Source organism: Tiliqua scincoides, chromosome 5 (assembly GCF_035046505.1).
Source record: "Tiliqua scincoides isolate rTilSci1 chromosome 5, rTilSci1.hap2, whole genome shotgun sequence".
Lineage (NCBI taxonomy): Eukaryota > Metazoa > Chordata > Lepidosauria > Squamata > Scincidae > Tiliqua > Tiliqua scincoides.
The window spans coordinates 8,619,917-8,748,447 of NC_089825.1; the positions used below are offsets into that span (position 1 = coordinate 8,619,917).

Below are 128,531 nucleotides of genomic sequence, written 5' to 3' on the forward strand. Positions count from 1 at the left end.
CGGCGGCGGGGCTGCGGGCAGAGACCCAGGCGGGGAGCGCCCTGAGAACCCTCTGCCCCCCCCCCGGATCGGGGCGCCCGCTTCTCCGGGCCACGGGCCTAGGGCTGCGGCAGGCGGCCGGACGCTGCGAGCGGCTCCCCGCTCAGGGTCGCAGGCAGGCCGGGCCGAGCCAGGGCACAAAGCCCCGCGTGCCACGGCTGCCTCCTTCTCGCGGCGGGGTGGGGAGAGGCGGCCCAGAACAAAGGGGCGCCGAGAAGGCCCAGCGTCGCAGCAGCCGGCCACAGTCCTCAGCCAGGCACCGGCTCACCTTCGCTCCCACCCCCGCCAGTGGGTGACCTGGGGGAGCGGACGAGAGACTTTTCTGCTCACGGGAGAATAGCCCCCACCCCACCCCACCCCACCCCCGGTGGAATTCGCAGAGGTGTCCCTGCGCTGGGCGCCCTTCTGCTCCCTTCCCCCTTTGGGAAGGAGTTCTGAAGAGGTGGGGAGGGCAGGAAAGAGTTTCCACCTGGCCAGCGGCCTCCGAAGGCTGGCCAGCCCCCACCCCCCAGACCGAGATGAAGGGGGGCTCTCTATCATCCCATCGAGGGCCTTTTAGCTCTGCAAGGAAGCCCTGGCCTCAGCCTAGCGAAGACCAGGCGGGCATTGGCGCCAGAGTCCCCGAGGGGCAGAGAGAGCGACTGCAGCGGGCTCAGAGAAGGGAAAGAAGGGAGAGAGTCTCTCTCTGGCCTCCCCCAGTGCCGCTAATTGAATTGGGCACCCAGTTCCGGGCTCCCTTCCAAAGCGCCCCCACTCAACCGCTCTCGCTCTGTGCCTTCCTCCCCCGCCCCGGACCGCAGGCCCCAGGTCGCGCAAACCAAAGAAGAAGAACCCCAACAAGGAGGACAAGCGTCCCCGGACGGCGTTCACTGCGGAGCAGCTGCAGAGACTCAAGGCGGAGTTCCAGACCAACAGATACTTGACGGAGCAGAGGCGGCAGAGCCTGGCCCAGGAGCTCAGCCTCAACGAGTCCCAGATCAAGATCTGGTTCCAGAACAAGCGGGCCAAGATCAAGAAGGCCACCGGCAACAAGAACTCCCTGGCGGTGCACCTCATGGCCCAAGGACTGTACAACCACTCCACGGCCTCGAAAGACGGCAAGTCAGACAGCGAGTAGAGGGGGCGGGGCGGGGCGGGGGGGCAGGGTTCAGGCAGAGTTTATACAATGCAATAATTTAAGGAGAAACAGATAAGGGCCAGTGTATAGAGATACCAGCAGAAGTAGCGGGAAATCTGGTGTATTAGATATAATTCTGCAATATTCTGTGTATATATATAAAATATAATTTACAGGTAAGGTGTTGTAAAAAAAAATCCAAAATATCTGATTATAAAATATTTTTTTGATTTTTTTTTTGTTCGACGGAAATTTTAGATGCTATCTTTATGGATTTTTTTAAAAGCTTAAGTTGCCTTTTGATAGACTTAAGCACTGTTTGAAACGGTGGACGTTGGACTGTTTTTTGAAATTCAAAATATTAAAAAAAAAGAAACTTTTGCTGAAGTCCAAAGATTTTTATTGCTGCATTCACGAGACTGTGAACCGAATAAATAGTTCTCCTATTTGTTCCACGACTTTTACCGTTTCTTTCCCCCTTTCTCTGGTGTTTGCCTTCGGGGTGGTACAGAACGTAGGGACACTTTCTCACGGTGTAAATGAATACATCGGGGGGGGGGGGCGAGCTACGCCCAGGAACTTTCCCTCGTTCGCCCTAATTTCTCCATAGTCTGGGCTGAAGAAAAATGGTCGCTGGTACAGAGTTAGAGCAAAGTGGATGAGCAAAGCCAGACCTCCCAGGCGTGTCAGCTGGTGCTGATCTGGGGCCCCATCCCACCCAATTTTCCAGTGCCAGTGCTGCTGCAGTGACGGCCTCCGTGACTACCCTCCAACCACAGGATGCGGCACGCACCCCGTTGGCACGGCCACAGCAGGGCTGGAAAGTTGAATGGGATTGGGCCCTCTGTCCACAGTGGGAAAAGTTTGCTGGGCCACATTGGAACTTAGGGCCTGAGTTCTGGGCAGTGGGAAGGGCAGCCTCCTTTCGCCCCCGAGCTTCTTGGTAATCTAGGGCGGCCTTTGCCTGGATAACCCTCGCTTCCGAGGCCGCCTCCCGTGACCTTCTCCCGTCCCCTTCTGCTCGCTCAGGCGCTGATGCGGGCTCCCTGCTGGCCGCTGTAGCTTGGCCCTGCTTTGGTCGGCTCCAGCAGGCCACTGTGGCATTCGCGGGGGCTGCGAGTGCCTGCAGGGTCGAGGGTGCCAAAGCGCGGTGGCGGTGGTCTTCCCCAGCGGCTTCTTCTGCACAGCTCACCACGGGACAGAGAGAGAAGGCCTTCGCTGCGAGGTCGAGCTGGCTCAGGGGAAGACCCAGTGGAGAGGAGGAGGGGGCGGCGAGGGCTTTCTTTCAGCCCCACTGGCTTCTTTCATGCAAGGGGCCGTGAAAAGAAGGTGGGCTCATTTCTGAAGCCTCTCCGTTATGAACTGCTGCATTTTGTTCAGGGGCAGAAACTCTCAGAAGCTCCCCTTCGCTCTTGCTGCCTTTGAGCCCTGAAAATGGGCTCTTTACAATCGAGTGCAGCCTAAACGATTGTGCAGGGTTTGTAAATGCCACAAACGCTTGTGTTGTTTGATTTCTGGCGTGTCTTCACCTTTCGGTCTGTTTTCTGCTTCTAATGGGAGGTCCAGTGAAGCCAAGAATTGGCATTTCATTTATAACTTTCTCCCAAACCTTCAGCCCTGCTCCTTTTCGGAAGAAAGTGTCCAAAATGCTGGTCAGAGGCACACCAACTCCCACAACACCCTCCTGGAAGGGTGCTGTACAAATTATTCAGGACCATATCCTGAACTTCTCGCTTTGCCTTAAAACCTCTCCTTATTTCCCAATCAGAACAGACACACATGTATGTAGTCATAGGAACTCTGTAAACAAAACGAAACCACAACCACAAGCCAGTGCTGTAAAGTGAAATTCTGTGAATGATCTTCAGTTGCTTAGGAGATTCAATGATTCAATGAGATGGCCTTTTAGCAAGAAAGCAAAGTTTCTTTTCAATTTCTGAAACGTGCAGTGTCAAATATTTATAACTCTATGAAATATGAATGTTTCTATTTACGATTGTGGTCTCAAAATTGTTGACATTTCCACTACCTTGTGTGTGTTTAAATCTTGGAAGACTGAATTCAATAAAAACACAAAACCCAAGTTTATTATGAAACTTGCAATGCATGTATCAAAAACCTTGAACAGAACAATATGTAGCCCTGAAACTGCATTCTTGAGCCCAGAAGGAATTCTGCATAGGTGTAAAAGAGTTGTGAATGTCAGTGCAGGAGAACAATTTTGCTACAAGACGGTTAATCGATTGGTTGAATAATTAAGAAACTTTAGATGAGTCATCTGTACATAAGGGCAAGCAAATTTTTAAATATTATAACTTTAGGGCTGGTAATATAACATCAAAGCTTAAATATCATATGTACAATGACAAAGCAACAGATTCCTTCTTTTCTAAGAAAATATCTGTTAATTTCCTGGCATTTGGGAAGTACCTTAGAAAACGACATTTGTAAAAACGGAAGTGCTACTAATTCATACATTTAAATCTACGGCATTTGGGAAGTACCTTAGAAAATGACATTTGTAAAAACGGAAGTGCTACTAATTCATACATTTAAATCTACGAGTAATGACAATCATATCCAATTTATATATAACTTCCTAATAGGACTATTGAAATCAAAGTAGTTTTCATTGGTTTGTAGTACAATAAAGGAGATTTTCCCAAATATTTCAGCCTAGTACAAGTTCCTAAAAAGAGACGTAGGAGACCTGATAAAAATGTTTTGTTCTGTTGCAAGAGACTTACTACATCCAACTGTTAAACACCAATGGTATGCTCAAAATTATTATTCTATTAGGCAAAATATTAAGAATAGATGGGTCTATAACAGGCAAATACTGATAAAATAAAATGAAATAAGAATAAAATAAAAATTGGTTCTGGACCTTGTTTCAACTTCCTAAATCAAGTAGAAGCCATAAGTTTACTTAGAGTTTGCTGTAATGAAGTACTTGTAATGGCCAAACTTTCTAAATACTGTAAAAGTAGGAACTTTTCTAAAACAGAACAAACTTTTGAAATTGGGTAGGCAGGAAATATTGTTTGTTTTTTTTCACTGCCTGCTTCTAAACAAATAAACAATCGTTCAATCAATCAAACAAACAAAAAACCCGGATTAATCTACTACACTTCCCTGAACTGTACATCCAGTCAGATCACCAAAGGAGAATTCAGCACGTTCATCGAGACACAAATACGTTAGGGGTCAACTTTTAAAGATGGCCAGTTTAGCTTGCAAACAAGCTGATTATAGCAGATGAGGTTCGTGCAGCCCGACCTTACGCCTGTTTTGTTTACTTGGAAGTAGATCTTTCCAACTTCTTCACGTTCTCTTTTCTCAAAAGTTAGGAGGTGATCCTGAGAACTATCCAGAGGAGCAGAGAATCTTTAGAGGACCTTTTAATGGGCCATCTCGGCTCTGCTGCCTGGGCCGCGGAGGCCTCGCTCGAAAGCAGCGCCTACTGTCCAGGGCCTCCAGTGGGGAGGCGGCAGCATTTACTCTTTACTCTGATTTTCAACCTACTATACATCCAACCGGATGCAGGTGAACACAAAACCTGCATTTTGTGCAGCAACACAAAGAACCTCGTTTCGCTCGCTTTTTCTTACTACACGAAAATTAAAGAGATCCCATACAGATAAGGTACCTCTTACTGTGCCAATCACAGCTCGCAAGCCAATCAGAATGCTCCTTGTACCTGCTCTCACGGAGGAACCCTGCCAACTTTGAATGTAGGGGATTTCCAGATCTTAGGAATATATATATGTATCTCAGTGTGCTGGTGGATATGATGGAGGCACGTGAACACCTACAACCCAGTTAAATATAAGTGCTTATAAGCTCGTCTATAGTGCAATCATATATATATATATATATATATATATATATATATATATATATATATATATATATATATATATATATATATATATATATATATGTCCATTCAGAAACAAATTCCATTGAACAGTGGAATTTACTCACAGGTAAGTGTGTGCAGGATTGCAGCCTTGGCGTAATGCCTAGAACTGCTTAATTGAGCCTTTAACTGGGTGATCGGGCTCTTTCGTGAGGGTGGTGTAGAAATAGCCCCCTCTGTGAACATACACGACTTTTCCCATTCGCGTGAACGGAGAGCACGCTGTACACAGCTGGCTGGATCAAGGAGGTTTCGGACACTGAGATCCACTTAGGCCCAAGCAGCCCGGTCCAAAACAGGTTGTCTTGGCTGCAGTCAACAGGATGTACTCCTAAGGAAATAAAACCGACGTTGCAGCCTTGGGATAGGTTGTACCTAGAAAAGAAAATGCTTTTAAAAAAGTGTTCAGCGTTGTTTCAACTGAGCTTTTTTGTTTGTTTGTTTGTTTGTTTTTCCAACTGTGATCACAAATCTTGACTTTCCTACGGAATTAAAGAAATGGCTCCGAACAGGTAGCCCGATCGCAGATATCAGAACACGGGGCGCGAGGGGAGCCTCGAGAGCGAGTCGGTAGCTGGACGTGGACCTGAACTTCGGGCAGGTCCGAAGCCCGTTTCGGGAAACCTTTCTGCGGCGGCGGGCCACCTCCCCTGCGCCCTCCCGCTCCGGGACGCAGCCAGGCGCCACAGACGCGCCACAGGTTTCAGGTGCCGGAGACGAGCGGCTGGCCCTTCGCTCTGGGGCCGCGCTGCGGAAACTCAGGGGCTCCGCGGATCTCTGCAAGCGGTCAGCGAGTCGAGGCCGCAGAGGGCGAGAGTCCTGAGCAAGCCGGGGTCGCTCTTCCCCCCGCGGGTGCAGTGCCCGCCCAGGCAGCTCTCCGACCGCGGCAGGCTCCGGAGGGCGTTCAGGGAGCGTGTCGCCCGACCCCGTGGGCTGGTGATGCCAGCAGCTTCTCCCAGCGGCGGCGAGCCGGCCTGCTTCCTGCCAGGGCCGGCCAAGGCGACGTTCCTCCGCACGGACTGGTAGAAGCCACGCAGACGCGTCCAGGCTCTGATCCGAGGAGGTCCCGGGGAGCGGGGAGGCTTCTCAGTGCCCCTGTCCGGCTCGGAAGTACCGCTGATCAGGTCCTTTCCGTCTACCCAGCTTAACAGGTTCAGTTCAGACGGTCGCGCGCTGCCTAGTCTTGAAACTCCTCCAACGTTTTGGGACACACCTGGCGGTAGGAAGTCCCAGTGGCCCTTGGATGGGTCCAGGTAGGGGTCCCCCAGTGGAACAGGACTCCTTCCGCTGCGCTCCCCCCACCCAGCAGAGCGTGACTTCCTGAACAGGTTCTTACTATTAATGTGTCACGCAGGTTGGAACCTGCCTGGCTGCAGAAGACCTGCTGGGAGCAGCCTGGCGGGGGAGGCAGACCCTCCCCATGGCCCTCTCTCAAAGCCACCGCCCCGTCTTCTGGGAGTGCAGCGGTGTCTCCCCATCACTTCCTTTGGCACGCTTTGTCTGGCCTCCAGCCCGCCGCCAGTTGCAAGAGCCTGAGAGGCTGCAGGTGACCTTCGAATTGCAGCCCAGGCACACCGAAGGGAGTCCAGGGGCTGCACATGTTTCAAAAGCATCGAAAGATGTACAGTCTCTTCTCAGTGCTTTCCCTTCCTTAATGGGAAAGTAAAACACTGACTTTCATTTAAGCAGGGGCCAAATGATGACAACTTCCAAGAATAAATAAATAAAGGGGCTCATGCGCTTTCCTGGCCTCAGTGTTTTCGAGAGAAGTCAAAAACAGAGCCACAATGCACAGGCACACATTAAAGCACGTAGATGTTATTGGCACAGACCTTTGGCACAATGCACCAAGGATTTGCCCAGAGATTGCAGGCGCCAATGCTGTGGGCAAATCTGGAGCAAGAGCCCTTTTGGGAAGGGAAGAGAGGGCTGGGAGCAGATCAGCTGCTTGGGTGCAGATCAGCCTTGCCCCCAAGCGCCAGTGAGAAGAGGTGAGGCCTTTGAAAGCATAACATCCCCCTGTCTTCGGTCCTGGCTTCGCAGACTGTCTCATCCATCTTTCCTTCAGGCTTCAACAGAAATGCCACCATCTTTCAAGCAGAGCACCCTTCCCTGTCTTCCCGCTTTGAGTCTGAGGATCTGGACTGGCTGCAAAGGACTTTCTTGGTGTCCTCTCGGTTCCCTGGTCAGCTGCACTGTGGCATTGAAGTGGCAGTGAGAGCCACAAGTAGTACCTTCTTGTCCTCCCACTTCTTCCACTGCTTCTCCACAGGCCTGATGGTCTTCACTCCCTCCAACCAGAAGCCAAATTACTTTCTCATCCATTGATTCTGTGGGATTGGAAAACTATGATGGGAGAATGATGTCCGCCCATTTCTTCTGTGCAACGCTGCAGCTAGGCCCTTTCAGGAGGGACGAAAAACCGAAGGCCTTCTTCCAGGCCTAGCATTGCAGCGCTTTCTGAAAGTCTCACTTTGGCCCACTCCCTTCCCATTCTTAGCATACGTGAACATGACAAATATATATATTCCTGGTGGTTTATTTTTAACCTAAAAGAACAGAAGATGTTCTTATAAACCACCAGGACAAGTCCCTCTCCCAGGCATTGCCTCCAATCTGGAAAAGGTTCCATTCCTTTGTAAATGTGTCACAGACTAGGGGTGGAGCGTGGAGGAGGGCAAAAGGTGAAGCAAAGTTGTATCACCAAAGACATCTCTGCTAAATGCCTCTTTTCTGAACTGACCTGCCTCCTTCTCATGATCACTATCCTTACATGCAAGAAAGGAGAAACTTCTGGATTCCAGCACAGAAATGAGCAATGGATCTCTTTCATCTCCTCTTTCAGACCTTTTGGCCAAGGCTGTCCCTTCTATTAGCATCTCAGATTCTTGTTCTGATTCTTCATTAAATCAGTGTAATGGGCCTAAGCAGTCTCTAAATGAATGATCCTAATTATGTGATCCCATCTCTGTTGAAGGCAGTGGTTGTTTTGCTAAGATCAGGACTCGGTGTCATTTGGTGAATTGTTAGAACCCGAATTGGCCTTTTCAGCCACGCTAGATGCTATTCCAGAACCACCTTTCAGAGCGCGATGCCATAGTCTTTCGAGACTGAAGGTTGCCAACCAGTAGAACCCAGCAGCAAAATAAATAGGCAACATTTTCCTTCCCCTACCAAACCCAAAAAGGCAAGATAGGCTGAGATTCGGCATGAATCTATAGCATTTCATACTTCTGCATATCATTCATCTGTTGGTGAATGGAACTGTAATGATGCCATGAGAAGCTATCTCCACTCCCCTCTAAATGGAGCTGGGTCTAAGTAACCCTTTGAAATGTAATTGGTGTTCCTATAGCTAAAACATAATAGGCTTTGATTACATGCTAAACAGAATCAAATGTAATCCTTGAGTTAATTATGTGGAGATAATTTTATAATTATATCAATTCAATTTAAAAAGCAATGCATTGTAACACCACATTCTAGACAGGGAGTAATGATTCCAAATAAAATTCTCATTAATGGGAAGTATCTCCAACTCACATCAGGCCTCTTTTCTCCCAACTCCCTTCTCTCCTAGAGAGCAAATGGGAACATGCATTTATCTCCTCTATTGTCACATTACCTGTCTCCTCTCATATCTATCTCGAAAGTGGAAACCACTGGAAAATCACAGACAAAAGAGGCTGTCTGAGAAGAGCATTTCCCAGCACTGACCTGCTCTCAAATGCTAAAGAAGCTCATCTGCATTTCTATTCTGCCCAGCTTGTATGTGGAAGTAACGCCCAACGGTCACTGACTTGATGAGCTGGAGAGAGAGAATTTGTTTGTGTCTCACAGACACTCTAACTTAGCATGAATAGAGTCTGTGGCCAGAAGACTGGGGTGAAGGTCAAAGCCTAGGTCACAGCTGCAGGTGGCTCATTTCCTCTCCCCTTACCCCCTTCCTCCTTCAGAAAGTCATCTCACACCTCCGAAGTATAGATGCCCACACTCTGTTGGGAGCGGACTGGCATAACTGATGCAATCTACTCTGAAGAATTCATAAGAAATATAGTAAAAATAATGTCTGTCTCTTGGGACATTTCTGTAGTGGCACTGCAAGGAGGCAAAGGAAGTGGAGATTAAGTATTTGGTTTATTTAAATATCTATAGAACTAAACTCAAACACACCTACTCTTATTCAGAGGCAGAATCATTTTCCTGATTTTCTCTCTTCCCCTGCCCCAGTAGCCATTTTATTTGGAAACACAAAAGTGTCACCAGGGGATCTCAGCAATGCCTCCATCCAGGGCAATGAAAAGTGTCACCAGGGGATCTCAGTTCTGCCTCCATTTAATGCAATGGTGCTTTTGCAAGAAGCAAAGTAGTACGAAAGGCCTACATGGAGAGACACAAGCACAGTTTCTGCAAAAAAAAAACCACAACCCACCAGATCTTAAATGTTCATAAAGGTAAATGATCTGTGCTACAATTTGTGCCACAATTATCTCAGATAAGTCAACAAAGATCAATTTATAAAAAGCTTGACATACATTAAAAACACTCAGGTAAGATTTTTTTTTTTAATGCTAAGTCAGGGTTGGAGCTTGCTGCCCCTTTTCAGTAAAGATTTAAGCATCCTGTCCCTTCCCCCACAGAGTTAGTTCATCCATACCTTTTTTTAAATGCTTCCTAGTCAAACTTGAATATGCAATGAAGCTCCAGAGCTTTGTGGCGGAAATATAATTAAACTGGTGAAAGATGTAAAAGATGAAGAATGGGGATGACATCAGGCCGATTTCACACTTGGCACTCGGATGGCTGGGCCCAAGCCGTGCTCTTGCCATGCAACACAGATCAAAGTGCACTGCCACTGCTAAAAAGGCAAAAGGGGACTTAAGTATGCTAATCCCCAGGACAAATATATTTTAATCTTGTTAGAATACAAGTTAATGCTGCAGCTCAGTGGCTGAACTTTGTCAGAGTGTAGAGATCCACTTTTACTTTAGCTATGAATGAGGTAGACCTCCTGGTTTATTCATACTTCATAAAAGTAAGTTTACTAAATGAACCCTCTTAACTCTGTGACTTTCTATTAATGAAAAATGAGGCACGAATTTTTTGAGTGACTAACTGTTGTGAATGCCTAACCTGGAATACCTCAAATAGAGCCTGAATTTTGGAACTGCTCAGCATCCAATGGCTGAAACACTAGCTTGCTTTATAGTTCTCCAGGGAGCTGGCTAAGAGGCACCCCAAACCATAAATTCCCTACAAAAAAGGTGCATCATTAGACTCTTAGGATACCTCAGGTAAAAAGAAACTTTTGCAAAAGAAGGATGTTGGTGATTGAGAAATAACCAACATCCTTTTTTGGGTTATACTGTAGTCTAAAGAGTTGATTTCTTTTTAAGCAGTGGACCTTGTATAACTGAATTCCTATAGCTGCACATTCATTATTGTTGCACTTGTGAAACTGGCCAGAGTCTGCATAATGTTTGGTTTCAGCATGCACTAGGGCAGTGGTTCCCAAACTTTCTAGCAAACTCCTAAACTTAAAATGACACTCTAGTCTATTGGAACTCACCAAGCATTACAAGACTTAAAAAAAAAAAAAAAGAAGTGTCAACCAGCTGCTCAAGCCTCTGTTTTATCCTTTTTTCTTTGGTGGAGTAAAACCGCCTTCTGGAACATTTGTTGACTTCCACAAACAGAGAATCAGGACCATTCTGATGGCCTTGAGTTCTCCTTCACTTGGCCTTTTAGAACAGTCAAGGCACATTTGCCTACTCATGAGTAAATGTGCACATGTGGCTCTTTCACTTCCCATAGGGCTCAATACATTTTTCCTTGTCAGCTTGTAGAGGAGAGACTTGCTTCTCAAGTGTTTTTTGGGGCCTGCATTCATCAGATTGGGAACATTCTGGTGACATTGCATCTCTCTTGGCTTGGCTTAAAAAAAAAATTGGGGCCCCACAATATTGAATCAGGAAAGTAAAAGATGTTTGCTGAATAAGTAATCGACAGAGAAAGTACTGTGTATAAAACAATTTAACACACAAACTTATTAAATGCATTATTTTTTGGATCCATGCAGACAATATACTGTAAGTAAATCCATGCAGACAATATACAAAATAAGTAAAGCAAGACCTGCCAGATGTGGTGTGGTGGATAAATTCTTTTGTCAGAAGTCTTTAGACACTTGCAAGTTTATTTTTCCCTCTACCGCTACTGCAATATTTATGAAAGCTGCAAATCTCTGCTTCTTGCAACCTATTTCCCATCAACTCACAAGGAAATGTTCACTACACAAGCATTTACAGACTAATTTTATTCACTCCATCTACCAAGTACATAGGATTCACCTGGAGGTTTGCATCTTCAAAATATGTGACATAGGATTGGCAGCTGGACCTGACCTCTGCTGGAGTATTGGTACATCAGTTGCTTTACAGTACAAGCCTATGCATATCTACTCAGATGTAAGTCCCATTGTGTTCAATAAGGCCTACTCCCAGGAAAGTGTGCATAGGATCTTAGCCTTAATCCTTGCTCTGCCACAGTTCCCCCCCCCCCCCCCCGCATTCTTAAGCAAGTAGGTTTATGTTGCCCTGACAGGGGTGATGAGGAAGGAAGTCCCATAGGAGCAGTGGAGGCAGATGCAAACAGGTGTATCGCAACTGATTCTGCTATACCTTAAACTCATAAGATCACATTCAGGCTACAACAACACAAATAATTGCTTATAGTACTGCTCTTTAACCTAAGCTATAGTATTAGTGTATCAAACACTTATAACACCCCCCCACCCCAAATTTCTTGAACCTAATGCTTTCATACCTATATAAATACAATATCTCTCAGTCAGCTCTTACTTAATTAGAATCCAGCAGATTTCTAACATCCTTGTTTGAAAACCAAACTGCTAAATTCGCCATTTAGCATAAATGAGCAAAAACTCATTGTAGGTGGCCAATATTTAAAGCCAGCAGTCATGCTATAAACTCATGATCACCCTTGTTTTCCCCAACAGCATAACTGGACTTGAATTAAACTGAGATGCTATGGTTTTATTTCCCACCATCTCTAACAGAAGAACAGCTCTAGTTTCACTTGCATAGTTGTTACGCAAATTAATTTAATTGAAACTATGTAAAATGGAATAATAAATTTAAATACCACATCATTTCATAGGCTTGAAAATAAAATGAACAATATTATTGATCAGTGGTATGTACATATATGCTTGTCTTATAGGTATAGAAAAAACATTGAAAAAACATTGAAAACCAAGTCCTATTCTTTCAGTAAAAATAAAATTCAATCCATTTACATATCTCTGAAATTTCGTTACTATATTATGCAAAGTGATTCAACAGATCCTTAAAACAAAATGGCATGGCAATTTGATTTTAAATAATATTTTAGTATTTTAAATAAGAATTTATTCTGTTTAGTTAAGTAAATAGATGCCATGAACAAGTGACACACTATTAATAAGTAGTTATTAATAAGAAGCCTTCAAACGAATGCTGCATTTTTTGAATCATTGTATTCTTAAAAAGTAAAATACAAATTAACCAAACTTCATATCATGCTAACATAATCTTTGCTGCAGCCCAGTTAATTCTTCTGGTTTAAATGTTTTTAGCTCAACTGAATTCAACAGATAGTAAATTGGTTTAAATCCTAGTACATCAGCTTAACTGTTCTGTGGATTTGCTAACATTATTCTAATTGAGAGCTGAGTACTTAAGGGCATAAAAAAGAATTTGCCTCAGTCTATTGTTGTGAGAACTTGGGCTTGGTGACTTGCACAATACCATAAAGTATTTTCTAATAAAATTAGAAAAGAAAATCCACCAAGAAGAAGAACTGTATATCACTTCAGATTATAGCCAATGTTACCTAGTCATATCAGAGAAAAGTGACAAATGTGTCAAACATCTTTGTGAGGCTGTTTAGTTACATTTTACTCATCGGTCTTTTATCCAGAAGTAACTTGGTCAGATTTTAGAAACACTCCATTTTGAATTGATCAAACTATATACCATGATTTTGTTTTTACACTGTTTTAGATTTACGAGTTCATACACATGAGATGGTTTACTCTGGAAAAATATAAATCACTGAGATGGTTATGAGATGAAATATTTAATGAGTTGGGATATGGTAGTAAACATTGCAAAGTAAGAAAACTGAGTGAACTTTTTGCCCAAATTTAGGACATTTCATCTGAATTTGAATTTGCAAGTCAAATTAGATTATCACAGTGGTGCTTGTACAATTTGATGTAATTGCCCAGGTTTTTCTATTTAAAAATAAAAAGGTCACTATTATGAATTTTAGTATTTATTTTTGTATTGTTTATATTGCTTTTTTTCTTTGCATTTTCTTTTTCATGTTTATTGCTGAACTACCATCTTTCTATTTGATAGTGTACAGTTTTGGATACAGCTTGGCTTATTGTCCAGCATAGAATTACTTTTAAGTTTTGTTAAATCATATAGGAGAATACAGTGCTTTATTTCTATTTATTTGTTAAATAGAATAATGAACAATAAACAAATCAGAATTATGCCATATCTCTTATGTTATCTCTTATCGATATCTGTTATCTCTTATCAATGCAAATAATCTTTTGTAGGTCCTTTAGGAGAGTGAGCCCCTTTGGGGTCCAGAAACGACCTGCTCATTCTATGATCTGGGCATTCTAACTGAATACAATATCATAAAAGTGGGAAAGAAAAGAATAACTGTAGTTTAATTAGCAACTTTCAATGTGTTTAAATGCCCTTATCTTCTTATAGATTCATGCAGAAAACAAAAACAATGTCACAATTTATATCTATACTCACAGCTCTCTTTCATAATAATGCGACTTAAAAAAATTACAGAACGCTTTACTCAACATAACCTTAAAATTCCTCCAGATCTTGCATATTTCCGTTATAGTTTTTATCTGTTGGAAATAACTATTTTAAGATCAGTAAGATGATTACAAGGATGCTTGCTTTAAATCTGTCAAGACAAGGAACTTGACCATGAACAGTGGCAAAAATGATTCTTTGCTCATTTAAGACCCACTACGCATTTATTGTGGTACACAAGCTTTTATGGACCAGATCACAGATATCCACAGTTGAGCTCTCCAGCAAAACTGCTGTAAATTTCAGATGTGCCTGGTTTTTATGTCAGTGGTCTGTGTGATACATAGAAGTAGCAAAGGAGGTTTATCATTGATTACAATGATGCTAAAACCTAAAACAATTAGCGCTACAGTTTCCAGCCCTGCTGCTGCCTCAGAAGGCCATCATCTGTCATCAGCAGAGGGAGGGGCTAAGTAAGCCAGCCCGCAATTTTCTATCACTGCTGTTGGTAGAGAATACCATCAACATTTTTTTTTGGGGGGGGGATACCCTAGCCCCCCATTTTGCATCACTGCTGCTACTCCAGAAGACCACCAACTGTTAGAGGGAGAGAGTCGTGATTTTCCATCACTGCTGCTGCCACTGAAAGACTTTTAACTGACAGTAACCAAGGGAATGGCCAAATGCAGCTCTCCCAGTTTCCATCAAGAATGATTTTCATATGGTTTTGTACTGAATTGTAGTGACTGTTTTGAGCAACAGTAATCTTGTTAGCTGCTTTGAACATGTTAATAGGAAGAATATATATCTGATAGGGAGCACAGTGTCATGTAAATGGCAAAGTATTCAAAATAGGATCCTTAAAAAAAAAAAGACACCTGGACAGAAATAGGAAAATATTTAGCTTGATTCAAATCTGAAGGAAGAGTGATAGATAGATAAGATGAAACCTTAGATTGGTGGTCCATATTAAATTTGCAAGATTGCAGACTTTGTAATGACACAAATCTCCTTGTAACCTGAAAGTTACTATATTCATGCCATCAACCTTAATTGGCTCAACAAATGGTATCATCACACCTATTTTGTGCAAGTTGGCAATGGAATTTAACAAAGCTAACCCTAATCCTCACATAAACTACTGAAATTCTAGTAAATTCTATGAAGCAGCAGTGATGTATGACTACTTTGAAAAAATGAAAAGAAATAAAATCTGGAAAAAAACAGAATACTTCTGATTTAATTTTATGTAGTAAAATTGTTCTTAATGGTTGAAATTTGTGCTCTCCCTGATTTTGTCATACCATCAAATAACTTTGAGACTTGTTGGTATGTCAAGAGCAGTGTGGCTGCATAAAGTTGACTGATGTGATCCTAAATAGCACATGAATTGTACAGCATACAAACAAAAGCTTAAAACTGAATTTTCTGAAGCAGATTAAAAAATAGTATGAACCTGTAATTAACAGCAACATCAATCTAAACATGTTGATACTCTGGGGGCAGATCTCTTGGGAATTAAATTCCTTTGCTGTCTGTATCACAAGTTACCATGTTGCTCCAGTGATTAGAGATCAGTTCCATTAGCATTAAGGATACTGCAAGGCCATTCGCTTAACAGAGACAGACACAGACCTCACTGTTGGATGAGATCCTGACAGTGAGGCTGAGAGATAGTGACCGGCCCAGGGTTACCCAATTAGCTTCTTAGTCCCAAATCCTAACCAACTTTCCAGCACTGGCATAGCCATGCCAATGGGACTTGTGCTGCAACCTGCAGTTGAGAGGCACACATGGAGGCCTCCTCAAAGTAAGGGAATGTTTGCTCGCTTACCTCAGAGCTGCATTGCCCTTATGTTGGTGCTAGAAAGTGGGTTAGGATTGTGCCCTTAGTAGAGCAAAGCCCTAACCCAACTTCCATGACATCTGAGGCCCCATGGCAAGGATCTGATCCCACTGCATGTGCATGCATGCCTGGACCCCTCCCCAAGCATGTTCTCTGCCTCCCCCCACCTCAGCACGTAGATCATACACCAACCCTGGTCCCTACTGACAGGCTTTTCCTGACAGGTCTCTGTCTTCCTCACCTGTGACTTTGTTCCTACAGTTCCTACAGTGACTTTGTTCCCCTTTCCCATCCCCTTGCAATTTGGGGGGTGATTCAGCCATCATCTTCACTGCCTTCCTCCACTTGGCCAGATCCCACCCTGGCTTTTCAAAAGTGAAGGCGCATGGGAGGCAGGATAGAAGGAGTAGTGGTGATGGTGGTAGCAGCTACTGAGGTAGAAGAGGCAGTGGAGGTGTGGGAGGGCAGCAGAGGCCTAGTGAAGCAGTTGCAGAGGAGGTGGGCAAGAGCAGGATACTGCATTAACTGGCCAACTGAGGGCCCGATCCTATCCAACTTTCCAGCAGTAGTGCAGCCACAATGCAGCCACAATGCAGCCCCAAGGTAAGGGAACAAACATTTCCATACCTTGAGGAGGCCTCTGCCTCCTCACCACAGGATGCAGTGCACGCCCCATTGGCACAGTTGCACCAGCACTGGAAAATTGGATAGGATTTGGCCCTGAATTGCCTACAGTAGCACCTCCATTTTGCCTGGATTGAGGTTCAGTCCCCATCCAACATGTTGTAGATTCCAGGCACCTGTTTAGACAGCCCATAGCTCTTACAGACTGGATGTTATCAGTCGTGTTTATAGTGATGACAACTTATTTAAAATTTTTGAATAACATACTCAGCAGTTTTACATAGACACTAAGGGCACAATCCTAACTGGCACTTATGCCAGTATAGGAGCCCCGAAGGTGCTGCAAATGTGCCGTAAAGCACATTAGGCGGGAGCCGCATCGACGCATTCAAATGCACCGACGCGCAGACGGAGGCAGAAGCCTCTGCCACGGCTCCCATGCTGCCGCTTGTGTCAGCGTGAGTGTGCTGACACAAGCGGCAAAGGTAGGCGTGGGGGGCATGGGGAGGGGGTGGGAGGGGGTGTTTCTGAGCAGGGGAAGGTGGGGGAAGGCAGGCCCGTGGGTGGGCGCGCTGGGAGCCAGGGGCGGGGCTGGGACCCGGCAGTTATGTCGGATCCCAACCCCCGTCCCCAGGGTGAGCGGAGCAGCTTCCAGCCACTCCATTCTCCTCGGACTTGCACTACCTGCAGAGGTGGCGTAGGTCCAAGGAGACCCATTGGGGCGTGCAGCCCTTACCCACGGGTAAGGGGAAGAGCTTCTCCTTGCCCATGGCTGAGCCGCTGCAGCCAACAAACCTGTGTTGGATGCAGCGCAAGCCTACTGGCTTGCCTGCTCCAGCACAGGTTAGGATTGAGCTCTAAATTGCATGAGGAAGACATGATTGAACCCAGCAGAACTCCATAACATAAATGTCATGGAGCAGAGAAACAGCCTCCAAGTGTTATCTTCTGTAACTATCTGCCAGATAGGAGTGGAGTCACTAGAGTGTGGTGTCCCTGATTCCTATTCCAGACAGATGGTCCAGAAGAATACCATGGTCAATGATATCAAAGACTGCTGAGAGGTCCAACAGAATCAATGAAATCTCCTCTTGCCTTTCGCATGACCATGGAAAATTGTCTGGAAAATTAATCATATCAACATGACCAGTCTAAGGATATGAATTAAAACCATGTCAACAGGAAAAAGTCATCCTAGTCTGAAAAAAGGATCCCAGACAGGTAATGTGAACTAACCCTTTGCTGCATGATATTGCATTTTTACAACTAAGGGAGTAATATTAAAAGTATGAAAAATGGTTTTTCTTTTCTGCCCCAAATATCCATTACCCTGTACCTAGTGTGACAATGGTATAGTGCAGGGGTGTCAAACATAAGGCCCAGGGGGCCGAATGCGGCCCATGGAAGCTTTTTATCCGGCCCTCAGGCTCTCAGCTGTTGAGCAGTGCTGAGCAATGGTAACCTGTAAGGCTATGAAGTATGAATAAAAGAATGAAATCCACCAGATTTTCTAACTGTACTGTTTTAATAATATGAGATAAAGGTATGGGTAAGTAAGAAAGCACAGGGCCCTCATTTTCTGCAGGGGACCCATTCCAGGACCCCCTTCAGATACTGAAATCTTGCAGATGATTAAATCTGCTGTGGAGTCTAGCATGGCAGTAATTTGCCTGGAGGCTGTGCCCGGCCCTCTGGAGGTCCCACTTGGAATCCCCACATCGCAGAACGCCTCCAGATGCAACCAGAAGTCACCGGCATGAACCAAAGCTGACTTCCAGGTGCATCCAAGGCCCTCCAACTGTGGGCTTGGCATCCACAGATGGATGTCTAATGTAAAGAACAGAAAAAAGGAAGCAAGGAAGGAAGGATTTACAGTTGCTTAAAAACATACAATTTATAAGAGCAGGCCATACGGGCCATATGGTGGCAACACAGTATGACTTGGCCTGCAATTCTAAAACACTGGGCGGAAGTTCTATTGAAGTAAATAAGACTTCTGAGTAGACTGATCTGGGATTGTGCTATAGGACTGGGCAGCGTGGGCTTTTGAGGAGGAAACATACATTTAAAACATACATTTGGTGAACTGTCTACCACATGCACACAAATGAATTATATATTTTGAAATCTTTTTCTGTTATATATATATATATATTCTGTTTATATATATATAAAGCTGGACTGCTCCCCTGAAAACATTGGAGAATGCAGCGAGCAGAAGTCATTGCCAAAACATAATAATATGTATTATAATAAGTATTTAGTAATAATTATTTAGTATTATTTAGTGTTATGTAATATTATGATGGAACCTGAACTCTGTATCAGGCTGGAAGGCCCAACAGAGTTTCTCAAGTCTGCGCCAGCAAAATAACTGGTATTGACTTGAGAAGCCCCATTGTGGGGCTTGGAGCTTCCCCCCAAGGATACCTCCAGCAGCCTTGGTGGTACAGCTGGATGCAGCAGTAGCCATTTTGGCACTGTTGCACCCAGTCTAGCCACCGCCTTCGTGTTTGGGCTGTAAAGTTGGACTAGATGGTGCACATCTCTCTAAGAAACAATATGTACAATGAATTTGACGTACAAAAGTGAGAGTACAGGGTACTTAAAACCCATTGCCATAGGTATATGATCCAAAGGTGCGTTTTTCAGAGACAGATCTGAAAATATTAGGACCTGATAAATCACGACACCTAGTTTTGCATTCTGGGGACGACTTTTAAAAAATTGATTGATATGTATAAATGCATGCGCTAGTATACATAGATGGTCAGTGGGGAGAGGAGCCCTGGTGTGTTCAGTGCTTCCCTTCCTTCCCCTGATCTGCCCCATGCCAGGACCAGAATCAGTAGACAATGGTGCCTCCACAATTCCACATAGACAAAACCAGGCAGAGAGTCTGTCCTCAGAAGACTCCCTTCCAATGATATAGAGGAAGCTTCCCCCAAAATCTAGACTGCTCCTGAAGGACTGGAGCAAGAAGAGCAAAGACTCTGGCTGAGCAGTTGGAAATAAGCAAATGAAGATTGGACACTGGAAATGCCCAAGTGTGGATCTTAGCAAAAATACAAACTGGTTATTACAGACAAAGTTGAAAGCAAAATAATTTCCTAATGTGTCTTAGCTCATGGGTTCCTGTCCATACATACTCAGGGCCTTAGCTTTCCAGATGTCATTACACCCCTCTGATCCCTAGTGAGACAGGTAGAACTGACCATGCACAGATTCACTCTGAGACCCAGGTCAGACAACATAGGAGCATCTATGGGCTTCCTGGCCTCAATCCACCTTCCCTGGTCCACAGCTATATGGTTGGCACAGGTCTGTGTATACCCATTTGGGTGGCCAGGGTTTACCCCTGGGCTTACTCCTGCTACATCAGGATTAGGCTGCCTGGTTCCATAAGATATAATTATAAGGGAAAAAAACATGACTGAAATACAAGATACAGGCAGGTTGGAGCTAGCATGAGAACCAAGCAGCATGTAGCAAACACAACTAGATAACTTTAAGCAAAAGTCAGCAGTTCCCACACCAGCAGTAGGCCCAGAAAGCTGATTATGACCAGAGAGATAGAAGGCCTAAAGAGTTCAGAAAATCTAGTCAAAAGGGGAAGGGTGTCAAGTTAGGTAGGAAAGTGACCATCCTCTATAATGAGCTCAGCCCGTAAGGGGGCAGAAACATGCTTGTGTATATGCCTGTATAAATACTGAAGACCTGCCCTAAGGGGGCAGAGATTTGCTTGCTTGCTTGCCTATTGTGTAGCTTTGTATGCCTCTCTTCCGAAGCAATCCAAACTTCAAACCTGTTGTGTTTTTGATTTTGCCACACCAGGGATGAACCAAGTCCCTTAGGGGCTCTAGCAACTTAGCTAACATGTTCACTTGGGTGCTTTACAGCTACCTGTGACTTGGTCAGATGGGCCTGAATGTCCAGTTCTGCTGCTGCCAGCCATTGTAAACAACCTGGACTCAGATGGAGCAGTGGACTGATTCAGTATCAGGAGCTTTGGTATGCCCACAGTGAGATCATTGTACAATTATTTTTAGGTCAGACGCTTGTGTGATCAACTTGCTACCCAACCTGCTTCAAAAGCCTGTGCATGGTAGTCTGTTGCTCAATCAATGAGAATATGGCATCTAGCAGGAAGCCACAGGCCTTCAGAAGTGAGTGCATATGTTTGAGTTTTGTGTGGTTACTAACACAGATGACTAACACAGAAGAGGCACCTGAGGGGGACATGATTAAGACTTACAAATTTATGCAGGGATGCATAGAGTGAATAGAGGAATGCTCTTTTCCCTCTCACACAACACCAGAACTAGGGGACATTCACTAAAATTGAGTGCCAGGAGAGTTAGAACAGACAAAATAAAATATTTCTTTACCCAACATAAAATTAGACTGCGAAACTCCTTGCCACAGGATGTGGTGATGGTGTCTGGTCTAGATACCTTTAAAAGGGGATCGGACAGACTTCTGGAGGAAAATTCCATCACTGGTTACAAGTCATGATGGGTATGTACAGTCTGAGATTAGCTGGTCACTCATCATGAGGGCTGGGTAGGAATTTTTTTTGGCCATAGATGGCAGTTTTTTTCGCCTACCCCAGACTGTCGAGGGAGGGACGGTGTGTTCAGGAGGTTTCATGCAATAAAAATTGGTCACTTGTGTTTAATAAAGTGACCCAAGTTAAACCCAGGTGCTGTCTGGTGTCTTTATTGGGGGGTGCAATGGTAAATAGAATGCCAGATGCAGGGGAGTGGCATCGAGATGCAAGTATCTTGTGGTCTTGGGTGCTCCCTGAGGCATCTGGTGGGCCACAGTGGGATACATCTGCACAGGATACAGATGGGCCCTGGGCCTGATCCAGCAGGGTTCTTCTTATGTTCTGATGTTCTTATTTTTGTTTGTGAAATATTGTACTACACTCCAGGTCTGGAAAGCATTTCCATGCCTTCCCTCTTCTTTAGTCCCATTACCTCCCTCAAGCCTTTTTCAACTGAAAAAGGAACAAAACCATTGTATTTCAGGTCTATAATTAACTTCGCACACACTTCCTACCTTCATGCCACTGTCTTCTGAAAATGGTCATTGCAGCGTTAACGCCAGAGACGCAGTGAAGCAACGGTGGATACTGTCTCATTCTTCAGGTCCTAATTGCATGCCCCCAAATACATCCTTTTTATGCCAGGTCCTGTCACGTGTCATTTCTTCTGCATTATTGTCTTCTTCACACTTATTGCCTCTTCTGCTGTCTTCTACCTTTTCTCTATTTCTCTCCCACCTCACCATTTTTTCCTGTATTCGTGCCAACAGCTACTGGTACTTCCTAGAGGAGGAGGTAAACTGAGGTCAGAAACACATTACAATATGGGCTTTAGCACTGTATGTCAGGGACGTGCAGTTGGTGGGGAGGCAGGTGAGGCAGAGCCTCCCCACCGGAGTCCTTCGAAAAGCACCGCTGTCTGTGAGGTGTGGGGCAGGGAGGCAGGTGAGGCAGAGTCTTCCCCTAAAGTCCTTTGAAAAGCGCAGCCACCTGTGAGGCGTGGGGTGGGGAGGCAGGTGAAGCAGGGCCTCCCCACCGGAGTCCTTAGAAGAGCACTACAACTTGTGAGGAATGGGGTGTGGAGGTAGGTGAAGTACAACCTCCCTACTGGAGTCCTTTGAAAAGTGTTGCTGCCTGTGAGGCATGAGGTGGAGAGGCAGGTGAGGCAGAGCCTCCCTACCAGAGTCCTTCAAAAAGCGCCATTGTTACGTGAAAATCCCCTTTTTCCCTTCCAAGTTGTAGCTTCCAAGTTGTGTTTTTATATCTAGTTATGTATTTTGGACTATACAGACCAAGCAAGCAGGCCACTCCTCCCCCAGCACATGTTTCTAAGGGGCCATGGCCAAGCTACAAACACATGAATTACACAAACCCCCAATTCCTTGCAGGTCAATGTATAACCTAATCACTGTGTCTCCTGATTATGCAAAACAAGCATGCACCTATGGAGGAGGAAGTCTATTGTTCTTTTGTTGTAGCTTTAACACTCTTAAGCACCTTATGCAAATTGCCTCCCTCCCCCAGAGCCAAGCTTTTGCTGATAACTGAGTTCTGGACCCTTCCACCTTTTCTTTACATACTCCACGTGTACCATTGTGTGTTACTGAGCATGCCCACAGCTCTGGGATACTTCCGGTCAGTTTAGATCAACTTCCAGGTCCAAGACAAATCTTATAAGAGAGAACTCAGAGCACATGGGCTCGCTCTCTGACTGCCCACTGGCCGGAGTGGCCAGACTCTTCCTCCAACTCTCCCCCCCCCCGGACAGGTAAATATATCGTTGCGTCTAAACTCCCCCCCTTCTTCCCTACCTATTCCTCCCTGCTCCCCCATCTTTAGTCAGCAACTGGGTTTAGCAGATTAAGGAACCCCTATAATACCTCCCTACTTTCTGTCCATTTCTGATTCTTTTTCGGATGCACCCCAAAATACATAGCACACGCATCCACCACTAGTTAGGTACACCAGACCAGTACTAGAAATCTATACTTATCAATTCTCTATGTGTATTATGTTTTACCTTTGTGTATTTTTGCAATAAAAATATAATCCTTTGATTGAAAGTTACCTTTCTCCCAGTCTCATTAAGCTAAACAAGAGATTTCTTTGCTCTACGCTGTCTTGTATCCAGCCTATGGTCCCAAAAGTTTCCAGAAGGCTAATATAAATAATTCCCCTAAACAAAACAGCCTTTTTGTTAACACCATCACCTGTGAGGCGTGGGGTGGGAAGACAAAGCATGTGGGTTGTGCGTGCTTGAGCCTCACAGTGGCAGCACTTCCTTCTGAAAGGCTCAGGTGAGGAGGCTCTGCCTCACCTGTCTCCTCACGACTGCACGTCCCTGCTGTGTGAGACTGGTGCGTGACGGAGAGGCATTCTGCCCCTCCATAACTGCTACAGGCATTTCTTCCATCAAGAAGATACGGAGCCTTTTCTCTGCGGCCTCAAGAGCCGAGGATGCTCAGCCCAGACAATCTGGGGAGATTGCCATGGCAACCAACTGCCACAGGTGGTTGGCAGTGGGAAGTCATTCAGGGCAGAGCAGACCTGCAGGTGGAATTTTGGAAGGACCGGCGGGCAGACAGCATCCCCCCCACCCCATTCACTCCCTTTCCGAGTGTTGCAAGAGGAGTCCCTGTTCCTAGCACCCCTTCCGTCAAGGCCCAGTATGGCTTCCAGGCTCAGGGTGGCACAAAGCTCTGAACAGTGGGGTGGAGGCTGTCCAAAGCAGCTGAGGTGAATTTTCTCCTAGCACTGGCAGCCCAGATGGGGAACAGGATTGAGAAGTTAGTTGTATTATGTAGGGCGCAATCCTAACCAACTTTCCAGCGCTGAGGAAAGGGCAACGCAGCTCTAAGTTAAGGGAACAAACATTCCCTTGTCTTGAGGAGACCTCCATGACAGCCCCCCAACTGTAGGATCCAGCACATGCCCCACTGGCACAGCTATGCCAGAGCTGGAAAGTTGGTTAGAATTTGGGCCTTAGGGTGCAATCCTAACTTGCACTGGAACAGTCAAGCCAGGAGGCTTGCGCTGTATCCAGTGCAGGATTGTGGCCAGCAGCGGCTTAGCCAGAGGCAAGGGGAAACATTTCCCCTTACCCTAGCTAAGGGCTGCTGGCGCCTAGGAGTATATATATATATTTTTAGGAACATATATTTTTTATTTTAAATTTTCTTACTACACCTTATATTTACATTCCCGTACGCGAAAATCCGTTACATTACCGGTTTTATCTTTGTTTCTTATTAATACAATGTATTATCTTATCTAACTTACATCTAATATACAATTGTTACCTAGTATAAATTGAAAAATGTTGCACAAATGTTTCAATTTCCAGTTTTCTGTCACGTTATTGGAGCAGTTGTTCCCTGGTCCCAAAGCCAAAATTTTTTCCACTTGGTTTCTGACATTCTTTCTTTTTCGTATCTACTTAATGCGTTTACTTTAAACAATATAAATTCAACCGAATTACTTATTTTACTTTCTTTTCCAATTTTAATTTCTCTGTTTCTTTGAAACGTTAATGCTAATAGTACAATTAAATTTATTAGACGTACTGTTGACCAGGGAACACTACAATAGTTTATCACAGTTGGTTGTCTTTCATTCCTTTTCTCTGTAGTCTTCTTTCTTGGTCCTTTGAAAGATTCCGTTTCGTTTTGTCCTGAAACAATATTTTCCCAGTTCTGTTTGGCCAAATCTGGCCAGTCCATTTTTTCTGCTAATTTTGTCCAAGTTTCTTTTGCTGTAATACAATTACTAACAAAATGTTCTATTGTTTCTGTATGAGGTTGTCCTGTTGTAACAGGGGTCAACAGGCGCCTAGGGGTCTCCTTGGACTTGTGCCACCTCCTGACTGCTGGATTCCAGCCCTGCCTCCCACTCCCTGTCTGCCTGCCCACCCCAGGGGCCACCCATCACCCTCCCTCCCCCTGCCCAGGAACATCTCCCTCCGTCCTCCTTCCTGCCCCCCCATGCCCACCTATCGCTCACCATACCCACCCATCTGAGCCAACGCAAGGAGTTGGAGGGAAGCTGGTGCGGAGGCTTCCGTCAGCCTCCGTAGGCCGGCACTTCTTGGAGTGCTGGCCTGACTTCCTCCCGAGCAGGTGCAAACATGCTTTACAGCACATTTGCAACCCTCCCAGGCTGGCCCAAGGGACTTGGGCTGGCATAGGGCGCAGTTAGGATTGTGCCCTCAGTAATATAATCAGGTCAAAGTCCTCTCAGGGAAGCCAAACAAACATAAATATTATATTGTTTCTTACACACACACACACACACACACACACGCACACGCACACGCACACGCACACTCACAGGGACAAGGGGAAACAGGTCCACATGAAGAACTCTGAACATCATTTGAGATCTCAGTGTGAGCTTCTGTGTGGGACTGTTTGCATGAATTCTATGCTGGCACACCTTCCAAATCCATTTCATATAGAACATATTTTCTCATTAGGTGTAGTAGTTGTTACTGTGTAATGAATTTTCAAGTAAAATGGAAACTTCCTATTTTTTCCCATCAATAGGTAATTTTGAACTCAGAAGGGATGAAATGTATAATAAATAAACCTGCCTATCAAATAGGAACCATTTATATGTGTTTATTTATAAGATGCTTTCTGCTTATACCAGTGCTCACAGGAGATGACAAAATTAAGGAATACTAAAAATCAGTTTAAAATAAACCAAAATCAATTTAGGAGCCAAAACATGCAATTAGAATGCACAGAGACAGCAGGTAAACAATCCCAAAACAGCAGAAAATCAGCTAGTCGAGTTAAATGGCTGTCAATCAAAAAGGGTTTAAGAAGTGAGAGAATGATATGAAAGATATCAGATAATGAGGCAATGAAAGATAATGGCATCAAGACATCAGCCTGAGGCGGAGAATTCCACAGCCAGGGTACCAACACAGAGAAGGCCTTCTCCCTCATTCCTGCCAAGCGTGTAGATACAGGTTTGCACTTTTTATTCAGAGCAGAATTTCATTACATCAAATATCTTTAATCTTCACTGTTGTGCACTCTTTGCTGTAGATCAGCGATTCTCAGTGTTTGTGCCCCACTGTTCTACTTCGCATGGTCCACTGGTATTGGAAGTATTTTTTTTTTAATTGTATTGGCAACCTTCAGTCTCGAAAGACTATGGTATCGCGCTCTGAAAGGTGGTTCTGGCACAGCGTCTAGTGTGGCTGAAAAGGCCAATCCGGGAGTGACAATCCCTTCCACACTGGGAGCAAGTGCAGTCTGTCCCTGGTCTGTCTCCCTGGCTATGGGCCTTCCTTCTTTGCCTCTTAGCCTCAGACTGTTGGCCAAGTGTCTCTTCAAACTGGGAAAGGCCATGCTGCACAGCCTGCCTCCAAGCGGGCCGCTCAGAGGCCAGGGTTTCCCACTTGTTGAGGTCCACTCCTAAGGCCTTCAGATCCCTCTTGCAGATGTCCTTGTATCGCAGCTGTGGTCTACCTGTAGGGTGCTTTCCTTGCACGAGTTCTCCATAGAGGAGATCCTTTGGGATCCGGCCATCATCCATTCTCACGACATGACCGAGCCAACGCAGACGTCTCTGTTTCAGCAGTGCATACATGCTAGGGATTCCAGCATGTATGCACTGGAATCCCTAGCATGGAAGTACTATCCAGAATCCCTATTGGAAGTACCAAGGGAAGTAATTGGTGATTATGTCATTGCCAGTTTCTCCTGGGTTGGGAGACCAGATGCTACATTTCAAACATCATAAGAGGCTCAGGGTAGACAGAAGGGCTTTATCGAGCACACTAAAAGCATGCTCTGGAGCTCTGCCTGCTGAGCCAAGCCTCCTAATGATGTTTGCCATGTCACGTTGCTGGTCTTGCTACAGCTGTCCAGGGTCCCACATGTACCACCAGACACCACCCCAAGTACCATCCGTGGTACCCATATCACTGGTTGAGAAACAATGCTGTAGATAGATGTATGGTGGGGGGGGGGCTAAAATTATTATTTCTACACATCCTTCTTAGGACATAGTACTATAGTTCATTTGATATACAAGTTTCTTTTGGAGGGGCGCCCTAACTTGATCCAAATAAGAGGTACTGTTTTCTCTATGTCATATTCCCTACACTGGAGAGTAACCATTTCTCATTTTTTTCTTCAGAAGAAAATCACATTTAGTGACGATATCCCAAAGTTATGTTAACAATAACAGCAAAGGGAGTTTTCCTCCTTGCGACAGAAAGGAGCACTTTAGAAAGGTATGGTACATTCCCATGAACAAACATGAAACTTATGCCAGTCAAAAAAGTTCAGATAATACTCAGGTGCTAGAATTAGGCACATAAACTCAGCATTACAAGCATTCTGTTCACAATATGAAAACGGGTACCTGTAATATTGTACAAGGTATGCCATTCTCATAGGCCCATAGCCAGGGAGACAGACCAGGGACAGACTGCACTTGCTCCCAGTGTGGAAGGGATTGTCACTCCCAAATCGGCCTTTTCAGCCACACTAGACGCTGTTCCAGAACCACCATTCAGAGCGCGATACCATAGTCTTTCGAGACTGAAGGTTGCCAACAATGCCATTCTCAGTTCTGAAAATCAGTTTCACGTACACTTGGAAACCTGTGAATTTTTAAAATCCGTAACTTGGACTTTTGAGATATATTCCAGATGTTGATTTGACATTTGTATCTAATGTATCTAAATCTAATTAGAATATTGTGTGCCCTTTGGGCAAAAAGGCGGGGTATAAATTAATAAAAAAAATAATATTGGTGAATTTTGTAAATAAAATCAACATTATTAGCGTAACTTATCTGGAATTATTGCAAGTATGATACAAGTATACATCCTGAGAATCTATGGTGTTTAGTCGCTTCAGAAACTATATATTTTGGCAAATATTTATGTCTTGCCACTAAAATTTGTTACTTCTCCCTCCCACAGGCACGCACTACAAGATGCTGAGATCCAGTCAAAAATGTGAAAATGCATTATATGTGAAATTTCAAGATTTAGGAATTTTGGAATGAGAATTTACATTGAGGATTTTGTTTATGTGACAACCAGACCAAGGATTCCTCCTCTCCGTTTATTTCAGCTTTAGACCGCTTATACCAAATCACTATTGTACTCTTTGATCATCCTGAATAATTGCTACCATCACGTCCTTTGTTCTGTACTCACACTCACTAATACAGATTAGAATTCACGTACACTTTGCTTGTATTAAGTATGCACTGATATAGTGGAAGAACGGAAGCTTTTAGAGCATGGAATACTTGGATAGGGGATGTCGAGGCAAGATTAATCTGCATGAAGTGATCTTGAGTTTCTTTCTCCCACTTTTCTCTTAAAAAGACCCCATCTCCTCCAATCGCATCTTTCCCTGATGTTTCCCCTTCTAGGTAGAAGCCTGAACCGCAAACGGTATGAATTAGGAGAGTTTGTACCTGCTGACCAGTGGTAGCTCCCTGGCTAGTTCTAAACAAACAAACAAACCAGCCTGACTTTCTGTGTAATTCAGCACAGTTTTAAAGTTTAATTAGCTCCACACTAGGAATTTTAAATGGGCATACATTTACATGCATTAGCAAATGAGCAATGGCTGAGTGAATGAACAAAATGACTGAATGAGTTTGCAGCTCCAAATGGAATGTTTTATACAGCACTGTACAATGCATTCAGTTCAACTGAATGAACTGGATACAGTCTACTGAATGGAAGGCTCAGGTTGCAATGTAAGATGTGTAGCTGTAATGTAATGTGTGACGTTCTTGCAATTGGCATTATGGATGAGTTTGAGCCTTGTCATGTTCAGTTCCTTATTGACTCAATGTATTGTTCCTTCCTTCTTAGCGCTCCAAGCAATAATGAGTTCCAGGGCAACCTTTTGGATGACAGCATTGGAGTACTGTGGTGCCTTTTGCAGTGAGCTATTTATTTCCAAACACACATGCAAAGCAGGAAGCAAACCGACATACAAGCTGGCAGTGCTAGTCCCCAAAGCTCCAGTAGCCCCAAAACAACAGCCGTGCCTATGAGCTTCAGGACTGTATCTCTACTCACACCCTTCTGCTTTCACAGACGAAAAGAGGGTATGCGTACAGTACTTGCAAAGTTTTTCTTACTCCAAGGATTCCTGCCAGATTGATTGTGCACTGTTTGGTCACCTTGGTGTTCAGGTATACTGACACAGACATGCATGTATGCTCGCTTAGAGTCAAGTTATATCCACCCCTTCTCAGAGTTTTGACATGCAGAGATCCAGGAAAGTGAGAGAGCTGATTGCATGTAGTGCATATGTTTGCACACCAGCAAAGATTTTTAAGCGCATCTCTCCAAGTCAAAATAGGGACAGTGATTAACTGGGGCGAAGTACTCGAAAATAGGGACTGACCCTGGAAATAGGGACAGAGCTTTTTTCCCCTAAGCCAAATTCAAACTGCAGTGTTTTCAGGTCGCTTGGCCCTGTGCCCCATGCACAGATTGGCAAACCAATTTCAGAGCCTCTTCCCAGACTATAGATGAGTATGAAGTGATTCATCCAAATGTCTAGGTTTGCCACGAACAAGAGGAGATGTCCAAGAGAATGCAGAATCCAGGGAAGTAGCACCTAGTATTTAGGGTGCTTGCCTTTCCTGCCCCCCCCCCCCACTTTCCTTTGTTGGACAAGCAGCTGAATGGGGAAAAGCCTTGGTATAGTGCTCCTCCTGCCACCAGCCCAGGCTATAAGACCAGACAGAGGGAGACCATCTGAGCAAAAACCCTTCTTAAGAGAACACGAAACCCCAGGGTTCTTATTATAATCCCTCACAGTAGCATTTGCAGAGTGAGAGATGTGGAAACAGGGATGTACCAGAGTCACAGCGCCAAGTCATGAGTTGAATCGTGAGTCTCCACCCCAACTCAATTAGCTCACGAGTCATAATGGGCGGCTGTTGTGACTTTTCCTGAACCTTTTTAGAGTCGTTTTGACTCGAGTCCGAGTCTTTTTGAAAAGCAAATCAATCCATGAGTCAGGTGCAGCTCTGTAGAAAAAAACAGAGGTGCTGGTGATTGGGTGTGGGTGTGTCTCAGTTGTCACTTAACACAGCCCTCCCATCCATCTGCCATCAGCAATGTATTGGTCCTTCACTTCAAATAAACCAAGAGTTTGGAAGGTGTTCCTTTTCTATCGCAAGGAAATGTCCCCCCCCCCCACTTTGCCTACCTCCATAGCTCCTCCCTGGGTTATCCAGGCATTTTCCTATCTCAAACCCCCTCCTCCAACCATCTCACTGACATCACATCTAGTTTAGCCCAAAGTTGAAGCGGATGTACTGGAGCATCACCCCATGCCCCATTCCTTAGTATGGCCTTCCACTGAAGTGCATCTAGAGATATAGGTGCACGGTTTCTGCTGGGTCTGTGTTGGCGCTGTCCCAAAACCTGTCTTTGATCTAGTCCTGCTCATAATCAATTCCTGCCAGTTACTATATTACTATTTTTTAAAAAAATTGTTCTTCGCAAAAATATTCCATCGGCTAGTTTCATATAGGTAAAGTGGTGGCCATAATTAAATGCACACCTGTGGCTGCTGTCTCATCAGAGCCACATACTGTGCAGCCCAATATGCCTGTGTTCTGCAGTAAGATGTAAGCTCCAAATCGAATTGGCTTTTTTTCCCTAGCCGTATTTCAAGGCAAACTCATGTCTAATGTAGTCTTCACTATCATCCCCAGATCTCTGCCAGCAGTACCACTTCTTCATGTTATTTTTATTATCAAAATTGAAAATCAGGCTTTTAGATTATTTTTTTGTGAACACAGTAGCTTCTATTTCCCAAGTTGAATCTCCCTCTTTCTATTCACATTTCCAGAGTCTTTGAACTTTTCTTTTCTTCTTGCATCAGCAAAGTCTGAAAGGTATTCGCAATTAGTATTGTCTGTCACATCAACAGTGTACTATGTTGTCTATACAGGGAGAAGAAACAGAAGGTATCCCCTGTCCTCACCTGCAATGGTGTATGGATTGTTTTACACCAACACACCAACATGGCTACTGTGATACTCTGCAAGGCATTGTGCAGCAGGTACTGCACATCTGTCATCAGCATGAGGATGATTCACACCTTTGGCAGTTTACTACTGTTGCAATAGGGCTGTCCTCTTGTTTTTCAGCCACTGTGAAGATTGGGCTGTTACACGCCTGCTCATGTCCTTCACTTTTCTAGCTCTGCTGCCTGAATGGGTCTACTCGAACCTGTGCTAGTAATTTTACTGGTGCAAGTCTGAGCGGGCCTGAGAATGCAAATCAAGTTTGGGAAGTCTGGACAGGATATTGGCAGCACTGCTGCTGCCAATACTGCCCCCTTCCTGGCTTCAATCTCCATGGCTTCCATCTCCCTCTGTTATCTGAAAATCCCTTTTCCTAAGTTGTGATTTTATATCTGGTTACTAAAATATCATGTAGGCCAAACCTCAACATACAGGCCACAATCAAGTCAAGCCACAAGCACATGGAGTGCACAACCCCCACTTAGCTATATGCAAAAGTGTCTCCTGATCCATTCACCATGTATGTAAAACAAGTTGGCTGGCACCTCGGGAGGAAGAAGTCTATTGTTCTATTGTTGTGATTCAATCACTCTTACGTACCCTATGCAAACTGCCTCCAGGGGTTGGCCGAGTTCCCCCACATAGGAAGCCAGTCCTTGCTGATAGCTGACTTCCGATCATCCTTTTCTTGCATGCTCCACATGTCCCACTGTGTGTAGTGAGCATGCGCATCCAGGAGGCCACATCCGGGTCATTTCAGGTCAGCAAAAACCCTTAAAAGAGAAAGGCTGCCATGTGCGCTCTCTCTCTCCGGCTGCCCTTAAGGCAGAGGTCCTCCATAGGACTCTCCACCCCCCCCAACTGCTTCTCAGGACAGGTAACTATATCTTGTGTCTGGAACTCTCTCCCTTCTATCCTACCTATTTCTCCCCTTCTCTCCCCATCTTAGTTAGCAACTGGGACCCCTAAAATCCTTCCCTACAACCTATCCTTTTCTAATTTCTTAGGATGCACCAAATACACAGCACATGCAACCACCATAAAGCTAGGTACACAGGATCCAAGTACTAGGAACCAAGAAACATATACTTACCATTTTCCATGTGCATTATGTTTACCTGTATGTTTTTGTAATAAAAATATAATCCTATTGAAAGTTATCTTTCTCCAAGTCTCCTCTTTAAGCTAAACAAGGGATTATCTCTGCATTACATTGTCTTGTTATCTAGCCTGCAATCCTGAAGTTTCCAAAAGGGTAATATAATAATTCCCCTTAAAACATAACAGCCCTTTTTGGTAACACCTCCTTCCCACCCTGGTCTTTTCCCCATTCCACCCAACCCTGACATCACCACTGGCTTACTGGCTCTGGCAGGGTCAGTGGACTCTGTGCTCACTAAACCATTGGCAGCCATTTTACAATAGTGGAATACTATTTTGCTATTGCAAAAAAAAACCCCTCATGCTGGCCCAATCCTAGTAGTCATGAAAAAGCAAAGAAGGTTTTATAGGATGGTCTCTCTCTACTGGGGCTGTCCTTGTGGTGGCAGTGGTCTATCAATTTTGACTCTGATATAGGGGAAGATGTGATGAAAGAAGACAAGTACCAGCATCGCAGTGCCCCGCCCATCACCATAGCACCCCTTCATCGATCCGTAGTCCTTGTGTGCAGTCATTGTGAAACCTCTGTACAGTTGGAATGACCACAACCATTCTGTAACACATCCATAAATGAGCTAATGACTTTAAGATACATATATTGAACCTGAGCTCTGACAGTAAACAGCAAGTGAAATTTCAGAAACCACAGGTTGAACTGACTTCTTTCATTTTGAATGGATGTGATTTTGGGTTAAACTGGCATATCCACTATTTTTCTACAATTCTACATATCCTATGATTATATTTGGTATCGTGTTCATTTCTTTGCATACATTAAAAATGCCTTAAAATATTATCTAAAGCTGGTGTTGATTTAAAAAAAAAATCCCTGTGATTCTAACCTCCTATGGCTCCACTTCTCCCTTACCTGGCTAATTGTTCTTTCAGTGTTTCCATAGGGAGAAGCTCTTCCTCTGCTTTCCTTCTCTCTGTAGAAATCCCTTAAGATTTTTTTTGCCAGCCCCCTGCTATTTTCACTCTATACACTGTCCCTGGGTGATCTCATCAGTATCACCTGTATGCCAATCTCTACCTCTCTATCCTAGATCTTTAACTGTCCGTCTGATGTTTCTGCTTAGTTGCTCCATTGTCATCTCTAACTCAATATGTCCAAGACAGAATGTCTCATTTTCCTTCCAAACTCTTCTTTCCTTGTACTCTTTCCCCATCCTCTGTTCATTTCATCATGCATCCTGTTGAGCAGTCCTGAAACCTTAAGAACGTAAGAACATAAGAACAGCCCCACTGGATCAGGCCATAGGGCCATCTAGTCCAGCTTCCTGTATCTCACAAAGGCCCACCAAATGCCCCAAGGATCACGCCAGATAACAAGAGACCTGCATCCTGGTGCCCTCCTTTGCATCTGACATAGCCCATTTCTAAAATCAGGAGGTTGCACATACACATCATGGCTTGTAACCCGTAATGGATTTTTCCCCCAGAAACTTGTCCAATTCCCTTTTAAAGGCATCCAGGCCAGATGCCATCACTACATCCTGTGGCAAGGAGTTCCACAGACCAACCATACACTGAGTCAAGAAATATTTTCTTTTGTCTGTCCTAACCCTCCCAACATTCAATTTTAGTGGATGTCCCCTGGTTCTGGTGTTATGTGAGAGTGTAAAGAGCATCTCCCTATCCACTCTTTCCATCCCCTGCATAATTTTGTATGTCTCAATCATGTCCCCCCTCAGGTGCCTCTTTTCTAGGCTGAAGAGGCCCAAACACCATAGCCTTTCCTTATAAGGAAGGTGCCCTAGTCCAGTAATCATCTTAGTCGCTCTCTTTTGCACCTTTTCCATTTCCACTATGTCTTTTTTGAGATGTGGCGACCAGAACTGGACACAATACTCCAGGTGTGGCCTTACCATCGATTTGTACAATGGCATTATAATATCAGCCGTTTTGTTCTCAACTTTCAGTTATATTTTTGACTCCTTTCTCCTTCATTGCCAATATCCAGTCTCTTACCAAATCATGTTGCATCTACCTTCCTTACGAAGAAAGGCTACGGCGTTTGGGCCTCTTCAGCCTAGAAAAGAGACGCCTGAGGGGGGACATGATTGAGACATACAAAATTATGCAGGGGATGGACAGAGTGGATAGAGAGATGCTCTTTACACTCTCACATAACACCAGAACCAGGGGACATCCACTAAAATTGAGTGTTGGGAAAGTTAGAACAGACAAGAGAAAATATTTCTTTACTCAGCGTGTGGTTGGTCTGTGGAACTCCTTGCCATAGGATGTGGTAACGGCATCTGGTCTGGATGCCTTTAAAAGGGGATTGGACAAGTTTCTGGAGGAAAAATCCATTACGGGGTACAAGCCATGACGCGCAACCTCCTGATTTTAGAAATGGGCTATGTCAGAAGGCCAGATGCAAGGGAGGGCCCCAGGATGAGGTCTTTTGTTATCTGGTGTGCTCCCTGGGGCATTTGGTGGGCTGCTGTGAGATACAGGAAGCTGGACTAGATGGGCCCATGGCCTGATCCAGTGGGGCTGTTCTTATGTTCTTAAACTACAATTCCCAGGAAGCCTTGCAGGTCTCTTGTTATCTGGTGTGCTCCCTGGGGCATTTGGTGGGCTGCTGTGAGATACAGGGAGCTGGACTAGATGGGCCTATGGCCTGATCCAGTGGGGCTGTTCTTATGTTCCTACAACAGTACAGAAACATGGACCTTCCTTTCTGCAGCCTCAGCACAATCTCTAGTTCACACCCTGCTTTTGTCTCACTTTGACTACTGCAACCTTCTCTTCTTTGGTTTTCTCTTGCCTCACCTCAGTCACCTCACCTCCATCAAGCATTGTGCCACCAAAATTCACATCACCCTCATTAAATCACACTCCTTCTTAAACCTGTACTCTGATTTCCTGCCTGCGCCCCAAGCCAGTACGAACTCCTTGTCCTTATCTATGAAGCCTTCCACGGCCCTGCCCCTCCTTGTTTCTCTGCTCTCATGTACCACTACATTCCTGCCCACGTCCTTCACTTTCGTAGCTCAAATACCCTCAGCTGTCTTCCTGCTCCTTGAAATGACTCCACCATTTCCCCCTGCTGTCCCTTATGCTTGGAACTTTCTCCCAAATTACTTGTGTGTTGCATCTTCTCTCACATCCTTAAAACTCAACTTTTCTGTGAAGCTGGCACAAAACTCCCTAGTTCCTTTAATGGGTTTATTCACACTTTTATCCATTGTATTATTTTATTTTTATGTTGTGCACTGCCTCGAGCATAGAAAAGACAGTATATACATAAATACTGTAGTCCCTTTACCCTTCTGTAATGAAGCCCAAGTATGTAAGCCCAAGCACAGGAAATAATTGCATATCTTCCCTCATAACCTGGCACCACTCCCCTTCCTTTCCTTTGTTGTCTCTCTCACGCCTGCTTCTAGTTCATAAACCCCTCACAGCAGGGACCAGTCCTATCTCCTGTTGTACACTGATAGTGATAAAGACATGAACAATAATAATGATAAACAATAAATGATAAACAAACAATAACAATACTTTTAAGACTATCAAGATTTTGGACTAGGAGTTTGTATGGGGATAAGTTCACAACAATTTAAGATCCTGAGGCAGCAGAATGGGCTCAGGCTCAGTGAAATGTATTTTTCTTTTTAGAGCCGATTCCCCCATGCTGCACAAACAGTGCTTGAAATTCCCCTCCATTTCAAAAGCTGTTGGCATGAAAATGGGGAACGGGACCTAAATCTCCTAGAGCCCTTGGGGCCCCAGTCATAACACCAGTAAAGAAACTGCGTGCCCACATGTATGCCTCACACATGCATCACATAACATACAACCCAGTTTGATCATTGGGTGTGTGTTCCAGCAGTGCAGTCTGACTTAGGGTGCTGCAAAATGTGGCCCTCTGGGCTGCTGCTGGAGAAAGTGAGTGTTGCCCACTGTGCAGCAGCAGCCTTCCTGCATTCCCTGCGCTGGTCAGTCATGGGTAGCGCAGGGGCAGGCCATGGGTAAGGAAGGGGAGGATCAGGGCAAGTATTCATTCTGTTAATCTGTACCGTCACTGAGAACCAGTGGTATTTGCACCCACACATAATTGTTTCTTAAAATGCCATCCACCAATGCTCCTACAAGGATCACAACAACAAGGCTTGCACAGAAGCAGCACTCAGTGGACTGCGCTGGCCAAAAGCAAGTTCTGCACTAAATAAATGTGAAATACTTTCTCGGCAACCTGATAATTCCTAGTAACATTCACCCAAGCAGGTGACAAAAATAGACACTTTGACCTAGATGCTCAGTGATAACCAGCTAGTACAGTATGGACTTTGAATAATAAACTGCTAAACAACAAATATACAGTTCAAATATTCACAGGAGTTAACTGGAGAGTAATTTTGAGTAATGAATAAATCAGTAATAGTTGAAGTTGCCAGGCACCTGATTCGACCATAGAAAATTGGCTGAATACACAAATTAACTAATTTCACCATTGAAAAAAGAACTATCATCAAGTGTCTTTTATGCTTCCCGTCTAAATTTCAATTCTTTGTTTTTACAAATAATCCCTGAAGTTCCACAGCTCAGCCATTTCAGGTTAATTAAAATAAATATTTTCCTGATCTTTCAAGAGTCCTTATGAAATTAGACTGACCAGTTCCCTTTTCAGAAGAACTGTGGCCAACTGCGGTTTCATTATGGTTTGTTACAAATCCTTTCAGCCAGACCCTACTCTTACACATTGTACAGCATTCCTTGTATGAAATTGCTGAATTTTACAGCACTTCAGTAGACAGGACAAAAGAAATGTTTAAAATGTCCTCTTCTTCATTGAACAATATATTTTAAAAACAATTTTTATATATCTAAATACAGATTTGCCATGTCACTAAAATTTGCTTTTTCCATCTGACTATTTTGTCATAAGAACGTCAGATGAAAGCCCATTAGAGAGCTATTAGTGATTGGGTTTTTTTAGCTTTAATTGTTTAATTCTTTACTTTCAGAAACCAGTATGATTTTAAATATTAGGCTACTTTTATAAACACTTATGGGTAATTTTACCTCTACTGTTCAAACGGTGATCTCTTCCACGGGCACAACCAACACAGTTCTGTCACTCTCAAAATCACTATGCGTATCTTTACCAATAGAGAATTTGGCCAGAAGTTATGAATTACACTGCTAGATATTTTATGCGCTTTTTGCTTATCTCTACAATTACTCTCTTTTTCCTATCAGGCTGGCACTCCAATCCAAAACACAATGAAGTAGGTGCCATTAGTCTCACTGGAACTTGCTTATAATAGCATGCTTAGGATCACAGCCTTACATGTTGGCTCTGCACATAAACAATAAGACTTGCTTCTCTGTGTTTAGGACTTACAAGTCTAACAACTAGACGGCAACACTCTAATGTACAAAATAATAGAAGTATAATAAGCTCTATTCTGGTATAATAAGCTCTATTTGGGTCTAAATTTGCAATGTGTTTTGAACTTGAAAGAGATCTTCAGAGAAAAAACTTGAAAAAACAAATATATAAGTAATTGCATGAAAAATTTCCAGAAAATTTGCAATTCTTGCATGACTTAAAACATCTTGGACTAAATAACCCTGTTTATATCTATAGCAGTATTCTACTATTTTCTACCATTCTTGTCAGGTCATATTATATGATCCAATTTTTTTTTAAGAAAAGGCCAGGTAATACCTGAAATAGAACCAATTTAATACCTGGTATTTAGAATTCAGGTTGCAAATGCTTTACTTATTTTTGAAAATATTATCATTAGTTCATCAGTGAGTTATGAATGTTACTCCATGGTTGTAACCATTCAAGTATCAATGTCAGCCTCTTGCTTCCTTATAGCACTGCTTCTCTGCAACATTTTCATTCCTGTTTCTCAGGCTCAAACACGAGACTGGACACATCTGATTTCTAAAGGTGGACATTTGATACCATCACATTGAACTAACTCTTAGCATTCTTGAAGTCTGGTCCTTTGTGGACTTTCAGATTCCCCCCCCCCCAATATTATTCATGCTAATTTTAGATCCAGTTGGCCATGTCGCAGATTGTTCAATGTGCTTTGAAACGGGTGGGCAAGACCTTCTGCTGGCACAAATGGCTTTGGCTCCAATGGTTTGAATGGAGTTACTACACTATCTAGCCAAGTAAACCCAATCAAATCTCACTATAGTTCTGTTTTGTAATCTGACTGACCTAGCTGTTTTAGTACCCCTTCTTGTTCTTTTCATCTTATAGGGTTTCCCCTGCATTTTTCCATGGCCTGCTTTTATGTTGCTACAGTTTGCCTGGACGTTTGTTCATGCTCAATAGCTGAACATCAGGAATGCTGAGATTCCTTCCTTCTTGTCAGGACGATTGTTGAGACTGTTTGCCACTTAACGCTTGGATGATCTCTCTCTCTCCCTCTTTCTTTCTCTCTCTTGCTCCTTTCTGCGCTGCTTATAATTCCTCCTTTCCCTCTTAGCCCTTCAACTCTTCCTCATTGGCTGAGACACATACCAACAACTCCCTCTTTTGACTTACTCTTTGGTGAGACTATCTTCTGCATTTCCAGCAATTTCCTTGCCATTTGGTTTTTCTTGCCGTTTTTCTGCTTGGTGGTGTCTGGAGCATTACTGCAGAGAGCCCATGTCATATGGGTTACCTCATTATTGACTTCCAGTCCTCCTGGACTTTTATTTTATTTCATCTCTGTGTTGGCACCACATGGCAGCTATGGAAACTGAATATATCACTGTATTCATTTTCTGGTCCTAGTCTGAATTGCTGAAGGGCTCCACTCCCTGGCCTGGATAAAAATGTAGCACATGTAAGAGAGGCTCACCAAGTACCGTGGAGACTGTTTTCCATTTACCTCTTATTTCTGAAACAATATGGGAGTCCCAGACACAAATATATTTTCCAGGAATTCTAAAAGAATAATGGCCCTGCCATTCTCCCTTCTGGATGTGTATTGTATTTTTTGGCATAGTATCTGAATGTTTTGCCCTGTAGGGCAAAAGGCATCATGGGGTGTGTAGTGATTTTCATTCTTGAAATAGAAGAGGGTAAAAGCGTTAACCCACCTCTCCCAGTGCTTCAGTCCTGATATTTGAACCTACTCACAGCTGCTATTAAACTTTTTAAAAACAGTAGGGAAGAGAACAGTGGGAAGCATTTGCTTTCAAGGCTTAGAGTTGTGCAGAAATGTGGCTATCCAACAGTATCTATTTTCAAACAAGACTTTTAGCCTTTATATGTCAAGGTTTATATTTTTGTTTGTAGGTATCATAGATAGCACAAGAAATGATCAAGAATGGGAATTAAGGAGGAAGTTGGTGACACTAGTGTATGTGTCTATTATACCCAAACCACTAATGTGATTTTCAAAAAAGAATTGTGCAGCGCATGGATGTTGTGTATGGTAGAAAGGATATAGCATGAACTGATGGGGAGGTGTCAAGGATAATTGTGGAATTACAACTTTGGGTGCATATTTTGCAATGGGTATCAGAGGTCCGAACTGAAAGTTAAGTAATATTTTAAATTTGGGATACCTAGATTACCATAACTGATACTTAAGAGACTTAATCCCCCCCCCCCTTTTTTGGTATAGTTCAAGAAGTTTGCCATTTAAAAAAAAAAATCAAGGACAAAAGAACAGGCAATGTCTGAAAGAAGAAATTGAATTTCAACATTTTTGGCTCAATCCTATCTAAACTCCCTGCACAATGATGCAGAGGCACCAGCACTGCTTCAGCTGCATCCTGTGGGGGAGTTTGGCCTGCTGGAGGTGTCCTTGGAGTAAGCTGCAGCAGCTACTAGGGGTCAACTGAGACCTGCACCAGCTCAAGGGGGCTGGAATTTGCCATGTTCCACCACTACCGATCCCAGCCCCCTCCCAGCCCTAATTTACCCTCTTTCCTGTTACCAGCCTGTCCCACCCACCCCTATCCTTTGCCCTGTTCCATCCCCCCCCCCCCAAGCTCGGGACAGCATTGATCTGCTGGTGCACATTGGAAGGCTCTGGCCTTCCCACTGGTGCTCCAGAAGCACACAATGCCAGAGAGTGCTTTATGGCTGCTCTGCGGCAACTAGTGCCAATGGACCACACATTCTGCCAGTGGGCAGCTCGTTGATATTCTGCTGTTTGACTGTGATGGTCTTGCTCAGCCACATCCTGTCAGGCATATTTCAATGCTGTTAGTTTACATCTTGCCTTAACTCAGTGGCATAGCTAGAGGGGGTGCAAAGTGCTAAGTTTTGCAGGAAGCCTCACTGCAGTATACAAGCTGCTCATCCCCCTCCCCTTTGGAGCCAGGTGAATGCCTCTGTTTTGCTCCCCCCCTGCCGCCGCTGCCTGAAATGGCTCTGAAGAGGAAGCGGAGGGGTCACCTGCACGCCACAGTGAGGCTCCCTGAAAAACTTAGTGCTTTGTACTCCTCTAGCTACACCACTGCCTTATAAATGTTTTATTAGATGGTTAAGGTTAAGTTTCCTAAGTTTTTTGTTTTTTTTACAGTAACACCCAGGTACTTGATTGTTATTTTTACACCAAACTGTTGTTTGTAGTTTATGCAGCATACTAATTCTGATTTCCCCTGGGGGCTGGGGATAAGAACAGGCCCTCAGTTTGGCTGTACTTGTCATAAGAGGCAACCAAACAGCCACCAGGTTGATGGGACTCATCAGCCTGGGAAGGCACCTCATCTAAGAGAAGGAAACTCTGACCTCAAACCTCCACTGCCTTGTGGCCATATCCAGTTGTGGAAAAGGCTTCAGGAGTCAACCTTGAGGCAAAATCAGGAGCCAGAGTCCCTGAGGCAGTTCGTGGCTGTACACAGTCATGCTCTGGCAACTCCTGCGACGCCACTGGAACCAACCATATTGGCTTCTGCCTTTCCATTGGAACACTTCAGCGATGTGGAGAGGGGGGATTTGCTGCATGGGTAACAGCCTATCCTCCATACCTTCTTTACCCAGGCTTCGCGTTCACTCCCGAATTGGCCTTTTCAGCCATACTAGACGCTGTTCCAGAACCACCATTCAGAGCGCGATACCATAGTCTTTTGAGACTGAAGGTTGCCAACAATTCTGATTTCTTATATTAGATCCGCAGCTCTGCTACTCTGCCATATGCTAAAAGGATCTTCAGCTCAGGTATTGCCTTACATGAGTTAGTTGTCATATATCATTTTCAAACAAATTAATAACATAATTTTTATTATTTCAATACATTTTTCAGTAAAATAAACAAGGAATGTTATGGCATCTTAAGGCCCAATTCTATCTAACTTTCCAGTGCCGGTGTAGCCGTGACAATGGGGCTTGCAGTGCATTCTCAGGTGGGGAGGAGGTCACAGAGGCCTACTCAAGGTACGGGAACATTTGCTCCATTACCTCGGGCTTGCATTCTGGCTGCACCAGTGCTGGAAATTTGGATAGGATTGGGCCTTTAAAGACTAAGGGCGCAATCCTAACCAATTTTCGAGTGCTGACTTAGCCGCAGTGCAGCCCCAAGCTAAGGTAACAAATATGCCCTTACTGTGAGGAGGCCTCCTTGACTGCCTCCCCACTGCAGGCTGCCACATTGGCACAGCTATGTCAGTGCTAGAAAGCTGGTCAGGATTGCACCCTAACAGCCCAATCCTGAGCTCCTGTGTTGCATGGCTACGGTGGCACCAAAGACAGCTACTGCTGCATTCTGCGCGCCAATGGCAGCCGCAAGTGGCACCTCGGGAGAAGGGGATTTTCTTCCCCTTCCCTCGCATAAAGGAAGTAGCCCCACAAAGTGAAGTAAGAATGTTCATGTCGGGCGCTGACCCCACACAAACGCACAGGATTTGGTGGAGCTCCAGCCTCCCATCTCCTTCCCCAGCACGCCTCTTGCACGCCCTCTCCCCGCCTCCCTGTCATGCCTCCTCCCTGCCCTCTCCTTGCCCTCCGCCCCCTTCCCAGAATGCTCCTCCCTGCCTCCGCCACCCATGCTTTACTCTCCATGAATCGGTGGTCCATGCAACTGCCAAGTGGTGGAGGCCGGGCACCTGCCCGGTGCTAGTCCAGTGTCAGGCTAGCACAGGTGTGTGCTGTCTTGCCACAGCTCCTCCCCACTGGGCCTCGTGCTGATTAGTTTCCCTTGCTAAACTCACAAGTGCAGCAGGCAAAAGTCAGAGTCCAGTCCCAGTCCCAGTCAATACAATACAATACAATAATACCTTTATTGGCATATAGGCATATAAAATTACAACAGTCACTAAATAATAATTGACCACTGGAAAAAAATATACATGATGGAGATGGGAAATAGAAATTGATTTAGGAATTGGAAGATATTTTAATAATTAGGGATAAAAATCTGGCAACTGCTAAGGCAATATCTGCCTGATTATCACTTAGCAAAGCGAAACAGGGATCGATAAATGGAACAGTGGGATGATGTAAGAAGGGATCCAAAAACAACTTACAAAGTGTACAATGCGCTGGGCAATAAATCAGGATGTGCTCCAATGTGTCCGGCTCAAGGTGACAGAAGGAGTACAATCTGCTGTACCAAGGAGTGTGAGAAAATCTACCGAGATGGTACGAGGAAGGAAAAATCCACAGTCCCAGTCAAAGTCTCAAGTCCTCTCCTCCAACCTGCACTCCTTCTACAAGCCACACCCCCTAGTTCCTCCAGGTACTGTTTATATACGTACTTCTAGGTTCACTTTAGACTCTAGTGGCTGCAGCTGTGCAGCACACCTCCAGCTACCACCTGCGCTTTAACCCTGCATTTACTTAGAGCAAGGGGCGCTGTGGACACCACACCCTATTTCCTCGGTGATATCTTCCGCGATGTTGCTACACGTGCCTGGCGTTAGGCCTCACAAACGTGCCTTATGGCTTGTTTGCGGCAGTGCGTACCAGTGTCAGTGTGTGCCAGACAAAGAACAAAAGAAAACTGTCAGGCCAAAGAGCTATGAAATGCTAGAGGTACAACCTGTGATCATTCTTATGTGAAGCTTAAATGTAGATGTTGATTTTTATGTAAGGCTTAAATCATCATTGTACTACTTAGTCAAAGACTCTGTGATTATTTCCACAATAACTTTTATTAAAAGGATAGAAAGGAATCTAACAGAAGGGTATGGACACCTTACTCTGTGGCATCAGAACAGCATCTAGGTAGAGGAAATATATAGTCTTACTGGTTCACAGTGCCAGGAAGAGAAACTGCAACTGGTCAGCCAGAGGAATCAGGTGGCCAGGGGAGACAATAGGCGCCTGGCAGGTCATTACATAAGACCTGCTGACATTGGCGTAGCTAAGGGGGTGCAGGGGGTAGCAGCTGCACTGGGCATCACGTTGTAGGGGAGCAACAAGCTGAGCTTGACACTAGTGACCAAAATTGTGAAAATCTTGGTATGTATGAATAATACCATCATGTTATATATCACTGGAAAGGTAATTTAATGCAGAATGCAATGAAACAAACAGCATTGGAATCTCTGTATTCTATCAAAAGTTATGGCCAATTAAGCAGAAAATGAAAACTCCACAATGGAACAAAAAGTGGATTTGCTTAACTCCAAAATGACCTATGAGACTGATTGTTCTGCCAATGAAATGTTATAATGATACAGCATGGAATCAATAACTTTTTATTTATTTACTTAATTAATTAAATCTGATTTTGTCATGGAGGGGGAGCTACAAAATCTTCTTTGACCCGAGGCAGCAGTTAGATGCCTTAGCTATACCAGTGACTGGGGGAGGCAGCAAAGCAAGTGGGTGGTGAGCTGCTGGGGAAAGGAGGTGGGTTCCTCCCAATTTTCTCCTTTTAAAAAGCCTGGGTGTGATGTCACTTCCGGTTGTGACACCACTTCCTGGGCAACATTTTGAGCTTGGCACCAGGCTACACAATCATTAGCTATGCCACTGCCTGCCAAGGACTTGGCTCTCCAAGCATAAGTATGAGCAAGTTGTAGCAAAAGGTGGCTACAGAGACCGCTTTGGAGCACACAGCATCGCTGTTGCCGTCCAGAACCCAATGCCTTTATACCTGTATAAATAAAACATTAAAAGTTTGTGCGGTGCCCACACACACACACACACAAATAGCAGAGCAGACATATTTGCATTCATACTCCATCTTTCATCTCAAGGAATCCTAAGACAGCTATGGATCCCAAGGTCTTAGACCAAGTTACACTGCTGATACCAGATTGCTGGGGTCCTGGACCAAAGTCCCTTATGGCACCTCCTGCCCACCCCTTACAGTACTTTGAACACTCCCACTCCCACCAGTTGAAGGGTCACGGATTGGCCTGGCCAGGTAGACTCTCTGATGAGTGTGGTCCATCTGCCAGTGCCCAACCTGGCTGACTTCTGGCACGACTATTCCCATGTTCCCTGCCTCTGGACCATCAGACTCATAGCTGCTGTGTTTGGATTTGACCTAAGGTTGCTTATAGTCTAAGGGCCCAGTCCTATCCAACTTTCCAGCCCTGGTGCAGCCACAATGCAGCCCCAAGATAAGGGAACAAATGTTCCCATACCTTAAGGAGGCCTCTGAGACTGCCTTCCCACCACAGGATTCAGTGCACGTCCCATTGGCACAGTTGCACTGGCACTGGAAAATTGGATAGGATTAGACCCTAAGGCTGCAAACCTATACACACTTACCTGGAAGTAACTCCAGTTGAAATCAATGGGACTTCTGAATGGACATGCACAGGATTGCCCTGTAAAAGCCTACTGTAATTCTTATATGAACATTGCTCTCAGGAATGTATGTATATTTTAGCATATAATAGGAATGACCAACATTCTGACCAACATTACACACACACACCCCTGTGGACCCCAATCCAACTAGTCATTTCTCCCATTCTCCTTGGATAGGATTGAACCCTTTATTAATTTAATGAAATTAAATTTTTCCAGCAGCTGGTGGGGAAAACAAAAATAGACCATGAAAATATATCAGAGCTGATAAGGGTTTGGTTAGGAAGCTGATTTGTCTCCTATACTAGGAGATGCACAGCCCAATCCTACGCATGCCTACTCAGAAGTAAGTCCCATTAGAGTCAATGGGGCTTACTCTCAGGAAAGTGTGGATAGGATTGGGCTGGCAATCACTTTATCAATGGCTGATAAGTATTCCCTTCAAATAGCAAGATTCATCACTTTAAAAATACAGCCTTTCCTCTTCAGTCAAACAACAAGATTAATAAATCACTTTCAAAACAGTATCCTTTTTCTGCTCCTGGCCAAGTAAAGTGTGTGCTTCTCTCCCCCCCCCCCCCCCCACTGCATGGAAACAATTTTAAGACCCCTGGTGACTGGTAAAATAGGAAGCGTTTTATCTGGGGAGGGGGAGGAAAGCAGGAAGGTTTGGAGATCAAAAGAGGGGAGTGGAAGAGGGAGGGGGTTGAAAAGAGAGATTTCACTTTAATGAGAAGCGATCCCAGGCTGGGAACTAGGAACCAACCAGACAAGGATCAAGGAGGGTTTCTTTCTGATGGTCAGCAAGGACAAGGACTGCAAAATGAGCATGCTTGGTACCTGCCAGATGGGGGTTGGAGTTGAAGAGCGAACACAGAAGGCAGCAGCCTCGGAGTAGAGGGAGAAGAGGGCAGCAGCCACTCTCGCAGTCACTCTCGGAGGGAGCAGCTGAGCAACTCCTGTTTCTTCTGCTTTGAAAAAAATCACAGAAGGTAGGCAGAAGATGGGCTCGTATTCTGCCCAGGGGTGTGACTGTATCCCTGTGAGGGGACATCCCGCACCTCCCCTTTGAGTTCCTGGCACCTCCCTAAGAGCTTTTTTAAAGTAAAAAAACTGATCTTGCAAATTTGCATAGGATCAGGTTGCATGAGTTGCAGTACCCCCATCTTCATGGCCGAGATCTTCATACCATCTTTGCCTGTCTTTAATCAGTAGCCCCTGAACCTTGTGGCTCCCTCCCATTTCACCAAACTTTGCAGTTGCTCTTTTCTCCAACACATCTCACTGCAGCCAGAAAGGCTTTGGTGCCAGTAGATAAGTTGTGCTACTCCAGGGCTGCTGCTATCTCCTTTCCTTCATCTCCTGCCCAGCCACATGGAACCCAGAGCTGTAGCCAGCCAGCATCTTGTGAGGTAAGCAAGACTGGCCCGATAAATGAGACATGGTGAAATGATTACCTCAAGTGGTGGAGGGGCCGGAGTGGATGGACTGGAGGGAAGGCCTTGGACTATCACCACCAGCAACCCACCTTGCCTGGACAGGCCTCAACCAGTCCCATATTGCACCACCCACTGTTACTTCTAACTTTTCAGCTCCTGTGATTTCAAAAATGCAGAAGACAGTGGTGTCTGGATGAGATGAGAGTGGGAAAAGGTGTTGGGGCACAGAATGTGCCTGGGGCTGAGCACCAGTGTGGGGAGAGGAAGTGGGGCTTCAAATACCTGAATGGAAAATCGGAGTTTTCTTCAGATCCAACATAAACTTACGTGATAGGCTGCGTAAAAATTGATAAGGCAACTGGTGCAACTATAAGATGTTTGAAGCCTTAGCCTGTATCAAGTCAGCTAACTGGATTGTGTCCAGTGTTTCTACACTTCTCCTGGGATTCTGTTTTCTTCCTTTCCTTAGTGCATCACAATTTTCTAGTACTTCAGCTGTATGTTTGTCTATGACAAGGTTATTGTTTGATGGAAGAAGAGAGGTCTGACATGTTTATGAAGAGAGGAAGTGCTTCCATTTTTGTGGGGTCTCTCAGTGCATTTGTGTCCATTTACATTCTTACCAGCCTTAAATGCTCCTGGAGAAAAAAATCCCTTTTAGTCACTCTGACTGTGGGTGTTAAAAAGAATAAGGGGTGCTTTACAGGAGTAATGGGTAACTTAGGGTAGATATTGTTCAACATCACTTTATTTCTTGCCCCATTTAGGCCCCATCTGCTCTACTTACTATCATAGCAAAATGCAAGGTGTTTTTTTCAGGATCATTTACTGGTAAATAAAGACAAGGGTGATTTTGATAATGAAAAAGCCATCCTGAGCAGGGGAAATCTTGAGTGGTCAGGACTGAGTAGGTCAGGTGGAGGTTAGTTTGGAGAACATTCCACTCTACTGTCACAATTTCTTTTTTTAAAAATCACAATTATTTCTTTTCTTTCAAAAAGCATTCAATCCTTAAACGGAGGCTGTGATGTCACAAATTAAAAAACCAACCCCCCCCCCCAAGCTTTAGGTGAGGCAAAACAGTGGTTTTGGTGAAGCGGTGCACCCCTTGGTCCCTGGATACAGCCTGGTGAACCTACTTTCTTGCAACACTATACCATGTGACTGTGTTTTGTGTGAATACTGCAGCCATGTACGCCAGTTCCTCACTAGAACACTTGAAAGCTGCTGAAGTGTTGCTCTATCAGGTGGAATTATATGTATGTATAGAACCTTTATTGGCATAAAGGATGGAATTATAATTGTGGACCTATCTGGCACTTACTTTCTTGAACTACCTAAATCTTCCTTGAATTGCTTAGGACAGGGGTCGGCAACCTTAAACACTCAAAGAGCCATTTGGACCTGTTTTCCGGATGAAAAAAAAACCTCAGGAGCCACAAAACCCTTTTGACATCTAAAATGAAGATAATACTGCATATATAGTGTTTTGTTTTTTTTACCTTTATGCTCTTATAGGTCACATTTTTATAATGTAGCCCCCTCTTGTAGCTTTTAGTTAGTTTTGTCATACATTCTTGTCCTGTGTTTTCAGACGCCAGGTCCTCTATGGTGTTTTGCCTGATTCCAAGGCCATTCTCTGCCTGGAGAATTATGCCCACTTTAAGCAAATTAGCTCCCCTTCTTTCCCCCAACAAATGACCCTGGTTCTGCCCTGCACTCCTGCTGGACTCCACCTCCAGAGGTCCTCTCTCCTGCCAGCAGCCTCCCACCACTACAGCAGACCCTTGGTCCTCAGCAGGTCTTGGGCACAGCAGCCACACTTCAAACTCCAGTGTCTCCAGCAGTCCCTTAGTCACAAAGTCAGTCAGAGTATCCAGGGCAGAGCCCAAAGTCAATAAGCCAAGTCACAGTCCAAGATCAGATTCCAAAGTAAGTCAGAGTGTCAAAGTCAATAAGCCCAGTCAGTCTCCTCTCCAACCTGCACTCCTTCTCCAACCCACACCCCTCTTCCTGCCTCAGGTGCTCCTTATATCCCTGAGGGCCCTACTGCCTTCAAGTGGCTGCAGCTGTGCAGCACACTCTGCTGGATGCCCAGGCCTTACCCTTAAAGGGGCCACTGCTGACACCACATCTACCTCCTTACCAGATCTTCCAGGATTCCAATACATATGTCAGTTATATAAATACTGTTATATACTGTCAGGTATATAAATACTGTTAATAATAATAATTATGACATCTGCTTATCTTACATGGATACTAAAGCACTCCCCCCACCTTCCAGAGGCACCCTGCTGGAAGGAAGAAAGGACACAGACTCCAGAGGTGGGGAAGAGAAGAAGCTGGGGGGGGGCAGCCACAGGCCAGCTTCTGCCCTGCCTGCCTGCCTGCCCTCCCTCACTCAGGCTGCAACCCTCTCCACACTATCCTGGGAGTAAGCCCCATTGACTACAATGGGACTTCTGAGCAGACAAGTTGGTTGGAGCTCTCAGGTTGCAGTCCTCTCCACACTTTCCTGGGAAGACGCCTCACTGACTACTTGTGAGTAGACCTGCATAGGAGGGGGCTGAGGCTACAGCCCTCCACACCTTCCTGGGTGTAGCCCAGGGACTACATGGGGCTTACTCTCAAACAGACCCGCGCGGGCTCCCACTGGCTCCAAGGCTGCCATCCCAGGCACCCTTTCCTGGGAGTAAGCTTCATCCGCTGTAATGGGGCTTACAACTGAGTAGACACACAGGATGTCTCCTCAGCTGTGGAGGAAAAGCCTCTCCTTGCACTGAGTGGGGACCCGCTCAGGGAAAGGCAGGCTGCAAGGGCTTGCAATGACTGAGAAGGAGGGAGGCTCAGGATTGGCTGGTCTGTCTACCAGTGAAGGGCCATGAGCCATTCCAACTGAAAAAGCCAGGAGCCTGCTGGATGCTGATTGGCTGAGCCTGCTGGAGAGTTGGGGAAGGGAAAAACAGGGAGCTTCAGCCTGCAGAGCGGGCAAAATTGAAAAGGGAAACCAATGTGGGGCAGGTGGGGGTGAAGGGAGAGGAGGGCAGTGAGCTCAAGGGGTGGAGGGAAGCAGCCTTCCCTCCCAACACAGGTGCCTCCTGTTACCCCCTTTGCCACTTTCACCGGGAGGAGCCGCAGCTGAAAGAGCCACATGCAGTTGCCGACCCCTGGCTTAGCAGTAACAGGCTCCTTCAGAGACTTAATGTGGCTGTACCATTCTACAACACAATAGAAAAAGAGCTCTCATCTAACGTTGGCAGAAAACCATCTCAAAGAGTATCGCTTTGCATCATACCTCTCAACCCTTGAACTCTAAAATGAAGGGCAAATTCTCTGAATGAGAAACAATCAGGGACAAAACACCATGAAATGAGGGACACAATGAAGGACATCAAAGTTTTTCTAAACAATAAAAGCAAGGAACACTTTATGTTGAGCTGCAGCCCTTTGAATAGAGTTGGTGTCTTTGGTTTGTTGGAGTTAGGGTGTATGCACTATGAGAATGGAACAGTGGAACAAGGGAACTTTATATATGGACTGCAAGCCGTGACAGACTTAACATAAGTTCTTGCTCTGCAAGGTCTGATAGGATTGGACCTTTAATTGATGAATAGTTACAGTTTAGTTGCGTTGGCTTGGTCATGTCATGAGAATGGGCAATGGTCAGATCCCAAAGGACCTCCTCTATGGAGAACTCGTGCAAGGAAAGCGCCCTACAGGTAGACCACAGCTGCGATACAAGGACATCTGCAAGAGGGATCTGAAGGCCTTAGGATTGGACCTCAACAGATGGGAAACCATGGCCTCTGAGTGTCCTGCTTGGAGGCAGGCTGTGCAGCATGGCCTCTCCCAGTTTGAAGAGACACTTGGCCAACAGACTGAGGCAAAGAAGCAAGGCCCACAGCCAGGGAGGCAGACCAGGGACAGACTGCACTTGCTCCCAGTGTGGAAGGGATTGTCAATCCCAAATCGGCCTATTCAACCACACTAGATGCTGTTCCAGAACCACCATCAGAGCACGATACCATAGTCTTCCAAGACTGAAGAGACTTCCAAGTCTTCCAAGACTCATGTTGCCAACATGAGTTGGCAGTGCTTAGCACTGGTCAGAACTGGTCCAAGTTTCCCTGGCGCTTGGATTCAACTAGGTCAGGTGACCCTTTCACAATTTTTTTTGGATGCGTGAAGTATGCCATGCCTTTCATGTTCAAAAGGTGGCACTCCACCTGCTGCTAACACTACAGCCATCACTGCGTCCTGCCCATGCCAGCCAGCCTCTGCTCCTACCCTTTTCAAAAATCAGCAGGACAAGATGGAGGAGTGAAGTGATGGTGGTTGCTCTAGCACTTGCCACTCTACTCCTCTCTGCCCTCATTCTTTTTGAACAGCAGGAGTGGCAGTGGCCAGCTCAGACAGGAGGTAGAGCACACCACTGCTTTGAAGATGGAAGGGAACAGGGTTGGGTGAGGAGCCATTGGCTGGGCTGTGTTCTGCTACCTACCTCCCAAGTGCTGCCTGGCTTCTGGGCTCAGTGGTATACTGGGCTTTGGTATACTGTAATTGGACATTAGAAAGAAATTGCTAAAGGTGCTCATTCTTTCTAATAGTGGTTGGATACAGATAATTATTATCACGTGATTGGTTGATAATATCTATCACATCCTGCCAAACAAAATTAAGCATTTTTACCACTCTTCCATTTTCCTGGATTTCTAACAAGTTTGTGAATATGTGGGGTACATTCTTAGTTTCATTAGAGAGCTATCTATGTGAGAACAAGGCCTTTCATGCTACATGTAACGTGGCTGGCATCTTTTGCATTAAACTGTCCAGCTATATGGTTAAGGCAGCCCCACTTTTCCTCTGGCTCTTCCTTCCAAGCGGAAAGTCATCTCTGCTCTCCCTGTTTCTCTGACATTTCAGGAACCATCTGTTTCAGTTATGGGAGCCTCCACCTTGCATTTCCTGGCTTCTCCACCTGTCCTGAAGCACTTTTCTGGTGGTAAGACTGTACTGAACTGAGCAAATGCTGAGTATGCCTCCACAGTGGAAATGCCCCACTGGAACCTGACTTGCTTTAATGGTACATTTGTGTTTTCTTTAGTAAGATCCTTTCAGTCTAAACTCTTGTACATTTTTCATTGCAGCCTATATGGCTGTTGCTAATTTTATATTTCCATGCATTACCTTTCTGACTGTCTTTTAAATCTTCTCTTTGAGTAGAGAAATTTAGTACACTGAGAATTCTGAAACCTCAGCCAGCTCCCTTCTGGCTTTACAATTGAATGACAGGCATATATACCAACAAATTCAACGTCTTGGCCCTAAAACCATATTTTAGGCTGGCAGTCTAGCTAAAAAAAAAAAAAAGTGCTGCATGGATGTTCATGCATGAATACTTTCATTTATTACCTTGTTAATTTTTAAAAGGAGGAAAAAGTACAAAACTTCTCTTGGAATTAGGGTCGAGGAGAGGTATTCTAGTGGTAAGAACTGAATCATCCAGGCTGCTTCTAATAGATCAGGCACCCTTTGAAATTTGCCAGTCGGCACTGCACATATCTGGTTTGTACTGCAAACATGCAGAAGCATTTTTTTAAGAGATCAGCCCATGAGAGACAATATTTTTTTGGACTGAACACAATGAGAGTGCTTCCAGGTAACCTGGCGGCTTCCAATTATTATATTCGTCTTGGCCCGTACTCATTCCACAGATATATTCCACAGTCTCCCAGACTGTCCCTCTGAAATTTTTTGAAACAATGCTCAGTTTCTATTTTGAGGACAGCTACATACAAAGAAGATGTCACCATTAATTGCTTAATGAAATTTAAAACTGCCCACAATAAATAAGACTAGCCTTAGAGGGGTTGTTCTATGCTAATGCTTTTTTGCAATTTTTCTGAACATTTCTTTCCAGGTTTTTTGAATTGTATCCGTTTTCTTGAGAGAGTACAAGGTTTGATATATTTAGCACTTTAAAAAAATATGATAACTTTGCACCAAAGTAACCCAGTTTCGATGTCTAGAAAGGGTACATTCTGTAACCTGGCAGTAGTGGCACCAATGTTATGGAACTCCCTTCCCCTTGACTTGAGAATGGCTCCCTCCATTGAGACCTTTCGGCGAGGCCTGAAGACCTTGTTGTTTACACGAGCCTTCTGACTGTATGGCCTTTTTAATATCTTTTATACATCTTTTAGTTTTTTACAGGCGTGATTCCTCCTTGAACTGCTGTTTTATGCTCTTTTAATTCTGACTTTTATCTGATTACTGTTGTTATGGCTTCTCTTAATGTGTTTTTAATATGTTTTTATCTGTTAAATTATGTTTTAATTTGTTTTTTAATATGTTGTAAGCCATCCTGGGTCCCTTTGGGGAGAAGGGCGGGATAAAAATAAAGTTGTTTATTATTATTATTATTATTATTATTATTATTATTATTATTATTATTATTATTATTATTAATTAATTAATTAATTAATTAATTAATTAATTAATTAATTAATACCATTTACCGTATGCCCTTTGTCTTTCATGGAACTCAAGGTGGCATAAGGTGGAGGGGAACTTGGGCAGGTACCCATTTCTTCACTGGCCATCCTCTGGACTGGTTTAGGTTCTGCAGGGCAGCTATATCATGTGCTCTCACTTCATGCATGCCCTGGGACCTCGGGTACATATTTATTTTGCCAAATTTTCTGGCTTCTGTGATTCAGTGGATAGGGCCACAAATGATGCAGAGTAGTGAAATTCCATCTTCTGAGCACTGGAAATGCATCTGAGCTCTCTTGTGGCTTTGAAGGTTTCCCTAGACATGGATCAAATTTATCTTCACAGCCTCAAAGGCTAGAAAGTATAACAAAAACCTCATTCCAATAAATAAAGCTGAGATTCACAGGATGTAAAATTACATCTTCAGTATCAAATATTAGCTTTGTTTATTATACCAAATATTATCTTTTACTTTGAAGAACCTGTCTCCTTCAAGATCCTTAAAACTCACCTTGACTCAGATTCCGAAATATGTACGTACTTGTCTGTAAGTTTTTTCTTCGTTTATTTATTAGAACAGTTATCACCAATCTTTCTTTTAAAAAAATAAAAAGTCTGAGTAAGCCCACATCAAATAATCTGTAAAGAAATATTACAGCAAACATGAAATAGCAGATAACAAAAACATCACTAAAAGGAGAGAGAGAAATGACCTGGAGAAAGGGTTGAGCAGTGAGGTGTCTAAGTTTGCAGATGACACCAAACTTTTCCGAGTGGTGAAGACCAGAAGCGATTGTGAGGAGCTCCAGAAGGATCTCTCCAAACTGGCAGAATGGGCAGCAAAATGGCAGATGCATTTCAGTGTAAGTAAGTGTAAAGTCATGCACATTGGGGCAAAAAATCAAAACTTCACATATAGGCTAATGGATTCTGAGCTGTCTGTGACAGATCAGGAGAGAGATCTTGGGATGTTGGTGAAAGTGTCGACCCAATGTGCGGCCAATGTGCAGTGAAGAAGGCCAATTCTATGCTTAGGATCATTAGAAAAGGTATTGAGAACAAAACAGCTAATATTATAATGCTGTTGTACAAATCTATGGTAAGGCCACACCTGGAGTATTGTGTCCAGTTCTGGTCACCGCATCTCAAAAAGGGCATAGTGGAAATGGAAAAGGTGCAAAAGAGAGTGACTGAGATGATTACTAGGCTGGGGCACCTTCCTTATGAGGAAAGGCTACAGAGTTTGGGCCTCTTCATCCTAGAAGAGAGGCGCCTGAGGGGGGACATGATTGAGACATACAAAATTATGCACGAGAAGGATAGAGTGGATAGAGAGATGCTCTTTACATTCTCACATAACACCAGAACCAGGGGAAATCCACTCAAATTGAGTGCTGGGAGAGTTAGGACAGACAAAATAAAATATTCCTTTACTCAGCGTGTGGTTGGTCTGTGGAACTCCTTGCCACAGGATGTGGTGACGGCATCTGGCCTAGATGCCTTTAAAAGGGAATTGGACAAGTTTCTGGAGGAAAAATCCATTACAGGTTACAAGCCATGATGTGTATGTGCAACCTCCTGGTTTTAGAAATGGGCTATGTCAGAATGCCAGATGCAAGGGAGGGCACCAGGATGAGGTCTTTTGTTATCTGGTGTGCTCCCTGGGGCATTTGGTGGGCTGTTGTGAGATACAGGAAGCTGAACTAGATGGGCCTATGGCCTGAACCAGTGGGGCTGTTCTTAGAGAGAGAGAGAGAGAGAGAGAGAGAGAGAGAGAGAGAGCAACACCTATTCATCTGCCATAAAGACCAAATGGCCTCCCCTGTATCCAGCACAGCTTAGGAACAGGCAGGAGATCTCCTTGGGATAAGAAGATATTTTTCCCCTTACCATATCACACCCCAGCCTGCCCTATTCAGCTGGAGCAAATCCTAGCAGCCCCATGTAGGGCATTCAGGTCCAGGAGTGAGGATAGGATATGGCGGAGAACTGCTCTGCAGACCCCCCCTCCCAGTCCTTATGCCCCACTCCTCCCTCCCCTGTCCAGAAAATCCCCTCTTCATCTCCATTCCTGTTTCCCACTGCTCCTCCACCACTCCATTTACTTTTGCCAGTGGCTGATCTTTTGGATGCAGCATCAGCAGGACAGCACAGGCCTCCCCACCAGTGCTGCTTACACTCTGGGTGTCACAACATGTTTTATGGCCTGTTTGCAACATCCTCCGTTGGTGCAGGAACTGCTGCACCAGTGTACTGTCAAATTTGGATTGTGCTGTAAATTAATTGGATTGGTGGGCCGCTGTGAGATACAGGAAGCTGGACTAGATGGGCCTATGGCCTGATCCAGTGGGGCTGTTCTTATGTTCTTATGTAATTAACCAATTACAGGCCAATCCTATGCATGTCTACTCAGAAGTAAGTCCCATTTCAGTCAATGGGGTTTACTCCCAGGAAAGTGTGGATAGGATTGGGCTGTTAATCAGGGAAAAACTGGACGGTTAACAAAAAAGATCATTACCTAGTTGTCATTCCTTGTGACAGCCCATCTATAGGACAAGAAAGCGATCTCAGTCAAAATATGTGGTATTCAGATATGCTCAAGACTATAGAACCTCTCTAGGCTAGCCACTATTTGTAGCAGAATGAAAAGAGAGAGATGGGTGGAAGCAGGTTGAACCCAGGAGTGCAGAGGTGTTTTACAGTTACAAAACCTTGTGCTCCTTGTCCTTTTGAGCTTTATAATTTGTCAGTAGGGAAAAGAAGGAAGCGTGTAGCTTACTCTGTTTACATCCAAGCAGTGTTAAGCACAGCTACCTTCAGTAACATAAAGCACATAGAAGTGTGGGGCTCACAGAGGGCTTCCTGCTGGTCCCTTTGCATGCCTCAGTTTAAACGTAAAAATCTCTCATACTCAGTTCCTTTTGTTAGGCAATGCTTTGTCTGAGGCTAACAGGATAACTGTGATGTTGTTCCTCAGGGATCCATACTGACTGAGCCAAATGCAGGGCAATGCTGCTCAAGGACACCGCAACATTCAAGGGGAGAAAAACACACACTTCATGCCAAGGACAAATCTACACACTTATATAGGTGCGCTCATACACAGAAATTTGACTGACTATCTCACAGAAGGCAACTGTTGATGGTCTTGCTGTTGTCTTTCTTCTTCCGCCTCTTGAAGTTTCGGTGGTTGTGCACCCAGTTTGACTCACACTGAAACCAAATGGGACCCAAGAAGCAGTTGAACCGGGATTAGGATTGTAGGTGTAATCTTCAGAGAAAGTCAAGCAAAACCTTTCATGGCACACCAGGAAAGCAACCATCAAACATAAGGAAAGGTGGAGAATATTACCCCTTGTAATACAACAGCTCGTTTAGAATGTAGAGAACAACAAGGGGTTAGAGCAGCTTGGCATATGACATCAATCCCTCTTTCCCTCCTACTCAGAACTCTCACCATTATTGCTACTTTATTCTCTTATATATTGATGGATAATTTTTTGTCCTCCAATATTTTCAGTTTCTCCTTTTGATAGTTTATATTATGTCAGTGGTCTCCAAAATATTTATTACCTGGACCCACTTTTTAAAATGACACTCTATCGGGACCCACCTAGGTTTACCAGACTTTTTAAAAAGGAGATCTAGAAAGAAACAATATTTTATTTATTTATAATAATAATCAGAAAAAAGACTCTCAGACATTTATCTCCCTATATTGACACACACTTGCAAACTGCAGGAGCTCAGCTCTTTGCAGGGCAGTTAGAAGCTACAGTATCTGTTTTTTCGAATAGCTTCAGGGCTCAAGGCAATTAGTTATCTGATCTTTCCATCACACTTGCAGACCCACCAAAAATCAGGCCTCGACCCGCCAGTGTGTCCAAACCCACAGTTTGGGAACCACTGGATTATAATTAGAATATATTATTTCACAAGGGTGTGCACTTCCATTGGTATGGTAAGCACCCATTCTGTACTTTTAAAATTGTGAGATGTCAAATTGCTGATTTTTAATCAGCCCAATCCTAACCTGTTCCAGCACAGCCAGGCTACATGGCCTGCATTGTATCCAATGCAGGTTAGGAGGCAGCTGGAAGATATCTTTCCCCTTACCCCAAGTCATGCCTATGGAGCTTCTTGGATATGCATCAGCTGTTTTGCTGGAGCAAATGCAGGAAGCCTGGTGTAATGCTGGGTGGACCAGGAGGAGGGGGGGTTAGGATACAGTGGAGGCCTGCTCTAGCTATCTCACCCCCTCCTGGGCTTGATCCTCCCCCCACTCTGCCCCCCACCCAAAACCCCCTTCCCACCTACAAAACACCCTCCCACCAACTTCTCCCACCTCCACGCTGCCTGATGCAAATGCACCTGTGGCAGCTGGTGCAGGAAATGGATCTGGCACTACTGAGCTCACATAGGTCTCTGTGCTGGCCCAGCTGGCTATAGAGTAGCTGTAAATGTGCCTTACAGCATACCTGCAACACTGGGCTGGCGCAGTGGCTGAAAATAACATTAGAATTGTGCTCTAATTTAATAGAGGGCACAATTGTACCCTGTGCTGGAACAAGCAAGCCAAGAGGCTTGCGCTGTATCCAGCGCAGGATAGGGGCCAGAAGTGGCTCAGCCAGAGGCAAGGGGAAACTTTTCCCCTTATCCCTGGATAAGGCCTGCTGATCCTATGGGTCTCCTCTGACTTGCGCCACCTCTTGAGGAGAGCAGAGCGACTTGAAGCCACTCTGTTCTCCCTGGGAACGGGGGTTGGGATCCGGCATAACTGCCGGATCCCAGCCCCACCTCCCACTCCTGAGCACCACAACATATAAATATATGCCATGCGCAGGCATGCGCCACTATGCAAGCATGCCATAACACATCACACATCACAGCATTTCACATGCAAACATGCCTTAGCATTCAACACATACTAAGAGCAGCAGCATGCAGATATGCTGCAATCTGTCATTCACACGTTACACAAAAACTTATTTGCCATGGTCAAGCATATACCATAACATATACCATAGCATATACCATACATAGCATATACCATAACATATTTCATGCAAAAACAAGTAGTGTATTCCACATAACATGCCGAAACATGTCATGCACACACACACTGTCGCACACATATACACTCATGGTTAATTCACACACAAAATCTCACAGATACAGGATCAAAAATATGCACTGCTACAAGCTCACTCCAGAGACAGCCATTTTGTTTTCAGAAGCTGGTTTCATCAGAGCCGCTTCAACCTACCAAACAGACAAGTGTTGCAAATCAGTGATTTAAAGCATGAACGTCTCGTAAATTTAAAAAGTCGCAACAAATTTTCTCTAGGCTAATGGAAGGGCAGATCCTCAAGAACATAGGAAGAGTCCCACTGACCAGGCTATGGCCCTATCTCACCCAGCTTCCTGTATCTCACAGCGGCCCACCAGATGCTTCAGAGAACACTCAAGAAAACAAGATACACGGCATATCCTGGTGCAATTCTCCTGCATCTGGCATTCAGAGATAGGCTACCTTTGCATACATCATGATAACCTGCACACAGTCATCATGACTTGTAACTTGTGATGGATTTTTCCTCCATGAATCACCCCAATCCCCTTCCGAACGCATCTAGTCCAGGCACCACCACAACATCCTGTGGCAAGGATTTTGACAGATTTAATTATGCATTGGGTAGAGAATTATTTCCTCTTGTCTGTTTTGACTCTCCCACTGCCAGTCCATTTTAGTGGATATCTCCTGGTTCAGTGCTGTGCAAGAGGGAAAAGAACTTCCTTCTATCCATCCCATGCATAACTTTACAGGATATATTTCACAGCCCAGTCCTGTGGGCTGTGGCTGGCAGCAGAGCATACGTTCCTCTGCCGGAGAGTGCTCTAAAGCAGTCATAAAGTGGATAGCCTAAATTGGATAGCAGCTGCCTTGCTTTATCTAGCAGGGGAGGGGGGACAGGGACAGATTGGGCCATTTCAGAGGTGAAAGGGGATTTAAATTTCCTCTGGCTTTCGTGCTGCTGATCTGGCAGGAAGGCCAGCAGGAACTTAAATCCCTTTCACCTCTGAAACCTTGCAATCCGTCCCCCCCATCAGGACACAACAAATTTGTTGGTAGGCCACTGCTCACCGCTTGCCACGGCGGGCCAACTGCTCCCAATGGCGGGTCATATTTGCAACTGTTGTAAATAGCCTTTTGCTGCTGGAACACTAGTTCTGGCGGCCCATATAGGACTGTAAATTTTTGAACATTTTTCAAAGGGAGCCCTATATGTTACAGTAGTCTTACCAAGAAGTAGGTAGGGCAGTAATCACCATGGCAGTTCTGCTTGAAACAGGAAGAGGAGCAGCTGATGCACCAGCTGAGACTGGGCAAATGCACTGTGCACTGCAGTAACTGCCTTGGCATCCAGAGACAAGACTACATCCAACAATACTCTGAGCTGCTGACCTGCTCCTTCAAGGGGAGAGCAACTCCATGAAGAAGAGAGCAATTGATTGTCACCATCTCAGCAGGGTTCTTAACAAGGAGAACCTCCATCTTGTTTGAATATCTTTCTACTTGTTTGCCCATATCCAGTCCTTCACTCCTCTGGACACCAGTTTAGAACTTTCATAGCTTCTCCAGCTTGGGAAGGTGTAGAAATGAAGAGGTTTCTTTGTCTGGGTGACATTCAACACCAGACCTTTTGATGTGGGAAACCTTTTGATAACTTTTGATGTGGGAAACACCTGCTCCTTAGAAGTCTGGCAGTACACAACTTGTAATCAGCTCACTGTGCTGGGGCCTCATTTCTTACAGTGGCCATTACAGGTATATGGTTTTCTGCTTCCACCTTTAGTCCACAATCACCTACAATCTGCAAGTTACTCAACTCAGTACTGTATAAAGGCATGGCTGTTTCAATTTGAGATTGCCACCTCATCATGTGAGTTACAAAAAGATTGTCTCTTGCTTTTTTGCTGAATACAAGACCAAAATCCAACTATCTAGTTCAGCATTCTGTTTTCCCCCACTGGACAACCAGAGATCTCCTGGAGGCTGCAAGCAAAGTATGAAAGCCACGGTCAGCATCGGAGATTGACCAGGCCAGGTACTGGTGAAGGCAGATGGGCTCCCAAAGGCCCAATCAGTTAATCCTGAATCCCCCAGTGCAGGGTAGCAGTGATTCGAGTAATTAAACTGAGCAACATACCCTGACCCATCTTGGTTGGGGTAAGGGAGTGATTTTGGAGGGTGTGTCCCCTTCAGTGCTGCTGGAGCACCGTATACTAAAACTGCTCCTTTCTGTTTCACAATTTGGGAAAGGTATCTGCTAAAACCGTTCCTTTTCCCAGTCGGGGAAATGGAGAAGAGAGCTTGAAGGGGGTCTATCAGTGCTGCTGGAGTGTTGAGACATGCCCTCCAGAAATATTTGAGGGGGCGGGGAGTGTATGTTCATGCACACAAGCACGAAGGGATCTGGAATCAGGTTTGGCCTGACGGCACCCTGTTACAGGCCCCCAGACTCTGGCACCAGCACTGATGAAAGCGGTAGCCATCTGTGGACACTTGTTCTCTCTCCTCTCTGTTTCATGGGGACAGTTCTACATTGTAGGAAGATGGGAAGTGCCTGAGGATGCATGTCTATATATACATAAAGACAGAGGAGGCAATGGTTGCTGCTCTGTTTCGGTTTATTATGAGGGTTTTTACAAAATGGTAGACAGGAGGAGGAGAAGGAATAGCAATTTGCCATGGGGTGGGTTCTCTTCTTTCCTGCCTCCTGAGTTCAATCCCAGCCTGGGGCCAAAAGGCTGGGAATTACACTTGCCCCTTAGGGGTAGCAGTAGTTGGGCCAAGTGGGTGGGTAACCCAGTGGGGGCCAGTGAAGGGTTAAGGGGGCTGACATAACTCCCAGTCTTTGGGACTTGTCTGCCCAGTGTCTTGCTCCTTTTTCTTTGTCTGGTATTGTGAATATTAAACTTTCTAAACAAATTTGATATGAATATTGACCTGTCCTTCTCTTCCTCTTCCTTCTTCTTCTTAACAACAGCAGCAGCAGCAACAAGCCACTTTTCAATGGAAAGTTCATAAAAAAATATCAAATAACTAATGCTTCCCTATCCCAAAAGGGCTCACAATCTAAAAAGATGCAGAAGAACACCAGCAGACAGCCACTAGAAAAGATGCTGCTGGGGTGAGGAGAGCCAGTTACTCTCCTCCTGCTAAGTAAAAGAGGAGCACCCACTTAAAAAGGGCCTCTTACCCAGTAAGCAGTGGTTATATAGAGATAAACAAAGCAAATAATTTTAAAATTATGGGAGCTCCATTCTAATATAAGTAGAACTGTTGATTAGCAGAGAAGCGGGAAAGCCAGTGGTACTAGTTGTCTTTTACTTTGGAAATGACAATAGTTTAGTGTTGTGCTGATGATTTGCCAATTTAATTTTGGAGTCTGGCAGCCCAGTCCTACCGAACTCCTGCACCAATGGGGCATGTGCTGCATCCCACCGCAGTGTTTTGAGCCACAAAGGCCTTCTCAAGGTAACATCATTTCCCTTACCCTGGGGTAAGCCCTCGTAATCCCATTGGGTCTGGCTTGAATCGGTGCAAGCTACTTTGCTGGTGCAAGTCCGAGTGGAACCCAGTTGGTAGATCAAAGCTGGAAAGAGGGATAGGATGTGGGCAGTACCACCCTCTCCCAACCTCGGTTTGCCACCCTACCTGCCCCAGTCTCCTTGCTGTTCCTTGTTGCTCACCCACCCCCACATTGACTAAACAGCACTGGGGCTCATAGGAAGGCCCCTGGTAAGTGGACCTGGCTACTCCTTGCTTGTTGTGGCAGCAGCCAAGGCCATACTGTACAATGTGTCATGTTTTGCAACAGCCACGAAGCACGTTGCGCAGCTGGAACATGAGTTCCAGCAGCTCAGAAGTCCACTAGGATTGAACCCCAAACTGGCAATTTTGACAGAGCAGAAATTCCCTTGATAATTAGGCAATATGAATATTCACTTTTTGAAACAAATCATGATCAGCACCATTGCTTCCCTGGCTGCTGTTTGGGGGCGGGGAGGTGGCTCAATTTTCACCACTGTCTGCTCCTTTCTGACTGGGTAATTCCACTCCACCAGGGATCAGGGAGAATGAGAATTCCATGTATGACATTGGAAATCAGTTTTTTAAAAATCTACAACCCACTGAATTTCACTATGTGATGAAGTGGATTAGAGTATGATAGCAACTGAGAACGTTAAACAATGGCTATTCAATAAGTGAGAAAGGAATACCAAGTAGGCAAGGAATATAATAATAACAATGAGAGAGCCCAAAAGCAACGAATATCAAAATATTAAACAAGGAATAAAAAAATTGCCAACAACGTTTGCAGAAACTGAATAGCTTTTGTCTTAGTAAAATTACAAAATCTACTGAATCTCTGCTTAGAGATAAAGTAATCTATATTCTCCTTTAGATAAAACTTGGAATTTATTTTTAAAAATTGAAGAAATATTGCTTTCATGGAATCTTTACTCTCCTCACTAATATGTGTGTCACCTCGAGGTTTGCTATAATTCTTTATTGGATGTTCTTCCAGTATCTACTAAAAAAATCTTCAGCAGGTATAGAACACTGAGGCACAGTGAGCTAGCTATATAAAATATCAGGTATATACAACGTATCTCCCATCTTACTCCTCTGCCACTAAACTAGTTTTTTATAAGTTTGAAAGTGATATTAATATTTAACTTTTAACTCACAAGATCTTTCATGGTCTCAGCTTGACTTAATTAGCTGACATTTAGATCCCAATATTCCACTGCACACTCTTTAGAGTCCTTGGGTACTAGTTTATTAACATTCCCCTCAGTAGGCTGGAGCAGGCAGTTTCCAGAATCTTTATCAATTGTTCCTGAAGGCAACAGAATTTATTGCTGAATGCCATTAGGCCAGCCTATCCTGTAAATATGTTTAAAGGTGCTGAGAAGATCCTTGCTTTCCCATTTCATTTAAATGAGCTTTGTGAATTACTCTTGCTTGCTCCCCCCACACTTTTTCTGGTGCGAGTCTTGTTATATGATATTCCTGCAAAAAGCTCTGCATTTACGTTTATTGTAATATATAAATGTGGATCTGCCATTAATCAGGCTCCTTGCAACAATATGTGATGTGACCTAGGAAAGCCCTCTTAAGCAGGGGAGCTCAATACCTTGTCTGTGCCGTCTTGCCTTAGGTAATTTGACCTTGCTTAAAACTCTTCACCCTTACAGTGTTCTGTAAAGGGCACTCGGAGACGCATTTCATTTTTTTAAAAAATCAAGTATATATTTGAGAAATGCATGCAGATAACTTGCCTGGCCCCCTCCATCTTCTCCGTCTACACTCCAAGGCTAAATTTTTGAACTATATTAGGTTAGAACATAAGAACATAAGAACAGCCCCACTGGATCAGGCCATAGGGCCATCTAGTCCAGCTTCCTGTATCTCACAGTGGCCCACCAATTACCCCAGGGAGCACACCAGATAACAAGATACCTGGACCCTGGTGCCCTCCCTTGCATCTGCATTCTGACATAGCCCATTTCTAAAACCAGGAGGTTGCACATACACATCATGGCTTGTAACCTGTAATGGATTTTTCCTCCAGAAACTTGTCCAATCCCCTTTTAAAGGCATCTAGGCCAGATGCCGTCATCACATCCTGCAGCAAGGAGTTCCACAGACCAACCACACGCTGAGTAAAGAAATATTTTCTTTTGTCTGTCCTAAGCCTCCCAACACTCAATTTTAGTGGATGTCTCCTGGTTCTGGTGTTATGTGAGAGTTTAAAGAGCATCTCTCTATCCACTTTATCCTTCCCATGCCTAATTTTGTATGTCTCAATCACGTCCCCCCTCAGGTGTCTCTTTTCTAGGCTGAAGAGGCCCACACGCCGTAGCCTTTCCTCATAAGGAGGGTGCCTTATAGATTGTCTTCTTCAAGTAAAATGCTACAGCTCTGAAGTTTGCTTGCCATTCCTATGACTCCAGTGTGGCAAATGAAAGAACACATGACACAATCCATGGATTAACTAAACTGTGGTTTGTATGAATCTGAGGCTGTCAACAAACCGTAGTTTGTTTGGGGTCAAGAAATCAAATTGAAACTACAGTTGAAGTGGTTTGCAGACCACAGTTTGTGCTAAGTGAGATGCCAGTGAACTCCACACACTTGGCTTTAGATTAGAATTTCAGATATTCAAAAAGTCTACTTCAACGGAAAGGTGAACTCTTTGGTCCTCTAAGTTCGTATGGAGAAAGTGGACTTCCTTCTCCCCTTTACTTACCATGATAGTGGTGGGGAGAGTGGCAGCAACTATGTGAGGAGGACAGAGTGTTTTGTTTTTTTCTTCCATCCCCTTCATTTCCATAATGCTGTGCAAAGCAGTAAGCCCTTCTGGAACACCCATCACCACCATGACTTTTTCTCGTGTGCAGAATGCCATGGAAATGACAGAGAGGAAAGAAGAAAAAGTTTCCTCGTCTGCACACTGCTGCTGCTTCTTGTCTCACGACTTCCCCAGGGTCCTGCTTAAGTACAGGGAAGGGGGAAGTGTTGCTTGGTTGGGAGGTGGGTAGAAATGGGCAAGTTGAGTGAGGCATTAATTGAGCCTATAAATGGCTCATTTCCAAATAATCTAGAGTAGCGGTTTTCAAACTGTGGTTCATGACCTGATTTTGGGTGGGTTGCCCAACTGACAAGCTGATAGCTAACAGGAAAAATGTACTGAGCCAGTGGGGTTGCTAGTGGGGTGTGGGGTGGGTACCAGGTGATGTGCATGGAGATCAACACCACTACTGGCCAAAATTTTCAAAATCTTGGTATTTTCAAATAGTACCATCATGTTATATATAATTCAATGTGTAATTTCATGAAGAATGCAATGAAACAAACCGTGCTGAACTATCTCTATGCTTTCAAAAGTTCTAGTCAAGAAACCAGTGAATGTGGGGCGAAAGTGCATCACCACGCCCACTGCCTGAAGCGTTTCCCCGCCCACTGCATGGGAGGAGGTCCATCAAGGGGGTGACGTGCTGGCCTTCCACACAGGGTGATGCAAACCCTGGTGAAGCCACTGTACTGAGTCCTATGGAAAGTAAAACTGAACTGCACAGGCAGATTTACTCATGATTGGTTGGCAATCTTTAGTCTCGAAAGATTATGGTATAAGCCTACAGCACCCGGTATTCCCAGGCGGTCTCCCATCCAAGTACTAACCGGGCCTGACCCTGCTTAGCTTCTGAGATCGAGTAGGCAGACATGTCTGAATCCATTTTGTAGGGCAGGCCAATGGGAATGCAATGCTACCAGAATGGTCCTGATTTGATGAATGCTGGCCCCCAAAAACTCTGGAGAAGAATGCCCTCCCCACCAAGCTGAAAAGGAAAATGCATTGTACTTCAATGGGAAGTAAAACTGAGCCACACAGGTGCATTTCCATATGAGTAGGGAAGCATGCCTCAGCTCTTATTGAATGCCAGGTGAAGGGGAACACAATGCCACCAGAATGGTCCCAAGCCAATAAACATGGAGCTCAGCGAACACTCCAGAACGTGGCCTGCTTCCAAAGTAAAAAGAATAAAAACAGAGGTTTGAGGAGCTGGTAAAGTGAAACTTGTTTTTCTAGTCTCGCTTGGGTCCAAATAAGAGTTTTGTTTTAAAAAGTGGGTCCTGGTGCTAAAATGTTTGGGAACCTCTGAACTAGAGGCAAAACAAAACCAGCTCACACTTCTCTAGTGCTGTGTTTCTCCGTAGTGCTATGAGAAAATTCGCAGGCAGGGTCACTGCTGCCCCTCATGTCAAGGTAGATGCAATTTGAATACTTCACAGAATCATGCTTTTCTTTGTGCAGAATCTGGCCTACCTTTTCACCAAGGTGTCTTCTTTTTTGAAGCACAAGAACACATAGCCCTTAAGGCTTCTACCCTTAAGCAGCAGCGTATAAATTCTGGCATAGATATTCAGAGATCCACATACGATAGCTAGCAACTGATAACTGTAGCTCTAATTATCTTCTTAAGCTACCATAACAAAACATGCTGTATATGGTTGTGTTCAGTATAATTGCAGAGTATTTCACACAGAAGTGCGATTAATAGTATTTCATTACATTTCGATGCGGCTTCCCTAATTTGCAGTGATCTTAATGCGTGCTGGATGTCTACTGTATGAGTTAATATTCTACCATCATATGTTGACTTGTGTCAATGAAATATAAAAAGCAGGACTAATATACATTTTTTAAGCATTGTGATGGAAGCGAGTGTGATGAAAATGTCTGCGTGTGTGCACGCATTAGAGAGAGAGAGAGAGAGAGAGAGAGAGAGAGAGAGAGAGAGAGAGAGAGCATGCACACCAGGAGACAAATATGAGTTAAAAAATATGGCTTGTTATTGAACAATCTTATTTTTAGGGCTTATCTGAGTAAATAAAGTATTGATCTTTCCCATTGGGGACCTTTGGTTCAATTCCACTATCTATCCCTCAGTGACATGGATACAATGGTGGCAGCTCATTCCTAGCAAACAGTATCAATCCACATTAAATATAATATCAGTCAGAGCAACCTGAGTTCTTTGCCTGATAGACCTGATGAAGAAAATGAAATCCACAATTAAAAAGTAAGTGTATGATTCTAACTCTGTTGCCATCTTTGTTTTGAAGGAAGACAGTGGCCAGGGATTTGACTGCTGTGAACAAAACTCCCTTACGCTTAGCAAACCAGTGTCCCTTTGCACTGGGCTCTGATTTTTTTTTTGAACAAATGTTATTCGTTTTTATATTTGTTCAACTAGTAGATTTTGCTACAGATAAATATGCCTTATAATAATCTTTTTCTCCTTAGTTGTTAACAGTTCTGTTTTATGATACCTAAAGACCCAGCTTCCCCCACCCACTCACACATATACACAAATGCACTGGTCTTTTTTTTCTTTTCCTTTTTTTCCTTTTCCAAAAACAACTATAAACAAATACACATAACACATAACACAAAAAACATAACCACTATACAAAAAAACACAAAGGGTGCAGGAAATCATATATCATTATCATATACCACTAAAACTAATAAATCATTACATATCTTGATCAATTCCTCTTCTAAATTTACCTCTTCATATCATTTTTCATTCATCATACATGTATCATATCATCAAAAATAATATATATGTAATACAATCATCTAAATGCCCTATCGTATATTTCAAAAACTTCATTTTCAACCAAGCATAAAAGGGTTTTTTCTTTTGCTCAATTTGTGTCAGTTTTCGTTATTAATCCAAAACTTCTAAAAGCCTGTCCATCTCCATCACATTCATTATTTTCTCTATTAATTCATTTTTCATTAATATTTTAGAATCCTTATCTAACTTATAAGATCCTCACTACAGTTAAAATTATAATAACTAAATATACATCATTTTCTTTATCTATATCTAAAATAATATAAAATTTGTTGCTCTAGTACATTTTTTTTTAAATTATGCTTCCAAATCTGTTCCCATTGATCTATTGTGATATTATGGCCTATATTTTACACCCATTTTATCATGCATTGTTTTACTGTTTCTTCTTACATCTCAAAATTCAATAGTCCATCTTATAATGGATATGTTAATTTTGTTCTCAATCTTTCTTTAACATAAATAGCAACACTTTTTTTTATCTGAAGCCACAAAAACTTCTCCTAATTTTTTATTCACCAACAATGCCCTATTCATTTAGTCATCACGTTTCTTTTTACTGGTCTTCCTCTCTTTTTGTCTTTTTCTTGTTGCTATTGGTGAGCGCCTCTTACTTGCTCCTCTAGGTTCTTCCCTCTCTGATTCATCTGTTGTTCCTAAATCATCTGATTTCTTTTCATCCGACTCCATTTCTGGTCTATATTCTTCTTTTCTTCTTGATTTCTCTTCCTCCTCTTCTTCCCTTCTTATCTCATCTTTCATCACTGTACTCAAGAAGTTTTCTGCTTTCATTGTTGAATTTATATTATATCTCTGTATCTGATACTGAAAAAACATACCTTCCAGAGAAAGCCATCTGTATGGTATTTGCTTTTCTCTTAAAAATTTTGTCAGGTTTTCATATTTTTTTCTCTTCTTCCTCACTCTCCATGGAACACGTCTCAAAATGTTGACTTTATTATCATCCACTGTCCATTCCTTTTCCTGTGAGGTCTTCAATAATTTATTTCTGTAAAAGGTTCTGATGAATTTCACATAATTTATCTTGGTAATTCATGTTTTCTCAGATAAGAAGTGCTGACTCTTCTCACTGAGTCCAATTCTTTAGATATCTTCTCCATCAGTGTATCAATCCATTCTAATATTAATCTGACAATCCGTCATGATATATCTTCTCCTTTCTCCTCTGGTATATTTTGTATCCTCACCACTCGAGCTGCACTATCCCCCTGAATTTCCATTAACGTTGTCTCCGCATCATGCTGATTTTCTTCTATCTCCAATATTTTAGCTTGATCTTTTCTTATCTTGATCTTTAGCTTGGGAACTTTTGTCCCAATCTCTCAATCTTTTGTTTATTTTTTTCTGATGTAATTTTTACCTCCATCAGTTGTCCAGTGTGATCATCTAATTGTTTAGTTAAAGCAGCCACTCTAGCTTGGGTTTGTACAAATTGGTTTGTTAGTTGCTGTACCATCACCAATAGTGTTTCTAGGTTGTCTTGCACAGTCTGTTTCCAGTCTTTCCCTTTTGGTTCCTCTTGTACTAATTTTCCAAGTCCCATCTCCAACGCTGTCGCGCCTTGGACTTTCACTATTTTGCCCGCCATCTTCATTCATCCTTGCTTCTGCTCGCAATGTTCTTTAAGGCCACTAGATGTCCTCAGCATATTATCTTCCTTGCTTCAATTATAAACACAAATCCAGTTCTTGCAATGTCTTTTAAAATCCACTAGATGTCACTAGATGTCACTGGTGCTCTGTTGTTTTATTTATATTTCTCTTATCTTGTTTAGACTTGTAACCTTGGCAATGCAGGAATGTCCTACTGCAGGAATGTCCGAAACATCCAGCCGCTCCTTCAGGCGTTCCCAAACGATAGTAACAAACCAAGGCAATAAATGCACCAATACACAAACTTTTCAAGGACAGTTAATTTGTAATCCACTGAAATTCAAAGTTGTAAAGTTGTAATTTTTTACTATGCGATACAAGGACATCTGCGAGAGGGATACTATGCGATCCCTGGGATCTGGATCCCTGGGACCCCTGGGATCCCTGGGGTACATGGATCTGCGAGAGGGATACTATGCGATACAAGGACATCTGCAAGAGGGATCTGAAGGCCTTAGGAGTGGACCTCAACAAGTGGGAAACCCTGGCCTCTGAGCGGCCCGCTTGGAGGCAGGCTGTGCAACATGGCCTTTCCCAGTTTGAAGAGACACTTGGCCAACAGTCTGAGGCAAAGAGGCAAAGAAGGAAGGCCCATAGCCAGGGAGACAGGCCAGGGACAGACTGCACTTGCTCCCAGTGTGGAAGGGATTGTCACTCCCGAATCGGCCTTTTCAGCCACACTAGACACTGTGCCAGAACCACCATCCAGAGCACGATACCATAGTCTTTCGAGACTGAAGGTTGCCAACTACAAAGTTGTAATTATATTTTCATATATCCATAGCAAGCTTGGTAAATCTTCTCTATGATTTCTCCTCACACCGATAAACAGCTGGGGGGGAACCTTCCTCCCTCCTCCTCTTCTCACGGCAAAAAAACAAATCAGGCAATCAAATTACTCAGTCCACGCCAGGCATAAACAAACGGAATAACGCTTACTTACGTAAGGGGGGGAGGGGCCAGCCAGCAGCCGAACAGTCATGCCTCTCTCAGGCTCTTGAAAGGCACTCTGTTTTTTCCCCAAAAACTGCGGATCCGAGGAGATCCGAGGATTGTTTGTCAGGAGAGACAAACTCCTCCATGTGACGGCACTATTCTTGAGGAGATAAAGCCCTGCCAGGGGACTTTCCCAGGAGGTTCTGCCGTCTTGGCAGCAATGGTGAAGAATTCATTTTGAATCAAGCTGAAGGCCCCTGCAGGGAAAGACGTTGAATGTACCGGTCTTTATGACCATCTGTTAAGGCCCATTTGCAAGCTCATCTGCTTTCTGATATAGGGAGGGGACACAACAAGGCCTATTCTGTTGTGGCATCCCAAGATGGAGAACAGCTTGATCTATAAAGTTTATTTACAATCTGATCCAATGGTGCATCAGCACCAGCATTGTGGCCCCAATGCTGGGTGTTGTAAACATGCTGTATGTTTGCACCATGCAGAGGGTAAACTGCGCTGGCAGGGAGGCCTGTGCTGCTGGCGGAGCACAGGTAATCCCTGAGTGGTGCAGAGGTGTGGGATGGGTGGCTGGAGGGTACATGGGAGCCATTTCAGTGCAGGTGGAGGGTCCAGGAGAGGAGTGGAACCAGTTAAGGCCTCCTCCACAGAACCCTATACCCTGTGTTGGGCTCAGAAACCCGACACAAGTCTTCTCAAGTCTGTGTCAGCAATTTAGCTGGTGCTGACTTGAGGAGCACCATTGAGGAAGCTGGGGCATTACTCAGGGTAAGGGGACAAATGTCACCTTCCTCCAAGGAGACGTCCAACCTGCTCAGATCCAGTACAGGATCCAGCAGTACCTTTTTGGCACCTGCTGCACCTATGCTGGATAGGATTGGGTTGGGGCAGCCTGATCCTGACCTACCCGGAGCTCCGGGACCCAGAGGCTCCGCAGAGGACTCCCGCCGGATCCAGCACCTCCCACGCTACCACGGGAGGCTCCTTGGGAGAAGGGGAAGTTTGTCCCCTTCCCCCAAGTAAGGTAAGCAGCCCCGCAATGGGCTACTCAGTTTAGCGGTGACCTTTTGGTTGCTGCTAAAGTAAAGGCGCTCGTGTGGGGCGAGCAGCCCTGCTAGAGCCCCTTGGATCCTGTGGAGCTCAACTCTGCGGATCCACCTCTCCCCCACCCCCAACATGCCTCCCCCATGCCCCAAGCCATGCCTCACCCTCCCTGGAATGCCTCCCCCACGCCCCGACCACGCCCCCATCTCCCATTCTGCGGCCTGGCGGTCCAAAAGACCACCGAGCTGTGGAACCCGGGTGCCTGCCGCGTGCTAGCTCAGCACCGGCCAGAGCTAGGCTAGCTCTGGCAGGAGCCTGGCGGTAAGCCCCGCAAATGTGCCTCATGGCATGTTTGCAACTGAGGTCCCCGGTGCAGAGCCACACCGCAGACCTCAGGATCAGGCTTGGTCTCCTTTTGGACACCATTCTGCAGTTAACAGAATATTTTTTTTTCTGACAAGTTTTTTTTATTTATTTACTGCAAAGCAGAGCTCCTGTTACTTACTGACTTGTTTTTATTTGTTGCTTTTGTGTGTATTGTTTTATTGTTGGTTTGTTATTGAGGTGTTTTTTTAAATTGTTTAATTGGTTTTCAATTATGTAGGCTATCTTGGTTGTTACAGTTTTTGAAATTGGAAAGGCAGAGCATAAATCTCAAATTAAAAGCATAAAATATGCTACAATTTCTTTTCCCAGTAAGTACAGTGGGTTTCTTTTGCTAATTAAGCAGAAGAATGTCACCCGGCAATTGTATACATGGTATGAAGTGTGCCATACAAATCTTTACATGCTGTCCTGAATGTATTTACTTTCAAATAAGTCCTATTGACTTCAAGGCCAGTTGACTTTCAAATAAGTTGACTAAGGGCCTAATCCTATCCAATTTTCCAGTGCTGGTGCTGCTGTGTCAATGGGGTATCCACTGCTTCCTGTGATGGGAAGGCAGACACAGAGGCCTCCTCAAGGTATGGAAACATTTGTTCCCTTACCTTGGGGCTGCACTGAGGCTGCATTAGTGCTGGGAAGTTGGATAGGATTGGGCCCTAAGGCTGCACTCAACACACTTAATTGAGAGTAAGGGCCCAACCCAAACCTACTTTCCAGCACCGACATAAGGGCAATGCAACTCCAAGTTAAAGGAACAAACATTGCCTAACCTTGAGGAGGCCTCAGTGATTGCCCCTCAACTGCAGGATGCAGCACATGCCCCACTGGCACAGCTATACCGGTGCTGGAAAGTTGGTTAGGATTGCGCTCTAAGTCCCATTGAAATCCATTGACCTACCTCCAGGTAAATGTGCATAGGCTTGTGTTGATTGGAGGCTCACAGGCTTGCAACCCAATCCCAGACAGACAAATCTGAAAGTAAGTCCCATCAATTTCAAAAAAATTCCTTCTTCTAAAGAACTTTGCTTAGGCTGGCAACCATTAATTCAGCTAGGATTCCCTAAGCAATGTTGATATGTCTTTCATATAGACAATTTATGCAAAGTAGCATATATTTTTACTCTCATTTTATACAACTTTCCTTTACAAATCAACACATATATGTGATTTTAAAGCAAGTGGCTCCAAGTTTTTCAATTTTCTTATTTATAATTCTGACTACATAAATAGGCACATGAAGTCTACATGTTGTTATCTCCAGATAGCCTAATGATGATATGATGGACTACGGCTGTCTTAGGACTATGTGTTCTTTTTAGAAGATCTGGGCACACAGACCCATACCTGAAAAGTCATGAGAATATAACATAGAAAAGTTTATCTCCAGATCGTTTTTGAAATGAAATGTGGTAGCTGTCCAATGTTAAAACACATTGCTGTCAGAGTTTGTCTGTTTTTGGTGAAGGCATTTGTGAAAAAAACAAATTTCAATCAACCCTGTCATCACTTTCCAAACCTTATATGAAAGGGAGGGAACGCTTTCTGGAGACTACAGACAGCAGCAGCAAGTTTGTCTTCAAGACCAATCCCACACTGATAATGATACGCTGTTGTTTGTAGAAATATTCTGTGCTGTGTGGCATAATAAAAGGTCTAATGAACAATAAGGGACTGTTTTCCAGCTACTTGTTTAATAATTACACTGGTGTGTCTAGATAGTGTCCAGATTCATGTGGTTGCAAAAGTCTCCAGATGTCCTATGCATTTTGCCCACTGATGTGATGAATAGCTGGACCGTCTACTGTATAATTTGTCAGATGAAAAGGTGGCAACCCTACTTAAAGAATGTGTCATGTGCATGTCTTAAATTACTAAAAGTAATTTGGCTCAGTTCTGTGCCAGAGTATCTAGAATGACTTTAGCAGCATTAATGCTGGTGTAAAAGTGGATCAGTGACACTATTTTATATGGTCCTTCTTATATATGTCTGAGTAAAGTTATCTAGTAATGTTTTAAAGGGAACGTGAAGAAATGTTCTTGAAGACAAAACCATCAGTTCTAAAAAACCTGCATGCACTGCTTGCCTCTTAACCCAGTCAAAATTGCATTGACTTGTCACAACACTTGAAGACAGCATAAGGGAATTAGAGATACAATAGTAAACAAAACAGATGTAGAGTTAGATTTTCATTCATATCCGGTAAGTGTGCAAGTGTATCATGAAGGTTTTCCAGTGTTTACCCAATAAATAAAGCATAAACTCAACATGCAGGGGTTAAAAATAGGTGTTTAGGAAAACACAAACAGTTGTACTTCCCTTGGATACTGTTTTAGTGACAACTGTAAGTAAAGTAAAAAATGACAAACACTGACAGTGATGGGAGGAATAGAATGCTTTGAACTATTTACCCCTTGAGCTGGTTTGTATATCTGACAGAACTTCCTATGTGCAATCATACTGTCTTTTCCCCACAAACTGAATTGCTTCTTTGACTTTTGGATGCATTGTACAAGCAACGATGATGAGATCTTCTTTTTCTTTAAAAGAGGGGTAAAAAAAGATTTATCCATTCCCCAAACTAATTGGGATACTGAGACCACTTCTCACTAATTAAAATAAACTGATGAGATTTCAAGTTGATTATGCTCCTTTTTAATATATATAAAATATAGATTTTGGGTAAGTTCTTTCCTTATCTTTGCCCTAAAAATCAATAGGATTCCATGAAGTGTGAAGGAAGCAATTTGACCCCTTTCCATTTAATTTTCCATCCACCATGAATAGGGACGGAATTTCCCTCTCTATTTGTCTAAATGAAGTCAACTGGAAACCTCTCTGTTTCTTGTAATATTCGGGATATTTGCTAAGTACACTTAGCTGCATGTCAAAATTAAGGTCCTCAGACTAAGTGGCATGTTCACTTTTGTTAATCAACAGAATAGAAACCTGACTAATTAACCCCAAATATATGGTTTAACTAAAAGAAATAAAGTTAATGTCAATTCCTGAGGACTGACAATAGAATGCTATTCCACACAGACATTAGTCAGGAAGAAAATAAATATGAGAAAGTTTGGCCAGTAAATGAAAGTATAAAATATACAGCTAAAGTGAGTATTGAGGCATCAGTTTGGGATATACTTTAAGGTATAAAGGATTCAATGGAATCTGTCTGAATAAAACTGGGTGCAGATTATTGCCTTACACCTTAATGCTAAATACATCTATTTGGAAGTAAGTTCCACTAATTTTAATAGTAGCTAGGGTTGGGAACCTCTGACTCTGTTGTTGCACAATCCAGTTACACTGAAATAGGTAGAACTGCCATCGTAATTCCATTCACCACAAGAGGACTTACAACCCAGCCCTAAGCACCCTACTCTGAAGTATGGTCATTGATATAAATGGGGCTTCCTTCCATGTAATACAATCGAGGTCACATTGTCAGCCATTGTACATATACTATCTGTGACTTGTAAGGCTCATAGATGTTATAGAAAAAGAGTCTAAGTAAAGGAATAAAGTGGATTATTGACTTAAAAACAAATTAGTAAATCTTCTCAATGAAAAAATACACTAAGATCTTGTTCTTGTCTCTCAAATATACTTACATTTCAGTCTGAAATGTAAAAGTAAATCTTCAAAGGATTCGGTCCCATCCTAAGTCTGCAATCCGAAACATTCTTATTGCAGAGTAGTCTCCCATGGAAACAGTGGGACTTACTTGTGGGTAAATCAATACATCAATGCACACTGTAAATTTTTCAAATACTAAAATTCATTAAGACAACCAAGGAAATGTGATTACTAGGAATAAAGTAAATTTTAAACCAAGCATATATCAGTTTTCCCTTGTTACATATTGCATGATACTTTATACACTTACTTTACTAAAAGTTCAACATTAACAGTCAGCATTATTTTTATGAACTATTTTTAGGATAGTCCTTTTTAAATTCCCTCGTATATTCTTTTTTCTAAATATTTTGCCGAGTAAAGAATTTGACCAGCTTTCCAGGTAACTTCAAAGCAGAACTGTAAATATGTTTTTTAAAAGTTATATTTTAATGAAAAATTCATACCAGGAAACCTTGTATTTCAAATTATAGGGCATATTTTTCCACACTTTTCCTATATTTAAAGTTGTGCAAGGTGAGCATGTGATCTCTCATCCATAAGCAGAAAATGCTTCAATATCAATAAGAATTTACCAAGAGAATAAGAAAAGTTTGGTAGCATCCATAAGCAAGAACTACAGAACAAGGGAGAGCTTTTTATTATAAAGTGTTGAAAAGTATAAACAAATGTACTGTCTTTTAATATTAAAATTCCTTTCAATTCCAGCAAATTATTAAACATAACTTATTGGTACAATAAGCGTTGGGCATCCTGACATTTCCTCATAGAACCAGCCTACTTACAGTCTGATTGCAGCTTCTTACTGTAAGCTTATTAAATAAGAAAGATTCCATTTTTTCCTTTGTTTTGATTGTGGGGAACACACCTAGCTGCCATATGGGCCAAGTTGGTTTTACCACTGGATGAGGCATTCAACTATCTGTCATGTTTTGCTACACGCCTTTTCTTCCAGTATACAGGACTGAAAATATTAATCAGTGGTTTGTGCCTATGGGCTGCAATCCTATGCATTCTGACTTGGAAGTAACTCCCATTGAAATCAGTGGAATTTACTTTTAAGTAAATGTGCATAAAACTGACCCATACATCACATCATGGCTAAAAGATGGTGTACTGCTAAGTGGAGCAAATCGTATTCACACATCCTGTCTTCAATGTGATTATTCTAGTAAAGCCAAAGATGAGTTCTGAACTTTCTCTTATTTTAAACTTGGTTCTTGTGTGATTGTTATCCAGCACAGGTAACATACACACCTTCAGTCCTCATTTACTCTATACAATTCCTGAAGCAACAATCAATATTCTACCACATTGAACTAAAAATTCTTGTTCAAGCAGGCAATGGGTTTCTCGGAAATGAATATGACCGATGCAACAGAGTGGTAATGGGAAAGATTTTCACCACTGACCATTCTAGTTAAGGAAGTTCTCAGTCCAGTGTCTTCAACAGACAGTGTGGATGGCAATTTCAATTTGTCAAAAAGCAAAAATCACAAACAGTGTTGAAGTTGATGCATTTTTCTCTCAAAAAAGCAGAAAAAGATCAGAGTTAATGCCAGGCAGCTACTGTCGAGTTATTTCCACTGGTATCCTTCATCTGCTATCTGAGTAGGCTGTTTCTTTTCTAGAGCTCACTGTGCATCTCAGGCTTTGGACAAAGACCTGAACAAGAGAAGAGAAATTTATTAAAGTATTCAACAATCAGATTCTGTTAATCCTACACAACTTTTCAATGCATTAATGTTCCAGAATCTCTGAACCATGATAAACACATGCAATAAATTACTCACCACGTTTATAACTAAGTACAGTATGTTATATCTTGATGTTCATTTTGTACCAGTGAACTACTGATAACTTATAGGTAGCACAGTACTATTAGTTTGATTATAAACCATGGGTGGAGGGTTGATCTGGCATCTCTCTTTAAAACAGAGAAACAAGATTATAAAAATACAGCAGTGACAAGTTCTCAGTCACAAGTCTCACTGTCACAAGTATGTTAAAAATAAAGCATTTTTAATGTGAGCAGCTAATGGATAGTTCTGAAATTTGTACAAATTGCAGGCAATGGGGCAACTTAGCAAACATTTTAAATTCAGTGATATAACCTCCATTGAAACTGGTCATTTTTGTGCATTATGAGTTAGCCAGAATGATCTCCTTAAGCGATTTCACACAGCACATGAAGAATTTTGCCTTAATGCACGTAGCAAGAAAATCAAGAAGTAAATGAAGAGCCATCTGAACAGGGACATATCAGAGTCTCAAGTTCTATTGTCAGATATCTCTAATGATTGACAAAGTTAATGAAAATTATGGCTACAACCATAAATCTAATTATTTTGAAGTAAGACTGAAGCCAGAGGGTCTTACTTCTGAGTAAGCATGGTTAGGTTTGGACTGTAAACCCCTTCTCTGAAAAGACAGTTGGGCAAAAGTTAAACTGATTTTATCCTAGCTGCTATAGGAGTTCTTCAGGGACTTCAGTTCACCGGAAGAAAAATATTCAGATTAGTGTTAAATGGTTTTTGTTGTTTTACTTTGTTTTGCCATTTCTTTTAAAAGCTCAAAATATACATTGGAATGTTTACAAATTTTTAACAAGAAAGAGCCAACTTATTATGAACCTCAATCTCTGTCATCCCAGGAAGACTGGTATGTTCATTCCTGCAAAGTTTAGGATTACATATCCTTCTGGGGAGAGAGGTTAAGGCTGCAATTAAGGCTGCAATCCTGCACACACTTACATGGGAATAAGCCCCACTGAACTCAATGGGACTTACATCTGAGTAGACATGTACAGGTCTGCACTGTCAAACACTTTATTCATTCTCAAGAATTTCCAGAGTTGTTTTGAAAAGAAAAGATAATAATGAAGCTGTATTTTCATAACTCTACATCCATGAACACATCTTTATTTCTCAGCCCCACATACAACACTGTGAAAAAGGTAGCATTCTTCAGGTGCATAAGTCACAGTTTGATTGCATAGAATTCTGTTGTGTTGCTTTGGGTTTGGTAAATTATCCTGAACCGCAATTCTCAGTGAGGACTAGTCACCTGGAAAGCATCAACTATCTTAGCTCTGCTGTTAGAAGAATAATAGACATGTCGGAATCAACTAAATAGTTGGGGGAAGTGGCAGTAAACATCAAGCTTTTATAGCTGATTAGATATATTTTTCTACCTTTGCAGAACTCAAAAATGCATGGATGACTCCTGCTCAAGCTTTCTACATAAATATATTCACCTTTGGGATGAGAATGGAAAATTTCAGCCAAGGAGTATAATTTTGCAGAGCTATGAGCATGTGAAGAGGATTATTATAATGGAAGTCTCCATCTTACCTTAATGATAACTTTGGGGGGTAAGCAGAAGCTACCATCGTGTATTGTACAGTATTCCAATGTTAAATTGACTGATAGATGTCTATATGTTAACCTAGAATATCCTTTGCCACGTTCCCAATTCTAAGTATTGCAGCAGCAGAATTGCCCTGACTCTCTGTACAGTGTCATCTTAGAAACCAATGGGTTGACAAAATTTCTCATTTATGTACACCAAGCGCCCTCTCCTACCCACCTCCTCACCATCGCTTACACCCTCAGCTTGATACATCAAGGGACAACAGCTCACCCCAAGCCACACCTATAATGTCATTGGTCCTATAGGATAGCTCAACTTCCTATTTACGGTTGGGGAAATAAAAAACAATTTGAGAAACGGTTTCTAATTCCTTACTTGGTGGAAGGGGAAAAAAAACTGTAAAAGAATGTAAAAAGTATGTTTCATCCTTTTTGATTCCTTGCCTGTATAGTATAGAGATTTTGAGTGAGATCAAAGAAAACTTTTGACAGATAACTGATTCATGGTTGTCTGTATCAAACAGTTTCATTGGTTTAACACACTTCAATGAAATTTTTCAGCTCTTTAGCCTGTAATGCAAATGTAACGCAAATGTCATGTAAACATGTAAAGAAATGCCAGAATGGCTTTCTAGCAAAAGGTCTGCTGAATTTGACATATGGATAGCATATCATCTTAGGAAGTCCATGCAACTCTGCCATGTATGCCCTGTGAGAAGGCCGTGACCCTTCATACTATTCATTCATATAACAGAAGAGGTACATAGCTAATTAATTCCTATGGCTACCCCAAATACATCATATTCCCTGAATTTTGCTTTGTAAAGCAATTCAAAATATCCATGCACTGATCACCGTTCATACTTTGCTTTCCAGTAAAATTCATAGCCCCACAATCATAGCCCCTATTTGCCAAAGGCAAAGTCTTTCCATGGGCCGTTAAGAGTTACTGGAAATCTAATTTTACACAAAGCTGTACATCCACATTCAAAATAGTAAGTATATACCTGCAGAAACTAAACAGATAGGAATGACTGGCAACCTTAAAATAAGCTCATATCAAATCTCTAATATGAAATAAATGGGAAATTAATTACAGTACATGTGCGCAATGTACGGAAGGATCACACCATAGCTTGCCATTTAGGCTTTTTTTGTGCATTGCATTTGTTTAGCAGTTTCTGGAGAACATCCTTTTTATGCTTCCCTTCTTGCCAAATCTCTTCCTCCTGCTAATTTAGAATCACTCCCTCTCCACTAGCAGTTCAGCAGAGCTGCTTGGGTTTTCTAAAAGTAAGTAGCTTTATCTCCTCCCATGGGTTATCCAAATTTCCTAGAGCTAAGCAGTTCTATTTCTCTCCATTGATGATTCCGAAGATCGTAATTCATGTAACACTATATACTATGGCTTCCTATGTTGTATAATCAATGCTAAATCTGAATTCTTTTCTGTCTTGAATCTTTTTTTTCCCCCTTCTTGGTCATATAAAAATGTGGCTGACAGCATGATTGGTTACTTTTCCTTTCTCCTTTCTCAAACTGTGCATTTTTGGGGTTTCTCGTTAGCATGGCTGCCATGTTTGTTGTCCTGTGAGGCTTTGCAAGGTCAAACAGAAGGACTGTTGTATTCTACCAGTGCATTTTTTTTTTTTGTATCCTGTCATCTCCAATCCAGGCAAAAGGAGTAAACTTTTTATTTTACTTTTTTCTTTACAAAGTAATTTTAAGAATTACTTGATTCTGCAAGACCAAATGCTTGTGACTCTAGGGAAGGTAAGGTTTGCTCCTGCTTTCAGTATCAGTAGTGTTTTGCCACAAATCCAAACATGCTGCTGTTCTTGATGATCTTTTAATTTCAGGAGAATTTACTTTCCAGTAAGCATGCTTAGAATCACAATCTAACCCACAGTCCCAAATACAAATCATTGGAAGTGAGTTCCAAGGACTGAGATAAAAGACTTCCAGGAGATCTGATTTCTGGGGGTTGTTTTAAGGGAACTGTAACACGGAGGATAATTTTAAAAGCTGGTTATACACTATTATATTAGGAAACCCGTATTTCTGACACTAGCCAGGAAGAGAAGCAAAACAGTCTAGTTCTATTCAGGGTTACCTTAAGTAACCATAGGCAGAAACCTGGCTAACGTAATTAGGCCATGAGCTTTCGCAGGCAGAAGATTACAGTGTCAAATGCACTTGGAAAGAGAATTCATTACACTGCTCCTGAACATGAGAACACAACTTTCTGCATACTGTTTGCTTCTATGGAATGGCAAATGACTTCACACTAAAGCGAGAGGCAAGTTTCAGTTTGATCAAGAAGTTGGAGAAAATTGCCTTGTCCAAATCATCCAGTTCTAGGTCTGTAATTTTATTTTCTCTTTATTTTTGTATTGCTTGGTGGGGCCATGGATGGACTTTGAAAATAAAGGGTACATCAAGGGGTCAGCATGGTAAATGTGCAGGACCATGGCATTTTGGAAATTTGCCAACTCCCTTATTTCAATATATTAAGAAGCAACATAAATTATATCATGATCTACAGAAACACTGTTAAAAAGTCATGCTTTTAAATAATGTACTTGTGTGTGTGTCAAATTGGGTCACTTCACAGACTTTTCCAGCCATTTAGCATTTTTTTAACAATGCTAATTTTATAAGTACTGGTTCTTGGATCAACATTTTCACACATACACACTGACCTTTTGGTTCTAGAATATGTTTTATCTAAAATGATGGTCTAAGTTTATGTAGAATTTGGCAGGAGGGGGTAAACCCAGAATGCTCTTCTTGATCATAAGGACCACTGTATAAAGTTAAAATTGAGGTGAATATGAGGCAAAATGGCTGACAGTTCCAAAAAGGAAATTATCTCTCCAGACATTCTTTTGGCCATCAGCTTCTAGATGATGATACAGAGCAACCAGTTTATTTTAAATGACAGTGGGAAAGCATCTTCTTCTAAGTATCGGGTGACAAAATGTTATTTAAGCAGGAATGAAACTGCTTAAGGATGAATAACCTGCCAAAGTGATTTTTAAGTGGTGCAGCGTTTATTTCATCATAGTCTTGCTCACATCCCCCACCCCCAGAATCTAAATATCACAAAAAGGAACAACTGCTATAAAACCTTTGGGTACAATCCAGTTCCATTAAAATCAGTTGCAGTTTTTTGCCATTGGTTTCAACAGGCACTGAATGGGAGCCCCGGAGCTTTGTGCTCGAGGAATATTTTCATGTGCAATGATTATCTATCTATATCTAAATGACAGAGCTACAATGCTGAGAGAAAATGCACAGCACATGCATGCAGAATTGGGGTAAAATTGTGGCTTATTTAGAACTGGTGAAAGATTTTAAGAGTAGATGTTCAATCTGTTTAAAAGAACCAACTCCCCCCCTCCCCTCCCTGGCAGTGCAATGTCAATGCTTGCTTATGCAGGCTACAGAACGTTTTTCCAAAGTGCTTTTACTGCACACAAGTAATACAACTGGGCTAAGGGGGGAGGGGGAAGAGATGCTGTTGAGAGAGAGCACATGTTACATCAGACACAGTACCTGATTTTTCAATGCACAGCTTGTCAGCCAGAAAGTCTGCCTCCTGGGCGATAAGTGAGAATATTTCATCTTCATACTGTTCTATGATAGTTTCACACTGAAAGAGGAAAAAAAAAATAGTTCTCTAGCAAAGAACTGAACAAGTCCATTTACACAGAGCAGCAAGGAGTACCCTATCAAGAAGACTATTTGGGATTGTTGCTTGTGCAGCATCCTGATCCATTGTTCCATTTTCCTTTACAATTAACAATATGTTGCAATTTCAATATATGCTAATGTTGGATCCATTTTTGAAAAAAGAAAACACCCCATTGCATTGTGTGTGTTTTTGTTTCTGTTTTGTTTTTTAAATTGTAGACACAAGTTGCTCTTGTTTCGTCACATCATTACAGCAGCATTTTGAGTGTGCATAGATGGGGGGACCTTCTGGTGCCACTTTTTAGAAAGTGCTGATTCATTTTGGAATGCTGGGAAGTCTCAGTGACTGGGACTTCAGGTCCAGTTTGAAATTCTGGTTTTCTGAGCAGTGAGCGCTGATATTGCAAAGTCCCCTAAAGCGACATACAGTAAAGCTTTTCTCGGCCATTTTGTTCCCAACTTATGGGTGCAAGTCACTGTACCTCCTCCCACATCAAACCAGATAATGGGAAATTAGAAAACAGCCACGAAAGCAATTTAAAGATTAATAATTTTTAAATACAAACATGTGTTTTAGTCAGGAGGCCAAAAATCTGCTACAAAAGATGCCACCAGGTTTCACCCAGCTTCCAACAGTTGTAGCTGGCAGATGCCATGAATTTCCGGGAGTGCAGTTCCAGAATATTAAATTAAACACTGCAGATGGAAATGCAAGAATTGCCTTTAACAGATCACAGAAAGCAACAGCAGTTGGATTGGGGCACCAGCTATAGGCATGATTTAACAAAGAATTTTGCTGCTGCTTTTGGTTTCGAGTTCATATGGTTAAAATAGCATCTGAATCTCTATCGTATTAATTAGAAATAAACTCTTTTGAAAATTACTGTGTTTGATTCCACAGATTGGGGTGCAAATTTGTCAGTAGCTTGTCCTCTTTGTCTTATAGGCTTTTTCCCTTGATTTTTTTTTATTTAAATAATGAGCATTCTTTGACGCATCAGTGATGCTTGATGCATGAAAAAGAATTATTTGATGAAGGATCAAAGTGGCACTAGGCCAGTTCGAGGCCTGGCTTCAACACACTCTAGGCCCTTGTTCTAGCTCAGTATATCTGTTCTCTTTCAGTAAGGCCCTAGGAAGAACTAAGATAAAGACCATACATCTCCTTTCCCACCAATGTAAAATGACACTCATATTCTTTTCAATTTCTAACCTAGCGTCAGAGTTGCTTACCTCTTACTGAAGAGAGCAGCAAAGATATTTTGTTAGGACTAATTTATATCACTGAAACAAATGCCAGCTAAGCAAAGGATTTTTTGTGTGTTTAAAAAAAAAGAGGGATTGTAGTTCGAAGGTACCACAGCATAGACATGGACAACAGCAGCATCTATCTATGCAACTAAAGCACTTCATTATAGAACATTTAGATCTATATGCAATGATTTTCCACCTGTAAACCATGCCATACCATTCATTATTATTTAAGACGAACCAGCATAAAGCCTGCAACAACATGGTAATGCTACAAAAACCATGGGCTTAAAGTGAGTGAAGTGATTTAATATACAGTATCAAACATTATGCTAATGGCTATTCAGCCTGAAATGTCACCAGTTTATTATGTTGTCTTACCGCATATTTCAAGGGCTTATAAGCATCAGAATAAAAAAAGTATTTTTTATATTCTGCATAGATTGCTTCATCTTTCCTCGGAGCATATCTCTTGAATATCTTTTTCTTAGTTACTGGATCATCTTGAAGTTGGTAATCATTCATCCGATCGCATATCTTTTCCAAAACATCCGTTAAAAAGGTCTCTGACTTTGCAAAAGGAACCTATGGGGAAAAATTGCACACATATATATATATATATATATATATATATATATATATATATATATATATATATATATATATATATACAGTTTTTAAAAAAATCAATCATCACAAAAGCAGAGTGTGAGCTTGTACCACCTAAGGTTCCTTAAAAAGATCGAGGAAAAAGAACAATGCCACCAGCTCTCCTTCATATTAATGCTATGGATAATTGCTGATTCATACTATATTACATATATAATTGAAAATGTCAGCTGAATCGAAGATGACACTTGGAAAAATTAAACATCGAAGTCTTCCATAAAACATTATTTTTAGAATGAAACAATGTAACATGCCATTCAGAGAGCTTAGATCTTTAAAGCACATTTGCTATTTAAAAGGATGCAAACCCACAGCAAATAGAGTAAAATTGTCTTTCTCTGACCAGTATGTTCATGATGCAACCCTGAAAGCTTTCTCGTTGGAGTCAGCTTTGTTTCTTTAACTGGAGCAGAGTTTCTAGAAAGTCTTTCCACCCCCACCCCATTCTTCAGTGGGTCTGCCTTACTTGCTGTTCGTCAACTCAGATGCAGCTGTTTAATGCCTCCCAGGGGTTTGTGCAAAGAAAATAATCACTTACAAAATTTAACTTCTCCCAGGTTCTACTATTTCAAGCTTTATTTTCAAACAGCTGGTCCATGTCTTCGTCCATTCCTCTTCCTTCAGAATTAAGCAAGAATTCAGCGGAAACATTTAGACACTACCTCCATGCTTAGCAAGCGCCTCAACAGCTAGTGCTGCAGGGGTCAAAGAGCACCCCTCACCCTTGGAAACAGGGACAAAAAACTTCTCTCCCGTCTAGACAGGTCAAGGTGCAAGATGCGCCTATCCCTGTTGCTTCTTCCGGAAGGGGGCGTGAATTGAAGCCAAGTGCACAGTAAACAACGGGCCTGCATCCTTGGGCCTTTAGAAGGTTTCCCCCCTCTCCACCCTCTACTGATCAAAGTAGGAAGTTTTCATGACAACCATAGTCAAAGGGACGGAATCACAAATGAACTCAAATTCTGCAATGTTGATATATCCAGTCTCCATTGTCCCTTTTCAGGCTCAGTATGAACCCTTCCGGTCTCAACGATTACATTACAGGAGCACTTTCATATGTGTGCTCCATTTGCACAAAGGGTTTCCTTGCTTCACCACCATCTGGCTACAAATCAGATAAATAAAGGCAGGAGAATTAAAATTAAAGCCTCAAATCCCCCCTCCTCCTCCTTCGCACTCCCCATCTCCTGTGCTGCTTAAACTAGGCCCTTTGAGGAGAGCTCCTCCTCTCTAACACTACCCTCATTTTGTATTGGGAATCTTAACTTTTGATGGGATCTAGGAGAACTGGAAGATAAACAAGAGATAAACATTGCTTCTTAAAAAAGAGGGATGGGAGGGTATTAATTATTTGCAGCTATTGGGTCTGCAGACTGCACGCACCATGCATTAAGCAGTAGACTATCAAAATATGTGCGTGCACATGGAAAGACACACACACACATACGCACCCCAAACAGTACAGTTTCAATAATATTGTATGAAATATGCAATCCACTGCCAACTCTCCACCCCCACCCCAACATTATTGACTTGGAGTTAATAAGATAAATACCCTGACACTGTCTGGAAGTCAACCTCCTTCATTATGCTTAGGTTCAGAGTGGAAAGAAATCAAGATGCTTGCTTGTTTCTTTCTGATGCCTTCACAGTTTTTAGGAAAGTACGGTGTCTTCATTTTTCAGGAGGAAACTTTTTATAATATTAGGCTGCAAGCCTAACCACATTTTCCTGAGAGTAAGCCCCACTGAACAAAATAGGACTTACTTCTGAGTAGACCTGGTCAGGCTTGTGCCCTTAATTACAGGAGGCTAGACGCTTAACTAAAAAGGCACATGAATATTCAAAATTGTTATCTGAGATTCAACTGACCTTGGATTTCAGCTGTATTGTTTATCTTGGCCCCAAACTACATAAAGTTAAGAATGCTTAAACTCATTGATTTCAGTGGGCATAACTCAGTGTTTGATGGTGGGTATAGCACATTTTGCAGAATATTATATAATATATGAACATACTACATTTTCACATCTAAATAGGAATGCAGGGCAATTAAACATAAGAGGGAGAAATTTAAAATTTACTATTATATCATAATAGCATGGTGATGAAAAAGGGCTGTAATTTTTCATAGCATCATAATGGCTATTTGCGAAGGGCTGGGAAAAAGATACTTTTGGCTTTTATTCTAAATTATTATTTCAGAAGTTTTCCACAACTCTCCTCTTGCTAGTTGCTCATATATGATGCAATGAAAGAGAGTGAAAAATCTCTGAAATATATGAAAAGTTCTGCGCAAAGCATCTTTACATCCCAATGATATAGGTGTCGCGCTTAACCATATGCTTGATTGTACTGACTATAATAATACTTCTGTACAATCTAAAAATAAAGAAAGAAAAAAGAAAGTTTGCAGTTCTGGGGACAACAGACAAAAATTTTCTGGTTTCCCTGAATACATTCAGGTAAAGGTTTATTTGTGCCATCAGAACATCTTCTAATTAGCATCAACACATACAGTTCTACATATAGTCTATATATTACACAGGAGACATATATGTGGAGGACTGGATTCAGGTCCTGTTCTGTGCCTAAGCATTCTTTAGAAAGAAATGAGAGAATGTTATTATTTTATGTGCATTTTAGAACTCACTCTTTGTGGTTCGCAAATAGAGTCAGCATAACGACTGATTATAGGTACAAACACTTCCTTTTCCAAAATAACCCCCCTACACCCCTTTTGAAATGATCCGGGTTAAACACAGAATGAGCCTTCAGTTTAGCTTCCTTTTCCCACATAATTATTGAGAGATTAAGCTGCAATCCTATCCATACTTACCTGGGAGTAAGCCCCATTGACAACAATGAGACTGAGTTCTGTGTAGACATGCATAGGATTGGCTCTAAGGCTGCAATCTTATACACACTTTTCAGGGAGGAAGTCCCAATGAACACAGTGGGACTTACTTCTGAGCAGCAGGTTTGTGCTGCTCATGCTTCTTCCACATAGTTTTGGGTGCCACTATGTATATACAGAATAGGACAATACCCCCTCCTTGGATAATAAGATTTTATTAGAAAGCTACTGGAATTCCGATTTAAACTAATGTATTTGGCTGCAGTATATACTCTCTACACAGAAACATTACAACTGCCAACATTACCAAGGCTATATCCCACCCACCCCCAAACTTAAGTATACTTTAAAATTGCTTTAATAAGAAGAGAGGGTGGGGGGAGTTTTTGGGCAAGTGGCAGAAAATGAAAGCCTTTCTTTCTGGGGACTCTGAAGATTTTGAATGGTGCTTGTCAATAAAGCAACTCCTATTGTAGTCACACCGGAGACATGGGCCTCCACCCCGAAAAAGCTGTCTCAGAGATAGTAACCTCATTAAAATATGAATAACAGGGCAGCCATCATTGTAAAGAGAGAAAGGCATCTTACTCTGCACCCAACTTTTGCTGCTATCCTGAGTTTAAGAAAACCCCAAACATTTGTGGTACTCCAAAAACTTGCATTTCCCTTCCCTGATTTGTGCTGCGTGTGCAGATTTTAGCACTGGATGCACTGCTTAAAATGTTTTCAAATAAATCCTCAGTACTGCTGATCATTCAGAGAGTGTTTGATCTTAGACTGTAACAATAGCAAGTTGATTTTTCTGTAACTCAAAATGCTGAAAGAGGAAAAAAACAAAGTTAATATACACACATAGTCATGTGCACATAAAGAGACAAATCAATGTTAAGAATATTTTAGCCAATTTTAAGCCCCATGATGGAGAATTCATTACAGACTGCAAGAGATGACACCTTCAAAACAGTCAATTAAAAGAAGCTCATGAGCCAGTTCATTACAATGTCTCTGCTAATCTCGTTGTAAATTTCTGCCTTGATAGAGACCGTAACCAGCCAAGAATGCAATTGGGTTGTGGACATGGGATAAGAAAAATAAAAATGTTACTTCTGCTGATGGACATCCTCCAAAACCCAAAGTGCCAATCAAAATATTTTTGAACAGCAGTTTCCATGTGAGAGGTATTGTCTTTCTCTCTCCCCCTCCTTGCGGTATGCATGAATTATGCATGCATGCATGTACATATCACCCATGTATATGAACACACATGTCTAATAGCATGAAAAGCATGTGGAGTGGGGGGAACACAGTTTCCAAGAATTTGGAAACAACTGTTTTTAAAAAATGTTTCATGTAGTTTAATCACAAGCTTTTTAATTGGCAAAAGTATTCCAATCATTTCCGATATTTATTAAGAGTCAATATTTAAAAGTGAAAACTCAGAGAGCCCCCCTTTGCTCTAGGCTAGAACAGGAGAAACATGAATGCCGAGCTACTCAAAAGGCTGATGGGATATATAATTAGCTATTATGTTAATTGAATCCGCTGTGAGTTTGTTGTATGAGATTTCTTCATATAATATGCAAATGATCTCCAAGGTTTAGTTTTATTAGACAATATAATTAGAAATCCTTTTAAAGGAGAGAATTCTAATGAGGCATAATAAAGGTTGGAAAAATATGTTTGCTATGTGGGGCTACCACCTGGGCTTGCTTAATTTAAAAAAAAAAAAAAAAGATTTATCCACCAAAGGAAAAGTGTCAAAGAAAGTTGAAAGCATTTACTTTTACATCATAGACATGGAAGTTTAGTGTTAAAATGTGGAACGGTTATATTTAAGGGATATTCTTTTGATCTGAAAGCCAAGCACTTATTTTCTCCTATTTGGTCTGATAATGTTGTTCACACAGACTGAAAAAAATGTACAGTCAAATTCTCAGATGCGATTTCAGCCACATGTGTAGAGATACATATTTCAGAGGGCAATTCATGGAGAAAGTCCCCTTCCCCGCCATTATCATTAAGAGGTGTGATCCTGGCCGAGGACGATACTTTAGCTTTTGTGGTGGAACTAATCAGCGGAACTTCATTGCAGTAACAAACGCTGACATTTTAACATCTGGAATTAAAAACCTCCCTTGAAAGTCAAAGATAGCCATGCCCTGTTATTCCAGAGCTGGCTGTAAATGCAACAGTTGCATTCCATTTGATATAAGACCACCACTGCCAGCGCTGGAACTATCTTTACTTTGTCAGTTTTTAACATTCCAGCATTCTTGCTTGTTATCAAAAAAAGGTGGGGGCTGTTCACAGTAGAAACAGTTGTAAAATATCCAGCATTTAATTCCAGGCTCACTCGAACCTCACAGGGTGGCAATAACAAGATTATGTTACGTGGTATAACATATCATTTAATAATGTTATATGCATCACCATGTTAGCAGAGCACTGACCCGACTTTGTTTTCACTCGATGGCACCTCTGGTAGTGGATTACTCAGATATGAAAGGAAAAACTCACAGTATGAAACTCCACTTGTGAGGAGGCTGGAATTATCTCCTGCACTATTTGATGGATTGTTAGATGAACAAAGAGATGAGCGGTCAACATTTGAATAGTGTACTTCTTGGGAAGGACCAGTGATCCACTCATGGGAAGAACGGAATGGTCACTAGCCAAGAAAAACAGCAGAAAGTATTGCATTTTGCTGCTGCTCTCTCTCTCTCTCTCTCTCTCTCTCTCTCTCTCTCTCTTTCACACACACACACACACACACAACTTTTATGTATCTGTGTTGTACTCAACAACAACACAGATACATAAAACAGTCAGAAACTAAAGCATCTGAATAAAAAGTATTAAAACAATCATCTTTAATAACAACTTTAAATACTAGATTTATTATAAGGAATTTCTTAATAATAAATATTGAATAAGTGGTTATGGAACTCCTGCCTTCAAGAGTTGAAGAGGTCTCCTTTCTCGTTGCTTTAAAAAAAAAAAAACCAAGTTGTGCCTGTTCCACCAAACTTTTGGATTGAGAAGCTGAGGTGCTCCTGTGTCTGCTGCTAGAATGATGTATTTTGATCAGTCTCCGACTGCTTTTCAAAAAAATTTTCTGTTATAATTTTTTTAATGCCTGTCGTCTTGTTAGCCATGTTGAGACTGTCCAGTGAAAGGCCAGATTGAAAGGGGCGAAAGAAGGGATAAACAAATCAGTAATACAGCAAACTGATGTGAATTGTTGCAAGATGGTGCAAATTTTTTTTTTTTAATTATTCATTCTAACATATTAACCCCTTTAAAAGGGCTCTAGAAATTGCACACATTAGTAAACAAAGGTTTCCATTGGAAGACACCTAATATTTCACCTCAAGAACAAAAGCAGAAGAGGATTTCAGGGGCCTGGATATCTGGAATTGCATGTTGTCTATTCTTTGTGTCATTCTAGGATAAATGGAATACACTGTAACTCTAAAGAAGGATAAAAACCACTGATGTTAGAACTAACCCTAAACCTGCTGTCTATAATTGAATCTAAAATAAAATCACATTTTTTTTCCAGGTAAGCCACCCAATAAAGGCAGGCCCAGTTAGATCGCACAGAAACCAGCACGTTTCTGTTCCCGGGCTCTTCACCTCTTCTTCTTCCCAAGCCAACTCCTCATATGGGTTTGTCTTCCCTCATTCTCCTCCTTTTTCAGCCCAATCCTAACTCCCTGCATGGCAATGGGGTGGCACTGATGCCGCTACAGCTGTATCCCGCAGGGGGGTTTTGCCACTGGAGGCCTCTTACGAGGATGGAAATGTTAGTTCCCTTGCCTGGGGTAAACCCCAGCAGCCGTTATAAGTCGACTCAGACCTGCTCCTGCTCAACTGCTGACACAGGTCTGAGCTGATCTATGAAGGTGGATCAGGCCTAGGAAGGGTCAGGATACAGTACATGCCACCACCACAGAACCTGTCCCCTCCCGAGCCTGATCTGTCCTCCTCCCCACCCCATTCCACCCATCCTGCTCGACTCCACCTCTTCTTGCCTCACTTCAACTCCCTCAACCAGCTCACCTGCACTGATAGGCATTCAGCATCCCTCTTTGCTTAGACCTGGCCAATCACCACTTGCGGTGGCTGCCAGTCCCTTAAGTTTTTTGTTGTTTTTTTTGTATCTAGCAAACAGGCTTAGGTCCAAATCCTAACCAACTTTCCCACACTGACATAGCTGTGCCAATAGAGCATGTGCTGCATCCTGCATTTGGGGTGCAGTCATGGAGGCCTCCTCAAGGTAAGGCAATGTTTGTTCCCTTACCTTGGAGCTGCATTGCCCTTACCTTGCTGCTGGAGAGTTGGTTGGGATTGCGCCCTCAATCTACAAACTGCATTTGAAGCACTTATCATGGAGTATGGTGCTCTCTAACACATCTGGGGTTGACTCCTCTGCTTAGTTTGTGTAGCAGTTGGTTTAAAGCTCAGTTTTAAACTTCAAAGCACAGACACTGCTGCTACATAAGTGGTTTGTGGAACCAAACCCTGTCTCCAAAGCAGCTTCAGATTCAGACTCATTCAGAGCCCAATCCTGAGCTTGGCACTGCAAGCCCCGTGAGCTTGGCACTGAGCTTGGCACTGCAGCCCCGTGAGCTTGGCACTGAGCTTGGCACTGCAGCCCCGTGCCCTGGGCAGCTCAGGATTGGGCTATCAGTTCTTTCCTGAAGTGGCATAGCCAGCCTAACCCATTTGTTCCACATTTCCTCAGAAGGACGTTCCATTGAGTTCCAAGTCTTTCTTTCTGTTCAAAAACACAATACAAAACCTGTTTCTTATTTAAAATATTTAGAGACTACTATGCATAGAAAACTGTGCATAAAGCTGTTTACAACAACTAAAAAAACAGATATGAAAACAGTTTGTACAAAAGAGAAAAACAATGCAAGAGATGAAACTAATAAATAAACACAAAACTCCATAACTGTACTTAGAAACAGTGAGACTTTCCCCACTAGTTCCCAAATTAGTGGAATAAAAGTATTTTACTGGTCTATAAAATTAGGAGACCACAGAAGAAGATGGACAAACTAGTTTTGGGGGAAGAGCAAAAGCACTGGAGTGGTCATTTAAAAATGCCATTTGGAGTTCTTTGAACAACATTCACATTTTAAAAAATAAAAACTCCGAACTATTTTGGAGCAGTCTTTTTTTAGCCAAAATCTTGGCACCAAATACCATGGGGGGAAAAATCACACTAGAAAGCAAAAATGATGCACAGGAGCTTTGCTCTGAGTATAGCTGATCCCATCAAAGCAAGGCCACAGAACACCATGCAAAATTCTGCCACATCTCTCATCCAATTCCCTCTGCCACCCCACCCCCCAAGACTCCTGTGAGGTCCTACTGTGCTAAAAAGGGAACACCATTCTAGTGGTGGTTTCTGTTGTGCCTTTGCTTGAACTGGAGTTGTCATAGCTGCAAACTGAGGATTCTATCATCCAATCCTACAAGCCATTGTCTCAGGGTGGCACATTATAGGATCAATGCGCAAGGACCAGTTTTCAAAAACAAAGGGTGTGATGGTCTCACTCATATTTAAGTGCTAAATGGGGCTTACTTCCAAACAGCCACCTTGAACACCTTCCCTAGTGGGAGGGGAAAATGCAGGTTATAGATCATTTACATAATAGATATATGTGGCTAGGAGTGCTCTACTACTTATTTTTAATTTTGGGGAGCAGTCATTGCTCAGTAGCAGACAACATGCTTTGCATGCCAAAGTTTCTGGGTTCAATGCCTGGCACTTCCATTTTAAGCAAATTAGGTGGCAGGTGGCAGGAAAGACCTCTGCCCGAGACCTTGGACAGCCACCACCAGCTGAAGTAGGCAGCACTAAGCTACAGGTGTGTAGTCCCCCTATGGATTGAATCACGGTCTGACTCAGTGAAGGAGGTTTAATACACCTAATTGAAGAAAGCAATGCTTAACTCTCCCACTGAAATCAATGGGGCTGAAAAGTTCAGATCACGTCCTAATACCGGTACATTATTTTTAACAACTTGTAGCTACTGCTTCGAGTGGCATCTTGCTAAATGTTATTTACTTGAAACCTCCAGTACCCCTCAATTAACTCCCCTCTTGTCTAACATAAAACCATCTGTGCTACATTGGAAAAAATTAAATTATACACAGCTCTGTCTACTTCAGCTAAAATCAGTTTAGTTGCTCCTCTCCTGTATGTTGTGCCCTGGTTCATTAACATATTGCTTACAATCTCTAATGGGCACTCAAAAATTGCCCAACATGTGAATAATAATCAAAGCAAAAGCAAAGCAATCAAAATGCAAACTATTTCCCCCTTGAACACCACTCCAGCTTCCCTATTCTCCTGGAAAGGTAATGGTTTACTTCTTCTTCTTTAAGAGACTGTTGAGGGGGCCTGGAGCAACCTTCAAAAGCCAGGACAGCAGTTTTCAGCTCCAGAGATCCAAAGGGTGCTTCCAGATAGGATGCTTTTGGGAAAACAGATGCACCCAGTTACGAAGATTCAGAATGCCGAAAATCTGCACTCTGGTAGGCCTAGTCCTTGATTCCCATCATGACCAAATGATAAGCAAGATCTGGACAGGGAGCTCAGAAACTGTGTTGTAAATCTTCAAGAGAGCTGATGACATTATACTAGTCTAGTGTTCAGAAATATCTTTAGTTTAAATGTGTACAACAGATCCCTATCATTTGGAAGAGACCAAAACAAAACAAAAAAAAGGTTTCTCTTGCCTTGGAAGCAACAGAGCACACCTGTTGCCTTCTCAAGTACCTTTGCTGCAAACAGGGATGACCAGAGGTGAGCAGAGCCAGTCCGATCCTACAGACACACTGGACAGCATAGTTCAAGGGGTATTCACTGTGGCTCCTGCCTGCATGAACTGGCAAACTACCTTATATCAAATTAGACCACTTGCCCAACAAGGCGGCTACTTTCTTCACTGATGGGCAGAACTAGGGTTTCAGGAAGTCCTACCTGGAGATGCCAGGGATTGCACCTGGGATATTCTGCATGCAGAGCAGGAGTGTACCACTGTGAACACAGTGCCCCATCCCTATTGTAGCAGCCCAACCAGTAAAACTCAGTGTTCCCACAGTAGTGGGGAGAGTCCTACTCCAACAAAGCTTGTTCATAGCCTTGACTTGGTTTTCCTTGTCCACCATTTCTGAGAATGACCTTTCAGAAAATTCTTCTTTTGATTCTCACAAAAAGACATGACTTCACAAAATGAATGCCACAGGTTGGGAAAACTAGGGAAAGAACAACCTGTATACGCACTGCTCCTCTGGAATCACCATCCAGGTAGAGTGGGCAAAGGAGGAAGGCAATGGAGTGCATAAGAACGGATCCACTTGGCCCACATGTGGTTGCCATCACGGGACTGCGATGATGTACTTTGCAAGTGATAGCAGAAAAGTACTACATGATTTATAAAACTCCAAAATGACTCAGGACTAGGATACCTGGAAAGATACCTGTTCCCATATGAACCTGCCTGTGACGTGGAGATCTTCCTCAAAAGTCTTGCTCCAGGCGGCACCACCTTCTGAAGTGAGAGGGGTCATGACAAGAGGTGGAGCCCATTGTGCTCATGATGCATGACACATCTCTGGAATTCCTCAGGCTCCCTCTGAATAGCATAGCCAGAGGGGGGTGGTACAGTAAGTACTGTAAGCGACCCCTCTCACTCACTTTTGGAGCCATTCCAGACAGTGATGGAAATGCCCGAAATGGCTAAGACATCGAGTGGGAGGGTCCACTTATGTGGCACCTGTAGTACTTACCCCACCACCATTTCCTCTGGCTATACTACTGCTTCTTCCCTCTCCAATTTAGCTGTGAGAAGACAGTGCAAAAACGCTGGGTTTTTTGCCTCCTTTAATAGAGTTTTATGCATACTGCTGAAGTGGATTTGTTGACTGCCTTTATTTTGCTCTTATACTTTTATTATTGTAGGCTACCTTAAGAATCCTTGTGATGGAGAGTTTAGCTGTAGTAAGAATATTTATTCCTCTTTGAAGCAATGGGACCAAAGGAATGGAATGTGATTTCTTGTGATAATTTTGAGCAGTGGCATCGCTAGGGGTTGCGGGGGGTGCGGGTCGCACTGGGTGACGTGCAGAGGGGGGTGATGCGCACTGGGGTGACATACTAAAATTGCGGTGGTTAGGAGTCACCCCAACATATTATAGACCGTTGGATGCGGAATTTCGAGCAGAATGCAATGCAAAAAACCAGAGTGAAATATCTCCTTTCTATCAAAAGTTATGGCCACAAAACCTGAAGGAGAGTGCAAGGCTACCATAATGGTCCTGATCCTATGCACCTGCAGCTAAACAAGTGCTCCAGAATGCAGCCTCCCCACCCCTATTAAAAAGGATCAAAACAGAGGCTTCAGCTGATAAAGTGAACCTTTTGAGGCTTACAAAGCCAGCTGGATCCTGACAGTAATCTGGTTTAAACAGAAGTTCATAAATTGAACTGGGCACTGGGTAGGGCTGAAAACCTTACTGATTTGGGGGGGCGTGTTATTGCAGGCAGGTTGCAGAGGAAATTCACTTGGTGGAACAGGGCTAGCTTCCGCTTATTTAATCATTTGTTTTACTTTAATTATTTATACATTTATTTTAATTTGCCTGATGATGTCACTTCCACCAGGACATCACTTCTGGTGGGTCTTGGACAGATTGTCATTCTAAAAAGTGGGTCCCAGTGCTAAAAGTTTGAGAACTGCTGCAATAAGGTGTTTGTAAGTTGATACCCGGGGAGAGTATGTGTGACACCACTAGTGACTAAAATCACAGTTTCAAGCAATACCATTATGTTATATATTAATCAATGCATAATTTCATGCAGAATGTGTTCTATCTTTGTTCTATCAAAAGGTACAGCCAAAAAACCAGTGGGGGCGGAGTGATGGTACATCACCACGCCCACCACCTGGGGTGTTGCCTCACCCACTGCATGGGGGGTGACGCGCTGGCATCCCGCACCGCGTGACGCGAACCCTAGTGACGCCACTGATTCTGAGATGCTTTTCAGGACAGCTCAGCATACCACTGAATTCACCTCAGCACGTAGCTGTAGTAAACTGGGAGTTTAAACAAACTCAGTTCAGTATTCAAGAGGAGTTCCCAACAAGTATAATGTCATTCCATAAATGAATTTGTGCAACCCACCTTCTGATATGTTCTTTGTATGCTTTTTTTTATCCTGTAGGTGCAGGAGTGATGGAATGAAGCAGTTCCTGCCAGTTATGCAAGATGGTCAACTGTCCATTATTGCACTGTCCCAACTAGTAAAATCACATTCTGGCAGCAGATCTATACTGGTGTTCGAAACCTAGTGATATATAGAGTCAACGTGACAAAGATTTTTTTGTTTATAGACACCACCCCAGACTCCACCAGGCTCCTCCCCACCCTGTCCTATCAGCTTCTGACGGGCTGTATCCCTAACCTACCAGAAAATACACTTGGCCTGCCTTTGTTCCACCTCCTATCCCTCCCCAACAAAATACTATTTTTGAAATAAACTGTTGTCAGTGCTGTAATGATATGCAGTGTAATGGTCACAGGCATCCCTTCTTGTTCCTTGTAAAACACGAGGAAAGAAGCAACTAATTTGACTGCAGCACAGTAAAAAGAATTGCCTGGTATTCTGTCTCTGCAGAAGTGGAGACCAAAGACACTCAACCCAGCCAAGAAACTCATAGGCATTATGCAGAAGGAGCCAGCTGGCCACATATGTGAAAACCAAGCCAGGAAACTTTGTATGGCTTGTGGGTAAGAACACAGACAGCTGAAAGGAAGAGGGATGAAAGGTTTGCTGACATTCCACTCAACCTTAACCATCCTCTATTCACCAAAAATAATAGTTAACTGCAGGGGACTTGGTGCATGACCCCATTCAGCTATCCTCATATGCTAGCCTGAGAGAGAGAGAGGTACAATAAAGCGCACTGCAGTGCACACTGCCATTTAATGCCCTTCTGGATGGCTGGAAATGTGCTTCAGGTGACAGAACAAGACAAGAGGGAAAACACAATTCACATTCACCAGCAAAAGGGGGAAAACTTGGGCAGGCTGCAGAAGATCACATTTTTCAGCAGAGCTGAGCAGCAGGGACCATGCTGGAAGTCTATCTATTTATTTATTTATTTTTCTGTGATGAACTGGAAGATGGCAGACACTTGATATGGTTTAGTTGCATGGAATTAATGGACTCTGTTGTTCTTTTTTACCAAAGTCACAAATTCCAAGCCTTGGATGGACATGTACCAGTTTGAGAACGTTCTCAATCTGAACGTTTCATTCTCGAATCAAGAAGAAGAATGAGCAAGCCCTGGATAACTCTTCAGATCTGGACTTTGATATCATGTCATTCAAGCAAGAGGATGAATTCTTGCGAAATATATTTATTATCTGTCTCGTACGCTCACGCAAATTGTTGATGCAGTGGAGAAGTGAAGATGGTCATGCGCTTCCATCCCCCCAGTGACATGTATGTGATATGGCCTTGATTCACACAAACTTTCCTTCTCTAAAAAGAGAGAGACCTCCCAAACTTTACTGGCAACTTGTGGGGAGACGACAAAAAGTGTTGCTATGGGAATGGGGGACTAAAAAGTGCCAGTGTGCCTGCCTCTGTGTTGCAAAGACTTCCGAAATTTAGGATATTGTTGCTGTTATTATTATTAATATAATAATAGTAAATATAGTAAAAATAGTCTAATAAGTGGATGTAATTTATTATAAGTATACAATATATCTGCTCTGAGCGTGGGAGGATGGAGGCCAGAATGTGAAACCAGATCAAGAAAGTAACACCTGAATGTTGTGGTTCATGAAAGATAGAACCTTTTTTCAATTGTAAAAATCCCTACGGGGATTTAAATAGCCTGCCTATGACCACCTTGAATAAAGTCTTGAATAAAGACCAAGAAAGGCGGTATATAAATACCTGTATAATATATAAATATATAATATATAACAATATTACAATTATATTACTAATATTATAATAGCAATTAATAGCAATTATGATTGTTATTTAAAAAGGAGGCCTCTCAATACTAATCCCACAACCATTTCCCATTAGTGAAATCTGATTGGAGCAATTACTAAACTTGCTTTCAAAATAAGCACCTTTTGAACCAAACTTTTATTCCTCCACATTTTTTCTCTTTCGGGTCATTTAACCTTGTGGAGAAATAAATACGGCAAACAGGTTCTATAGAGAATTATCAGCTATCACTTAAGAGAGACAAAGGGGATTATCACCCCAGCTGTCAGAAAAGGCAGCCTTCCTTCTCAGAAAACATTTACAGGTACCAAAGGTCATGGTCCTATCATAGCCTTTCGGGACCGGGCACATTTCTCCAAAGAATTAAGTCCTTTGCTGAAATAAACAGAGTCTAGTGATTGATTTAAACACTGAAAACAACTATATGAAGAGCTGGGAGAGGGAGCCAAAGAGAGAACATCAGCAAATGAATTCAAAAGTTTTGTAGCGGTTTTTCTCTACCATTACTTCATGCTTAAAGTGGCTTCGCGTTTCGAACAGGAAGGTTTCTTGTGGCAAATATGGAAAGTATCAACAACAAACACACATCTTCAAACGCACATGGGAGCATGACAGCTCAATCTAGGAGCCCAAATGCATGCACATGCATGGCATAACACCAGGAACACTTCTGCAGACACAACTGCCAAATGAAAGGATGGAACTGCCCTTGTTTCCTCATTCCATCCTCCTTCACTGGCCAACCTAGCTGTAGCCAACTCTGAACAACAATTGAACACAGTGCACCTTTCTTTCTTCACATGTAACATATACGTGCAACATTAAACATGACTTCTTTTATTTTTAAACTTAGACAGAGAGCGAGAGCGAGAGAGAGAGAGAGAGAGAGAGAGAGAGAGAGAGAGAGAGAGAGAGAGAGAGAGAGATGGATGGATGGATGGATGGATGGATGGATGGATGGATGGATGGCTGCTGTAGGGGACCTGATCTGGATTGAAACGTAATTTTCAAAAGTAGCTTACTTTTAATCTTGTCCCCTCATACTGCAGCTCCAATCCATATCAGAACAAAGGTATTGGAGGGGAAGGTTAAACTATTCCCCCATTGGACTGTGGGTCCCTGCTTCCTGTGGCAGCCATTTTCCATATAGTCTCATACTTACCTTGATCACCCACTGGTTTCCCACTCAGGCACTAGACAGGTCTACAGCACTTTAGCTTCCCTGGCTCAGCAACTCTTTCACTGCCCAAATGTTTGAGCTTAAGGACTGGAAGTAAGCCTGACTGGGGGCTTTTGCAGGGACTAGTGGTAGGTGTGATAAAACCTAGTCTGGCTTGCCAAGTCTCCCCTGCAAAGAATTAGCGTCAAGCATGAATCAGCATCTGCTCCTTTTCCGCTGTCCCACACGCACTTTGGTATCCATGTCCTGCATATCGGCCTAGTTGAATAACTGTCTTTTCAAAGATCAGATCCACTCATTTGGAACAAATGTCCAGTACTTCCACTAAAGATTGACAGACAGCAGCAACCAACTGGGGGCTTGAAATACTTTGGAGTCTCATCCTACAAGCAATCCTTTGTGAGCAAATATCCACCTCATCATGTAAATGATATCTTAAAGCAGGGGTCTCTAAACTTTTCGGACAAAGGGCTGCATCAAACATCCTGCACAGTGTCGAGGGCCAGAAAAAAAAATCAAATATAAAATTTAAATAAATACATTAGAGATGGAACTTAGATGAATGAATGAATAAATGGGCTCAAATGTCCAGGATTTCTCCAAACATCAACACAGCCCAAAGCACACACTTAAATGGACCCCCACTCCCCCACCCCACAAGCACAACTCTGGTTGTGTTTGGTCAGCTGGGCCAGAAGCTCTCAAGGGATCAGAGGCTGGCTGCAGGCCGGATAGAGGCTCACCGCAGGTCGCATCTGGCCCGCATCTGTTTGGAGACCCTTGTCTTAAAGTACGTATGTTCCCCTGAGTGTTTTTATAAAAGTCCAAACTATACATGCTGCAGAAGATCCAAAGCAACCAAGGGATGGAAGTGAAGGCTCAGTTCTTTCCTGACAGCTCATTCATTTTAAAGGGGGAAAGATTTGTTTGAACCATGGATGTACCCTTGAAAATTCATGTAGTCTGTATCAAATAACTTGGGTACCTGTGCTCAATACAAAACATAAAAAATATCCTGAAAGAAGTTCCTAGTGTGGCCACTCTCTCACCCAGTCCATTCACCCATGGGCTAAAAGTACTTCAGTACAATTAGATACATTATTGTTGACATGATATTTTAAAATGTATTCTAAAAAGCAAAAATATTGGCAGTCCAATCGTATCTTGCCCTGACACCTCTGGAACACGTGTCCTGGTGGTGCAAGGTGCTTTATGGTGGTTGCAAATGCAGCCCACTGTTGAGAGGAGCTGGACCACCACTGCATGTTGGGAGCAGCACCCCGGCCCCAGAGCCATCGTCCCCCAGCACCAGTAAGTCAGCAGGGTTGGGTGGGATGAGGTAGGGAGGGGATAGTACAGGGTGGAGAAAGAGTGGAATGTGGACGAGGCAGGGAAAAATGGGTGGAATGAGGGTTGAAAGAGGGGGTATCCGCAGCAGCAGCAGTGCCCCTGATATCCTAGCCCCCTTCCAGGCCTCGAACAGCCTTCCTGGGTTCACATGGACTCGCATCATTCACATAGACTTGTGCTCTGATGGCACAGCAGCACAGTGGGGCAGAGAAGGAATAGGATTCTGGCATAAGGCAGTAGTGGAGCCAGAGGGGGGGGCACAGCTGTAAGTCCTGCATGGCTCCAAAACTCTCCATGTAAGCTGTCCCTCCTCCTCCCTTTCCGAGCCTGTCTGGGGACAAAAGCAACATGGAGAAGACAACTCCGTGTTGCTTTCGCTCCTTGGAATGGCCCTGAGAGCAAGAGAGAGGGGCAGCTTATGCAGCGAGTTTTGGAGCTGTACGGGACTTACAGCTCCACCCGCCCACCACAGCTCAGCTACTGGCATAAGGAACTTTAAATTGCCATACCAACTGAAAATAAATTAGGTTGGTTTGGTTTGAAAGTTCTAATTTTAATCCACTTCTAGCTGACCTCTTCAACAGTTCACAGGCATCTTGTTGTCTTATGTGCTTCCTGAAACATGTAGTGGGCCACTGTGAGATACAGGAATCTGGACTAGGTGGGCCCTGGGCCTGATGCTGAAAGATTTTTTAGGCATATCACAGGCAAGATCAGAACCCAGAGCAAGGACAGCCAGTCCATTCTTTTGACAATACGGACAAATGTACCTGTTCTGGACTTCCCTGCAAACTCTCCAAGTACATATACGTTGAACTGGATAGCATTATAGTCTCTGTTTTCTACTGTTTCAAGAGACTTACACATCTTGCTTTGTGAAAGTTGTTGAAAAACTGGGCATCATCGTTGTCATCACCGCCACAAAATGTAATGACTTTGTACTGGGAGAAATGTTTCCTCAGCTAATGGCTGGAGAAGGAAATACCCTGAAAAGCCTCAAAGTAACAAAGTGGTTATTTAACTAATCAAGTTAAAACTGCTAAGCAACCCCCCCCCCCCACACACACACACACAATTAAGTAGCAACAACAAGATTTAAAGATCAAAACCCCAGGACTTTGAAGAGGCCATGATCAGATTGTGGTTGGGAATGAGCTAACACAGTAATGAGCAATTAGAACATATTATGGTGTTTTTCCTACAAGATAAAAAAATTGATTTGCTTGCTCACTCCAAGAAATGCTGAAGTTTGAAATAAGCCCCTTGGGAAGCCACACACAAGAATGTAGATGGTAAAATCTCAAATGACTGGGAGATTCTATATTTTCCCAGCAGATACAACTGTTTGTTATCTTTCATAAAGACTTGGATTCAAATATATCTGTTCTGCAGTGGTTTTTGTTTGAATTCCTCCTTTGGGGATCGAGTTTCATAAATTAGAAGAGTTCAGAAATGGCAAGTACTTCCTGAAATACAAAATATGCTGGCTGTTAGGATTCAATTTTAACTAGTCTGTGTTGGGTTTTGTTTGGTGTCACACGGTCATCAGAGGCTGACATGTGTATCTGGTTTGTTCTTAATCTGTGTTTGGCTTGGCAGGGAGATTTTTCAGTTCGTTATTCATTTCCAGTCAATCAAAGAATTGAATGATACAGAGTGAGAAGCCAAGACATAGCCGAATAAAATGCCTTCATCAAAGGATTTTGAAATACGAATACTCAATCTCCTTCCAATGCTGTAAGTGTATTGAATTTGAAAAACACAGAGAACAGTCACTTTTCGCCACTAGTGGGAAGCACTGGCCAATCCATCCGTAACTTGACCTTGAATGTCAAGCAAGGCCCTTTTGGTTCATGCTCTGGCAAAAGAATCAGGACAAGTCTGATTCTTGACTCAGGGCTCTGACCCTCTCCTTTATCAGAGATGCAGCCATTCAACAGGGCATGTGCTGCATCCTTATGGAGGCTTCCACAAGGTAAGGGAAGTTTTGTTCTCTTCCCTGGGGCTGCATTGTGGCTGTGCTGGAAAGTTGGTATAATTGGGCTGTAGCTGTAATAAGAAAAGGGAGGGAGAGAATGATAGGCATATATGATGGAAGGTTTACCAAAAGCCCTACACTGAGTCATCTTGGCTCATTTTCTGATAGAAAAGCAGTGTATAAATATCTGAAATAAATAAGTGAAAATACATTGCGGACTGGAGTTACGGGGCATCTGAATAGACTGAAAACTGCTGTAGGAGGTGCCTGGTGATACCGTGAGAGTGGTGTGGCAGAATGGAGAAGAGACTGGGCAATGGATTGGGACTTTACAGAAGAATGTAAGAAAAGCCATGCTGAATCATCAGGCCATCTAGTCCAGCATCATGTTTCCCACAGTGACCAACAGGCAAGACAGAAAGACATACTTCTCCTCCTCTATTACTTCCCTACAACTGGTATTCAGTGACATTTTTGCCACTGAACCTGGAGGTAGTATATAGCACCATAACTAGTAGCTAATGATAGACCTGTTCTCCAAAGTGATTTGTCCACTTCCCCTTTAAAGCTACCCAACCCACTGACCACCACCACATCTTGTGGCAATGAATTCCACAGACTAATTATGCGCTATGTAAAGAGTGCCTCTTTTTTCCATCCTAAACCTCCTGCCAATCGGTTTATAGCCCACTCACAAGCTATGCTGGCCAACTCCTGGATCTGACAGCGCCTTTCCTACTTAGAGGTGTATGTATTCCAGGTGAGCATCTGTTTGGTCCTATTCAGAAAGATGCATGCTACCTATTGCTTAAGTGGGGAAAAAGTAGATCGAGATCAACCTGTAGATCTCCCACTTGAATTTAGGACTATCCCCCCCCCCCTTGCTGGCCTTTTACAGAGGTCTGAATAATTTGTTCAGACCCTTTATATTTTGCTGCACTTTTCATTATTGTATTGGTTGTTTTTAATTATTTTTATTGTCTTTTAGTAGGTAAGCCACCTTGAGTTCCAAGAAGGGTGGAAAGGCAGGGTAAAAATCTTTTCAATAAATGCAATGGCCCCCGAGCTATGGACATCTGGGGGGAGGCTGCATTGGATTTTGTGCTAGCGCAGTATATTCTTCAGTGATGCTTTCATGCAGGTGCTGTAGTGTGGCCAGGCAAGAACCAGATGTTTCAACTTATGTTCATTTCAAGACCCCTGAAACCTAACCCGTTCCTAAGTAGGAGACTAACAGTGAAATCTTAACTTGTGCTGGAACAGGCAGCCAGCAGGCCTGCGCTGTATCCAGCACAAGTTTGGGTCTTGCTGAGGCTTGAACCAGAGCAATGGGAAAAATTTTCCTTATCCTGGCAAGAGCCACAGCTGCCCCAATGGGTCTACTCAGATTGTGCCGTCTGAAGAGGTGGCACAAATCCGACCAGAATGGAGCAGCCTGGAGCCACTCCGAGCTACCAGTAACAGGACTAGGTCAACTGCCAGATCTTGTTCCTGCCTTCCTCCCTGTCGACCTGCCCACAGGCCCGTCCACCTTCCACCTTCTCCCACCCCACAATACCTCCCCCCTCCTTCCTGTCTCCTTGCCACCCCCCCCATGCCCCGCCAGACCCCCAAATTAGCCGAGCTCAGCCAGTACAAACTTGGCGCATTGGCACTTTTACCTTTGTTCGCCACAGCAGAGGCTGGATCTGAGGGCTGGTGCACCTCTATGCGCCGGTGCGGCTTTCTCCAAAGGAGGAGCAAATGTGCTTTACTGCATGTTTGCAGCCTTCCCAGGCTGGCGCAGGAGACTTGTGCCAGCTGAGCACATCCATAGGATTGTGCTCTAAGGGCCCAGTGCTATCCTCATGGTATACTACGGGACCTTGAGTTCCACCAGCATACTGGGAGGTCTGCTGGCATATCGTCTGTCCATCAGTCTGAGGAGCAGTGCTGAGGTGCAAAGGCTGGAAGGACACACACTGGTGGCATTGCAGGTTTGCTGCAATCTTCTCAAATCAACATGTTGCAAGAGCAGAACGAATAGGCCACATTCACCATGAACAGAACACACAACCCAAGCTCCGCAGTGACATAGCTTTGCTCTGCTTGCACCAGCCAGTGACCCCCATGAGTGGGAGACGCTGCCCCAAATAATCTGAGAGCTGGCTCTAAGTGAGACTTTGATCTTCACCCCCCCTCCCCAGCAGCTTGTATAGCGATGATTGACTTTTCTTTAACACAGTATGGCAATGGAACAATGCGCTATTCTCAACATTCAAAAAAACCCCTCCCTGCAAAAAGGTGCTGCAAAAGAGAGAAAAAAATACCTCAATTTCAAGCTCACAGATTACTTTGGGTCCCAGAGGAAAGAGAAGCAATTTAGTGGCGAATGGCCTCACCAAGGAAAAGGTTAGAAGATTAAGAGACCAACTGCTGTTTGGATAAGTGGCTGGTAATTGTGCAGGCCACCAATTACGTACCTCCATGTCGTTTCCCCCTTACCTTTTTCTTGCCTCGCGTGCCATCAGGGTTGATTCGAAATGTCCCTGAATTCACAGTCCTCTTGGGACCTATTTTCTTAATATCGTAGACCAGCTCGTTGGCGAGGGCCTGGCATGCTACAGGAAGCCAAAAGAGTTAAATAGTAAGGAACGATCATCACAACAGAAATCATTCCAGAAGACTCACTGAATGCACATATTTTGCAGAAAACAGATGGCCATCCCCTTTGGTGCAGTAACAACTTGGAGGATAAGAAGTGTCCCAGTGCCATTAGATCCCTGCTTCAAGTCTAGGAGTCCAAGAAAGACCTGTCAAACTCCAAACCTCCACTCTTCCACTCCGCTCCTCTCTGCACTTCTTCATTCCTAGTCTGATGGCTCCAAGTCTCCTGACTCTACTCCACCCCTTCTGTGATGCCACTGATGTCACCCAGGCCTTGGCTATCATCATCCATTGATATGTGCTGTTAGTGAATTCAGGTGCCTGATTGCCTGTCAGATGGCAACGTCACCCCACCTGCTTGGATATTTGCATGCACTCAGACTTGTGCACCCAAGTTTGTATGTTTCATAGCTCTTTGGACTATTGGCTTATGGCATACGCCTGTGGAAACAGGCACATGCAAAGGATGATATAGATGCAAACACAACAACGTTTACTCGGGACAGGAAATAAATGTACAATGAGTACAATCAAAAATAAAATGAAGCACTTTATGGTTGTCCCATGATTTCTCCAGTATAAGTTGTCATGGCTGCTGCCTCTTCCTCTCCATCCAAACTCCACAATAACATCTATATCAGCAGGATCTATGGGGAGGTGTGTCACGTCTGCCACTGGAGTGGCTGCCTCTCCCAGAGGGGAGGGGGTGTCAAATGGGTTAATGGCAGACATTTCCTAAGACCCAGAGCAAGAACCACAGCAACAGGCAGAAGGCTGGAGCAGAACTTATTTATTAAATACACCCCTGGTTAGCTCACCGAGAGGAGGTCAAGGGACTCTCTCCAGAGCAGTGCTAGCCAACAGGGTTCCATTGAAGGCTAGACCAATGTAAGTCCAGCTTAGTCAAAATATGACTCTAGGAGGGATCAAGGGTGACTGTTTGCCAGGGCTGTCCCCAAGCCAACTTCCGTGGGAGGCAGGCTGTGGTGTGCAGATGTCCAGGGCAGTGGATGACAGGGGGAGGCCTGGCGAGGGGAGGCTCCAGCAGGACGCCTGTCTTGTCGACCCCAGGCTGAGCTGGGTACCGGGAAGGGGGGGAATACTAGCTGCAGTAAGCGAACCAGGTAAGTGTGAACCTGGTAAGTTGCTCTGGGGATCCCCATAAGGTGGAGATGATGAGATGGCCTCCTTCCCCAGCTCTGCCTGCCTTTCTGCCTCTTGGCCTACTTTTGCAGCCCTACCCAAGGGGACACCTAGTACCTGATCTGACCCAGGTGGAGTTGGCCCACCATACTACTCCAGTTGTTTCTCATCTGAGCCTGGGATGGGGGCTGGCATGTCAGCTGACACGGCCTGATGGGGAGAATTAGAGGACCAGCCTCCACCACTTCCCCACTTTCCCTTCTTCCCCTCATGTACCATTGCTATCCAGTCCATACACAAGGGGAAACTCTTGTCGTCCGTAACTGCTGCTACCATAATTCCCAAGATTTTTTTTTTTTTTTTTGGGGGGGGGGAGGGGAGCCATAAAAATTTAAACAGTATAAACTCCCTGTACAATCATAGTGTAGATATCCTACACATAGTGTAGATATCCTGCATAGTGAATCTGAGGAAATGCTGACTTATAACGACCTATAAACCATTTCTAGATGGATGTTGGTCACTAAGAAAATGGCACCATTTACTCAGTAGTCACCAGGCACAATTTACAGCCCTAAATGGCCTACACGGAGGGTACCTGATAGAGCATTCTTCTGAACTCCAGGTGTTTGAAACAAAAGAACCAGGTGGACTCCTTTAAAAGGGGATTGGACAAGTTTCTGGAGGAAAAATCCATTATGGGTTACAAGCCATGATGTGTATGTGCAACCTCCTGATTTTAGAAATGGGCTATGTCAGATGCAAGGAAGGGCACCAGGATTCAGGTCTCTTGTTATCTGGTGTACTCCCTGGGGCATTTGGTGGGCCGCTGTGAGACACAGGAAACTGGACTAGATGGGCTTTTGGTCTGATCCAGTGGGGCTGTTCTTATGTTCTTATGTACGCTGCTTGGCAGCTTAAGGAGAACAAATGTTATTTTTAGACATTGAACACATTTCCTGGGTTTTCCCCAAAAATCTCAATGGCAAGGAATATCCCTTTGTTTAATAATAATAATAATAATAATAATAATAATAATAATAATAATAATAATAATAATAATAATATTGAAAGACATTAAAAAGAGGAAACTGAAATTCTCACAAAACAAGATATGCCTGGCAGCTGGGGCTGTATGAGAAATCCAATATCTTGGCCGTGGCTGGTATGTCATGCAATTGCAGGTGGTAAGGATGTTACGGACTGCAGACTCCCTTCATCATTTGTCATCCCACTGAAACAAAACCTAACTGAGATTTATAATAGAAGAGAGAATGCACCACCAGCAGGCATGCAAACTGGATTGTATGGTAGATTCCACCCTTTAATGAAACAAAGGTTTTAAATGCAGTGCCTGGATCAGCGCAGCCATGGCTTTTTTTTTTACGAGTCCCAGAACTGCAGTGGGAAAGAATTATCTGATAGAATAGTCAGTGCATGCAAGCATCCCTTGAAAAGCATTGCCTAGAAAAACCACAAATCCTTCCAAGCGGAGGTCTCAGCACAGAGCTGGTGTATGTTTTCCCAGATGGATCTTTTATTTATTTTTATTTTACCAGAACCAGGGAACATCCACTAAAATTAAGTGTTGGGAGGGTTAGGACAGACAAAAGAAAATATTTCTTTACTCAGCGTGTGGTCGGTCTGTGGAACTCCTTGCCGTAGGATGTGGTGACGGCATCTGGCCTGGATGCCTTTAAAAGGGGATTGGACAAGTTTCTGGAGGAAAAATCCATTATGGGTTACAAGCCATGATGTGTATGTGCAACATCCTGGTTTTAGAAATGGGCTATGTCAGAATGCCAATGCAAGGGAGGGCACCAGGATGCAGGTCTCTTGTTGTCTTGTGTGCTCCCTGGGGCATTTGGTGGGCCGCTGTGAGATACAGGAAACTGAATTAGATGGGCCTATGGCCTGATCCAGTGGGGCTGTTCTTATGTTCTTATGTTCTTATTTGACTATCATCAAAAATAATTGGCAGGGAAACTCATTCCTCTCCTTCCTCCCCACAAAGAAGTATTAAGGGAGTTGTTTACAAGCAAAGTGCATTCCAAATACACACAGAGTAACATTTTGTCACATAAAATATTAATATATGTTTGGGACTGAACCTCTCAGCAGTGCCTCCTCCTGAGGATGGTTACTGGAAAGAGATGACGAACATCACAGTATCATATGCAGCATCTGAAATGTCTACCGCACAGATAACAATAGCCGTTTCATTCAAGGGCAAGCTGCTGTACATTGACACAGACCAAATTTTTAGCACTGCTTCCACCTGTGAAGGCATCTGGTGATCTTGTCTGCTGTGTGCTTGTAGGTCAGGATGCAGAGACAACCAGAACCTGCACAAGCATCATTTATTCTCCCAGAAGCACAATATTTCTATGTTCAATGATTACAAAGGCCTACAACCCCCCCCCCTTTTTAGTTGCGAAGGATATTTGAAAGAACTTAGATATTTTGGGGGTGCTGGATCCAAAAAATGGCATCGGTTTTACCCAATTGGCTCTAGCTTTCAGGATATGGCATAGCCATTTAATATGCAGATTAAAACAACTTCCTCATGAGGAAGCTGACGCCATGGCTTCCTCATGAGAAAACCGCTTGAATCGACAAATGACAATGCTGCACCCCAAAGCTAGAGCCAATCAGGCAAAACCGATGCAATTTTTAGATCCGGCACCACAAATATTCCCAAGAATAGGTCTACCTTTTATGACAGGGGTGCCCAAACCCTGGCCCAGGGGCCACTTGCAGCCCTCAGGGGCTCCCAATACAGCCCTCAGGGAGCCCCCAGTCTCCAATAAACCTATGGCCCTTTGGAGACTTGCTGGAGCCCATGCTGGCCCAACGCAACTGCTTTCAGCATGAGGACGACTGTTCGACCTTTCACCTGAGCTGTGGGATGAGGGCTCCCTCCGCTACTTGCTGTTTCACATCTGTGATGCAGCAGAGCCAGCAAAAGAAAGGCTGCCCTTGCTTTGTGCAAAGTCTTTTATAGGCCTTGAGCTACTGCAAGACCGTCATTCATTCATAAAAGTTCCATCTCTAATAAATTCATTTATGTAAATTTATTCAAATTTGAAATGTAAATTAATTCTTTTTTCCTGCCCCCTCCCCCCCCCAAACTGTGTCAGAGAGATGATGCGACCTTTATGCCAAAATGTTTGGACACTCCTGTTTTACAACAACAAAATGTGTGTAGGCCTGCATTATTTATGATAAACTAGATCCAGAAATTGCTAAGGAAAACTGGATGAGAGATTCAAAATTTCAGCAGTGGGAAAATTCATCAATTTCAGTGATGGGTAGGAGGAGAGAAGCAAGTCTCTTCTAGATAAAAGGGAAGAGATAAACATGTAAATGAGCTCCTGAAGCTTGCTACTTTGGACAGTTTCTGGGAAGATGCTGGAGACCAGCATCTTTTCATTGATCCTGGACCCATGTGAGGAGCCTTCCTTCAGAAACCATTTTTGGTTTTTGTCTAAAGGTACCTTCTCTCAATCTTCCCACTCCTCCCACTTTCAGGGCCCAACTGGACGGGGTGCAAGGAGATCTATGATGGGAGCTTCTGTGACTTTTCTTTTTAGTTCAAAGCAGCTGGCAGTGGGCAGAATCAGAACAAGAGAGTAACGCCAGCGAAGAGTGTTTTATACCCTTCCCAAACTTCCATAGGGAGGGCATGCTGGCACAATATGCATGTATGCCCTTCCACCCCTATGGAGCAAAAAGCAGCTTTAGTGTGTCTGTTTCAGGGGCTTCTCCTTAATTTTTCCTCTACATTTTCCCATTCAGAGTCAGTCTCAGAAGCAGGCAGGGATGGTGATTTTAAGTAGACAAACATCAGGAGAGTGAGGATCAAACAGCCCCTTCTCCATTCAAATTCCTAGCCTCCAAGCTGATTTTGATTTTTTAAAGAAGTTTCGTATAAAGATAAATGCAACAAAATGGTATGTCTAGTGTTATATAGTGGGTCCATGCGAATAAAGGAAGGCATAGTGATAACAGCTCAGTACTTTTTATTCCATCTTCAGAACAGAACCTAGCAAAATACAAGGCAAATCCCTGGCCTTTTATAGCCTTTAACTCTGCCCAGACTTCCCGTGATTGGTGTAACTGAAACCTTAACTAGAGGGCCAATCGGATGGTAGGATTTCGATCCATCACCCGATTGGCCAGCCATAAGTCTGGGCCAATCAGTTATGCAGGATTTCGATCCTGCATAACTTACATACATAACATCTAGAGCAGTGATTTTCAATCTTTTTTGTCTCATGGCACACTGACAAAGTACAAAAATTGTCAAGGCACATTATCAGTTTTTGGACAATTGACAAGGCAAACCATGCTGTTGGTGGGGGGTGCATATCCCCCAATGGACCTATTAATAAATGACCCTCCACCAAACTCCTACGGCACACCGGGGGACCATTCGCGGCACACCAGTGTGCCATGGCACAGTGGTTGAAAATGGATGTTCTAGAGGGATCCCAGGACAAAGAAGCAAGGTTCAGCTGCTGGGAAAGGAGAGGACATGAATTGTTTGACTTTAGATTCTCTTCATCTTCATGCTAGCTGGAAGCCCCAGGATATATTACCCCAGGACCTGAGCTGCCCAAGGGGATATCAGGCAGTGTTGCAGCCTGTGCACTACTTTCCACCTTTTGCCAAAGAGGGAATTATAAGGAGATCCGTCAGAGCTAGGGAGGTGGCACGGTAAGGATGGCATGCTCCTCAATGCACCGTGTAAGCAGCCCTGCCCCAGCATCAGAGCCATTTAAGGCAGCAATGGTATGTTGCTATCACTGCCTTGATGGCTCTGATGATGAGGGCGAGGGGCTACTTACACGGTGCTTTGCGGAGCCTACCATACTTACCACGCCACCCCCTAGCTCTGCTTCTGCATAACAGCAACACGCTAGAGCAAGTAAGGAGATACTACCCCACCATCGCTTTTTTAATGACCCTCCCTTTGCATCTTTAGCTACAGCTAAGTCTGCAGACATCTGATCATGCTTCTATCGCCACCTCATGAGAAGTTTCATGGGATGATTTCTGCATCACAACCTGCTGTTAATGGCCCAAGGCAGCCCTTTTTTTTTTTTTTTCCTCCCAACACATTATTAAAGCTTCTTGCTCAGGCTTCCTCAGTAGTTTGAGCAACCTGGGGAGGCATTCTTTGGGATACCTGGACTAAACCATGCTGTCCAACTTGATCTACTGAAAGCAGCTGGTGTCGATCAGTAGGGTCATTGGCAGGAAAGCTTGTGGGTCCTCTTGGCCTGTCAGTGTGTCTCTAGATTCCCACTGGATTTGAACTGTTTGCCTTGCTAATAGGACAGGCAGACCCAGAAGCTGCCAGAGAGTTAAATGGTGAGAGTGTTGGACAAGGAGAGGGGAGACCCCGGTTCAACTCTCACTTAGCCAAGATATTCTCTGGATGGCCTTGGGCCGGTCCCAATCTCATTCAGCCTAACCTACCTCTGAGACTGTTGTGAGAGGAAAATAGGGTTGGGGGGTGTATTGGAATCGCGGAAGATCTGGCGGGAAGGTAGATGTGGTGTTAGCAGTGGCCCCTTTAAGGGTAAGGCCTGGGCATCCAGCAGAGTGTGCTGCACAGCTGCAGTCACTTAAAGGCAATAGGGCCCTCAGGGATATAAGGAGCACCTGCGGCAGGAAGGGTTTGTGGGTTGTAGAAGGAGTGCAGGTTGGAGGTAGGAGAGGAGACTGACTGACTTGGCTTATTGAATTTGGAATCTGACTTTGGACTGTGACTTGGCTTATTGACTTTGGACTTTGACATGGATACCCTGACTGATTTGACTGACTCACCTGGAACCTGACCTCGGACTGTAACTTGGCTTATTGGCTCTGGACTCTGATTTGGCAACTCTCATTGATTAGACTGGTTTACTTGGAATCCGTGGACTAGAACTGGACTCTGGCTTTTGCTTGCTGCACTGGTGAGTTTCACAAGGGAAACTAATCAGCCTTAAGCAGGCATGAGGCCCAGTGGGGAGAAGCTGTGGCAAGACAGGGGGACCCTGAGCTTCTTGGAGGAACAGTGGAATAAAAATATAATAAATACAAAAACATACTCTGACAAGAAGATGCTCATAGCAAAGAGTAAGAAGGGACATTAGTAACATGCCCACCCAGTGAAGTTCAAGGGTGGGAGAAGTGATGGCTGAAAGAAACAGGTTCTGAGACCTTTGTTGGGCAGCACCTAGTAGGAAAAGAGCTTTCATCTTCCAGCTTACAAGCACATTTCTCCTATTCTTTCCTGGAGAAATGGGAAGCATTTTCACAATGCAAAGATGCTGCTGCTTCACTCTGCCCAAAGGACAGGTCGGTGAGGCACCTGACAAGAGATTGATGGTGTCCTCAGTCAAGGTGGATCCTCACTAAAGCTCAGAGTGGGACACACTTCAGGCACTCAGCCTTAATGCAGACACATACATGAAACGGAATCCTTCCACCTGGATGTGACGAAAGAAGAGATCATGGGGAGGGGAGGACGTCCTTCTTTGGAGAGAGAGGAAGGATTTTGTTTCCTGTCTAGTTAGAGATTTGGCATCTTTCAAAGGGGAATACCATCTGTTCCTATGCAAACACCTTTTCCCCCCTCACAGAAGAAACTGATTTCCCAATAAAGTGTCAAAAGATAACAAAGTCTGTTCCAACTAAGCTCATCTGTTTATTGCCTGGAGGGAGCCCCTGGCTGATAAGACATTGGCTGTTCCAGGTGGAAGAGTTACTGTTTAGTCTGCTAATCAAATTTTGCTCTGCTTTAGAGCTGCCATTGGCTGCCTGGTTCCCACTGAACAGCAGAACTTCTTGGGCTTCATCCAGCTCTCAGATTTAATGGTTCAAATGGAGGAGAACTGTGAGCTCCATCTGCAAGCTGGGTCTGACAGATCCCCTGAATTTACCTTCCGTTTGCTCAAGTTATTTTAACACCTGACTCTTTCAAAGAGCATCAGGACTCCCACAGCCTGAAGAGAAGGCTGAATCCTGAAGAATGATGATGCAATCTCACAGGAATGAAATGTGAACAAGACATCCCTAAAAGGCAAAAATAGGGACAGATCTTCAGCCAGTCACTGTCTCTTAGCCTGCCTTGCTGAGCCTAGCCTACCTCACAGGGCTGTATTGAAGTTAAGGTGGGGTAAAACAGAACCATGTATGCCACCTTGAATCCAGTGGTAGATGGGTGGAATACAAACAGCAGCATGAAATCTCTGTGTAGCCATTTCACATGCAAATGAGACTCATTTTGAATATTTGTAACAGGATGTAGGATAGGTTCTTGCAGGGTAAATATCAGCAAATGCAGAATATGAAATGGGGCCTGCAAGAGTGTGTGTAGAACTGGTGAGGAAATCAGGCAACCACCCTTGATACAAGGATAGGGCTAGCAGAGGCATGTCCCAATTTTCACATGCACAGTGTTGGAGGATATGATGGCATGCATGAAGCCGTCTCCCAGTAGCATAGCTATAGGGAGGTGGTGCACTAAATACTGCAGGTGCTGCCATGTGCCTGAACTGAGTGAGTAGGCACACTGCCCTCCTGTCATTTGGGTTTGGAAAATCAGCAGGCAAACTGCTGGTGCTGCAGGGAGGCCTGGTTGCAACAGCAAGGGTCAGGAGACACCAACAGAGCAGCAAAGCTGCAGCAAGGCAGGCTTCACTGGCCCACCCTTTTCACACAGCTGCTCCTGCCTCCATACACGCTCATTCTACCTATAAGCAGTGCACATGTGCAAGCAGGTGCTGCTCCGACTAGTATGGTGGTGCAGGCAGGGGGGTTGGGTGGGAGGGGGTTCAGCTGAGCCCGCAAGGCGAGAGGGTGGTGGTGGCTGCACCCACTGCTCCCCGCTGTTGGGGAAGATCCATCGCTTGAACTGACCAGTTACTCAAGCAGCCAAAAGCCATTTGAGACTTGAAGGGCAAGTATCAGCCCTTTTGAGTAGTGCTCAGAAACAGTGCAGGAGCCACTGGGGTTCTCTAAGTACCATCAAGTTCCTGGTGATCAGTCCCCTGGTAGCCCAACTGCCCTGCCTTGAGCAGACGTCAGACATTTTTCTGAGGTTTTATGGACATTTTGGCTGCAATTCTAACCACACTTTCCTGAGAGTAAGCCCCATTGAACAAAATAGGACTTACTTCTGAGTAGACCTGGTTAGGATTGTGCCTTTATTCTGTCAATAAAAATGTGGTTTTCAGTATTTGGTGCTGATCCAGCCTCTTCTGCTCATTATGACAATTCTATTGTACCAACCCTTGGAGTTGCAGTTGTTGCAGCGGCCTTTTAGATACCCCCCCATAAGAGCTCCCTTCCCTACTCAGCCTGTCAAGGGGCCCTTCTGCCAAACAGCTGCACCATGCAGGCTTTTGAAAGGGAAGCAGACAGGCTCTGACGCATCAGTGGCTCAGTGTGGAGATGGGCCTGAGCACAAGCTCAAGAGACAAGGTAGGTATTCCTTTGCCCCAGAAGCACCGGGGATTTTGGTCTGTTGTCTGCACCATTGCCTCAGTGCAGCCAAACACAGGATTGAACCCATTCATTCATTTGCTCTAGTTACTTGTGAGACCAAACCAGAAAGATCCATCCGAAATGTTGTGTGGTTCTTGAAAGAGAGAACCTCTATGATTGTAAAAATCCCCTTGAAGGATTTAGGAACGCCTGCCTATGTAAACCACCTTGAATAAAGTCAGAGGAGTAATTCGATGACCAGAAAGGTGGTATATAAATACCTAGTTATTATTATTGTTGTTGTTTCAGACCTGCTTTAAAATTAATTAAGTCAGGAGCAGGCAGTCTAGAAGGCTGGCTGATGAAGCTGTGAAATTTTCAGTTGAAAAAACATCTTTCAACTCATGCCAAGGAGTTGTGTGGAAGCTGGAAAAGATTTAGAGGGGTTGAGAGGAGGCCAACGAGCCAGTAATTGAATAATCCCAGCCAGATAGGAAACGGCAGCAGAAGCAAGAGCTTTTGCATCCTGACAAGTTAGCACAGGTTGAAGCCTGGAAATAAATACTCAAATAACAAGGTTATTCCTCAAGACGGAATGAATGAATGAATATGTCTCTCAGTTGTCATCTCAAATGGAACATAATTACCTAGATGTCTGACTCACTGCTGGGACCAAATGTACAGGCCTATACCCTGCTGTCACAGACTGCTCCTTCACTCAGTGATTCCTTTAACAAATATAAAAGCACTTGTCTTGTCTCAGGTTAGCCAAAGCAAATAGTCACATGATGGACTCAGTTTAAAACCAGACATTGGTGATGTTCGTACTTGCTGCATTGCTATATATGGATTACTGCATCAAGGAGTACATGTGGAGATTACTACATCAAGGTGTATGTGGGTGGATGTGAGGCCCTTTTACCACTTTCAGTGGGAGTATTCATCAACTCTTTTTTCTGGAATAGCAGTAATTTGCATTGAGAGCATTTAGAACCTTCCTGCTTCCTTTGAAGTGTTACATTAAGAGTGGGAAAGTGACATATTGCAGTCCATCCATGGACCACTGGTCAATTTCAAGTGGACCAAGTGGACCACATACCTTCTAGGGCATTACTCAGTGATTTTACTCAGTGTGCCACCAGCACATTGGCATGCCATTTATTAGTAGGGACCTGGGGGATGTGAGCCTCTAAACCCAGGTAAATGTGCATAGAATTGCAGCCTTAGAGCCCAATCCTATGGTTTCCCAGAATGTGCATTCCAGCCATGCAGGGCGTTTTCTGGCAGCACAAAAGTGGGCCACTGTTGTGTGCTTCTGGTCCACTGCCACAAATGTGAAGTAGTGTGTGTGCAAAGCAACAGCCCCAGAGTCAGTTGTGTTGGCACCAATAAGTTGGTGATGGAGGCATGTCATGGGTGGGGAGCAGAGGCTGGGAATAATTGGGAAGAATTGGGGGAAGAATTGGGGGTGGGCAGAGGGCTGGAGCTCAGTGACACCGTGTGCACTGGATCTTGCCAGCGTGGCTGCATGAGCAGTGACTTATGAAGACAGTTGCTGGGAGAGCTCTGGGTGTTAGGCTGTGGGGGGGGGGGCGGTATCCCACAGGTTGCCCCAAGGTGGTGATGGGGGTGACCCTGGCTGCAGCCACAATATTGTGTTGTGCAACTAGCACTGGTTGCAGCCACCCACAAGAGAGACATGTTTATTGGCATGATTATATCTACAAAGTTAAAAGCAAATATAAATATTCAAATTTACAAAGTTTGTGTGTGTGTGTGTGTGTGTATATATATATATATATATATATATATATATATATATATATATATATATATATATATACACACATACACAAAATTCAGTTAAAAAATGCTCACTGTCTGTGCTTCTTCTCTGGCCATTATTATTATTCTTCATTTCATGTCATGACTATTACTGAATATAATTTTGTCATGGGGGGGGGTGCCAAAAATGTATGGGGCCTGGGTGCCAAATGACCTTGGTATGGCACTGTATTGTGTGTGGGGGATAGGACTGGGCAGTTAAAGTCCTATATGGTTTGGGACCAGAATACATAAAGAACTCTCTTTTCACATACATCCTGCCTGCCCTTGGATGGAGACCCACTTGCCTCTCTCTGAACTGTGGGAATTTGGGAGAGACCATTCTGGATAGCAGTGCCCAGACTGTGGAACTTTCTTTCTTAGAGAATTTATCTGCTCCTTCCTTACTATCATTCCTTCATCTCCTCAAGACCTAATCATTTAGATGACTGGCTCATTGATTACCTTCCATTCAAAGCTGCCTTGTACTGAGTCAGGCCACTGATCTGTCAGGCTCAAGATTCTCTGCACTGACACCAGAATTGCCTGCATAGGCCTTTCCCATTCCTCACTGGAGATGGCAAAAACTGAACCAGGACATGCTGCAGGCGCAGCAGGAACTCAACCACTTTCCCCTCCCTGAAAGCATCTTGTCATCTTTGGATGGTTTGATCTGCCATCTGTTGCTTGCTTTGATCGTGTGGGATTTTATTAACTTGTTTGCAGGGATGTGCTTAAGGCACGGAGCCAGAGTCATGAGTTGAGTTCTGAGTCAGTGACCTGCAACTTGCGAGTCATAGCATGTGGCCATCATGACTCAACCCTTGAGAAATTTAGGGCGCAATCCTAACCCCTTATGTCAGTGCTTTCCAGCACTGGCATAGCGGTGCCAATGGGACGTGTGCTGCATCCTGCAGTTGGGTGTCACTCACGGAGGCCTCCTCAAAGTAAGGGAATGTTTGTTCCCTTACCTCAGAGCTGCATTGCCCTTATGTCAGTGCTGGAAAGCACTGACATAAGGGGTTAGGATTGTGCCCTTAGTCATTTCAAGTTGAGTCATGAGTCATTCTGAGAAATGAATCAAGTTGAGGACAGACAACAACAAAAAAAGAGACCTTAAAACTTCCTCCTCCCTTCAACCTCCCCCCCAGCACCCACTTCCTGGAACCTCCCTTTCCACCATGTCTACTGCCATTGTCCAGAACGCATGCTTCCAGATCACCCACAAGGTCTTAGGTGTGATACGGAAGTGGCAAACGAGTAAGCAAGAGAACACACACACACAAAAGAGAGTCTGAACTTGAGTCACTTCAAGTCCAGAGACTTTTTAGAGTTACTGGTCCTGAGTCACAAGGTGAGTCAGGGTCATAACATCCATGACCTGTACCAAGCATGAGATTAACCATTAGAGTTAAGAGCAGGTCCCCAGCCTATACTGAAGGAACAGTGCTATGGTCTAAACAGGACTTAAGATCTCACTGGCTGAGAAGACAATTCTTCAGTGTCTTCATTAACACATCAATCAATCAATCAATCTAGCATTGCCTAATATGAACCATCATATTCAAAGAAAAAAAAGTGCTCATTTCTAATAGAAAGGGAAAAATGATTACACTAAACACAATTTTTTACATAATCAGTAGAGCAGTGACTCTCAGACTGGTGGGCTGCGACCCACCTATTTGTGTAACACTTCCCCCATCCCTTTAAGGAGCAGGGGAAGAGGAGAGTCAGAGAAGTGATCCTCAGGATCATGCCCCTAAGGAGGGCAGAGGAGGGGTGCTTTCACTTACTTGGACTCAGTGTGGGCTGCTGGAAGCTGCAGGAGGTGGGATCGCAAAGCACTTCCTATTTGTAGGAGGTCATTGCAATCATTCCGTTTCAAGATTCCAAGCCTCGGGGAGCCCTGCGGAGGGCTACCTGCACCTCCTGCAGCCTCCAGCAGCCCTCACTGAGTCCGAGGGCTGCATGATATGATTCTACTTGCTGCACAGATTTGTTCTGGTTTGATCTGAAGGCTCATGCTTGCTGAAGTCAAGCAGATCTGGGTCTGGCCGTTGCCTAGATGGAAAACTGCCTGGAAACCCCACTGATGTTATTTTGACTTTCCAGTAGGAAGGAAAGGCAGATACAAACACCATCAATTTTAAAAAAAATTTTCGAGTGTATCTTTGAACCAGTACCTGCAGACTTCGAGCACCTAACTGTCTTAACCTTGAAACATTTGCAAGGTCAATTTGCCCAATACTATAATGAATTCAACATGAGGATCTAAGCAGCAGTTCTATGCAGCTAGGGGCAAGGAAGCAAGAATAAGGGGAAAGCCTGGTTCATCCTGGGAGCATCTTCCATCCATCCCAAAAGCAACAGCTGGACAGTGTTCTAAAAATGCACAATCTTTTCATAATGTACATAAATGAAAGCAATGAAACACGAAAAAAGAATAGCTAGACTGTGTGTCCTGTACAAATGCATCTCTCTCCGCACATTCTTGCCCATTACAGGGGAGTATAAGATGGCTGCAACTGGGCTTTTCTGGCCCAGCAAAACAGTGAAACATGGGAGTAGCTCACTCCCAAGAGTAGTTCAGCCCCCATAGAACTATGCAAGTGGACACCACAGAAGTTAAATAGTGCATGCGGAAGTTACTCCTGAACAGTGGTATAGCTAGAGAGACTGCAAAGCACTAAGTTTTGCAGGGAGCCACACCACTGCATGCAAGCAGCCCCTCCTTTTCCCCTTTGGAGCCATTTGAGGGGGGGAGCAAATCAGAGGTGAACACCTGATCCCGAAGGGGAGGGGCTGCTTGCATGCCACAGTGAGGCTCCCTGCAAAACTTTGTGCTTTGCACCCCTCTCTAGCTACACCACTGCTCCTAAATATATATATATATATATATATATATATATATATATATATATATATATATATATATATATATATATATATATATATATATATATATATAAACAAAAGCCTACATTTCACAGCTGCAGAAAACACCCAGTGTTTTGGATGGGAATGGTACGGCTGCTACAATTCTCCATCTCTTTAAATCAACCTGCATCTGTAAGTCACATCATTTACCTCCCCCCTTTTTCCGTATGCTCTTTTTCAGGAAACACAAGGAGGTCTGTCTCTCAAAACTGCCGCACTTGCATCACCCAAGCTAGACTTTTGTCAAGGGAACCTGGGACTGCAGTGTGGCTGATTTGGCTGCCCTGGCACTCAGAAGGGAGGCTTGATTGCAATATGTTATTGAAACTATCTCGTGTCAGGTTATCTGTCCCAGGAGGGATGTACACTTTTCTTATAGCTCATTGTACCATCTGCTAAAAGACGCAACCACTTGCCTCCCTTCGAGGAGACCACAGATGGAGAGTTTTCCCCCTCGTGCATACAACTGTCAATAGATGACAAAGCTTTGTTGTTTTCAGCCAGGTGGAATCACCGAGCAGGAAGGGAAGGCTACGTGGGTGCTCCTGAATGGAGTGATCTCTGCATACAGGTATCAGGTTGAGCAGAGTGAACCATTCCAATCAAGAAAGACAAGTACGATGGTGATTTAAATACCAGCAGACTGGCACATCATGAAGGGCTGTTTAGCACTGAAATATCAAATCCAGGCATTCAAATCTTTTTCACTGTTTCCCAACAAAGAAATTTGACATCTTCACTTCATTACACAAAAAAACCACAGAGGTAAATTTGCTTAGTTTTGGGGAAAGTGCTCAGCCCTTGTGCTTTGTTCTGGGGCATGACACTGGCAAGTCTGAACTATCAGGAGCCCAGAGAGTCATGTGAAATAAGTCCTAAGAGCAGATCTACACATTCAGGTAAATTACAAGCAGTAAGCTGCCATATGAATTGCAGCCTGCCGTGTGTGATTCACACACTTACCTGGAAATCATGCACATTGAACTCAGTGGAACTTCTTTTTGAGTAGACATGCCGAGGTTTGAGCCGACAGTGTCCTGACACAAGATGCTGGGTTTATCTGCCTTGAATTGGGGTTCCCAGAAATCAGGGGTTAGCTCCTTGCCTCCTGGGCCAGAGTGTTCTGTCCCTTCCACAAGGCTACTGGATTGGACTTCAGGGGCACTGTCTAGGCTGCAGATGACCCCCAAAGTCCAATCACAACCTGGCCTCAGAGCTGGCTCCCCAGTTTGAGCAACCGGCCAGGTGCAGCAGATGTGCCGGTGCCTTCTCCTGACTGCTGCTAACACCTGTGACTTTACCTGAAATCATCCTCATATCTGCTTCTGATCCCTCTGACTTGTAAATACAAGTCACTCTGTATTATACTCTGTGAACTTGTAAATACATGTTCACTCTGGAACAGAACATTCTTTCTGGAGCTGCTGACATTCCTGCCTTTAACCCTCAGACCTTGGTCTGCCTGTACTCGAACACAACCTTTTTTTGTTATGGACCATGCCCCTATTCCTCCATATTTGAACATTTCCCCACATCAACCAACAACTCTCTGTCCATGGAAAACTAGCATGCCGGGTGAGGTTCCAGTCTAGCCTTTGCCTTGGCATGCTTTTCTTCCAGGAGTCTTTAAATGAGGGACCAGGCAAGCATGCAATCCCTTCTCTGCAGCCTGGTACAGTGTCAGCAACTTCATGAGCATGTGTGCATCAATTGTAAGAGCTGGTTCTTACATCGCCTTGACAGGCAGAATGGTTTCCATGCCTGAGAAATGCATTTCGCACTGTTCCAGAACGGAATAGGAGATCATGTATGATATGGCAGTGTGGAAAAGCGCCACACTGTACTCACTTCCATATGGTCTCCCATTAAGTACGCTACTGGAGCAGCGTAAGAAGAAGCAACCATAAACAGCAAACGTGCCTCTAAGTCCTGGCCTGAAATGAATATGCAGAGGTATCCAACCTGACGGTTTGGAGATGCCAAGTTGGCCTCGTTCTATGAAACCACCCAACTTGTGCCACAGAAAGCAATGAGGAATCCCCAGCTAAGCCACTAACCTCCACAGAACACCTCTGGGTCCCGCTGTCCTTTCACAGTGTTGCCGAACAGGGCTAGGGGCAACAGGAGGAGGAGCACAGCCATGTTCCACGTGCCAACCTGAAGGGATACAGAAAGCACTGCTAGTAAATAAAGGGGTTTTTCCCAGCCTTCCCTTTGCAGTCTCAGTCCTGACATCCACTCGTAACTCTGGAATCAAACTGTGAGATTCAGCACCTCTGAACCTAGACTGTGTACATGAGTCTTTCAGCCTAATCCTTGCCCCCACAACTGATGATGATGCATCCACACTGATGGAGCGCATGCTCCAATGGTTAGAAGGTGACCAGAAGGCCAACCAGAGGTAAGTAAAAATCATTTTACTTACTTACCTCTGGGTAGGTCTTCTGGCTTCCTATTGGTCTCCTAGGACCTATACCAGCTATGCAGCTGGCATAAATCCAAGGAGCAAAAGGGGGCATTGTGGACTGCAATATGGGGGATAGAATCTGGCAAAAGCTTTTGCTGCTAAGATCCTCCCCTTCCAGCCCAATCCCTGCCCCCTGTACTCCCTGCCCCAGAATGAACCAAACCACGTCCTCCAAATTACCAACACCAGCAGGGTCTCCTAGAGCCGCTGGCGCAAATGCCACATTTTTGGCCATTTGTGGCAGCAGCTCAGAAGGGCATGAAAGTATCCTGGCATTTCATGCTGCTGCTTAAGGGCCTTTGTGCTGCCAGAGTGTGAGTTCCAGCAGCCCACAAGGCCCAGATAGGATTGTAGATCCATCAGACATGACCTCTTTTCAATAAGTCACTGACTTCAAGTGGCCTGCTGCCTTTACAAGAACAACAGGAGATTCCTAACAAACACAAACACTGATAATGGAGGAATCACCAAAACAAAGAAAAATGTATCTGTTTTGTACAGTGCAGTCCATCATAAACACATCATATAACACAGTGGTTCCCAAACTGTGGGTCGCGACTTGATTTTTGGTGGATTGCCAAAGGGTGATGGAAATATCAGACAACTAATTGCCTCAAGCCCTGAGGCGATTCAAAAAATCAGATACTGTAACTGTTAATTATCCTGCGAAGACTCAGCTCCTGCAGTTTGCAAGCGTACATAAATATAGGGCGATAAATGTTGGAGGGTCTTTTTTTCTGGTTATCATCGCTTATGAATGAATGAATGAATGAATGAATATTTCTTTCTAGATCTCCTTTTTTAAAAGTCTGGTAAACCTAGATGGGTCCCAACAGAGTGTTGTTTTAAAAAGTGGGCTCTGATGCTAAAAAACTTGGGAACCACTGATATAACACCTTGCATTGTGATAAACTGCTACTCCGATCATCTGTTTGAAAATCGGTTTCACTACCAGCCACAAGTGCTCACAATGGGTAATAATTAGTATGAAAGCAAGGGGTGATGATCACAATTCCATATCCCAGCAGGAAGAAAAAAATCTGGTAATGTCATCATGACTCAAATTGCCTGGCTTGGAAATATAAATCTTAAGGTCCAGTTGTATCCCCCACCAATACATATTATGCAGCCCTACTGAAGGAACATGTGCTGCATCCTGTGTGTGTGTGGGGTGTGTGCAACCAGACAGCCCAGGAGAGTTGTAAAAACTTTTTTTACATACTTTCCTTGGCCTCCAGTGGGTGTCCTCAAATCTATGCCAGTTCTTTAGCTGGCATGGGAGGCTGGTCTCGGCCAGGAAAGGGGGATAGGGTCTTGTGTATGGCTGCTGCTGCTGCTGCTGAGATCCTCTCTCAACTGCCCCTGAATGACCCCTGGCATGGCCCACTCCCTGCTCATGATTCTCTTTCAAACTGCCCTTGCTGCCAACTCACTGGCAAGAGTGGGGCGGGGGGGGGGGATGTTAGAGGCTCTGTCATGGTAAATTACTTAGGTGTCTTGAAATTCCACAACTGAGGGATCAAAAATGGTAGAGTTTAAGATATTCTGGGAGTGGGGAAAGAGGATTTTCTTTTTAAAAAATTATGTAAGAAAGAGTGCGAGTGTGCGTGATGCAGGGCTGTGTTCCTTGTGTACAAGAATGCAGTGAAGCATTTCTTCTGTCAAGTGGTCACTAGCAGGTATGAGGTGGTGTTAGTTTTCACATTAGATGGATTTCTAGGACATTAACCTACATGTTTATTACTGTACTCTGTCATGTGTTTTCACTGTGTGACAACAACTGTAACCTTTATACTGCATTCTGTATCAGCATGCAATGCACATATAGCAAGATGCATTGTGTACAGTAGAGCAGTTGCATGGTGATCATTTTTCTGCCTTTGAATAACTCCTTGGTATCAGTGCCATACTTCTCTTACAGCAACAAACACATACTAATTTGAGACATAAATATCCCTGAACAGCACCTGTGACTCTCCCTTTGCCGGAGAGAGCAACCAAGTGATCCCCGAAGCACACAGTTGATTGCACCACAGCTGCTGAGCCTGGAATCCGATCCATCAAGCTACTCTTCCTGCCTTGGAATGCTTGCACTGACTTCCAATGTCCCAAGTGTGGTAGACTGCTCTGAGGAGACCCAGCGCCCAATCTGACGCTGGGACAGCACACGACACTGGCACTGACACAGTGTCTGCTGCATGCTATGGGCCAGTAAGGGACAAGGCAGCGGGGTTTTTACTTGCCACTTACTTTTACTTCACTGCTGCCTGGTCCCAAATGGGCCTACTCAGGTCTGTGCCAGCTCTTTGGGTCCAAGAGGGCACATCGTCTAGACCAGGAGTGTAGGATATCAGCACCATCACTGTCTCCAATATCCATCCCAAACCCACCCTCTACACAGAGTCAGCAGATTGGTATGTTTCAGCTCCTGCTTTAGAAGCGGAATAAACTGTTCTGACACAACTGTCTTACTTTCAAGGCTTTATCACTTAGACCACTGCAGGACTTTGGTGTGGAAAGAGCCTCATCCCTGCGTCCCCGCCCCCCAAAATGAGCTCCTTACAACTATTTCCATGTTTGTTAAATGCTGCTTGAGTTCATACATGGAGTACAAGATCTCTTTAAGAAGCAGATGCCCCTCCCCCCAAGAGTCAAATTAAAGCTCCAATAATACATTAGCATCAGCTTTGTTGTCCTCTAACTTCATGGCTGGAACTAGTTTGCCTACTCCTTGCATAAACCAAAGGAATAACACACACCTGTGGAGTCAATGAGGCATGAACCCACTTGCAAGGGAGGAAAATAACAATTCTTTTGCATGCTGGTCACAGTCAGGTTTCAAAACAACCCAGACTGCTTCCTCAGCAGGCAATGAGCAGTCGTCCCCCCCCCCCCAAACTAGTCCGTAATAATCTAGTGTTAATAATCCTCCTCCAACACCTTCTTTCAAAGGAGATTACAGGATCAGTATGGAACTTCCCTTTGATGCATTCATGGTGCTTTGAACACTGTTTTCTCCTCGGAAGAGAAGGTCAGTATGTTACAAAACCTTCTTTTAAAAAGCATCTCAGACAAGGTTAGTTTGGAGCTTCCTTTCTCCTGCTCAGAAAGATAACTCAGGCAGGAACTAGACATTCCCCATGGCTCATGCAGGCATCACGAGCCACTAAGGGAACAAGTTTGGCCCAGGAATTTCTAGAGCCAAAGACAGCAGACCAAATGTCGCCCCTCCCCTTACCTGGTGATATATCACTCTCTGCTTCTCCCACTCCCTGGGTTTGAAAAGGGAGACGGGAACAAAACAAAAGAGGAAGTGCAGAGGAGGGGAAAGTGATGGGCTAGGATGTCTCTCTCCACTTCCTCTTCCACTCTGCCCCCTCCCTTTTCCAGTTCAAGGAATGGGAGGTTAAAGGAGACGGAGCTGTGAAGGTGAGTAGATGCGTTTTGGTGGGAGCTTCTGTGAATTTGGCCTCATGGATGGGCTGGCTCTGCAACAGACTATAACCAGGAACCCACAGCACAGTACAGAGCTGCCTTCCATCATGTGCCACAAAGACTACAGTTTGGAACATTACCCTGGACAGAGAAGTATTTCCAGGTATTGGATTGGCTCTGTCCATCCAGGTTAGCCATTGGCTCCTCTTAACACAAACAATTATAACAGGATCACTGGGCAGAGTCTTTGCCTGGATGACAATAATCTTTCTAGCGTTAATTTTTTTGGGGTCAAATTCTCCCATCTCCCTGTTTATATGTTATGCTATACCCAGGCACTGCTCCTGGGTTCTCATTTCCATATAAATAACTGTACTTGGGTTCCTTGACAGAGATCAGCAATGTGTATACGCCATGAACAGATTGTACTTGTACTTAATAGAATGTGTGAGTAACAGTAGCCAGGTCCAAACTAACAATAATTATACCCAAGCACACAGATGTACCTGAAAACATTTCAACAATATACAGCCCTTCTGACTCCTGACATTCAAATTGTGACTCAAACTCAACAGCTACTACAGCTCAGCTTTGACTAACCTTCAATCCAGGATCCCTGGATGCCTCACTGATGCCTCACTGTTTAAGTTTTGCATACAAGTGTGATTGTCTTTGGAACCAGTCCATACAAACTTCTGTGCAGAATGTTGTATCTATGCAGGTTGTATCTGTGCCTGCATCTATGCAGAGGAAGTCATGGGACAATGGGCCACTCAGCTTCCCAGGAACGATTGTGAGAGCATGAAGGTCCAAAATTTTGAGCAATGATCATACACACTATTACCAGAGAGCTGTGTGGTCCTGTCATCTTATATGTTGTTCCACACAGCAACAATCACAGGCCACTCTGTGGGGGACATGTTAGCATGCATAACACAATCAATGAGAGAATTCATCTGTTGAGAAGGGCATGTGGTACAGTCCCTTACTTAGCACTTCAGGACGCATATAGAGAAAGTGCATGTTTGTAAGTTAGCAGACCCATATCAGAATTCCCTGGAAGTGAAAAGATAGTTCATCAAAGAGAGACTAGGCACAGCTTCAAACTTCTTATATATTTATTCTTTGGAATAAGTCTCCAGAATATAGACCTCCCATGGCTCTAGAGTCCAGACATAGAGCCTAGCTTCAGCACTGGTGAATGCAAGCTCCCAATGGACAGCTCCCTGTTCCTTCCTGTGTATGAGAAAGTCTCAGCTGGTCTGATGGATTCTCTGCACCAGCCAGGATACATGGTGGGTTTTCTCTTTATAAAAGCCCCACCCCTTCCCTGTGCAGAAGAGACCAGAGTCTTCTTCTCCTTCTGAATCCTAGTACTGTTCAGCAGATATATTATTTTCCTTTAGAGAATAATCCATTCCTGGGTTGCTCTAAACTTCTCTCACTCTGTTGTGTGTCCTGCTGCTTCCTTTCCCTGCTGGACAGGCTTCTGCCACAGTAATAATTTAAAACACTTAAAGTTGCAAGTGATCTGGGGCAATCTGAGTATGAAGAGGCTCTTCTTCTTCTGGATATACTGTACTGATAAAGAGATACGATTCATAGTGCACTCTGTAGCTGGTCTGTCCTCCCTACTGACATGTACACACTCTATGGTTTACCATAAAAAAAAAAGACACTTTACTGAAGGACTGCATATGTGCATAGTGAGGGCAAGAGCAATGCGCATTATGGAACCACTTTCGAAAAGTCTCTGTTTCATGTAACTTCACAATTCAACTGTCTGTACTGGGATTGCGTCCAGCTCTTTGTGTGTATGCGTGTGCACAAACACCCTTGTGTACCACATCACCACCATCTACTAGATAAGTAGTGTGGTAGAATTTAACAACACTGATCACCTGTTGATGTGAGAGGGATGCAGGCACTTGAAATCAGCCTGGCACACCCCTCACTTCCTACCAGCCAACTAGCAATTTATTGACAGTATCAGAGCTGATTCAGGGGAGAGCTTGCAGCCAGGCAGCAACCTGCTGTGATTAGCTTGATCACTGATTTCATGGAGAGCTTGCAACCAGGCAGCAACTTGCTGTAATTAGCTTGATCACTGATTTAGGGAGAGCTAGCAAACAAGCAGCTACATGATGTGCTCTCAGGTTCCCAGACTGGGGTATGGTCTGGAGTAAAAAGAGGTGGGAAATACTGTAAAATGTTTCCAAGGCCCTGCTTTTCAGAGATTTTCAATGGTCAATGACTTTAAATTCCTTTTCAAGCACAATCAGTAGAAAACCAGAAGTGGGGCAAGTGGCTGTTTTTGCATTGATTGATTATTTCCCACCCATCTTCTATGGAAGAGCTGAAAGCAGCATCCTTGAGGCTCCCAGGCGGACATCCTTCCAAGTAGCATTGACCAGATCCAGACATGCTTAGCCTCAGCAAGGACATACTGTCATGTGTCCTCAGACCATGCTCTAAGACCCACTTCATGTGGGCTTCATGTCCAGGGAGAGTGTGATGGGTTTCCTATTATACACAGTGCTACCTTATAGCATTTATTTTGTGAAAATGTCACAGACCTTTACATTTTTATCATCACAAAAAAATCATAGCTTTTGCCTGCTAAAGAAACTCAAAACTAAAAGGAATCTGAAAGAAAAGTTTGATTCTAGCAAATCTGGAATCTAATCCCCCCGTAATGTTATTCAGATATGTTCATTTACAAGCGTGCATTTGTACCTTTCTTTCTAATGATGGAAACCAGGATGGTCCTCATAGTCAAATACTTTTTTTAAAAAAAAACAACTCATTATTATACATCTTGTTTTATGGTGGAAAAAGTTTTTTTTTTTTTTTTTTCTATATACTATCCCAGATTGCAAGATACAGAGGACATGGGTGTGTGATGATGGCTGTAATATAACTGGAATTTGCCTTCCTGACTTCAGCCACTCTGAGAATTTTATGGAATCATGTTGGTAAGAAAGAAAATGTAAAAATCCAAGGAATGGGTGTTACTTCTGTGTCTGAATGGCTACCAACTCTGTACCAAAATCGAAATGTTCAAGAAGGAGACTCCACCCCATTTGGTCCGACCCAAAAAAGAACTGAACATTGTCAGTCTTCCAAAACTGAAGATTAACCCCAAACAAAATACCTTGCACCATAACATGTAATTCAGTTTCACCAACTGGATTGCTGCAGCTTACCTAATTTGCAAGATCTCAGCCTCTGCTCAGCCCCAGATGCCCTGTGCCTGGCTGCCCACTTGCAGACTGAGCAACTTGCAAGGAAAAAAAAATATTGGTGTATCCACCCACAGAAGGTTTTCCACTTCAGTTCCTGGTTCTTCTGATGGATATTTCTCAGGCAAGCGGCTGAGTCTGCATCAGATGCAGCTCTCGCTGACCTGTTTGTGTGTGAGTCTTGCTGCACTTTTGCCATCATACAGTGAAACAGCTTGTGGGGAAAGGCAGCCAATGAGAGAGCACCATGTGGGGAAAAACAA

At 43.6% G+C, this 128,531-nt stretch overlaps 2 protein-coding genes across 2 annotated transcripts in view; one reads left to right on the plus strand and one right to left on the minus strand.

Moving 5' to 3' along the window:
• The window catches only part of EN2 (engrailed homeobox 2), a 5,636-nt gene extending 4,480 nt beyond the window's left edge, over nucleotides 1–1,156 (plus strand). The window contains exon 3 of the mRNA XM_066627503.1: nucleotides 840–1,156. Coding sequence (XP_066483600.1) covers nucleotides 840–1,156 — 317 coding nt within the window. The remainder of the gene's footprint in view (nucleotides 1–839) is intronic.
• A 75,162-nt stretch (nucleotides 1,157–76,318) lies between these two features.
• Nucleotides 76,319–121,643, minus strand: CNPY1 (canopy FGF signaling regulator 1). The gene is made up of 6 exons (XM_066627504.1): nucleotides 121,554–121,643; nucleotides 121,182–121,281; nucleotides 104,578–104,693; nucleotides 83,391–83,594; nucleotides 81,621–81,717; nucleotides 76,319–76,356 (listed from the first exon to the last, which is right to left on the minus strand). The coding sequence occupies exons 1-6, from the start codon at nucleotides 121,641–121,643 to the stop codon at nucleotides 76,319–76,321; spliced, it is 645 nt and encodes a 214-aa protein (XP_066483601.1).
• Between the last annotated feature and the right edge of the window lie 6,888 nt (nucleotides 121,644–128,531).

Excerpts from the sequence above, each read along its gene's own strand:
- CNPY1 (XM_066627504.1), bottom strand. The coding sequence starts at position 121,643 with ATGCCCCCTTTTGCTCCTTGGATTTATGCCAGCTGCATAGCTGGTATA. Across the intron at positions 121,282-121,553 it reads GCCAGAAGACCTACCCAGAG|GTTGGCACGTGGAACATGGC; the intron begins GTAAGTAAGTAA and ends GTATCCCTTCAG. Across the intron at positions 81,718-83,390 it reads ATAAGCCCTTGAAATATGCG|TGTGAAACTATCATAGAACA; the intron begins GTAAGACAACAT and ends TTCCTCTTTCAG.